Source organism: Lutra lutra, chromosome 13 (genome assembly GCF_902655055.1).
Source record: "Lutra lutra chromosome 13, mLutLut1.2, whole genome shotgun sequence".
NCBI lineage: Eukaryota > Metazoa > Chordata > Mammalia > Carnivora > Mustelidae > Lutra > Lutra lutra.
In genome coordinates, this window is record NC_062290.1 from 92,806,840 (window position 1) to 92,927,656 (window position 120,817).

At 61.9% G+C, this 120,817-nt stretch overlaps 3 protein-coding genes across 8 annotated transcripts; 2 read left to right on the forward strand and 1 right to left on the reverse strand.

Annotated features, from left to right (window-relative positions):
- Positions 1–12,492: 12,492 nt before the first annotated feature.
- On the reverse strand, positions 12,493–40,033 carry LOC125082925 (uncharacterized). Of its 3 annotated transcripts, XM_047698849.1 has the most exons (4): positions 40,020–40,033; positions 32,246–32,255; positions 18,315–18,915; positions 12,493–12,903 (listed from the first exon to the last, which is right to left on the reverse strand). In XM_047698849.1, exons 3-4 carry the CDS (start codon positions 18,704–18,706, stop codon positions 12,594–12,596), a joined length of 702 nt encoding a protein of 233 aa, XP_047554805.1. In that variant the 5' UTR covers positions 18,707–18,915; positions 32,246–32,255; positions 40,020–40,033; the 3' UTR covers positions 12,493–12,593. The 3 variants fall into 3 exon arrangements, with proteins under 3 accessions (XP_047554805.1, XP_047554806.1, XP_047554807.1); XM_047698850.1 differs by lacking the exons at positions 12,493–12,903; positions 32,246–32,255; positions 40,020–40,033 and adding exons at positions 13,299–13,545; positions 15,843–15,932 and having other exon boundaries at positions 18,315–18,706; XM_047698851.1 differs by lacking the exons at positions 12,493–12,903; positions 32,246–32,255; positions 40,020–40,033 and adding an exon at positions 17,378–17,800 and having other exon boundaries at positions 18,315–18,706.
- Positions 19,273–22,893, forward strand: TMEM250 (transmembrane protein 250). Of its 4 annotated transcripts, XR_007122145.1 has the most exons (3): positions 19,620–19,774; positions 20,547–22,222; positions 22,692–22,893. XR_007122145.1 is itself a non-coding variant. In XM_047698862.1 (2 exons), exon 2 carries the CDS (start codon positions 20,596–20,598, stop codon positions 21,082–21,084), a length of 489 nt encoding a protein of 162 aa, XP_047554818.1. In that variant the 5' UTR covers positions 19,273–19,401; positions 20,547–20,595; the 3' UTR covers positions 21,085–22,893. The 4 variants fall into 4 exon arrangements, 3 of the variants coding, with proteins under 3 accessions (XP_047554818.1, XP_047554819.1, XP_047554817.1); XM_047698862.1 differs by lacking the exon at positions 19,620–19,774 and adding an exon at positions 19,273–19,401 and having other exon boundaries at positions 20,547–22,893; XM_047698863.1 differs by lacking the exon at positions 19,620–19,774 and adding an exon at positions 19,321–19,405 and having other exon boundaries at positions 20,547–22,893.
- Positions 39,683–106,074, forward strand: NACC2 (NACC family member 2). Its single transcript, XM_047698867.1, is given in 12 exon segments — positions 39,683–39,839; positions 78,445–79,392; positions 97,495–97,547; positions 97,549–97,569; positions 97,571–97,668; positions 99,456–99,560; positions 99,922–100,019; positions 101,333–101,518; positions 101,521–101,601; positions 101,604–101,645; positions 101,648–101,695; positions 101,698–106,074. Coding segments are annotated over 11 exon segments (1,755 nt in total). The 5' UTR covers positions 39,683–39,839; positions 78,445–78,506; the 3' UTR covers positions 101,835–106,074.
- The last annotated feature ends 14,743 nt before the right edge of the window (positions 106,075–120,817 follow it).

Sequence of the window (120,817 nt, forward strand, 5' to 3'; positions counted from 1 at the left end):
CAGCTCTGCCTGTAGGCCCTGGGGGTGGGCAGCCTGAGCAAAGGGCTTCCCACGGGGGGACGGGAAGCCAGGGTTCCGCTCTGGGCTGAAGCTGGGCGGGGCATCCCAGCTCCGGAACCTTCTAGGGCTGGGGTACTGGGTCTAGGAGTGGTGTCTGGGCAGAAGAAGCTGGACGCTCCCCAGAGCCCGGCAGCAGCCCTTGGTGTGGGGATGAGGTGGGGGAGGAGTGGGCTTGCACCCCTGCCCGGGGCCCCAGATGGGGGTTTGAGGAGAGAACAGCCCATGCCAGTGGGCACCTCTGCAGTTTCGGCCTCGAGGCACCGGAGTCCTGCCCAGAGCAGGCACGGCCTCGGGGCGCGATGGTTCCTCTGGCTTCCTCTGGCTTCCTCACTGTCCCCAGCCCGGCCTCACACCGGGGGAACCCACACTCTGGCCCCCGTGCCAGCGATCCCCTCACTGCAGGGTACTGGCACGGCAGCCCTTAATCGTGCGTCTCGTTGGACTCCCGAGACCGTGTCCTGCTTGATGTCTCTGATGACACTGACCCTGGGCCAAGGGCCTGGGCGGAGGGCGGCAGGCGCCGGGAGCACCAGCATCCGGGAGCTGGTGGGCCTCAGAGCTCCCGAAGGCTTGCGTTGGGGGCTGGAGCGCGGGCTGCAGCCGCGTCCCCCACTTCCCAGCAGTGACCGGGGCAGACTCTAGCTGCCAGGGGTGGGGGTGGGGGGCACGGGACCCACAAACATCTGGGAAAGAGCCCCTGCTCAGAAGCGGCCTGTGTCTTGAGATGGAAACGGACATTTTGTCCGAATTCTCCAACGCCAGGGGCTCTGCGGAGCGCGGCTGGGGTGGCGATCGGAAGAGCAGAACGGGCCCCTGGCCTGCGACCCACGCAGCTGCCGGAGGCGGGTGCCTGGGCCGGCTGGAGCGGCATCCCCGCCCCACCGTGGAGGCGCGTGGACATGCCCGGGCCAGCTTCACTGGCTGACCCTCTGATTTCCTGAAACTGTTCCCTAGGGGCCGAAACCTTCCCAAATGATGCTCGTGGGCGGTGGAGGTGTGAGCCCGCCCAGGGAGAGCCTGACCCAGCTTGACCCTGACCCTGGGGAGGGATGAGAAGGGGACTCTCTGGGCATCTCACTCGGGAGGACCTGCCTGTCTCCCCTCCTGCAAGGTGGCGGGCAGATCTGGAAGGGGCCACTCCCTGTACCTGCCCTGCTCCTCTCCCTGCCACCCCTGTGCCCCAACCCTGGGGCTGGGCTGCCGGCCCATCAGGTTTGAGGACAAAGACTGGCAGAAGCAAGCTCCTCGGAGTCCCCAGAGGGCCCACGAGCCGGAAGGCCTGGGAGGCAGGACCCTCGCTCCAGGTCTCAAGGGAGGGGACAATTGGGACTGCCTGTCCAGAGCCTGCCTTGGCTTCCCCTTCCCAAAATGGACTGGCAGGGCTACTAGCCCAAAACCCCCGGGAGATCCCAGGAGGCAATGAAGTCATGGGGCGGCCTCCAGACCCAGTGAGAGGAGCAGCAGGAGGGGCCCCGTTCCTGCTCTGCAGGCTACCACCCACCTTGCCCCTAGCCATCGGAGAAGGAAGGGGGACTCCTGTGGCATTTGGGCGGGGGGCCTCAATGTTCCAGCATTTCCATACGCCTCCAGCATCCAAGGCCACACCCAGGGCAAGGGTCCTGTGTGCTGGGGTGTCTGCCGTGGGGGTGGCCCCAGCTTATGCTGCCCCTGCTTCCCCAGAAGAGATCATGAGCAGGGCCCCCCGTTTCCCAAACCCCGCCAAGCAGCTGCCCACATGAACCAAGCTCAGAAGGGGCCGCTCCTCCCTGGGCATCTGCCACCTGGCCTGCCTGAGACACCTCTGGTGATCCTCGGAGGTCACTGAGGGTAAAGGCTGCCGGAGGCTTGGAAACATGAATAACGTTTAGATTTTCTGTTTTATGACCTGGAGACAGGCTTCCAAATGGTGAGACCCCTGCTTCACGAGGATCCAGGCACGCAGGCCCTGCCCCCATGGCAAGACGCCCTCCTGATTCCTGGGGGACTGCGTGGCCCCGGGGGACGGTCCCTTCAGCTCGTAGAATAGTGATTCCAGTCCCCCTCATTGATCTCCCTGAGTTTTTAAAGGAAATTTTATTTGTTTGGGATTCCTAGTCATTAAGTTAAAACCAGTAAAACAGAGCAAAATCAATACGCATGGGGCAGGGCCCAGCCCGTTGCATTGCAAGGGGAAGCAGGCAGAATAAATTGCAACTGGGACTCGGCTTGGGGGAAGGGCCCCGGTGCTCATGGGTAGACAACGGTCCTCTGGGCTGCCTCCGACCTCACCGGGAACCACCGTGGGGCCAGCGGGGGAAGGCAGTGCCCCTGTGGGGCCGGGAGCATCGGGGCTGGATCTGGAAGCCCGGCGCACTTGGCCTCCCCGCTGTGCCTGCAGCCCTCCGCACAGATGAGGAGTCTTTACTTGGAAATCAGGATGCACCTTTGAGCAAGCGAGTGGTTTGTGATTCTCAGCTCCTGGGATGCCCTCGAGCTCTGCAGATGGTGCCAACGGCGCGAGGCCACCTCTGCCCTGGCGTGCGTGGGGACAGCCTGGCATAGATGCGCCAGGAGGAGGTCCGGCCAAGCTGGGCACGGCCAAGCACCAGAGCTCCCATCTGCCTGCTCACCTGCCCCTGAGCGGATGGGGCCCGTTGGGCTGTGAGTGCCACTCGGGCGCAGTGGACTGGGACCACGTGACAGCAGGACCCACTGTGACAAGTAACAGGAAGGCTCCCCGTGCTGCTGGGGAGGCCAGAGCTGCCCGGCGCTGAGGGGGCATGGACGCAGAGGGGTCAGGGACAGAGACAGCAGAGGGGCCGCGCCAGGGCAGGGCAGGTCTCAGCTGGGAGCAAAGCTGGCTTGGTCCTTGGCGTCCAGAGTCCTTAGAAGCTTCTCATCGCGGGAGAGCCTCGTGCGTGCCTCCACCGATGGAACTAGCTAGAAAACCCAGGACGTCTGGTTTCTAAAGCCCAGCCCCTAGCAGGATGGGGATGGAGGGAGGCAGACAGCCTTCCCCTCCTTTATATTTCACGCATCATAATTCACCCCGCTGCAGTGGGCAACTCAGTGGTTTTCAGTATATCCGTGGATGTGTGTGACCATCGCCAAGGTCAGCTGGAGAACATTTTTATCACCCCAGAAAGACACCAGCTACACCACAGATGGACCTGGAGGGTGAGGTGCGGAGTGAGGTCAGCCCAGCACAGAGGGACTGATCCCAAAGGATTCGATCCCAGGAGGCCCGAGAAGAGTTGGACCCACAGACATGGGGAGTGGGAGGGACCATGTTCCATGGGGTCAGAGGCTCAGTGTGGGCAGGTGGAGAGCCCTGGGGACGGACGGAGGGACGGGATGGCTGCATGACGGCGTGAGTGTGCTTGACAGTGGCTGAGCACTTAAAAAAATGTGAAGATGAGGGCACCTGGGGGGCTCAGTTGGTGAAGTGTCTGCCTTCTGCTCAGGCCACGATCTCAGGGTCCTGGAATCGAGTCCTGCATTGGGTTCCCGGCTCAGCAGGAAGCTTGCTTTTTTTCCTCTCGCTCTGCTGCTCCCCCTGCTTATGCTCTCTCTCTTCCTCAAATAAATAAAATTTAAAAAAAATTTTTAAAGGTGTTCCCAAGATGTACCCCAATCCAGGAGGAGAAAGTCCCCTCTCGGGGCGCCTGGGTGGCTCAGTGGGTTGAGCCGCTGCCTTCGCCTCAGGTCATGATCTCAGGGTCCTGAAATCGAGTTCCGCATCGGGCTCTCTGCTCGGCAGAGATCCTGCTTCCCTCTCTCTCTCTGCCTGCCTCTCCATCTACTTGTGATCTCTCTCTGTCAAATAAATAAATAAAATCTTAAAAAAAAAAAAAAAAAGAAAGTCCCCTCTCCAGAGCTGCTCTCTGGCCTGGGAGGACCCGGGGGTTCAAGGTCGCCATCGTAGATGGATCAGAAGGATGCCCAGTCCCTCCGTGGCTTCAAATAATGAAAGGTCACCGCCCACAACACCCCCAGATGTGCAGGGATTTTAATCTCACAGGTGACCTCGAGGCCCATAACTCCTGCTGCGGGTGACGGCGTTCTCGGGAGACAGAGGAGGGAACGTTCTCTGCGCGCAAGCCCTAGCCTCTCTCCCGTGTACCCCGCTTCCCAGTGCTGCCAACACTGGGCACTCTGCCCTCAGGGGATCTGTGGCGGGGCAGGGGACAGTCAATTCGAGCTGGCTGTCCAACCCCCCCCCCCAGGCCCACACCCATCCCATCCACTGGGTCGGGGGTGTGAAGGGCAGCCAGGCGGGAATTCCCCATCCAGAGGCCCACCAAGTCAGAACATGTGTCACCGTCTTCTGGAATCCCCGGAGGAGATCCTGTCTCCCTGCAGGCCAGGGGCAATGCCACGGCCTGAGCCGCCGTAGGAGCTTGAATGAGGGTTTCCAGAACCCCGTCGGCAGCAGCGGCGTGGCCTGCCAGGCCCTGCCCATCTTTCCCATCAGGGAGAACGCGTGGTTGCGAGGACCCCCCAGCTCGGGAGGGATCCGCAAATGACAAAGCCCAAAGCATGTGCGGGGGGACGTGGGAAAGGGGAGGGGAGAGGGCAGGGAGCAGGGAGGGCGGCTCGTGGGCCTGTCTGCCGGGATCTGGGGGCAGAGCTCTCCCTCCTGGGAGCTCCGGCTGTGCGTCCGTCCACTTGTCTCCACCCCCGGAATCTGGGACTTCACGTGGCAGCAGTGTTTGACACTTGAATTCCATAGGAAATTAAATCAATTACAGAGTCTAATAAAGGATCCCAGGTTTTTAATTAAACTAAGCTTAATTAAATGGTGAGCACGGCTCTGTCGATGCCCTGATCAGGCCCTGGGGAGCCAGGAGCATCTAGGGAGGCCATGGGGGCGCTGGCGGGAGGGGGTCGATGAGCCACATGCCTGGCGGGTCTGGCTGTCCGACGGCAGGGGTGGTGGGTGTCATGGGGCAGGGAAGGGGGGATCCTGCCCTGCAGAAGGTCAGCCACTTTCGGCCCAGCTGCAGAGAGCCTGGAGATGACCCCATTATACAGAGGAGGAGAGGCCCCCGAGAGCTGGCAACATGCTTGAGGTCACCCAGCACCCCGGTGCCAGGGTCTCCCCTCTACCTTGCCTGGGGCACCCTACAACAGAGCCCCCTCTGCCTCCTCTTGCGGCAGGTGTGACCCCAGGGCCTCCATTGGCACCCTGACTCCACGGGCCCTGCCTCCAGCCAGTCCCCTCTCCCCACAGCTCACAGCTGGCCCTGGGCTAGGCCTCCCTCCCCTGCCCACCTGGGCTCCCCACCCTTTCCTGGCCCTGAACCTTAGCGGTTGACGGAAGCAAACACCCAGCCTAGCCAGAGTTGATGGGCTGCCCGAGAAGCCACCTGTGTTGGGACCCGGATGCTGGGTACTGCCCCTCTCTTGCCCCCAAACAACCTGGAGCCTGGCCCTAGGCACCAAGCACCATGGGGACGACTGGGCAGCCAAGACTTTGGGGCAGCTGCCTGGTCTGCCGTGGGCCAGGGAAACAGATCTGGGGAGGCTTTTTGGGGACAGAGGGGGACCATGGGGACAGTTTGGCTTCAGAGGCTGGGGAGGGACTGGACAGGGAGCCAGTGAGGGCCGTGCACGGACAGTAAATAGACCGCGTGGGAATCCCGATCATCCTGAAGTCCCCAGCTTGTGACTTTTTATCTCTGTGCTTGTACTGATCGGGGATAAAGGCACGGTGTTTGCCTCAGCCGCTGGACAGGCTCAGGGCCATCCTGGGCACGTACTGTGCAAAGCAGGTGTCCACGATGGTGAAGAGAACAGAAGCTAAAATCAACAAAGACAGCCAGGTTGACCAAAAGGGTTCCTAACAGGACTGGTCCTAGACCCTTCCACCCCAGTCTCCCAAGCCAGCCTGAAACCAGGTGGACGTCAGGATACTCGCTCCGTTTCTGGAGAACTGTCCTCACCTCCTGGACAGACGGAGCAGAAATGGCCGGCCTCAGGCAGCCCCAGGGCCACAGAGCGGACCCCTCAGTCCAGACACCCCTGGCTGGGTAGGACCATGCATTTTGGAGCAATACTGACTCCCTGTGCCTCGTGACTCCAGCTGAAGCAGCCCACAGGGGACCGGGCCTCCCTCCTGGACAGTGCTGTCCGTCCAGCTGTGGGAATCCCTTCAGGCCCGCCGAGGATGCCTGGGAACCTCCAGCCCCTCCCCCGCAGCTCTGTCTCCCTGTCCCTCCCCGTCCTCAGGCTCCGGGATCCGGAGCACCTCCCTGCGCCCCATCCAGGTGCCCAGAACCTGATGGATGGCTGTCAGCGGGACACCGTGTGCGCCCTACCCCGGCGCCAGGAGCCAAACTGCATAATAAAAACACAACCTTCATGGCGATCGTCTGATCTGTATTTATTGCATAACACGCAGAATTAATAAGACACCAACTCCAGGCAGCCATGGCAACCGCGTGCAGAAAGACTTGCCCCGGCGAACAGATGAATTCATAAATGACCCCAAAACACTGAGATCACTGGGCTTGGGACCCTACTGCAATGCTAATGCGTCCCACTGCCCCTGGGCTCGAGTCCAGGCCCAGGAATCAGTGCTGCACCCCTCAAAGAGTGACGGACCCCACAGCTGTCACCTGGAGCTGCTGCGAGACAGGTAGGTGTTCTGCGGCGGCTCAGACGGGAGCCCTGGCAGAGCGCCGTGCCTGTGGGGGCTGGGGGTGCAGATCAGTGGCCCCTGAGGGTATGGGGGGACACAGGGGAGCGCCCGCATCTCCCGCATCTCTGACAGCTCTGTGGCAGGGCCCTCGTCTTGCCTTCCAGGAGCACCCAGGAGACTCACGCAGGAAGCCAATCATCCACTCAACAGGAGTCCACTGGCCGCCAAGAATGTGGGGGTACAGCAGGGAGCCCTGTGAGCCAGGCTAGGGCATCTGGGGGAGTCCCTGAACACCCCAGTAGGTAACCCCTGCCAGCTGGGGGAAGGGCTGGGTGGCCTCCGAGTTGCCCGCCCAGTGCTGGGACAGTCCCCTGCAGACTCTCTCTGAGCACCTGGCAGAGAGTCGAGCAGGTGCCATGCCCCCCTGGGGGCCACTGTGTTCCCTGCCTTGGTCCTTCGATTTCACCCTCGACAGTGAAACCACTCAGCACGGCACAAGGGACCACCACAGGCCACTGGGCCGCCCGCAGGGCATGGCCAGGCCACGCTTGCAACGTGCGTGTCCCCTGCATGAGTCTGGGCAGTGCTGCAGCAGCCGCGTGCCAAGGTCACTGTCAGGCCTCAGCCTGGCTGGCCCATTCCGGGGGCATGGGTCCCTTCGCCGCCACCGAGCCCATATCTCCTCCTCTGAAGACTGAGAACCCCGGCCCCCAACCGGGCCAGAGTCCCAGGAGAGAATGCAAATGAGAGAGTGAAGCCTGAGTCTGGGGGGAGGCAGGGAGGGTTCTCAGGGCAGCAAAATGACTCTGCCCATCTCGAATGGCAGGCCCGGGACCCTGTGCATGTGTTAAAACCCACAGACCATGGCACACCAAGAGTGAGCACAAAGGTGAACTGTGGACCTGGGTGACAATGATGTGTTGACATGGGTTCCTCAGGTGTAGCAAGTGGGCCACTGCAGTGGGGGTGCTGATGATGGCAGAGGCCATGCGTGTATGGGGCCTCGGCTCCTTTCTGTTTTGCTGTGAACCGAAAAGTGTTCTCAAAAATTGTGTGTGGGGGGGGGCGTCTGGGGGGCTCAGTGGGTTAAGCCTCTGCTTTCAGCGCAGGTCATGATCCCAGGGTCCTGGGATCGAGCCCCGCATTGGGCTCTCTGCTCAGCACCCAGGGCGGGAGGAGTCCCAGGGAGCGCCCGCTGGAACCAGGACCCTTGACCCTGCCCTGTCCCCTTGGTAGCCGTCTGGTGCCACCGCACCCATCCGAGCCCCCTGTCCGCAGTCACAGTTCTTTTTTTTTTTTTTAAGAAATTGAAGATTTTATTTATTTATTTGACAGAGAGATCACAGTAGGCAGAGAGACAGGCAGAGAGAGAGGAGGAAGCAGGCTTCCTGCTGTGCAGACAGCCCGATGCGGGGCTCGATCCCAGGACCCTGGGATCATGACCTGCGCTGAAGGCAGCGGCTTAACCCACTGAGCCACCCAGGCGCCCCCGCAGTCACAGTTCTTATCAAACTTTGCGTCCCTCATTTTCTTACCTGTGAATTGGGGTCTCCCACCCTCTGAGAGCGTCTCCCTCTGTGTCTCTCCCTGTCTCTGTCTCTCCGCCGCTGATCAAAAGATGACCCTAGGCACTGTGCAGAGCACACGCAGCCCAGGCCTGTGGTGGGGAGTCACCCCAGCCCTCCGCCTCTGCATTCCTGCTGGAACACCTGCGGCCCCGCACACCCACTGCTGAAGGCGCACACCCACCTGCGGCCCCGCACGCCCACCTGCGCTGTCCCAGGAGCCAGGCAGCGGGCGCCCCCTGCAGGCCTCTGGGGGGACGGTCTGGGCGCTGGAAGCCGCGGCCGCGGAGGGAGTCCTGCCACCTCGCCTCCGCCCGGGCCACCGGCCAGGGGTCCCAGGACCCAGGCGGGAGGGCGGGGCCGCCCCCCTAGCGCCGGAGGCGGAGCGCGGGAGCAGGGCTTGCCCGCGCGACCCCTCGCCTGGGTCAGGTGGGCAATGGGGATCCCAGGAGGGGCCGGCTCAGGGCCCACAGCCGTCTCCTCGGACCCCCCCCCCCCCCGCCCGCTGGTGCTCGGGGACCCTCATGTACAGGGGGTGCGAGTCCCTTCTGGGCTCGGGACTCTGCTCACCCCTAAAGTGGGGCGCCCAGGGTGCCCAGAGAAAGCCTGCGCTCGGGAAGCGGCCGCAGCAGCGCGGGCCCCGCTTCGCAAGCGTCTGACCCCAAGAGGAAACTGAGGCCCAGCGAGAGGGAGCGACCCGCCTGGGTCCGTGGGAGAGACAGGGCAGCTGGGGGACCCCGCGGTGAGCCCGAGTGCGGAGCGGCGCCCCGGACAGGGATGAGCTGGGGTGAGGAGGGCCCCGGGGTGCGCCGGGGTGCGTGGAGGTGCACCATCGTGGAGACCCCGCGGCTCGCCGCCCGCGGTCCCCGGGGCCCGCACTCAAGCTGCGTGGACCGTCCGGATCGCTGACACCTGCGGACGCGTCCTGCCCGGGGGCGCCCTCTGCCTGCCGCCGCGCGCACCCGCAGGGTCCGGGGAGCTGGGCGCTGGGGGGCGCCGTGGGGATTCTCCCGGGTCTTCCCTTGCGGCTCCGTCACCTGCGGCGGCGCTGGCGGAGCGGGGGGGGGGGGGGGGGGGGGGGGGGGGGGGGGGGGGGGGGGGCAGGACACCTGCTCCTTAGAGACGCTGCCGCCCCTGAAATGGGACCCTCTTCCCAGAGCCGGGGCGGGGACAGTGCTTTTCCTTTCACCATCCACTGTGAAACAATGGTAGACCTGCAGTCAGCCTGGTCTCAGGTCCGGGGAAAGCAGTGGGCAGGCCCCTCAGTGAGCACCCGCGCGACGGTTATCCCCACTGAATGAGGGGGAGCCTGCCCCAGGATGCCCAGCCGGTTGCCCACATGCCCTTAGCTACTCCTGGGAGCACGCAGGGAGTGAGGCAGTTCCTCCGGACCCAGACCACAGGCCAGAGCCTGTAGCCAGAAAGGGGAGCCCAGCTGAGAAGTGTCGGCAGCAGCAAAACACAAGGTCAGTGCGCAGGTCCTGGGCTGCATTCAGGACGGGTTTGATCCAGCACCTGAGTCTTGTGCCTGCAAAGCTTTGGGACTCCCAGGAGCCAGCAGCAGGTTCTTCTGGTGGGAGGTGAGGGAAGGGAGCAGCCATTTGGTCAGCTCTGAGGCCAGCGCAGCACAGAGGAAAGTTAAGACTCATTCATGGCAGACCTTGGCCCAGTGCCAACAGCAGATGGTCTTGACAGTGGCCTTGCAGTGGGACCAGCCCTCCTGTGATGTCGAGGACTGCCCCGTGTGCATCTGTGCCATCGGTTCCCACCTGTCCCAGTCAGAGGCACTGCCCACTCCACCGCACAGAGGCGGAAGCCGGGCCCCGGGTGCGGCGAGACCCTGGAGGTCCAGCCAGGATGTGGAGCCTCGGAGGTCAGTCTGGCCCCAGCGCCCCTGCCAAGGGAATCGGGGCTCAGTGACCAGGGCTGTGTCACTTCTCAGGGGACACCGCGTTCATCTGGACAGAGGACAGGAGCATTTTCAGTGTTCAGGACACATGGTTTCTGCCACTGTCCTCAGAGGGTCAAGAAGCCACACTCCACTGTCCTTTTGCTGCTCATGACGTCTCCAACCTGCAATTTCCAAGTCCTGAGAGCTCTTCCTCTCCATGGAGCCAGGGGCCCCGTGAGGACGCAGGCCAATGACTGTCACCCAGGGCGGGGCGGGTGCCTTGGACAGAAACCTGGACAGGCTTGGGGTCCCTCGGCACCAGTCTCCCTCCACAGGGACGTGGTGACTGGGGCTTCTGTCCTTCCCGAGGTCCGGCACCATTTCTTTCTTTCTAGTAAACCCCCAAACCCCTGGGGAGCTGGCAGGCCTGGGACCCGTGGTGACGCCGAGGTCCGCTGCAGGACGAGGAGGGTCGGCACAGATGTGGCGGTCGCACATCATCCCCACAGACCCCACCCAGCCCGCATGCCCCAGGCCCCAGCACACCGAAAGCAAAGCCTCCTAAACGCACTCCCAGAAGACCCCCTGGCGAAGCCCTCACTCGCCCTCCAGCCTGCCCACAGCGTGCTCCCACCTGGCCTTTCCCTATCCCCCGTCCCTGGGCTGTGGGGTTGGCTACTGCCTCAGCAACCACCCACGCCCTTCCCAACCTGAGCACCCTCGGAGCCAGGGCCAGCCTCATCGTGACATCAGGGAGCCCTGGTGGGAAGGAGGACCGAGGGTTCTGGGGAGCAGTCATGCCCTTGGGACACTGGGACAAACACTGCTGTCAAGCATGACACTTTTAGGGATTCTGGGAGGTGACTTTGGCTCATTCTGGCCAGACAAGCCCTGTGCTGGGCATAGGGTCATACAGCTCAACCAGACCCAGGCCCTACTGGAGTGCAAGGAGCTCACGCCCAGCAGGCAGTCCCATGGGGGTGGGGGTTCTGAGACAGGCACCTGACGCATGCACTTGGTCCAGCCCTGGGGGGTCAGGAAGGCTTCCTGGAAGAGGAGGGGTCTTGAGCTGACTCTGGAAGGATCTGAAGGGACAACTCTGAGAGGCGACTTGCCCCAGAAGAGGAAGACCTCGAAGTCATGGCCCTCGTGGGGAGACGCCAGCTGCTAGGTTTCCTGGGGGTGGGTTGGCCTAGGTGATGGTGGCCGGGGTGCAGAGCCTCTAAGCCTCTGGATCAGGAGGTCTTTGAGAAGATTCCTTCCACAGTGGGAGAAACTGCAGGAAGGTGCATTGGAAGGAAACGTCTGGAAGGACGGAAGCTTCTGGAAGGGTGGCAGGGTGTGATGGGGAAGGACAGATCGTGATCTGAAAGGCATGAACACTGCAAGTTCCCGTACCAGACCATGCACTGGGTCCAGAGTCTGGAAACCCCTCGGCATCCAGCCCCATCACCCCTCCCCACCCTCTGGGAGCCCTCCCTCCTGCCTCCACCCATACTTCCTACTCTTCCAGAGTTTTTCGTGCGTATCAAAGCACTCAGAAATATGGTTTTATCTGTCCCCCCTTTCTTATTTAAAAATTTTAATGTTGGGGCGCCTGGGTGGCTCCTAAAGCCTCTGCCTTCGGCTCAGGTCATGATCTCAGGGTCCTGGGATTGAGCCCTGCATCCGGCTCTCTGCTCAGCAGGAAGCCTGCTCCCCCCGCCCCCGTCTGCCTCTCTGCCTACCAGTGATCTCTGTCTGTCAAATAAATAAATAAATAAAATATTTTTTAAAAATTTTAAAGTTTATTTTCTTAAAGATTAATTTGAGAGAGAAAGCACGAGCAGGGGGAGGGGCGGAGGGAGAAGCAGCCTCCCCACTGACTGTGGAGCCCTGACACGGGGCTCGATCCTAGGACCCCGGGATCACGACCCGAGCCCCCTGGGCACCTTCCTTTTCTTCTCAGCGTGGTGGAACACAGAACATTCACCGTCTGAAGCAGTTCTGAGCGCACAGCCCCAGGGTGTCAAGCACATTCACCCTGTCGTGCAGCCGTCCCCTTGTCTGTCCGTCCCCAGGACGTGGTCCTCTTCCCGAACGGAAGCTCAGCCCCGTCACACACGGGCCCCCTTCCCCTCTGTGCCAGTGGGTCCCACTCTTCTGGGGCCTCCTGGTAGTGGATCCTTCAGGATCTGGGACTCGAGTTTGGACGATGCTTTCTGGGTTCACGGTCTCCGATCTAATTAATCTGGTGCGTCTGTGTGCTAAGCTGTGGGGCCAGGCTGCCCTTCTGGCGGGGCCTCGGGCCTCTCCTCCCAGAGGCGCCTGAGCCCCCAGACTGAGCGTGACATCAGCACAGGCCTGCTCGCGGACCCACGCTGGTGAGGACGAGTCAGCTGCCCCTCTCCGAGCAGTGGGCGCTCTTCGCTGCTTGCTGGGGGAATGACAAGAGGCACGACTCCCCCAGCGGTTCTCAGGAGACCGCGTCTGTGCCAGGGAGACCGGCTGAGGGGTGGTGAAGGCAGGAGCTCGGGCAGGGAGCCCCTAGCACGGAACCTCGGCCCTGGGTTGTCTGCTGCAGCGAGTGGGCCCAGGGGCTTGCCGCGGCCCGGGTCAGGAGCCTCCCGTGGTCATCCTGCCGGCGATCCGCCCGGAAGAAACAGGTGTGCACTGCAGGATTATCTATAAGCGCAAAAAACTGGCACCGACACACATGTCCGGTCAGAGAGGAATTGATGACGTCATAACAGAGCACCGGAGGCCCGATTCGTGAAGCGCATTCATTGGCACAGAAAAATGTTCATTACATAGTAAGGTCAAGGTTGGGGAGGACAGAATGCAAACCCAGGTGTGCAACATAACCCCGACTTTGACAGTAAAATAGGATGAAGCGTTTTGCCTGGCAGAGAACAGCGTGAGCTCTGGGAGTTCAGCTGTGCGACACCCTGGGGGCTGGGCCTGGAGCTGAGCCCTGCCTCCCCCTGCAGGCCCAGGTGAGGGCTTGGGCTCCTCCCTGGCCCTTCTCCCTGTCACTGTCCACCCTCCCCGCCCCGGCAGGAAGGACAAAGCACACTGGAGTCAAAACCGTCAGTTGTTATTTTTTAAAGATCTATTTATTTATTTTAGACAGAGAGACAGTGGGCGGGAGGGGCAGAGTGGGAGGGAGAGAGAGTCTTAAGCAGACTTGCCGCTGAGGCCTGAGCCCAATATGGGGCTCGATCCCATGATCCTGAGATCATGGCCCGAGCTGAAATGGAGAGTCCGACACTTCACCAACTGAGCCACCCGGTGCCTCTCAAAGCCCTCGTTTAATCAAGAATCGGAGGTTGGAAGGGGCAGGCTCTGGGGCAGACGCCGGGGACAGAACCATCCCAAGTACGTTCTGGAAGGGGCTGGTGTCCGCAGCTAAGGAGAGCCCGGGGCATCTGGAGCCAAGCAGAGCGAGCGCGGACTTCACTCCAGATGGCCATGTCCAGGCCTGGCTCCTCCCAGGGACCCAGGTGGATGCTGCCGAGGTCCCAGGACGGCACGCCCGTGAGGCTCTGAGCCCAGTGCCCGGCCGCTGGCCCTCCGGGTGGGCCAACCACTGCCCTCGTGCGAGACAGCGCCCCCCTCGGTGGCCCCCACCTCCGCGCTCTGCCCTCGCCCGCGGTGCACACGCCCACACTCGCTCATCAGCTCCCGGCCTCCCGATTACTCTGGGGCTGATTAAATTAGTGAGTGCAATCACGACCTGAAGCAAGTTAATTGGGAGAATTTATTGGACCTGCCAGTTTTATGCATGTCTGATTAAGTATTATAAGGTTTGTTTTTGATTTTGCATAATTTAACTTTATATCCTGCACTGGGGGGCCCATCAACCATTAACGACCCAAATAAACCTCTTTTAAGATGCGTCTACTTATGATTTATTTCTGAATGCGGTATCTTCCAGGTTTTTTTGGTGTTGTTGCCAAAGAGACAAATATGTTAAAAGTAACATTTTGTGCCATTCCGCTCACCCTATAAATCTCTCCGAATGTGTACAATTCATTAAAAGTTTTGAGAGGAGTACAAGTTAGCATTTATATTGCAACAAGTGACATATAAATGCGTATGTTTGTCTCCCCCCCCCCCCCCCCCCCGCCCCGTGCCATAAAACATGCCCGCAGCCCGGGATCCTCCGCCGGCCGCCCCGCCCTGCTCTGGGGCCGTGATGAGCTGCGCCGCAAATCTTCGCCCCTGTCAGCCCAGAAGCATTCAATCAACGGGGTAGAACAGTGTCGCGGGGAAATTAGCGCGGGAGGAAATACAGCCAGGCCCTGGGGGTGTGCGGGGCTGCAAAGGGCTGGACCCCGCGAGGGCGCTCACCTTGAAGGCGATTCTGGGGTGGCCGGGACCTGGGTTTCCAGAGGGCACATCCACGAAGTGGCATAAAGCCTGCAGACCAGGAGGAGGGCAGAGCCACGCAGAAGCTGGCCACGCGGCCTCCTCCTCACCGCAGAGAGGAGGCGGAGTGTCCGTGCGCCCGCGGATTCCGTGGCTGGTGTACAGTGAGCATTTCCCTACATCCCGATGGCAGCGCTGCTGAGCGCTACTCTGCCCCGCCTTGGCGAAGGCCACACCTCGCTAAACCCTCCAACAGCCCCTGGGGCTGCAGGGCCTCCTTGGCTGATGAAGGAGAACCGCCAGGACAGTCCAGTGACTCATCCAACCACAGACCCACCTCCTGTGACTCAGGCGGGTCTGTCATCTACAAGCCATCATCCAGCAGCTCCCCGACAGCCCCCGGCATCACTCACGATGGCCCCCGATGAGGCCTGAGTGCCTCCCCAGCACCCACCGCGGTCCACTTCCCACAGGCTGTGGGCGTGGGCGCCGGACTGAAGCCTGGCAGACCAAGGGCTCACGGCTGCCCCGGTGATGCCAGGCCTCCGGGCAGTCCCGCCCATCCTGGGCCCTGTGCAAGCCAGGCCACAGACGAGGCCGGGCACAGCCCCTCCCTCCCCTTAGCAGCTTCAGCTGGAGGGCCGGGTGGGGGGCGGGGCGGGGGCCGGCGGGCAGAAGCAGCCAGGCCCAGACACAGCCACGCCAAGACCAGGCACCTAGCTCAAGCCTGCCCTGGACTGGGAGAGATGGCAGATCGCGGCCAGCTGGGGGACAGTGAGGAGGGGAGGAGAGGTGGGATGAAAGGCCACATTCCCTCTCCTGAAGCGGTCTGCTGAGAAGACAGAGGACCTGTCTGTCTGTCCCTCCTGCTCTGGCCACGCCCCTGCCAGGGAGCCAACATCGGAAGATGAACGTTTTCGTGGACATTCAGGTCGGCACAGCACAGAGACCCGGCCTAGGCCTGACCCTCCTCGCAGCCCACGGGGGCCTGAGTAAGGGGCTGAGCCCCCAGAGCCCCCGCAACACGAGTATAGGGGCAGCACCCCCATGTGGGCTGTGACCAACGTTCTCAGGAGACAAACGACAGAAGGTGCTCAGCGTGGCCGGTGCTGTTCTCAAAGCCGTGCCAGTCCCGGCTGCCCGACAAGTGGTCCCGGAATAGGACGGCTAATGAAGTAGCAGACACACGTGTTCGTTCACCAGGGTGGCCGTCCAGAGCGCCACAGACCCCGGCTCAAACCACAGAAGCGTATCTCACCTCCCAGAGGCCAGATGCCTGAGAGCCGGGTGTGGGCAGAGCTGGTTCCTCCCAAGGCCCCCAGGAATGCCGTCTACCACCTCTACGGTGACCAACCTCGGGGTGCGTCCAATGGGCCCTTGTGTCCTACCGGCAGGTGGTTCCCTGGACTCCAGGCCTGGAGCCGCCCCGAGAAGAGCATCCTGTCTGGGGTCACAGAGGTCGAGGAGCCATCACAGCGGGGATGGGAGATGCTGTGCCACCCAAACCCAGAGGGGACAGGGTCACTGGACAGACAAGCAGAGGTCAGATGGAGCGCCAGACCCCACAGGGAGGCCTGCCGGCCGCTGGGAGGAGGCGTCTCAGTGTGCGTGCCACCCAGTGGCCACTGGGGGTGCTGGGCTCATCTGGGGTCAGAGCCGGGCCCGCCGACCAACAGTGTCTCCTCACCCACGAAGTGGGGCAAGGCCGTGTACCGTCAGGTGGTAAGGACTGGAAACCACGTGTTCCGCTCACAGGGTCTGGTAACAGACCGCCCCCGACCTAGTACTGAGAACACCAGTCTTTCCCCTCAGCTCCGGTCTGCAGGCCGGGACCCAGACACGGCCCACACAAGCTTCTCTGCCCTGTGCTGTCTGGGGTTCCCGCCCCAGCCCTGTGGCCTTCTCGCCCAGCTGCACTCCTGCTCCCACGGGGCAAAGCCATGGCCATGGTGCTCAGCACGGAGCCCCTCCTCACAGCCTCTCCAAATGCCCCCCCGTGTGCCCGTGTGTGCCCCACAGAGACCCCGAGTACCCTCCATCTAACACCCCACATGCCACCCACGTGGACCCCCGCCCCTGCCACGTGGCCCATGTAACTCCACATATGACCCGTTCCCCCCCCCCCCCCGTGAATCCCTCCTCATGGCCTCCCTCACATGCCCACACTGTGGTCTGCACATGACCACCACGTGCCAGCCACGTGACCACCTTACAGACCCCCCCATGTGCTACCCACGTGCTTGCTCCACAGAACCACCACAGACCCCTCTATGTTGCCACTCTTATCCACACTGCTGCCACACCCCTGCCATGTGGCCCAAGGTGACCCCCACTGGACCCACACGCCCCCCCCAACAAACCCCTCCTCACTGCCTCCCTTCCATGCTTCCGGCGTGGCCCACGCAACCACTACGGGATCACATGAGCCTCCTTCGCTCACACGTCTGCTGCCTTTCCCGGACACTCGAAAGCTGCGCTCAGAAGAGTCCAGCCCCGGGGCGCCTGGGTGGTTCAGTGGGTTAAAGCTTCTGCTTTCAGCTTGGGTCATGATCTCAGAGTCCTGAGATCAAGCCCCACATCGGGTTCTCTGCTCAGCAGGGAGCCCGCTTCCTCCTCTCTCTGCCTCTCTGCCTACCTGTGATCTCTGTCAAGTAAATTAAAAAAAAATAAAGTAAAATAAAAGAAACATTAAAAAGAAAAAAAGAGGGGCGCCTGGGTGGCTCAGTGGGTTAAGCCACTGCCTTCAGCTCAGGTCATGATCTCAGGGTCCTGGGATCGAGCCCCGCATCAGGCTCTCTGCTCAGCAGGGAGCCTGCTTCCTCCTCTCTCTCTGCCTGCCTCTCTGCCTGCTTGTGATCTCTCTCTGTCAAATAAATAAATAAAATCTTTAAAAAAAAAAGAAAAAAAGAGCCCAGCCCGGAGCCCCCTGAATGGCGTCCCCCACACGCACCTCACACGCCTGTCATGTGTGCCCCTCCCCACCTCCGTGGCCCAGCATCCACCAGCACAGCAGCTGGTTCCGGGAGGGAGCATTAGGACATGGGGGGGGGGGGGGTGTGCAGCTTCTTCTGACCCAACCCTGGAGACGCCACAGGGTCACCTGGGCCTCAGGATCTGGTCACTGAGGCAGCCCGGAGCCGGGGGCAGAAGTGCAGCCCTTGCGCTGCAGCCAGGAAACTGGGGGTGTGTGTGAGGCCCCAGAGGCTGAGCCCCCCTGGTAGCTAGGGCTCGACCAGGCTTCGGAACTGGGGCAAGCATGCTGCCTGGTGTCCAGCAGTCAGTGTCACCACGAGCTGCACGTCACGCTGACCCCTGCTGAGGACGAGTGAGTTAAACATGACTCCAAGGGTGACACTCCTCCTCCCCGTTTAAAGTGGGGAGCGGGGCCCAACGAACCGTAGAGGCCAAAGGATAGAGGTTCTCAGGTTTGTAGGCCTTTGGGTGTCCTCCCAGGAGCCCACTCCATTCTGCTCGAAAGCAGCCCCAGACGGCTGGGGACGCCGGGCTGGGCGGGTCCAGGACAGCCGCTTTAAGGCCTGGAAGCCCCCAGTGGACTCAGCCTCGCTCCCACCCTTCCCTCCCGCAGAGCCGGTCTGCAGCAACAGGAAACCGTCCCAGCAGGTGGCGCCCGGCCACTGCCCGCTGCCCAGCCCCGAGCGGAAGCCTGGGGACAGGGGTACTCAGGAGGGTGGAGAGCGGGATGGGGATCCCCACCAGGGCCCCAAATGAGGACCTGCAAACAGATAGCAGGGTCGGAGGCTTCCCCTGGCCCTGCCCCAAGGCAGCCCTGAGGACACACCCTGTGCTCGCCTGCCAGGCTCCTTACCTGCGAGCCTGGGCCCCGGGCGGCACGTGGGGACGGACCAGACTGTGGCTCAGAAGTGCTCTTTCGTGAGGCTTCCGGGGTTGTGTGAACACGGTACGTGTGCACTGGGCCACGAAGCAGAAGCACGTCTCACCCTGGCCGGGCGAGAAAACTGGGCTGATGGGGGCGTGGGTCTGTCCGCGAGGTGTCTGCAGCTCTGGGGATGGAAGACCGCGCAGAGCAAGCAGCAGCCGCGCGCACACTCGGGGAGGGCATGGATGCCCGGGAAGGGATGCCGCGCGGGCGGAGGCAGCTTTCCGGAGGAGGGGGCATTGGACTGGGGTCTCGCAGGGTGAGCAGGAGCTCGGCAAGCGGCTGAGGAGGAACAGAACCGGCGAGAAGGGACAGGTCATGCAGCGAGCAATGGGACCTCCGCACAGACCTGGAGGGGCCTGATGGGGTGCCCCGGGGGACAGGGCTGGACCGGGGCGGGAGAGGGTCCGAGTGTGGAGCAGGCAGTTACTGCAGAAACCAACCAGAAGAAGGCTGCATTTTAGGGAATATTTATTAAAATATCCTCCTTTTCTGCCATCTGCTGCCCCTTCACAGTTGCTCCGGGCACCTTTCAAAGCTCTCCGGCTTCTTCCGCTGACCCTGCCCGGCCTCCTCCCCGAGAGCCAGGAGCGCAAAGGCCAGGACGCAGGAGCCCGCAGCAGGGACGGGGTGCGGGCTGGCGGGCCGGAGGCGAGGGCCCCGGGGCTTCGGGCCCGGGAGGCGGCAGGCCCCCATTCTCGGGGACGCGGAGCCGCATCTACGAGGGAGCGACCCGGAACCCGGCAGGCCTGAAACCCTTCACGAGTCCGCGCGCAATCCTCCGGGTCCGGCTGGGGCAAGGCCGGGCGCGGCGGCGGGAGTGGGCCGCTCCCCAGCCTGGCCACCGCTCCCGGGGCCGCGGACACGTGATGACGGCGCGCGCGTGCGCGGAGGGGCTGCCCACGGTCCGCACGCGCAGGCCCACCATCTGCGCCTGCGCAAGACAGGCCGAGCAGCCGGCGGCGTACGCGGGACGAGGCGTCGGGCGGCAGTGCTAAGGACGGCGCGCACGCAGGCACGTAAGCACGCACGCCCTGGGGAAGTGTCGAGTTCCGGCTGCTCAGAGTCTCTCCGAGCCTGGGGGAAGGGAGGCGCTCTCGGTGTCGGCTCGGGCGGAGGGGGTGGGAGGGAAGTGCTACGGTGGCCGCAGAGGGACGGCGCTACGGCTCCCGCGCTGGGCCAAACGCCGCCGGCCGCCGGGCGCAGAAGCCCCGGGCCCTTCGGGGCGGCCTGGGGCTGGGACGCGTGAGCGGCCGGGCCCCGCAGCCGCCGCGCCGTGAGCACCATGCGGCCGCCCTGCTCCTGGAGCCCCGTGGGCCGGGGGGTGCCGCAGGCCCTGCCGCCCGCACCGCCGGCCTTCCCCGGCGCCGGCGCGGAGAGGGCACCTGGTGAGCGGCGGACGGGCCTGCCCGGGGGTGGCTCGCGGGTCCGCGCCGGTGCCCGCCGCCTGCCTGCCCCGGGAGCCCGCGGCGCGGACGCTGGGCGGGGGGACCGTGCGTAGCGACGGCGGGCCCGGGGCGGGAGAGAGTTGGGCAGGGAGCCCCGCGGAGTCCAGCGGACGAGGCCCGCAGGTGCAGGTGCGGGCCGGACCGAGGCAAGCGCGCGGAGCCGCCCGGGGCTCAGACCAGGCTCTGGCCGAACCTGCGGGGAGCCCTGGACCCGCCCGGCCTCCGCCCCCGCGCACGCCCCTGGCCGGCCCGTGGGACGTGTCTCCCGAGCCCGTAGCCCCCGCGGCTGCCCCGCTGTTCAAACGTCCGCACGTGCATCTTTCCCCCCACGAGTGATTTAGGCGGTCACGAGACCACTCGGCGTTTGTCCTTTCCTGGTCCCAGGCCTGCGATGTCCTCTGCCTGCCAGGCGTGGTCCCCAGCGTTCCCCCGCCCCCACGGGAGCCCGGCGCCCCGGCCAGCCTGGCAGGGAGGGGAGGGGGGCGGACCGGCTTCAGGTCACTCCTAGGGAGCCTCAGCGCCAGGGCTCTGGACCCCCTGTCTGGTCTTCGCGCTTGGCTCCTCAGTCTGCGTCCGGTGCCTCTGAAGCGTCCTCGATGCTTCCTGTGGCGAGAGCGGCCCCCGGGCACCTGAGCCAAGGGGGCAGGTTCCCCGTGGCCGGCTCCGGCGTCCCGGGGCTCACCCCGCTCCTGTCTCTGTCACTTCCCCGCAGGCCGCTGCACCCCCCAGGGCTCAGCTGCCACGCGCGGGCCTAGGTGCCCATGACGCCTATGCCGACCGCTGCGCGGACACCAGTGCTGCCACCAGCTCGCCACAGCGCCCGGGCCCCGATGCCGGTCATGCCCATCCCGCGGCGGGTGCGCTCCTTCCACGGCCCGCACACCACCTGCCTGCACGCGGCCTGCGGGCCGGCACGCACCTCCCGCCTGGCCCGCACCAAGTACAACAACTTCGACGTGTACGTGCGCGCGCGCTGGCTGTACGGCTTCATCCGCTTCCTGCTCTACTTCAGCTGCAGCCTGTTCACCGCCGCGCTCTGGGGCGCGCTGGCCGCGCTCTTCTGCCTGCAGTACCTGGGCGTGCGCGTCCTGCTGCGCTTCCAGCTCAAGCTATCCGTGCTGCTGCTGCTACTGGGCCGCCGGCGCGTGGACTTCCGCCTCCTCAACGAGCTGCTCATCTACGGCATCCGCGTGACGGTGCTGCTGGTCGGGGGCCTGGGCTGGTGCTTCATGGTCTTCGTGGACATGTGAGGGCCCGGCCTGGGCCTCCGCCGGGGGGTGTCTTCCCTGCGGCCCGTGCTTCTCCTGACCGGCTGGGTCGGGACTCCTCCCGCCTCGCGGGTCTGGGCGGGGGGGGGGGGGGGGGGGGGGGGGGGAGGTGCTGAGACTGCTCCGGGAAGGGGACGCGGGCGCCCCCTCTGCTGCTCGTTTTCTGCACTGATCCTCCTTGTATGTCCCTGGGGGGTCAGCGCCACCTGGCCGCCAGCCCACGCTTCCAGCCCTCGCTTTTCCAGGCTGTGCCAGGGTGAGGCCCCTTGGCCTAGCCTGCCCTTGGAGAGCCTCTGTGTCCCTGCTTCCTCTCTGGGACACGGGCATCACAGGCTGCGAGCGAGGGCCTCCTGGCCAGCTGCACGGCCCCTCCCTGTGAGCCCCCAGCCCCAGCCTTAGGGAAGTGTCAGGCTCAAGTGGCTGGCGTCGGCACTGCCACAAAGCTGCTCGCTCTGCCCTGGGCCGCCCACGTCCCGGCACAGCGCTCAGGCCCTCCGTCTGTCCCCCTGAGCGGTGGTGGAGTCCTGAGTTCCAGGCCGGGCTTCCGGGCCACTGTGGTTTGCTTAGACGCGGTTGAGTGGGAGTCACAGGCAGCCTTGGCCAGTTCCCAGATTGGGGACCAGCCCTGGTCCTGGGCATTCTGCCTACCTCTTGGGCAGGTTTGTTGAAAACGTCAGGCGGGATCTCATAGTCTCTCCAAGCATGGAATTCTGGGAGGCCCCTGAACTCCTTCCGGCTGGGGGTGGGGAGGGGAGCCGAGATTTGGCCTCTCTCCCTTTGAGGGATGGCTGGCAATTGAAACGTGCGTGCAGGGAGCTGACGTCAGAGGTCTGGAGAAGCACCACAGCCTCTGCGCGCCCGTCCCCGGGACGTGAGCAGAGCTTCCGCTGAAAGAGCCCCTCTTGAGCGTGCGTGTGCACGGGCTGGGCTGCCCCTGTGTTCTTGCCCCCGCGTTGGAGCCGCTGCTGAGGGACAAGCAGAACTGAATATGGGGCCGGAAGGAGTGGAGGGCCTGTTGGTCCATCGGGGGGCCCATGTCTTGTGCAGACCCCTCGCTTCTCTGTCAGAGGAGGAGAGGGTGGCCTGGTGGCCCCATAGTCACAGCAGGTCTCCTTGGCAGGTGAGAAGCCGCTCGGAATAATTGTGATGGGACGACAGGCAGAGACCAGGGACAGCAGACAGCCCCATCCTGGGGGTGACAAACTCCTCATCCCGAGTTGTCCCTCCACCACCCCCTGAGCATGGGCAGTGGCCCCTTTGACCTTGTGTGCCCAGGCAGTCCAGGGGCCAGAGGAGCTGTGGGACAGTTGGGTGCCCCGGGAGGAAGACTCCAAATCAAGAAGAGAAGGTGAAGAAAGCTCAGCTGGAAACCACGCTCTTTGATTTGTAGCCGGCTTCTGTCCAGCAATTGTCAACTTGGGGACAGTGGGAGGGCTCCCGGGACGAAGTCCTTGCTTGGGTGGAGTCTGCGGGCTCCCTGGATGCCCCGCGGGGAGCTGACCTGCGTGTACCCCACTTCTCAGCACTGCAGAGAATCTTTTGCACTAAATCATGCTGTTTCCTAAAAGTTTTGTTCTGTGTTAACTCAGACCCCCCAGAGCTCCCGCCACAGAGGTGGACGTGTGTCCGCACCGTCAGGACGGCAGGAGGGGTGTGGCTGGGCTGCCTCGATTGTGGTTGTGGCCACATGAGGAGCTGGCACGGTGAACACAGACATGCTCGGTGACGCGAGCGCCTGTTAAATTCTTTATGAGATGAGCCACCTGCATTAAACTTATTTTTTTAACACGTTGATGGAGTGATTGCTTAAAGCTCAAAATCTGTTCTTTCTGTAAGGGTCTGACCGACCAAAGATGCCATGGAAGGAGTCTGTCCCAGGCAAAATCGAGGACGCTTTAAAGCAGGCGTCTGCAGCGCCGAGGCAGGGACCCCCGTGTGGGGTTTCAAGGGGCCCACCTTGACCTTGCAGCCGGGAGTCTGTCGGGACGGCAGGGACAATGTGGCCCTGCCGGCAGCGGGTCCCAGCAAGGTCCCTGGGGCCGACTTGTACCCTCCAATGAGGGTGTAGGGTCCTCACAGGGCCTGGGAGTAGGTCCTTGAACCGAGTGCACAGTGTGAGCTCCCTCCCAAGGAAGATCCTTGTGCGCGGGGAGGACGCCGGCTGGAAACCAAAGCGGCGGTTCTTGTTTAACCAAAAGCCTTGGAAAAACGAGAGACGCATGGTTACTTAGTATCTTTATTTTGTAAACGTCTGTGAGCTTCCATGCGGGGACACCCCTGTTCCTCGCGCATGACAGGGATGCCCTGCCACACTGCTGCGCTGGCCAGAAAGTGCCATGGAAAGGCCGCCGACCTGCTGCTTCCGGGATTTTGTGGAACTGGGTATTTTCCCAGCAGAAAACAGTCCCAAGTTGTTTCGGGGTTTGGCTTGTGGTGGCAGAGCTGGTAAGCGGCTGCGGTGGCTGCGGGCGCCGGGCGCTGGCGGCTGCCAGGGCAGCAGCCCCAGCAGGCCAACTTAGGATGGTACTTGGTGAGCTCGAGGCCTCCTCCACCGGGTGGGCCTCTGGCCAACTCCTCGATCCCATCTTCAAGGACAGGAGCCCTGGGCCAAGCAGTGGGAGAGCAGGGCTGGGATCCGAGGCTGCAGTCAGGACGCTGCCACCCAGAGAGGGGTCTCAGCCTCAGGGCATCATGGGGTAGGGTGGGGGGGTGACCTGTGAGGGCAGCGGCTTCCGTTCGGGGGCATTCTGCTGAGATGTCATTTAGGGCAGAGTGTGTGCTCATTATGAGCTCCCTGTCTTGGGAAAAAGGACTGACCTGCAGGCCTGAGCGCAGGTCCCAGGGCTGGGCTGGCAGATGCCAGGAGCTGGAGCGGGTTTAGGAACCAGGAGTCATCCTTGCAGAGCTGCCTGGCCTCCGTGGCTCCTGCTTCCTCCTCCCTCCCGGATGGCCCAGGCTGCCTTCAAGGTGGGTGGGGGAGGGAGTGACCCGGGATAGCCACTATGTCAGACCCAGTGAGCTGGGAGGGCAGGCAGGGCCCCTGCTGCTCATGCAGGACCCCCGGTGGGTGAAGATGGGCCCAAGGTGGGGCGGGAGGGAAGAGAAGAGGGAGAAGAGTACCTGGAAGGTTCTGCAGGTGCCAGGCTGCCCCTGGTGACAGCACCTGGACGCAGGTGGTGGCAAGTTTGTCCTTGATTGGGGAGGTGGGGATGAGGAGCCAAGGCTCCGCTAGAGCCTGCGTGGGGGAGGGAGGGGCTCCTGGAGGTCTCCTAGCCTGGCAGGGGGATGGTCCAGGCAGGGTCAGGCTGGGTCTGGAGGTCAGGGTTAGGACAGAAGTGTTGGGGGGGTGGGGGGGGGTAGGGAGGGAGTGGCAGAGGAGGGAGGAGAGAAGCAGTTCCCTTGAACAAAGAGGGGAGGCAGGGGCGTCCCTGAGGCGGTTGCCAGGTGCCGGGGAGGCAGGAGGAAAAGCCTCAGTGGCCACGCCCTCACCCTCTGGCGGTTTCCAGCCGCCCCTCTGCTGCGGGCCTCCCAGGGCCTGAGTCCTCTGCGGCCAGTAGGAGGGTGCAAAGGGCTGTCAGGAGGAGGGGAATCAGCTGGCAGAGGGGCAATGGCGAGGAAGGGTGGTGCTTTGGGAACTTCCAGAAACCAGAGGTTATGTGAGAAAGTCTGGGTGCCGTCCAGACCCAGGGCAGTACGGACATCTCAGGAGATGCTCTCTCTGGTCCTGCGGGCACTCCTGGCAGTCCCCAGGAGGTCACACCTGGAGGGGCAGTCGGACTCCTGTGTCTTTCCCGGTCTCCCCTCCCCCCGCAGTATGGTGGGGGCTGTGGGGGAGGGACACAGCCCCACCCCGGACGATGGCTGGGCAGGCGCCGCCTGCTCTGGATCAGAGTGTGAGCCCAGTACTGCTGCGGAGGACAGGGCGGTCGGCTGGGGCTGGCTGCACGGACATCGATGGTCCCTGACCTTGAGAGGTCCCTGTCACTGGCAGCCTGTGATTGGAGGAGGGAGCTGGCAGACGGCAGGCGCTCGGTGCTGAATCAGCCCTTTCTGGGCCGGAGCGAGCTTCCTTCCCTCCGCAGAGCCCAGTGCTTCTCCTCTCCCCCGCCCTGCTGCTGCGGGGAAAGGGCCTCTCTGGGCCAGCCCCTCTAGGACAGCCAGCCGCCCCATCCCCTCGAGGCCCGCCTGCCGCTCTGCACCAAGCTGCACCCAGGAGCCACTTTGCAGAAATCCCAGCAGTCTGGGTGCCTCCCTGACAGCTCCCAGAAGCGGGAGCGCCCCGCCTCACCAGCATCCTTGCCCAGAGGGGACAGGGAGGACGGGAGGGAGCCGCTGATTCAGCGGCTTGTGGGCTGCGCCCCTCCCCCTGCCCCAGCGGGCAGCATGCCCAGGCCTGCTGGCAGCTGTGTCACACGGGGCCTCTGGCAGAGTGGCTGTGGCTCTCGCTGTGTGGCCACCTCTGCGCCTGGTGCTGGGGGAGGGCCCGCAGGAGGGCGCATGGTGAGACGGCCGGGCGTAACCACGGCCTTATCCAAGGGAGGCCAGAACGCCACTCCTGGCCGCCAGGCTTGGGAGTCCAGGTTGAGGCAGACCCCCTCTACCTTTGGCCGGTTCAGCCATGTCCCCTGCCAGCTGGACGCTGACCCTGAGCCCTGGGCTGGGGATGGGCTGCACTGGTGCGAGGACAACGAGGCTAGGTCGCTGGGTGGGGCGGGCCGTGTGGTTGAGCAGGGCAGGGCCTGGGGTCCCCCGCCTGAAAGTGGGCATCCCTCTAGAGGGGACAGCCATGCCCCAGGTCAGTCGGTCAGTGGGAGAACGTCTCCTGAGGAGAGCCCTGCAGGCCTGTGTGCGAGCTGGAGAAGCGCGCGGCCATTCGTTCTGTGAGGAGGGGCCAGGGCTCCATTCCTCTTTCCCAGCACATCAGTGCCTCGTCCAGGCTGCGGCATGAATATTCATGCAGAAATCAGTCAGTCCAGGCTGACCCCGTTGGGCGATGGCTGGGGAGAGCAGCGGGGGTTGGGGGGGTGGTCAGGTGGCCTCCCAGGAGGCATGTCCCCTGCCCCAGGGGTCAGCACCAGGTCCCCTGGAGCCCCGGGGGGCCCTTTCCTTCAGGTGCACCCAGAAGAGGTTGTGCAGGTTTTACCGCGGACACCGCTTTTCGGGTGGGCAGGGAGGGGTGCCCTTCCTGCCCTCGCTCGGGTCAGGAGACAGGGAGACACAGTGCACATGCCACTTGGGGCCTACCCTGACCCCCTGAGCCCCACTGGTGGGGATGTTTCTGCCCACGCGCTGACCTAGGTGAGCAGAGACGGTGGGTGTCCAGGTCTTTGCAACGGCCCAGCCACACCCCTGCTCTAGGGCCCCTCTGTCCTCTCTCCACCCCCCACCCCGGCCCCTAAGGCTCTCCGCCTCCAGGACTGGAATGCTGCCCAGCGGCTGACCTGCCCTTCACCTTTCAGGGCCAAGGGGGCCTCCATGCGCTCCCTGCCAGCCCACACCAGGCAGGGGCAGCCCTCGGACAATACAATTCTGAGTTTTTAATTGTGAACTCGTTATTTACAACAACATCCTGACATAACGTCCCGGGAATTATCTGTGTTTTTCCAACTGTGCTTCCATCTCCCTGTCCCTGGGTTCCTGGCTCCCTGGGGCAGTGCGAGGACCCCCCCCCCCCCCCCGCCCCGACGTCGCCGCCTGCAGCTGAGTCAGCCCGAGCTCGGCACCACCTGCGTGGGGAGTTGAGCTCCTCTGAGCAGCTGCAGCCCCTCGACCCTCCGAGCCACGGGGGCGTGTGTGCGCCTGCGTGTGCACTCATGTGTGTGCATGATGCATGCGTGTTTGCCACAGCCCGAAGTTCCGAGTCTGGCCCTGTGCGCCCCCAGAGCGGGCAGGGCAGGGTGGACCGGAGCTGGGCCTGCCTCCCTGCCCCCGTGGGTCCCTCCAGGCCTCTCAGAGAGGAGAGGGAAGCCCCCAGTGGCTTGCTCCATTTGCCTTTCCCACGTTTGGCTCAGACGGCCACCGAGCCGACCGCATGGAGGGCGTTGCGTCCTCGCCACTGCCCTGTGCGGGTCTTTGCGCCTCTCCGGGACCGGCTTTTCCTGCGACATATGGGAGTGGAAAACAAGAGCAGCTAGACACAGTCTAGCGTGGACGGAGCTGCTAGGCACACCTCCTCCTGGAAGGAGGCCAGGGTTTCCTCCCAGGAGAGCTGCAGATGAGGGTGGGGGACTCCCGAGGAGCCCAGACTGCCGCAGGGGGCCAGAGCTCCGCGTGGCCCTCTTCAGGGGCAGGTGCTAGAAGCCGGGGCTGAGGCTGCAGCCCTGCCCAGGGGAGGGGAGACGCCTTTCTGCCCTTTGCCGCCTGGACCTGTTCCTGGTCTTGACCTCAGGGGCAGGCTGGCAGACCGTCTCGGGGGGCGCGGCGCGTTCACACAGTTGTCCAATGAGCGAAGGGTCGAGGGGGCTGTGCTGTCTCAGTCCATCCCCGGCGGCTGGGACGGAGCGCTGCAGCCGGGCCCACCACCACAGCTCTGGGGGCTGCTAGTCCAGGACCCTGGAGCCCGCACAGTTCGTGTCTGGTGGGGCCGCTCCCCGGCTCACAGACGTGACTTCTCGTTGTGTCCTCTCGCGGCGGGAGGGCCGCAGGGGCCTCTGGGGTCGCTCCGCCAACAACCTTCTCACCTCTCAAGGCTGTCCTGACACCTTCACCTGGGGCGGGGTTAGGCTTCAACACAGGACTTTGGGGAGAACACAGAGTCTTTTTTTTTTTTTTAAAGATTTATTTATTATTTGAGAGAGAGAGAGACTGCACATGTGCAGGGTAAAGGGGCAGAGGGAGAGGGAGAGAGAGAACCGTAAGCACACTCTACACTGAGCAGGGAGCCCGATGCAGGATTCGATCCCAGGACCCTGAGGTCACGCCCTAAGCCAAAGCCAGACACTTAACAGAATGAGCCACTCAGGCGCCCCAGGACACACATTCTGATGATAGCAGGCTCCTCGTGCCCCTAGGGCCTGACACTTTCTGAAAGACAGTGTCCAAGGTCGCACAGTGCCCTGCAAACTTGGCCTCGCAGGTGGGACGCCTCCCTCCAGAAGCGTCCGTGGGGACAGGTGCCTACAGTTGGCGGACTTCTCCGGGGAAGGTAGTGCCCCCCCCCCCCGCCCTGGAACTGGCCCTGGAGCGCCTGCCCTTAACTCGGCAGGGGTCCCCCGCTCTTGGCCCCGGCCGTATGGGTGCCCGGCTTACCTGAGGCTGCCCCGTGGCTGCCCCCCAGCGGCTGTGCCCACTCTGGCGTGTCCGGCCAGGCTCTGCGGTCCCTCCCGGGGGAAGGTGAGTCACCGCCACCACCCATCCCTCCGCCTGCCTGGCATCAGGAAGCAGCAGCTGCATTACAGCTGCACAAAATGTTAGAGAGAAATTTAGGACAAAAGAAGAAGAAGATTGGAGCATCCAATTTAAACCAAGGGGAGGCACACGGAAGCCGACGCGGTGCTGCCCTAATTCACTCGAACGGAGCGCCACGGGCTCTGCAGCCGCTGCCGCGAAACCAAAATATTCACCCAGTTTCCTTCTGTGGAAGGGACCCGAGCTGTCCTCCAAGGACTCACAGATGTCCCCGGGCCCCAGGGCACAGCCTCAGATGGCCCCGGGCCCGGCAGAACCCCTGGGGCCGCGGGGTCCCAGGTAGCCCTGGCTATGACCTATGCGTCTGGCCCACAGGAGCTCACGGCGCCCCAACCCTGCACACTCCTCATCTGTCCATCACTGCCCTGCCCGAGCACGTGTTGGCCGGCCAGCTCTGCTGCCCTTGGGCTGGTGTTCCCAGCTGGGGGAGCTGGTCTGGTGCAAACAGGGGCTGCCCTCGGAGAAGGGCTTTTCAGGAGTCTGGGTGGGAAAGTCTTCATCTCCAGGGCAGCTGTCGGGCGTCTCCAGCCACGACAGGAGGACCCGCCGTTGGTGCAACAGCGGGGCCAAGGGATGGTCTGCAAGCCAGTGAGTGGGAGGCAGCGAGCCACAGACCCAGCGCTGAGCTCCTGGTGCCCCTTCCAGCCTGGAGCGGGCTCTGTGTGCTGATGCTGAGCGGGGAGTGGGCGCAGCTGCAGGCAGACCCGGCCGCCGCCTAGCCCCCCACCTCTCGGGGAAGTTTAGGGACCTCTGGCCTGCATTGCCCACATGTTCCAATTATGAGAATTAACCTCCTAACAACGTGCCGGCTCTGCCTGGGGTTTGAAGGAGAGGCATATACACGAGGAACAGTCTTAAACCCCAGGGTCTGTTCAGTCCTTCAGCAAAATGCCCTGGGCAGATCGTCCCCGGGCAGATTTGTAGGGGGTCAAGGAGAGGCATCCGTATCCGCTCACCCACCTGGGCCACCTGGGGCCGGGTGTGCTCCCCGCCCAGGAGAAGCCCTGGCTGTGGCGGGGGCCGGGCCCTGCACCCTCACGCACCTTCCCCCTTGCTGGGAGTCTGGCAGGGGCTCTCGCCTACCTCCCCTGGTGTGTCGTTCCAAGCACAGGGCGGGCATGACCTTGTCAGCTGTGCTCCCTGAGATGTATTCCTGGGCTCCTGGCAGGCGAGGTCGGGGATGGGCAGGGATGCGGTGCTGGGCGGTGCTGGCTTCTGGACCCTGCCCTGTGGTCTGTGGGATTGAAGCCAGTGTCTGTGCTGATGCCCCCCACATTGCACAGAGGTACCAGCGCCTTCCCAAAGTGCTCTGGAATGTTCCAGGACGCATTCCTGGAAGCCTGGCTTCCCAGTGGTCCTAAGTGCCTTGAAGGTCCCAGGACCCAGCAGACACAGGGCTGTGGGGGGAGGGGAGTTTGCTGGTGGGGCTGGGGCTCCAGCTGCCATGGGGACTTGTCCATTAGCACAAAGCCCAGGCTTGAGTTAAGGCCACACCTGGTGACCAAAAGGCCAGCTCAGGCCCGTTCCCCAGACTGACTGCCTCATTTGGTTGGCCAGAATCGGAGCCACCAGGTCCTTACCCAGAATTTTCCAGGACAAGGGACAGATGAAAAGGACCATGGCCATGGCCAGCAGGGATTGGGGCTGTAGTCCCACCTGCAGCCCCAAACACCACCCAGAGCAGACGGTTGAGTCCTCGAGGCGCTGGGGCTGTCCGTCTGTCCCTTACTCTTGGCTCCCTTCCCTGGGGGACCCCATGGGCCACATGACCCACCCAGGCCGGAGAAGGGGGACAGTGCACAGCCCTTTGGACTCCTCCTCGGAGGTGAGGTTGTAAGCAGGAGGCCCCTCCCCTGGGCGGCCACATGGAGTGACTTCAGGAACGTGCTCAGTTAGCCCTCCTGTCAGCATTGGGCCACCCTTCTTTTTTTTTTTTTTTTTTTTTTTAAGATTTTATTTATTTATTTGACAGAGAGAGATCACAAGTAGATGGAGAGGCAGGTAGAGAGAGAGAGAGAGAAGCAGGATCTCTGCCGAGCAGAGAACCCGATGCGGGACTCGATCCCAGAACCCTGAGATCACGACCCGAGCCGAAGGCAGCAGCTTAACCCACTGAGCCACCCAGGCGCCCCTTGGGCCACCCTTCTTGATGACTAGCTGCAGACCATGGCTCCTGCTCCTGCCCACCCGAGCCGTGGAGTCTCACTTGGGTCAGGGGTGGAGAGTAGAGCCCTGCCCCCTATGCTGCTCCTCTGAGCAAGACCCTTGGCCAGATTGGGGACATGGAGCAGAAGACTCGGTTCTCCTGCAAGCCAGAATGGGAGGGGGAGGGGAAGAAGGAGTGGGAGTCACACCTGGGGTGTCCCATGGAACCCCCCACTCACCTCCCTGGCCCTAGACCCCATGCCATCTCCAGAGGCCCCTGTCTCAGGGTCAGGCCATGGCTGTGGTGGGCCCAGGAGCAGGGACACGGCTGGTGGGGGCTTGGAGGGGCTACGCCCAGCACTGTGCCCAGCTCCTCTGAAGGGATGTGCCCATTGAGGGGCATAGCCCCTGAGCATGAGCTCCCAGAGTGGGAGGGCTGAGTGGGGAGCCTGTGGTGAGGGCACCGCTACCCCCTCAGGAGGCCCTGGTTCATGGTAGCGGTCACCCCGAGGGTTCCATCTGGGTATTGTTCCACCTGCGGGCGCCCAGACCTCCCCTGAGGTCCGGGGGGGTGCCCAGCCCATCCCAGAGGGTTCTCCTGGTGGGCATACCTTGGATCCCAGTGCAGACCCCACCACCCCTGGCTGGCCCTTGAGAATGAAGTTTAGTCTTCCTGTGCTTCCAGACCCCCAAGCACCCGGTCTTCCTGGCAAGACCAGACCCAGGTTTGAATCTGCAGGGCCCAGCTGCCCGAGGGCTGCCTGGCGGCAGGACGGAGCTCCTGGCGAATGCGCCCTAGTGTGTACATGCGACCCCAGACCCAGCGTTCCTGCCCTGCCGTGCTCCATCATGTCCAGCCCACCCCCTGTCATCCCGGAGGGCTCTGGGTCCAGGGCTGGCTGCCAGCCCTGCTCCTGCAGTGGGGAGAGCAGGCCGGGCCAGGCGTCATGGCACTCCGCATCATCCCAGCAAAGACAGGCACACTCAGACCCTAATGCGCACCCTGGCCACCTGGGGGGGGGGGGTCCCCTCAGCAGGACAAGGGCCTAGGGGTGGGCAAAGGAGGAGGCGCGGGAGGTGGGGGACCACGCAACGCAGCCCCGTGGTCCAGAAGCCACTAAGTGCTTGTGGAGGCGGGTGGTCCGACCCTGTGGCCAGATGCTGAGACGTCAAGGGAAGACTGGGGCGCACCACTGGACTTGGGGCAGTGATGACCCCCAGTGACAGCAGGGCCCTCCATCCCCGTGCACTGAGCCCTGGCCACATCTGGTCTGATGCCTGGGGCCATGTGACCCAAGCGGGAACCACCCAGGGAGTCCTGCAGCCCACAGAGGAGGCTTGATTCCCCCAAAATGTCCTCCCATCTTCCCGTCTGGGGGAATGGGCATCACAGGCCTCCCACCTGGGTCCTTCTGGCTCCCCATCCTGGGGTCCTGGGAGGATCCCCAGCGGGTCTCCTGGAACCCAGCAACCAGGAGACCTCTTCCCCACATGCACCGGGAGGCTTGCTTGGCGTGGAAGGAGCGGAATCCCGGCTCCGCTGACCAGGCGGTCTGTTCCCTCCACAGCTCCCACCTCCCCCTCCCTGCACCACTGGGAGCCTGTCCCCCTCCATGGACACTCAGCCAACGCCTGGCAGGCTGCTTCCTCCTCTCATGTCCACGCATAGCATTTGGTGTTTTCTCGTGGAAAACAGGTATCAGATTCATGTCTTCCTTACTTTTAAACACAGAGCTCTGGGGTAGCCCACGTGCTGGGCAGCCGTCCCCAGACCGCGTTCGTCTTCCCGCAGTGAACAGTCGCCATTGAACGTGGACCCCCTGCACCCCTGCCCCCCTCCAGCGGGTGACCCCTTAGGTATTTCAGTAAGTGGGATCTGGACACGGCTCTGCTACACGGGGAGACCTCGTGCGGATGTTCCATCGAAGGACACCAGGTTGTGTTCACACCTTGGCCGTTGTGAACAGCGTCGTGAACACGGGGGCACAAAGAAGGCTTTGAGACCCTGCTCCAGATTTTGACTCACATCAGAAGCGGAACTGCTGAGTCGCATTTAATTCTCTTCAGTTTGTGAAGAACTGTACACCTTTCCCCATGGCGGCCTCTCTGGCCAGTTTCCCGTTCCAACTCTGCGATGGCCTCTCACCGTGTGCACATGGCTTTCTGGGCCGAGGCATTCTGGGGGTTCTGACTGTGCCCCCGTCTCAGACAGAAGGCCCTGGAAAGCTGCCCCGGCCCACCCTGCTCTCCCCGCGCCGTGTCCCAGGGCCGAGTCCCGGGCCTGGCACACAGCCCTGCTCACGGACCACCTGGCCTCCTGCTCTCTGGGGGCAGGTGTGCAGCCTGTCTACCCTGCACCATGCGACGGGCCCTGCCTGCCACCCTTCTGGGCTGCCTGCACTATGACTGGGCCTGTCTCAGCAACTGTGTCTCCTCACCCTAGGGGCCAGATTAAACCATCTGCTGGGGTGTAGAAGGGCACCCCAGGAGGGAACCCAATGCTGTGAGAGCCAGCTTGGGGGTCCAAACGGCTTCCCTGAAGACCTGAGTAGGATGGAACCTAAAGTAGGACCTAAAGGATAAACCGATCAGAGTTCACGTGCCAACCCAGGGAGAGGAGGGATCCCAGGCAGGCGGACTACAGGTGCAAAGGCCCTGTGGTCATGGGCATAGACTGGCGGGCGTGTGCTACAAGGACAGGGTGTGTGGGTGGAGGACAGAAGCTGGGCAGTGGGCAGAGGCTGGCTGCTCAGGCCTAGAGGGAATTTACTGAGCAGCGGGGGAGGCCCCGTCAGCCCCTCTCTCCACTCTGGCTGCCCCTCCCCCTTGCCCCTTCCCCCGTGCTTCTCATCCTTGGACCTCTCCCTCGTCCCCAGCTCCTGTGTCTGCAGGACAACCAGACTCTCCATCAGAAACAAGGAAATTCGAAATCCCCCTCGTACAGGGTCTTCATCATCTGCAGGGGTGCATGGACTGGCGCGGTGGGGGACCACGGCCCGAACCCCAGGAGTCTGTTGCCAGCTTCAGTACAGAATGCGCTTGGTCCCCCTTCCGGTGTGGGCCGATGCCTCCTAATGCAGACACCGCACAGACAGGGTACGGGGCCTGGCAGGCAGGGCCCGGAGCCACCAGAGCTTGCATGCCGCCCAGGGGCTTCTGAGAGCACCGCGATGACACCCGAAAAGGGCCACCGGAGAACGCCCGTGCCCCTGTGTCTCAGGCCCCCATGAGTACCCGCAACTCCGCGTGTCCCCAGATGGGAGAGGGGGACTCCCAGAGGTGGAGGGGCTGCCAATTCTCCAGAGCCATGGTAAGAGGAGGAATGACAGAGGGACCTGGGAGCTTGGCTCTGGGGCAGCTAAGCTGCTGGCCCCTTTGCTGGAGGGGCCTGGAGACTCACGACCTGTTAGCACCTCCCGTTGTTCTTCCCCTCCTGCAGGAGTGCACACAGTGATGCCTGCACGCAGGCCTCCCAGCGCCCAGGAGCGGGGTCAGGAACAAAGTGAGGTAGTTTCCTGGGGAGGGGGGTGGGCTGTGTTCAAGGTTGCCCCCTGACAGGAGCCAGGGCCTGATGTCTGGAGTTGGGCAGTGGCTGGACGGTGGCCCAGGGCCCTGGGGCAGATGGCCCCTGGACGTCCCTGCCCGGTGTCCTGTGCCTTGTTGAGTCGGAGACAAGCAGGGCTGGGTAGGGAGAGAGGAGCAGGGTGCTTGTGACCAGGCTCACAGAAACTGGATGTGAAGACATGTTATAGATGAGACATGAAAAATGGTTGGGAAGGAATGCCTTGTTTGTGCTCGTGATCCTAGAAAAGGCCGTTCCCCTTATGTGATATAGACAAGATATTTACCAAGTTCTCTGGTCAGTGTTCTAAGAACAGGCTGACCCTGGAGGCCCTGCAGGCAAGCCACGGTGGATGGTCCCTCGAGAGAGAGCTCCTTTTCTTTCCTTTCTGTTCTCACCTTCACTTAATGAACTTTGGCTTCACCTCACCCTTTGGTGGCCTCGAGATCCATTCTTCGACTCCACGAGACTAGAATCCTGCAACACTGGGGCCCAGGGTGGCCATGAGGGGCGGGCAGCTCTTGTTCCCTCCACCTATGGACCTGGCTCCCCCTGAAGGCTCCCCCAGTGCCACGCTGGGGTGCCGGGCAGACGTGCTGAGGGGGGTAGGCCCCTCGATTCGAATCCAAAACTGGGGACGGGGTGGGGAAAACCCAATAGGGCAAAGTGGGGGCCGGACTTGGCCTGCGAGTCTGGGGGTTGGGGTCTGCGGCATCTCTGGCTCCTGCCCCGCTTAGATCGACGAGGCAGGTCTGCTCCCCAAGTCTGGGGTGACACTAGGGGCCCTGCTCCAACCCTGGCTGCAAGGGGACGGCCCAAGCACCCAGGCGTTCAGCGACACCACCCCCCCCCCACGCAGCCTGGTTGGCACAGAGCAGGATCCTAACAAAGGGGTCCTTTGTGGGCCGCTGGCGTGTGGCCGCACACGGGCGGCCAGGGCCTCTCCCGGAGCTTCCCAGGGGAGGGGCCGGAAGTGGAGCCTCATGGCTTTTCTGGCAGCTTCCCGGTCTCGGGGTCAGGGTCGTCCCTGAGTTAGCCTCTGCTGGGAACGCGGGTGCTCGGGGCGATGGCAGGACAACCCTCCACCGGCCGCTCCCCATTGGGGCTGAGGAAGAGCCCACCCGGGGCAGCTCCCCAGGGAGGGTGAGGGACCCACCATCAGTCAGGTGTTTACTTTGGCTCCGGTGAACTCCTCCTTGGACCATAGAGAGCAAACGCCATGGCGCCGAAGGTTTTCCGGTGTCCTTGCTTCTGTGCCAATGGGCCGGCTCGGGACAAGGAGGGCAGACACCCTCCTTCACTGCCCCTGCGCAGGCCTGGCCCTGGCCCCAGGTGCAAGGACGCTAGGTGGACACCCAGCCCCCCCTCAGCTCAGGCCAACAGGACTCTGCATGCACCTGCTGGGGGGAGGCTCCGTTTTCCTGCTTGGCCATTTACGGGGCTGGAGTCTGTTCTCATGCTAGCAGACCCGGCCAGGGTCTGACCCTGGGGTCCCCTGCCTACTGCTTCCCATCCTGCCAACAGGAGACTCTGGACACTCAGGGACCCCAACTGAGGCAGGTGGACAGGGGCTCTGGCCCCTCATCACTGAGGGCACAGCATCCCTCAGGCTCCCACTCTCAGTAGACATCTATGGTCACCTGACCTGTACCAGGCACCCCACTGGGCCAGGGCTAGGGTGGTGAACAATATGGGGAGCTGGTGCCTGTGGGGGCGGGGGAGAAGGGGGCTGTGAGTGTCAGAGTGGATTAGCATCTGGGGTTGGGTCAGGGAGAGTCAGCGGGCGACAGCCCATTTGTCACTTTTATATGGGAGGGTTGGGAAGGCCCAGTCTTCAGGGATGACTGGGCAGAGACCCAAAGGAAGTGAATCGTCTCAAAGACATGGCAGGGGGAGGGGGGAAGGTATGGGTAGTAGGATCGGCAGGTGCAAAGTCCCTGGGGCAGAAGGACGCCCGCAGTTGGAGGCTTTGCAGAAACCAGTGCGCTGGAGCGGAGCTGGGGAGCTGGGGCTGCCTCAGGACCAAGTAGGGGGAGCGTGGGCTGGGGACCCAGGTCTTGGCCGTTGCAAAGACTTGGGCTCAAGTTCTGTGTGGGAGGGAGATGGGGGGCACTGAGGGATCTGAGCAGAGGGGATCTCTGATCTGACTTGTTTAGAGTCATCTCTGTGGTCCTGTGTGGTACAAGACCTGGACGAGGCGATGGCGTGGGGGGAGCCGGGGGACCCCAGCTTCGGGGTTGCCACAGTAACTTGGGGAGAAGGGGATTGGACCGGGAGGGTCTGCAGAGAGATGGTGGGTGTGAGAAGGGGTCAGCTGTACAGGGGAGCTGCAGGCCTAGGGGACCCACGGGACTCGGGACTGGAGAAAGGTGACCCGTAAGCCAGTGTTTGGCCCGAGCTGCCCAAGGGCTGAGCGGCCATTTGCTGAAGCAGAAGAGGCAGGGGGACAGGCCTAGGGCACGGCGAGGGACTCTGTCCGGCCATGGAACAGAGACGGCCATCAGCCACCCAAGCGGGCAGTCGAGGAGGCAGCTGGCTGAGTGCATCTTGAGTCTAGGTGTGTTTGACCGTCCGTAGTCCTTTGAGACAAGCCTTGGATGGAGGAGGTCAGTGTCTTCCAGAATGGATGCGGCACAGCGCGCAGACCTGACCCCCAAAACCGCTCACGGAGGACGCCCGGGACAGAACCGTGGAGGAAGCAGAGTTTGGGGTATGTGTGGCTGGAGGAGCCCTGGGAGGAGAAAGGTGCCCCCCCAGATCCCTCCTCGATGGATGGTCAACCCCGGGGTGGTCAGGTTTGCACAGAGCACTGAGCCACCTGCAGGACCCGCCAAGGCTTGTGGCATCCAGGCGGGGAGGACAGACAGGTGGCCAGGCACTGGTTCTCTCCCTTGCTCCCAAGTACACCCCCCCGCCCCCCCCAGCACCGGGGCTTATCTTTGCAGATTTATCTCTTGTCACCTCCCTCTCCCTGCCCCCGCCCCCAGCATTAGCAAAGGATCTGACGCCAGGCCGGGTCTTCCTGAGCTGAGGAAGCCTCCTTTGGCACGGCAGAGGGGCTGCAGCGCTAATCAGATCCCTCAGGAGGGGACTGTGGCCGTCTCACCCGCCTACCAGCCCACACCAGGCTGACTACGCACCATGTCTAATTCACGACGCTCACAGCGGAGGCAGGAGGCGCTCGGGCCCACACCCTGAGTTCCTTGGTGACCCAACCTGGGAGCCCTGGCTGAGCGAGCCTGGGGCTGGCTACACGTTCGTCCAGAGCTGCGTTATTCTCATTAGCAAAACAGGAGTTGGGATAGAGCTAACCTCACAGGACTGTCAGAACAGAAAGTTAGAGCGCGCCCAGGAAACGCAGCCCAGGCCTGGAAGTGAGTTAGGGGGCAAAAGCATTCGTATTTAAACGACTGGGTGGCTCAGTCGTTAGGCAAATCCCTTCAGCCCGGGTCACGATCTCGATCTCGGGCTCCTTTCTGCAGGGAGCCTGCCCCCCCCAACTTCTGTTCCCTCCCACTGTCTCTCTCCCCGGCAAATAAAAAATCTTTGTTACAAAATAAAAAACAAAATGTGCTCGTGCAGTAAACTCACACCCAGATGCCCAGAAACCCCACCGAATCCTGGTAGTTACCTTGGGGAATGGGTTTCTGGTTCCCTGTTGTCTTTTAAAACTTCTCAGTGTTTTCCAGATGTCCTCCATTAAAGAAGAAAGACTTCCTTTGATATTTAGAAAACAAGTGAGTGAACCGATCAATCGATCAATCGGAATGTGCGAAGTGTGACCAGCTCCCCAGGTGAGCAGGGTCCCCCAGGGAGTGCACAAATGGAGGTCGTGGTGCCCAGTCTTCACTGCCTGCTGGGGGGCGGTCACCCCTCCAGACCTTTTGTGGGGCCTCATGGGCCACCAGGAGAGGACCTCGGGGGCCTAGTGGATGGCTTCTGTGGCCTCACCCTGGGCTGGAAGTGCCCAGAGACTAGTCTGTCCCTGCTCACCATGTCATCCATAGAAGCCCCAATCTCCAGGGGGCTTGAGGAGAGGGGTCAGGGCTGGGGGGAGGGATGCGGGGCTGGGGCTGGGGGGTTTGTGTTTCCACTGCCCAGGTGGTCCATAGCACTTAGGAGCCAGTGGGAATCCCAAGGCTGCAGGGGTGGCCTGGAGGCACCCAGCCCCTGGCCCCCACCTGTTCCAGAGCCTTCTGCAGACAGCCCCTGGGTGGGTGCTGGAGGTTTACCTTAGTCTCCCTCACCTTGCACCTCTGGAACCACGTGACCACATGCCAAACCACATGACTGTGTCTCTAGTGGGTAGAGAGAGGCCCCCTGGACACGTCAGACTGCCCCATGGGGTTGAAAGGGGCAGTAGGCTGCACTGGTCTGGAGATGAGGAAACCAGAACCCTGTTTGGGTCTGAGTGGTGATCTGGGGGTGTCACACTCATCCTGCCAGAGGGCAGGGCAAGGCAAGAGTGAGCTGGTGGGAGGATGTTTTCTGTGCAGACCCGCAAGTTGGGGTTGGTGGTCTATGATCAGGGTGAAGGACCCAGCTTGAGGTTGGGGACAGAAGTACTTGGACCAGCTTCTGACCATTGTCCTATGAATGACCTTGGCTAACTGGCAGGGCTTTAGCCCTAGCCTCTGACTCCCAAGGGGTCTAGAACATTCTCTGGGAAGGCGAGTGGACACCTTGTTCTCCATGCTAATCCCCTCCTCCCGACCCCATGCTCAAGATCACTGTTCTGGTACCTCCCTCTTTTCCCACCAGGACCCTTGTGGGAGGGAGGGATCCACGCTGCCTCTGGCCCGGGAGGACCACTGTGGCCTGTCCTGACCCCAGCCCCCAGATTAGGATGGGGGCTACTGAGAAGGGGGCGTTTGTGGGTCCCTTCCAATGTGCGTCCTGTTTCACTCAGAGGCGCAACTCTGTCCACAGGAGCGAACCTCGGACAAACCTGGAGCCGCGGGGCTGGGAGGGGAGCGGCGGACGGCTGGGAACACACCCCAGTAGTCGCCAGTGTGCCGGGATCACGCCAGGCCTGAAAGCAGCCCCGGCCAAGTTCCGGGCGCGAGCAGGAAGCCCCGGTGCCCGGCGTCGGGTTCGCCCAGCGGAGCTCCCGCATCCCCGCGGTCCTGGCACGCGCTCCCGCCGGCGCCGCCTCGCGGGGGCCGCTCGGTGCAGGCTCGGCCGCCGCGGGGAGGGGGCGCTGCGGGGCCCGGGACCCCCTGGCTGCGCGGGCCCGTGCGGGGGTCGGAGGGCGGGGGTGGGGGAGGGCGTGGGTCCGGCGCGGGGCGGGACGCTGGGGGCGGGGGACGGAGGGTGGCGCGGAGGGGCCGAGGACGCCCCCCGCCCCGCCCCTCGCCCCGGGACGCCCCGCGCCCCCTCCCCCCTCGGGCGCCTCCCCCCGCGCGTCGCTGCTCCCACCTGGTGGCGGGGCGCGCACCCCGGGGCGGCGAGTGCGCGCGCGCGGCCGGCGCGCTGTCCCTTTAAACGGCCCGCGGCGCCTCCCCGCGCCCCGCCCGCCGCGGTGCGGCCGGTGCTGGGCGAGGCCGGAGAAAGTCCATGTGAGCCGGAGCGCGGGGACGAGACTTCCTGCCGCCGCAGGCCGGACCGGGCCGGGCGCCCGCAGGTACGCCCAACTTGGCGCCGCCGGCCGGGCCCCGCCGCCGCACTTCCCGCAAACTCCGCGGCGCGCCCCGCCGCCTCCTGCCGCAGTGCCCGCCGGCCGCCCGCAGCCCAAGTTCGCGCGCGCGCCCGCCCGCCCGCCGGCCCGGGGAGGCGGCGGGGCCCGGCCTGGGGAGGCGCCGACCCGCCCGCGCCCGCCCCGAGCTGGGCTGCGAGCCGGGCCCCGGGCGCCTCCCGGCCCCCTCCCGGCCGGCGGCCGCGGGTCCCCGCTCGGGACGCCCGACCCCCGCCCGAGTGCGCCGCCCCGGCCCGGCCCTCCCCAGCGAGCGCCGAGGCCCGGGGCCAGGGTCCGAGAACGGCCGCGCGGCTGCGCATCCGCCGGGCCGGCGCCTCTCCCTCCCGGTCCCGGGGTGGGAGGGGGACCTGGCTTGGGCGTCCCTGCACCCCCCCCCCCGTCCCTCCCTCGTGCGGACCCCGGCCCGGGGAGAACCTGGGGGCCGGCTGCCCCGGGAGGGGGCTCGCACCTGTCATCCGCGGCTCTGACCCTGCGGAGCTGAGGTCTTGGTGCTCCAGCCCCTTATCCTCGGACCTCAGAGGTGACCTCTGGGGCTGCTGCCCGTGCCCACGCCCATGACCCAGGGGGACGACCCAGGTTCTTCCGAAGTCTGCCGCGTTGCGGGGGGGGTGTGTTCGGGGGTGTCATGAGGTCAGAGGTCACCTCCCGGCCCTTCTTCGGGGCCTCTCAGAAGTTTGGTGTTGGGGCTGGTGATTGCCAACTCTCTCCTGCCGCCCTTTAATTAAACTGTGGGCTTGCAGGTGGTAGGTGTCCTGGGGCAGGCATTACAGGCCTTCCACCCTGCACCCGCCCTCCTCCTCCTCCTTCTCAGGGGCCTCCAACTCCCAGATGATGCGGGCCATGGGCAGTTGGGCTCCTCCTCTCTAGCGGTAATTCTTGGGGCTCCCCGAGCCCCCAGCTGTGTGTCCCCTGGTGGGCGTGTTCTAGCTGAGCCTATCCCCTGTGGGGGGAGTTGGAGGGGGCAGTGGGCTCTGGAGGCCGGGGTCCTGCCTGCCCCCAGTGTGCTGGCCCTGGAGGAAAGCTGCTCGTTCTCTGCAGTCTGCAAGGTGGGCCCCTCCCCAGGCAGAGGGGGCAGAGACCCAGGCCCACCCCCCCACCCCCGTTCCTGCATCCTGCACCCACAGGCCGGGGGCCCACCCTCCCTCCTGGTCTTCTCTCTCCCCCCCATCCCTTCCTCCTCCTCCTCTGGAGCCCCTGAGCACCGTCCCCTCCCCCTCCAATGTGCCCAGAAGACGGCAGCAGGGGCTCTCGCACTGACTCGCTTGAGTCTCCTGAGGAAGCCGGAGACACGGCCTCAGTCACTGGCTCTGTTTCACAGGTGTGGAACCAGCTTGGCACGAAGCAGCCAGGCAGAGGGTCAGGTAGTGGGCGCTGCCTCCCGCCTTCTGAAGAGCCACCTCGTGCCTTTGGGCTACGCTTCAACAGACTCTGACCACAGCTGCCCCCAGCCTGGGGGGCCGCTCCCACCCCCTAGAGCCCCCCCACTCCGGGCAACAGAGTGCAGGGAGAGCCCAGGTAGGGGACGCCCAGGTGGCAGGGGCCCGCGCTACGGGGGGGGGGCGGACCGGGCAGCTCGGGGCACCCCGGAGCGAGGCCTCAGGACATGGAGAATTCTCCCTTGGTGATGGCCAGTGCTGGGGCCTGCAACTGGAGGCCTGGGGCTGACCCTCCCCACCCACCCCCTGCTCTGCATTCCAGGAAGCACCGGCCTCAGAGGCAGTGGTGTGGGGTGGAGCCTTGGGAATGTTCTGGAAAGGGTCAACGCCACAATTTTCATCTCCTGACCCCGGTGGGTATGAGGCCCACCGTAGCCCAGGACACAAGGCAGGCAGGTGGAACCCTGAGGCCAAGGTTCACGAGGAACCCTGGCTGCAGATGCCCACCCAGCCTGTGTCGACACCCCGGCCCGTGAGGCACGTGTGCTTGGGATTGAGCTGGAAACCAGGGAAAGAACCCAGAGACAGCCTCGTGCAGCCCGGGGGCACCGGAGCGGGGGCGCCTCTGCGGGGCTGCAGGAGGGGGTGGGCAGAGCCAGCTTCTGGTCAGCACCGCCTCTGCCCTGGGTGTGGCTACTGAGCTCAGACCTCTGGGCGAGGTGACAAGTGATACCTGGTGTCGTGCGCTCCTCCCAGCAGGCTCACGGAGAGAGCAGGGGCCCCACACCGAGTGTCTGTCTCCTCCTCCTGTTTCCTTGGCTCCGGCTCCAACCAAGGTGCCACCCAACAGTGGAATGACCCTACCGAAATGCCAAAGGACCTCCCGGGAGGGACAGGCACCACAGGGGGCCACAGGAGAAGCCACAAGGTGGCTCTTCAGGAGGCGGGAGGCAGCGCCCGCTGCCTGACCCTCTGCCTGGCTGCGGCGTGCCAGGCTGGTTCCGCACCTGTGAAACAGAGCCAGTGACAGAGGCCTCGTCTCCCGGCGGCGTCCTCGGGAGACTTAAGTGACAGTCAGTGCCAAGAGCCCCTGCTGCCCTTCTCTGGGCACGTTGGGTGGGGGGGTTGGACTCTGGAGGAGAGAAGGGGGTTGGAAGGGGTAGGGGTGGAGAGGGAAGACCTGGGAGAGACCCACACTGCCCCAGGCCACACCAGGTCACGGCCCTTCACCCGGGAACACGGCACGTTGACCCCTGAACGGTGGGCTTGCTGGGGAGGTGTGGCGGAGGCTAGGTTCCAGGGACACCACGAGTTCAGGGTAGCATCAGCCACTTGGTTTCTGCCTGAGGCTGGTCTTCCAGGGGCTCTGTGATGCGCTGCTGCTGGGGCCGGGGGGGTTCCCAGGGCAGGGGCAGGCGCGGCTAGTCTGAGCTGCTGCTGGGAGTGGCGCCAGCTCTCAGCTGCCCCACTTTGGGAGCTAGTGAGGTCCCGTCGGGACTGGGGTCTGCCTGGGGCTGGGGAGTGCCTCGGGGCTGTTGAGGGCGGGCTGGGTGGGGCCTCTTGCCTGCCCCAGCCTGCAGGGTGTCCCGGGCCCTCCCGGAGCCCCTCTCCCAGCACCGTGTTACACGGCTGCCTGGCCTGCTCCCCGCCAGCCGCCCAGTCTTCCCCGAGATGAACAGTCGGGCTCTAGGGTGCTTCTGCAGCTCAGCTTGGGGCTACAGCCCGTTGTCTGTTTGGGTCTGCACCTCAATTCAGGGGTGTGTGGGCCCCACCCTGGGACCTGTGGGCGAGGCCTGTGTGGCTGCGGGCCGCTGCGGGTGTGCCTGAAAGGTCTTGCTCCTCCGCCGCCGGGGACCTAGGCTCCAGGGACGCGTGCAGGCCGGGGAGGGCAGCGAGCCCCGCTGTCCTCAGGGCAGGGCAGGGATCCTGGCGATCTGGACTTCTCCTAGTGAACGCTTGCTTTCACCAGGCCTGGCTCTCCGGCTCTTCTGCTCCGGCGGCTGCTGCCTGCCAGGAGCTGGGCTTCCTCCGCCGTGACCTCTGGCCTTTGTGCTTGCGAGTTCAGGTTTTGGAAGTGGAGCCTTGGATGAGGGTCTGGCGGGCTGTGGGTGGACACAGAGGGGTCTGGAAGTGGTCATAGATGTTTGGGATGTGAACTTCGGAGTGAGGCTCGCTGGTGGCCCGCCATGGTGGTTAGCGTCTTCAGAGTGGGGCAGTGTCCTTGAGGACAAGGGCAGCGAGAGCACATCTGAGTGGGAGAAGGAATGGAGGGGGGTCTGACCATGACCCTGGGCTCTCCAGGCCCCTCCCCTGCCCTTTACCACGCGTGCAGGCTGGCCCTGGATCCAGGCAATGAGGCTGTGAGGCCTGACACAGAGCGGCAGGGGCTCTCCCAGGTCACATCCCGCCTGGAGCTATGTGACCTTGGATGCTGAGCGCACCCTCTCTCTGCCCCACCCTGGCCTGTGTGTTTCCCTGTGAAGTCGTAGCTTCCTTGTTTGCTTGCCGGCTGAACGTGAGCGCTGGCCTCGCGCCTCTGCAGGTCGGGCCCAGCCTGGAGGCCCCATCGGGTTTCCTCTCCCTGGAAGTGGGCCGGAGCCAGGGAGGGGCACATGTCCCTTTAAGGGGAGGCTGCTTCTCCTTGGCTCTGGGGAGGACGCAGGCATACTTTCCTCCAAGGCCTTGTTCTCTGTCCCAGGGGGAGGAGAGGCTGGCCCCGGGTCTCTGAAGGAATCTGCCCCCTCCCCCTCGGCCGGGGGCCCTGGCATCCAGGAGGGCACATGGCCATGGATGGGCCCCGCCCAGCGCCTGCATGTGTGCGGGGGAAGCAGGCAGGTCGGGGGCGGGACCGCAGGGCCTGAAAGTGCCCATATATAGTCACTGGGTTTGAGCAGAGTGCGCTCTGAGCTGTGTCCCAGGCCTGGCCCCCTGCCCTACTCCCAGGTCCCCCGGAGGGAGGCCTTGCCTGGGGGTGGGGTGGGCTGGGGGGTGTTGCTGAGAGGTGGTGGATTTGGGGTGACACCATTGTGCAGAGCAGCGGTGCTCTGTGAGTGTTTGTTGATTGCAAATAAAAATCTCCCAAGCACTCCACAGTCAGGACCAGGTGCATCTCTAGGAACTGCCTTTGGGAGTTGGAGCTTGCGCTCTGTGACTGCCATACCCAGGAGAGCTGCCCGGGCTCCTCGCCTGTGGGTTTTAGGGGTGGGATGCCCCAGCTTGGGCCCCACAAAACCCTTGTGTTATGGGGATGCCCCTAGACACTGCACCCCACACCCCCAGCACCAGGCTTGCGCACTCTGATGGCTGCGTGCTGTGGATGTCGTGTCCCTCCTGGTCCGCTGGACACTTATGGGAGCCTGGACTGCGGGGTGGCCCTGTGCCTGTGTCTCGGGAGCAAGAGGACGTTGCCCTGGGTGTTTCTGGCCTGTAGGCCTTCCTGGGGCTCTCCGGCCTGGCTTCCAGCTTCTGCCCCTGCTGTCTCCTTTCTTTGCCCCATCCCTGTCCCTGTGCCAGGAAGGGAGAAGTACCCGCATTCCTGACTTTTGTGCCGTTAAAATATCACAATGTTAACATAGTTCTGCTCATTTAATTTAGTTTCCATTGCGGTGCCGAGCGCCTCTGAAATTGAGCATCCCGATACTTTTGTCGTGTCAGCAGTTTTTTCTTCCTTTTTTTGGGTATAAAACCATTAGAGAGGCAAGATTAAAAAGATACATTACAATTAAAATGTTAATGAAATCTGCATCATACAACTTTTGGAGCCCTTTAGGCATTAATCTTGCCTCTGTCATGTCCATTAACTTCGGCTAAGCTTGTTCCACACTGACCCCTGCTGAGAGATTTGTGCTATAATTGGATTTTTTTTTTAATAAAAAGGGAAAAAAAGGCTTTTAAGAAAATAAAGGTTGAGTGGTGGCTCTGGCTCCTAAGCGACGGGAGGGGGCAGCAGGGAGTACGCAGCCTCCCCCTGGAGGGCTCCCCCTCTGAGTGGGGTGGGGACCCCTGTCCCCCCAGCTCCAGCGCCCCGGCGGCTGCCCCAGGGTCCCTCAAACCATCCACTCAGTGGGGGGTGGGTCCCTGGGACAGGACGGCCTCCCCGGGGTGTTGGACGAGCTTCTGTTGGGGTGTGGGTGTGCAGCATTCTAAGGCTAAGCTCACCTGCCTGGGGAGAGGTGCAGAGCCCAGATGTGGGGGGCGGGGGGGGGCATTGCCAGCCGGGCCCTTGGTGGGATGAGGAAGGGCCGCGGACACCAAAGCCTGGGGTTTTCTCAGGATTGTGCGTCCCCGGAGGGCTGGCCTCCTGGGCACTGGGGTCTCCAGCAGGAGGCTGGGGCTGGGGCCTGTGGGAAAGGGGAGCCCCTCTGGCCTCCTGTCAGGGCAGTTGGGATCCCTGGTGAGTGTGGGTGTTAGGTGCCCCCACGGAGTTCTCTGTGCGGACTCGCCTGGGCGGGGTGCCCCGGCCTGGGTGAGGCTGGGGTCCGGGGTGGCCAGTGGCCAGGGGCCTCTGGGTCCAGTCGGCGGGGCGGGCTTTCCCGGACCCCAGTATTGCAGTCACAGCCGTCACCGGGAAGCTGGTCAGGTGGTTGGCAGTGGGGCTGCTGTAGACAGATTTCACGTCTGTGTGTTTTTGCAACACCTTTCTATAAAGGGAAACATAATTTAAAATATGATTACTTAGTGTTGTAACAGCCGCCTCAGCGCTCCACGCTATGCCGAGATCATTATCAGAGGCTGATATTAACTTGCAAAGAATATTATGCAAATTGCCTGCTGGCTCCTCTGGGAAGCCTGCTCCCGGGATGGGCGTGGGGCACCGGCCAGTGCCTCCAGGGGGACGCTGAGGGACACCAGGAGCAGGGGCAGCCCGGACCTGGTGGAGGCTTCAAGGGGCGTCGCGATGTTTGCTGAGCGCTCATCGTCTCCGTGCTGGGACCTGGCCTTTCCAGAGGTCCCTGGGATCCTTGCAGACAGCCCCATGGTGTGGTTCTCTGTGACGGGGTCTGGGAGGAGCTGGACCTGGGGGTTCACGAGCCCCAAGCAGTTGTCACTCCCTGAGGGAGGGACTGAGGTCACAGACACCCCCCCCACCCCACCCCCCGCCCCGCCCCGCCACGGGTGCTGAGGCCGACTTAGCACCCTGGCCCAGCCCCTGGGTGGGGACGGGGCGCAGTTTAACGGCTTCAAGATTTCCTTCCAAGTTCCCTCTCCCCGTGTCTGGAAGAAATCGGACAGAGCAAGTTTGGGGTAAAAACACCCCTGACCTCATGGGGCAGACAATGTCCACCTGGAACTGGAAGCCTGGTGGCACCCCACATCCTCAGGTCCCCCGTGCTTCCTGTGAGCATGGTCACAAGTGGGCAAGGTCAGGAAGGCAAGGACCTGGCCGGGGTGTGTCAGCCTCCCCCCCACCCCCCGCAGCGTGGACGGGAGGCTCGCTCTCCCCCGGGTCATACGGCCAGGAGGAGGACTGGATTGGAAGCCGCTGGGGCTGGATGGGACCGGGACCGTGCCCAGGATCCCGCCAGGGCTGTCCCTGGGCTACGCGCCACCAGTAGCTGCTTCCTGCAGAGTGTGGGTGTGTCATCTTGGGGTTTCTGAACCCCGTTCCTCACTGTGCTGCTCTTGGACCCTAGGTAAACACGGTGGCCTCCCCGGGCCTCAGGTTCCCCACATGTAAAATGGGGGAAGAGCTTTGAAGAGACACAGACGTGAGGCACATCCCCCTTTCTGGCTGCCGGGATGGTGATGGTCGGGGCAAGTTGAGGCTCTGACTGGAGGGCCGGGCCGTCCCCGGCCCGCTGTTGCCCCCACTGACCTGGCAGTTGCTTCTCTCTTTCCTGCAGAGATCCTCCCTCTCACCCCCACCATTTCGTGACTGCTGCTCTGAGGGGTTCCCTTGGGTCCTGTGGGCTCCAGGAGGGGAGTGATGTTTGTGTGGGTGGCAGTCAGGGGAGGGAGGGAGGGAGGGCATGAGCCGTGTGGGCACCCGGTGGATGTGGCCCCGGCAACAGCTGACCCTACCCCTGGTGGCTTCCAGCGACACGAGTTTGTTCTCACCACCGTTCTGGAGGCCAGAGCCCAAAGTCGAGTGGGCCCGGCTGGTTCCTTCTGGAGGCTCAGGGCCGAATCTTGGCCTCTCCCAGCTCCTGCTGGTGCTGGCGGGCCTCGGCCTCCCTTGGCTTGTAGCCCCATCCCTGCTGTCTCTGCCTCGACGGGCACACGGCTGTCCTCCCTCTGTGTGTCTGTGTTTAAATGTCCCTCTTCTGATGATGACACCAGTCATGGGGGCCGGGCCCACCCTAAGTGCACGACAGCCTCGTCTCTGTCCTTAACTGATCACGTCCACAAAGACCCCGTCTCCAGGTAACATCCCGCTCTGAGGCCCCGGGTGAACGTGAGTCCGGGAGATGCTGTCAGCCCAGTGTGTATGGGGCGGGGGGTGGTCACAGAAATCCTCCCGTGCCTGGCGGCCAAGGGTGGGCTTGCTGAGACAGGCCGTTTGGTTCTGCCCTGTGCTTGCCTGGGAAGGTGGCGATCCAGACACACAGTGGCCACTGCTCCGACAAGTAGCAGATGGTGGGGCCGAAGGGCTAGTATCGGTTGGGATGATTAGAAGGACCTTTGTTTTCGGGACTGGAGCTGGGGTCGAGGGCAGGAAATGGGGCCGTGGGCGGAGGAAGTTTCCTGAGACAGTGTCTGGTTATATAAGTTTCGGGACGGGAGGCAGAATTTGTGTTAATTGTTGTAACCTAGTTTAGTTGGCCAGTCCCTGTCACGTGAAGGGCCAGGAAAGGCGTGTCGGTCACAGAGGCGTCCTCAGGGCTGGGCCTGGCTGTGTGCTGGCTCCCAAATGCAGCACAGACTGGGGCCACTGGGGCCCTCTGGCCCGTCCTCCATCCCCCCCGAAGAAAAGTGAGCTCCTGAAGTGAGGGGGAGGTAACCCGGAGAGGAGGGGTCCCCAGAACGGGCTGGGGCAGCGGGGTGTGGGAGCAATAGCTGGTGCTGTCCTTGGGGTCCACACCAGGCCGGACCTCGAGGGCCCCCACTCCTGGGCCCAGGACTACAGGAAGTCGGCCGCTGGCTCTGGAGAGATGAGATGCGAGCCTTGAGGCCTTCCTCGGTGGAGGAGCAGGGTCCCCGTCTCTCCCCACGCCTCTCCAAGCCTCGCAGACCCACCTGGGCCAGGCTGGGCTGCAGAGTGAGGCCCCCGGGTCGTGGGGGGGCTGCCCAGTGGTTTTGCTCTCGGTCTCTTGTCAGATTCTTAGTAACTCAGGAAAATGGAAAGGAGAACAACTCCTGGAATGATTTGAGAGTAAGTTGCCCTGAGTGGTCACCGCGTGCCGTGTGCGCAGTTCCTGGTGGAATCTGAGCGCGCCAGCCTGGGTCGCCCCTCGCAGCTGGGGCGGTGCTGTGGGCCCGCGGTCCAAGCACAGGCCAGGGCTGCCTTCAGTGTTGTAATTCAGAAAAATTCTAGTTGCTTATGTATAAATTTTGTCATTTTAACTAGTTTTAAGTGCAGTCCAGGGGCGTCAGGTCACTCACACTGTTGTGCGCTGTCCCTCTGTCCGTCCCCTCCGTCCGTCCCCAGACCGTGGTTCTCTGCCCAGACTGGACTGCGTCCCGGTACACACGGGCCCCCTTTCCCAGCCCCCACCCCCCAGCTCCCCCCCGCCCCTCCCCCAGTCCGCAGCCCCAGCACCTGCTCTCCGCCTCTTGAGTCTTTTTTAAGAGATTTTTTTTTTTTAAATTTTATTTATTTATTTGACAGAGATCGCAAGTAGGCAGAGAGGCAGGCAGAGAGAGAGAGGAGGAAGCAGGCTCCCTGCTGAGCAGAGAGCCCGATGCGGGGCTCGATCCCAGAACCCTGGGATCACGACCCGAGCCGAAGGCAGAGGCTTTAACCCACTGAGCCACCCAGGCGCCCCACGCCTCTTGAGTCTTTTTCTTCCGGCTCTCCCTGTGTTGCGGGAAACACAACATCGCATCTGCTATCTTGACCGTTTTTGAAGTTTTGTGGTTCAGTGGTGCCAAGTGACCAGCCACCGTCCACCTCCGGGACTTGTCCTCGGACAAGTAGGAAACTGGTCCCCGTGAGACAGCAGCTCCCGTCCCTGTGTCTATGGGTCCCACGGTCCCGGAGCCTCACGGGGGCCAAACCTGCGGCGTTTGTCCCTCTGCGTCTGGCTGCTCTCACGGAGCGCGGTGTCCTCCTTCATGGAGCACCGCGTGGGCTCCCACCTTCTAGGGCTGAGCCACGTTCCACGCCGTGGACGGACCACGTCTGCTTGCCCATTGCTCTGTCGATGGACACTTGGCTCATTTCCACATCTGGGCTTACCAAAGAACGCTGCTGTGAGCGTGGGTGTGCTATGACGTGTCTGAGCCTTCCTGTGTCTCTTAGGCTCCCTCAGTCTGGAACCTTCCGTGCTCTTTCTTGGCTCTGGAATCCAGGCCGGTTTTACGGAATGCCTCCCAGCCTGGCTTTGTCAGAGGCTAATGTGCGGTAGCTGGCGGGCTCCCGGTAGTGCATCTCGAGTGGGGAGGCCGTGGTGTGTGACTGTCCTGTCCGCTGGAGGTGGCCTCATGTCACTGGGGGACACTCTTGTCTGCTACGTGTGTTTCCACGAGTGGAGGGCAGTGGGTGCCCTCCACCCGTGGGCTCACGCCGCACCCCTCCCATCCTGCCTCTGCCCACGCTCCTCTGTGTGTCCCCAGCTCCTTTTCAGGACCCCCTCGAGCCGGTGAGACCTCCTTTTGACTGGACTGACCACGTCTGCAGAGACCGTGGCTTCAGTAAGATCACATTGTGAGCCGGCAGTGCAGGGGCGAAGGCCCTGTTCCCGGTCCCGCCATGCCACCACCTTGCTCTCTCCTGCCCCTAGTCTCAGAACAGCAGATCCGGCCCCTGACCCCCTGAGCAGGGGGATGTCCCTCCGTCCCTGGTTGTGCCTCTGACCTTCCTCCTGGGCTCCCTTCTGCTGGATGTCGGGGAGGGTGGTCTCCATCTCTGGAGCAGAGGAGGGCCCGCAGGGCTTCCAGCCTGGGATCGGGCCAGCACATGTGGAGTCCTGCTCTGGAGTGGGGCCGCTGAGTCTGGTGACTGTCGTGTCTGCCTAGCTCAGACGGAGGAGGAGGTCTTGTAGCTGGAAGACAGGGCCATTCCTCCTGCTCCAAGATTTGATGGGATTGAGGCAGTCAATCCTAGATCAGAGGATCCTACGCAGAAAGTCCTAGTCCTGAAGGGGGCCATACACGAAGGTGAAGTTAGCAAAATAAAATTAGCCACTCTTGGAAGACATGTTTCTCTTTGGGAAGAAGGAAGGAAGCCAGCACCCAGAGCTTGAGGATGGCCAGCAGGACTGCTGGGCTGCCAGCCAGCCCCATGGGGGGCGTTAAGCCGGGTGCACAGGACAGGGGGCCGGGGCTCTGCATGGCCCGCTGGCCGCCGAGGGGCACTGTGCACCGTGGACCTGTCCCTAGGGCTCCAGGAGGCCCAGATCTTCCCACTGATGGCCCCAGGGGTCATGGTGTTCTCAGGGAGGTGCTGCCCGGGGCAGGCTGGTGCCTCTCCCTGACTCTGGGTGCTGTGCTCTGGGCTTTATAGGCAAGGGCGCCCCAGGCTGGGGTGCGCGTGGGTCAGCCTCCCCCAGGGTCAGGCTGCTGTCCCCAGTGAGGCATTGGGAGGAGACAGGAGCCCTGGTGTCCAAGAGGTCCAGCCACCAGCTTAGGGCTGCAAGCCGAGGCTTGGGATGGCCCTGCTGGCTGCTCCCCTTGTCTCGGACACCTGTGGCCGTTTTAGGAGGGGGACCCCCCCCCCCAACAGAGGGGCTGGGCAGTCACGGCTTTACTTTGGAGTTGGCCAAGAGCTGCTGGCTGGGGGTCTCTGGAGAGCATCTGATACTCCCCTCATTTTGTGGAAGGGACAAAGAGCTGAGCAGGGGATGGTGATGACCGTCCCCACTGATGGTTTTCTTGGGGTCTCAGGGTGCTGCTTCAGGGGGGCTGGGGAGGTTGCCAGCTGCCAGCCTAGCCCTGCCCCTGTCCCGGATCTGCCTGGTTACATGGGCAGGTCCTCCAGCCAGGCAGGATGAACGGGGGGCTGCTTCCAGGGTCAGGATGGCCCCACCGGGGACCCTTAGGAAGGGGCGGGTGTCCTGGTCTGGGTGGGGTGGTGCGGTGGGGGCTGAGGCCATGGCCACAAGGTGGGGCCGCCCCTCTGCTGGCCGGTGGTATTCCTGGTTTCCGTTAGTCCTCCTTGTTTCTTAACTGCGCTTTCGTAACGGTTACAACCGAACAGAGCCACGGGGCGGGCTCGTTCGAGCCCCAGCAGCTGTGATTACATTACAGCCGCTGATTTCCAAGAAACCCCACGAGGGAATTCGTTCAAGCCCACTGTGGAGGCGGCGCCCTGCACGTCTGAGCTGCCAGGCCTTGAGATGCCGCCCCTGTCCTCTGAACTGCCACCGAGCAGGGACACTGCAGGGACAGAGGCCCCAGCCAGCTCCTGGTGGCGACCATGTCGGCAGGTTCTCTGCTAACACACAGGCTGACCCCGTCTAGCCTCTGCTCGGAGCCCCTGCCGGGGAGCTGGCTGGCCTGGGGCTCCGGCCACCTCTCTCCCTCTGCATATCCGGTGGCTTAGGGGCCTGGAAGTTCCCCAGGTGGGCGTCTAGGTCCTGAGTCTGGTTCAGTGTCCGCCCTTGGGGACTCTCCCAGGTTCCTTGTCCTGGAATAGATGAACACGCATGGCCACGTCATGTCTTTTCCCCCGAGACTGTTGGAGATCCTTGACCTTGGGCTGTGGTGGTGTAGGTCAGCCCCTTCTGTTTGTTGGAGCAGCCACCCATGGGGTGAGCCATCCCTGGGAGGGGCTGTCCAAGGCCGTCCCCACGCACACTGGCTCCTGCTCACGCCACTGGGCCTGGGCTGGGGGCTGCTCATGGTGGAGGGGAGACCAGTGGGTTTTCCTGGTGCCAGCCTGGGGCCCAGAAACGCTGTCCTTGCGGCGATCAACAACACAGCCATGCGGTTACTCACTTGTTCTTGAAGGTATAAAGTCAGCTTTACACTCGTGCTGGAAATGGGGTGTGTTCACCTGTCACTGATGTCCCGGCCAGTCCTGGAGGCCCTGGTGCCCGCCCGCCACGTGGGGTAGGTGCTTTACTGAGTCTTGTGGCGGTCCATCTCGGGTCCGGGTGGCTGTGTTCTCCCCGAGCTCCTTCTGCCTGGGAAATCAGAGGGCCCCGCCTGTGTCTGGAGAGGAGACCCTCCACCTGGTCTACTCTCTGCCCCCCTAGAGTAAGGTAAGTGAAAGCCCAACACAGTTTCCTTTGTCGGCTGCATTCTGCACAACCTGGGTGGGGGTGGTCTGTACGTTTGCCGTAGAGTTGATGATAGTTTAAGAGCCCAGTGCGGTGGGCTGACTTGGGGAGGGTCGAGCACGCAGCTTTCCCTGGACAGAGCCCCCCAGGGCGGCAGAGGGAGGGAGGGCCCCATGGCCGCAAATGGGACTCTACTGTGCGTGGACCCAGCCTCCGCCTTCGTCCCAGAGGCCACGTTGCTTCCCCCCTTTCTTGCTTGAGGGCCAGCTGAGGCAGGAGGGGCAGGCCAGGCGTCCCTTGTCCAGGCTGTACCTTGACGGGTCACAGGCTGAGAGCCAGGGATCCAGGCCCACTCGAGGGTATCCTGGGCAGCCCGGGGTCTGCAGGCTCTGCCCCACGGGAGCCGAGCCAGTGTGAGGTGTCCCCTGCGAGAAGCCAGATGGCCACACTGGTAGCTGGTCCCATGGTGGAGCTGGCTGGCTGGCCTGGCCCCGTGTTCCCACAGGCTCCTTGTGGCCCTTGGCCCTCACTGTGGCTCCTCATGGTTCCTTGTGGTTGGTCTCATCCGGGAGGAATGCCCAGACATTTGAGTGGGTGGTTTTCAGGTTCTCTGCCCTAAACTGATAGAGTGTGCACTTTGTTTTAAAAAGCCATGATTGAAGTCAAATTAACATATTTACCTTCAGTGCTCCCAGGGGAACCGTTAGGGATTGGGGAGGTGCGGCAGCGGCGGGCACAGTGACGGTGGCTGGCGGTGGTGGCGCCGGCTCTCCCAGCTTCAGGTACAGGTGTGGGTCCCGTGCTGGCCCCTGGCCTCCCCACGGCGTCGCAGCGTCTCCTGGGCACCCTGCCCCTGGAGGAGGTGGAGACGGACTGCGCCCTGGCCCCCCCACCACCTTGGCCCCCCATGCCTGGGCCCTTGTCCCAGTTGCTCTCTGGCACTGGGGTGGGTCCCTCTGGCCCATATGGCCTTGGTGGCTTGTGGCCCGGGAGCACTTAGTCCTGGAGTCCTACCGGGACCAGGAGGCCTGATGTCTGCTCTCGAGATGCAAGTGCGGTTCCCGGGCCGGGGAGCCCATCTCTTCCCAGCTCAGACCCTCGGTTTCCCGGTCTATAAGAGGAGGACGGGGTGTCGTTCTGGAGCTTAGGTAGAAAACCCAGCAGGACCTGGACATTGTAGCCACAGGCAGTAAGACAGGGATCGTTGAGCCCCTGCACCGTAGGTCAGCTTTCCCGGGGGACGTGGAGTTCTGGGGTCTTGGGAGTTTGGCTGAGGGGGTGGCCATCCTGGGGAGCCCCCTGCGGCTGCGGTGCAGGGTGGGGGTGTGGGGATGCAGCCTCTGCCCCCCCCCCCAAGAGTAATTTTTAAAAACGCGTGCATGGATTGCTGAGATAACTTGCAGAAATGTTCTTCACAGAAGCGGGAATGCAGTGACATCACGTACCTGACTTCCTGCCCTGAAAGGCACGGTGTGGGGCGTGGAGTGCTCGGCGGCTGTCCCCCATCCCCCATCCTTCAGTGCTCAGGCTGTGGCGGTCACCTCCTCTGTTAGGCGCTCCTGGCTGTACGACGTACAGGAACAGTCACGGATCCCGAGTGCGGACTCGGATCCGTTCCCGGCAGCTGACACGCCGCTGGGTGTGCGGGGCGGGGGAGGGGAGGGTCCGGGTCAGAGCGCCCTCCCGGGCCCTTGTCCCCGCAGCCCGCCTGCCAGCCCGCCGAGCTCCTGGCACCTGGATGGGTTTGCTGGTGTCGCGCCTCCGGTGAGGGCGTGGGGTGCGGCTCCCTTCGCTCTGCACCCCGGCCGTCACTGCGTCCCCGTGGGCACCTGTTGTCCTGGACGTGCTTGCTGGACAGGTATCCCTTGGGGACTCCCCTGTCTTCAGCAGCTGATTTGTTGTGGGCTCTGGGGTTGGTCCTGCTTGGGGGTGCTGGCAGGCAGCCTCTTCCTGGGGCATGGGGGGTACAGGTAGGTGCCCCCCAGGCCTTGCTCCGTCTCCCCGGTGACTAACCCTACCCTGCCTTCTGCTTGGTGCCTTTGGATGTCCCCCCCTGGTGTCTGGTCTTGGCTCGCTCCCCCCTTTCTGCTAGACCGGCTTGTGGAGTTCTTGAGATGTTCTGATCGCAAGTCCTTGGCTTTACAGGTCCGGCACGTGTCTTGTCCTCCTCGTCGGTCCTGTCTCCACGCCAGTCTTTCAAATTCTCGATTTCTGTGTAAAGCAGTTCACCAGCCTCTTCCTTAATGGCTGGAGCTGTGTGTCCTGTTCGGGACCTTTTTACCAAAAGCCACATTTTTCTGTGCCTGACGTTTGACTCTCACACCTTTCACACGGAAGTTTGATGGATTATTAGTTAAAAAATTTTAATGGTGAAATAGACATGACATAAAATTTATCATTTTAAGTATTTCTAAGTGCACAGTCCGGGGGTGTCAGCCCGTTCACACCGTTGGGCACCCTCCCTCCATCCATCCCCAGAACGTGGTCGTCTGCCCACGCTGGACTCTGTCCTGTTAGACATTGACTCCCGCCCCCGCCCGGTGTCTGTGGGTCCGACTCCTCCAGGACCTCTCTGCCGGGCGGACCTCGCTGGGGACCACGTCCTCCTCGTTCATCTGCGGCGTAGCCGATGTCAGGATTTCCTTCCTTTTTAAGCCTGAATTATGTTCCATGGTATGGACGGGAAAGCTAGTTCAAAGAGCATTTGAGGAACTGAGTATTTATAGTCACTGAAGAAAGAATGCTGGGGTCCGGCTGTTCGGTTAGTTATGAAATTGCTTAATGTCCCCAAGGACAAGAAAGCCAGAGCCTTCAGGGTTCTCTTTGCTCCTGGACAGAAACCATCATTTGTGTCTTTCGGGCACAAGTCTAAGAGCCGATACCACATGGTCTGGGGTGTAACGAATGTCAGACAGCAGGTCAGGCAGCGGATCTGAACTGATCTCTGCGTGAGATGGTCCTGGGTGGGCCTGCGGACCCTTCCCCCTGTCGCACGGGGAGGGCATACAGTTAACCCTCTGCTGTCTTTCCGAGCTTTGGAAAGTTGTTCTTAGCAGGATGCTTTTGTGCTCCTGAAAGATCTCCAAATACAGTTTTATTTATTTATTTTTTAAACTTTAAAAATTTTTATTTATTTATTTATTTATTTGACAGAGATCACAAGCAAGCAGAGAGGCAGGCAGAGAGAGGAGGAAGCAGGCTCCCTGCTGAGCAGAGAGCCCAATGCGGGGCTTGATCCCAGAACCCTGAGACCATGACCTGAGCCGAAGGCAGAGGCTTAACCCACTGAGCCGCCCAGGCGCCTCCAAGTACAGTTTCAAAAGGCGTGTTTGGCTGTGTTCCGTTGGATTGATTGCACGGGGCGGCAGGGGCCACCGATGGGTACAGCTGGCAGCCCCAAGGCCCTGGTGCCGGGCAGCCTGCGAGCCCCAGCAGCCTCGATGATGGCAGGGGACCTTGTGCTCTCCTCGCTCTCCGCTGCAGAGCCCGGGAGACCGTCGGTGTTCCGGAGACCCGCCTGGGCCTCGCAGTCAGCCTGCGCAGTGGCCTGCTGCAGCTCGTCAGGTGCAAGGGGGCAGGCTCTGCAGGGGCACTGCACGTGGCTCGGGAAAGGGCGAGCGGCCTGGAAGCGGGGAGCAGCCCAGGAAGGGCACTGGCTTCTGAGTCGTGAGACTGGGGAGAAGGCACGTGCGCAGGGCACTGCGTTCCCTTGGGAATGTCCCCAACACCGTGTATAGAAGAGGGGCTCGGGGCTGGCCTCCGCAGGGAGGGAGGGCTTTCGAGCCCAGGATTTCAGGACCAACACTCAGGTTCCGCATCACCCTCCCCGTGGTCGGTATAGGCCATGGTCTGCAGCCTGTGTTCTCGTGGACGGAGAGGCGGCTGGACCCTGGGTCCCCTTCCTGGGGGCGGCCATGTGGCACACCTGCTTGCGGGTCACCTGCTCCTGGCCAGTGACTTCCGGGGAGCAGAAGCCCCCGCCGATGAGCATGCAGGGCCGGTTCCTCTCCCGGGGACCCCGCAGCGCCATCGGGACGGACAGGAAGGCCTGCGCGTGGCTGGGGTGTGATGGCTCCCTCCCCAGAGGCAGGCCACAGGTGGCAGTGAGGAGAGGCCCAGCCGGAACTCCTAGAGGGCCACGAGGGAGGACTGTGCTCCGGTGTCCAGCGCTCGCCAACCCAGGCTCAGCCCGGGAGCAAGCTGGCTCCGGGGCAGCTGGGGAGGTGGCGGGGAGGATCGGGCGCAGTGGGAGCGCCCGTGAGCCCTGAACCACACGTGGCGGACAGAGGCTCATGGGAACTACAGAAAAGGGTCTGGGGGTCACGTGGGGGGAGGTCCAGCTGTGGTCACTTTAGGCCCTGATTCGGAGGAGACGAAATCCGTTTCGTCAGGGGAGACCCACACTCTACAGAGCAGGACAGCGCCCGGCTCTGGCCAGGAGCCTGTGGATCGAATAATTCTAAATGATCTTAGAAATGACGAGCGCCTTTGTAAGGAAACTTCGCTGCTTTGGGAGAGAAGAACTTTATTCATTTATTTATTTATTTTTAAAAGTGTGCATGTATTTTTTTTAAAGATTGTATTTATTTGTCAGAGAGAGGGAGAGAGTGCACAAGCAGGCAGAGGCAGGCAGAGGCAGGCGGGGGTGGGGGAAGCGGGCTCCCTGCTGAGCAAGGAGCCTGATGTGGGGTTCCATCCCAGGACCCTGAGATCATGACCCTAACTGAAGGCAGATGCTTAATGACTGAGCCACCCGGGCTCCCTGAGAGAGAAGAACTTTAAGTTAAAAAAAAAACAGTTAAGGGGCACCTGGGTGGCTCAGTGGGTTGAGCCGCTGCCTTCGGCTCAGGTCATGATCTCAGGGTCCTGGGATCGAGTCCACGTCGGGCTCTCTGCTCAGCGGGGAGCCTGCTTCCCTCTCTCTCTCTCTCTCTGCCTCTCTGCCTACTTGTGATCTCTGTCTGTCAAATAAATAAATAAAATTAAAAAAAAAAAACAGTTAAGATCTCTCCACAAGGGGCGGGGGTTGGGGGGGAGGGGAGACACACTGGGTGGCTCAGTGGTTGAGCCTCTACCTGCAGCCCAGGTCACGATCTCAGGGTCCTGGGATTGAGCCCCTCATGGGGCTCTCTGCTCAGTGGGGAGCCTGCTTCCCCCCACACCCCTGCCTGCCTCTCTGCCTGCTTTTGATCTCTCCCTGTCAAATAAATACAATTTTTGAGAAAAAAAAAAAAGATCTCAACGTGGTCCACGCAGAACAGCAGCGCTGCTCGGCCGCTCTGCGGTGGGGGCTGCAGGTGAGTCGCACTTGTGGCGGCGGCCTGCTGGGGGAGGGCGCCGTCGGTGCAGCCCCGGGGCCGGGCTTGCGGAAGTGCGATGCTGGGCAGCCCAGGACTCCCAGCACCTTAGAAAAAATTCTGTTCTGTAATAACCCACCAGAAACAGAGCAAACTTGCCAAAATTTTAATATTCTGTGCCTTCTTTTCAGTTACTACTGACAGGCATCAGGAAGCAAGGGAAAGAAAGATCTCTTCCAGCAGACCTCCTCCAGTTCCCCGTTTAATCTGTTTGAAGTGTTTTGTCCTCTGTCCCTTTCACACTCTGGAACAAGCAGACGTTTGACGTAAGATGACACACCTCTTCTCCCCCCCATAACAGAAGCACCCCCCTCAGTGTCCTTGCATCCGTAGACCCGCATCTGGGCCGATTGTGTCCCCGTGCTCTGACACTTTCAGACTCGGTGACTACCTTCTCTCTGGCAAAGGGGCTGCGGTGAGCAGTGGACCTGCCCATCGTGCACCGTGTCCCAGCACCAGGCAAAGCCAGAGCACGGCCCCGGGAGCCCCTCCAGCATGCGAGCACGCACGTACACACACCCACCCACCCACCCACTGTAGTCCAGTGCCTTTCCCACCTCATCAGAGGGGCCGGGTACGAGCCCATCGCACCCGCGGTGAGTGAGGGTCGGCGACACACTGCTTCCTGGTCGCTGTCTCGGTCGTGCGGAGCTGGCTGGACACGGGCCTGGACGGTATGGACGAGTGGTGCTCGGCGTGTGGAAGGAGCAATGACTCGGAATCCTATTTATGCTGATACCCCAAAACCAACACAGTCGCTTTTTTTTTTTTTTTTAAACTTTGTGTTTTGAGATGATCCTAGATTCACGTGCCGTTGCGAATGGTCAGAACAGAGAAACAGGGACGTTGTGTGACCCTGTATGGGAATGTTATTTGACCACAAAAGGAATGGTGAATTTTATGGTACATGGATCGGATCTGGCCAAGTGCACTGTCCCCAGGAGACATGTGGGGTCCCTCCAGTCCCGGTCCCGTTAGCTTCTGGCGGCGACCACTGCGGTCTCCTCCGGTCAGCCATCCGTCTTCCATCCTCACCGGCATTTGGTGGTTTGGTCGTTTCTCTCGTGGAGGCATTCATTTGCGTTTCAGTTGGCTGTGAAACCTTCCGCGCGCTTGTTCTGCCGTCTGTATGTCCCATGCTCTGAAATGTCTCCATGTCTTCGGCCGATGTTTAGTCGGACTGTGTTTTCCTGTCGAGATGTGTAGCCTGAGTACTAACCCTTGGTCGCGTATGTGCCCGTGCCAGGTCTTTTCATCTTCCTACGGTCTTTGGCTGAGCAAAGTTTAAAATTTTGATAAAGTCAAGTTTATGAGTTTTGCTTAGGGAAGCACAAGCCCTAGATTCTGGAGGTCTTCCCCTGTCCCTTTTTTCTCATTTTCAATCACATGCAGATCTCAGTCCATTTTGGATTAATTTTGTACATGGCATGAAGTCAGGGTTTGTTTGGTTTGCCTCTGGGTGTGCACTTGGCCCCGCCACCATTTGCTGAAAAGACTGGCTGTCCCTCCCTGACTTTGCTTTTGCATCTTTGTCAAGGGTTTGTTGGGCTTCTTCGTGGGTCTTCAGGGTTCTCTCTTCTGTTCCTTGATCTGTCTCTGTCTGTCTCGCACTGTCTTTGTTAGCTGTAGCTGTCTGGTAAGCCCTGAAATCAGGCAGCCTGGTTCCTCCCACTGAACTCTTCTTAGAAATGTCTTAGGTCTCTTGGGGGCCCTTGTGAGGGCTAAGTTGGTTAAGTGTGTCACTTCAGCTCAGGGCATGATCATGGGGTCCTGGGATCAAGTCCTGCATCGGGTTCCCCTGCTCAGTGGGGAGCCTGCTTCTCCCTCTCTCTCTGTCCCTACACCTCCCCCTGCTTGTGCTTGTTCTCTCTCATATAACTAAGTAAAATCTTTTGAAAAATTCTTAGTTATTTTAGTTTCTTTGCCTTTTCAGATATATTTTAGGTTAATCTTGTCTGTTTCTACGAAAAAACGTGCTGGAGGTTTGGTGGATCTCATTAAACCTGTATTATCGATCTGGGGAGAACTCTTTGGGGGAGAATCTTTCCGTCCATGAATATGGTATGTCTCTCCATTTACTAGGATGTAGGTTTCTTTCACCATCGTTTTGAGGTTTTTGGCATACGAGCCCTGTACACTTTTGTTTTTATTTACATGTCGTGTTTTTAAAAAACTCTACTCCCTACATGGGGCTGGAACTTAGAACCCTGAGATCAAGTGTCCTATGTTCTACCGATAGAGCCAGCCAGGCACCCATTACATGTAGATTTTTTTGAATGATCATAGGTTAGTATTGTATTTTTAATTTTTGGTAATTAATAGTATATAGAAATATAATTGTTTATGTTTTATCTTGTAACCTTGATGAAGCCACTACTAGTTTTAGGAGTTTTTTTTGGTGGACTCCCTGGGATTTTCTATGTAGACAATCCAGCCATCAGCCAAATAGGGACAGCTTTATTTCTTCCTCTCCAATCTGTGTGTATTTTCTTGCCATATGTGCCGTGTTAAGAGTAGTGAGGGCAGATGTCCTTGCCATTTTCCCCAGCTTAAGGAGAAAGCACCAACTGTAGGATTTTGTAGATGCTCTTCTGTTAAGTTGAGGAAGTTCTCTGAGAGTTTTTATCATGGGTGGATGTTGAATATTGTCAAATACGTCTTCTTCATCGAAACAGTATGTTCATGTGATAGTGCGTTACATTGACTGATTTTAGAATATTGAATCAGCCTTGCATCCATCCTGAAATAAATCCCACTTGGTCATGGTATATAACTTTTGAAATATATTACTGAATTCTATTTGTTCACATTTTGTTAAGGATTTTGTATCTATATCACGAGGGACATTGGTTTGTTATTTTCTGTCTTTGTGACATCTTTGTTTGGTCTTGGTATCAGGGTAATACTCATTTCATAAATGCATTGGGAAGTGTTCCTTCCTTCCTTTCTGTTTTTTGGAAAAGATGTGTACAAGTAGTGTTAATTTGTCTTTTGATGTTGGTGGAATTCCCCAGGGAAACCGTCTGGCCTTAGGGATTCTTTTTTTGACAATTTTTAAAATTACAGATTCATTTTCCTTAATAGTTAGAAGGCTATTCAAATGTTGTGTTCCATGTTAGGTGAATTGTGGTAGGTTTTTTATTCCCTTAGGAACTGGTTATTTAATTTATGGTGTTGGGTTTATGTGTGTGAAATTGTCATTATTCTTTTTACGTTTGTGGGGTCTGTAGTGATTTCCGTTTCATTCCTGATACTGGTAATTAATCTGTCTTCTTTCTCTCTTTTTCTTTGTTGGTCATGCGGGAGGTTTGTCAATTTCATTGACCTTTTAAAAGAACCGACTCCTTGTTTCATTGATTTTTTTTTTCTATTTTCAATTTCGTTGATGTATCTCTCATTATTTCCTCAGAGTTTATTTTGCTTATTTTTCTAGGTTCTTGAGGAGAGAGCATAGATTATTGATTTGAAATTTTCCCTTTTTTCTACTGCAAGCACAAGTGCTATACATTTTCCTTTCCTCTCTGAATTGGTGTTCCACACATTCTGGTGTGTCGTATTTCCTCTTCACTTGACCTCTTGAGACTTCCTCTGACATGTGGTGACTTTGAGGCACATGTGTTGCTGCTTCCAGATGTCTGGAGATTTCCTTAACGTTTTCTGCTAATGCATTTCTTTTTCTTTAAAAAAAAATTTTTTTAAGATTTTATTTATTTATTTTACTGACATGGGGCGCCTGGGTGGCTCAGCGGGTTAAAGCCTCTGCCTTCAGCTCGGGTCATGATCCCAGGGTCCTGGGATCGAGCCCCGCATCGGGCTCTCTGCTCGGCGGGGAGCCTGCTTCCTCCTCTCTCTCTGCCTGCCTCTCTGCCTACTTGTGATCTCTGTCTGTCAAATAAATAAATAAAATCTTATTTATTTGACAGACAGAGATCACAAGTAGGCAAAGAGGGAGGCGGGGAGGGGGGAGCAGGCTCCCGCCGAGCAGAGAGCCCGATGCGGGGCTCGATCCCAGGACCCTGGGATCATGACCCGAGCTGAAGGCAGAGGCTTTAACCTGCTGAGCCACCCAGGCGCCCGCCGATGCATTTCTAATTCGGTTTTATTGTGGGAGAACACACGGTGTGATTTTGGTTCTTTTAAATTTCTTGAGATTTGTTTCTTGGCCCAGGATATTGCTCATCTTGGTGTAGGTCCCACAGACCCTTGAAAAGAGTGTGTAGTGTACTGTGGGGTGCGCGGCTCTGTTACGTGCTCATCCTGTTAGCTGACTTTGGTTCTCTGTACCTTTGCTGGTCTGCTGTCTAGGGCTGTCTGTTGTTGAGAGAGGGTTGTTGAAGTCCCCAGAAATAATCATGTATTTGTGTTTCTTTTTAGCTGTTCTGTTGTCTGTACACATTGAGGATGGCTGTGCCTTCTGGTGGATTAACCCTTTGATCGTTTGTAAATTGTCTTTCTTTGTCTCTGATGATTTCTTTGCTGAAATCTACTTTATTTGATATAGCAACCCATTTTCTTTTGACTATTTTTGCATGGTTTATCTTTTCCTGTCTTTTTTCTTTTCAAATGGCCTGTATCATGTTTGAAAGTGAGTTTCTTGTAGATAGCATATAATTGGATCTTGTATTTTCATTATTCTGCCAATCTCTTTTAATTGGTATATTTAGGCCATTTATATTTGATAGAATTATTGATATGCCAGGGCTTAAGTCTGCCATTTGATTTTTTGACGTGTTTGTTTTGTCCTTTTGTTGTTTCTCTGTGCCCCCCCCGACATTAAATTCCATTTTGATGTATCTGTAATGTTTTTCTTTTCAGAAGAAAGCTTATTAAGATATAATTCACATACCCATACACTTACCCATAAGGTACACATCCAGCAGTGTTTACTCAGAGTTGTGTGACCATCATCACAGTCAATTTTAGAACATTTTCATCAACCCAGAAAGAAATCCTACACCTTTTAGCTGTCACTCCTATTCACTCTTTTCCTCCCTGATCTTCTGCCACTTCTGGCTCTAGGCAACCACTGATTTGTTTGTTTTAAATTTATTTTTTTAAAGATTTTATTTATGTATTTGACAGAGATCACAAGTAGGCAGACGGCGGGGGGGAAGCAGTCTCCCTGCTGAGCGGAGAGCCCAATGAGGGACTCGATCCCAGGACCCTGATATCATGACCTGAGCTGAAGGCAGAGGCTTAACCCACTGAGCCACCCAGGCACTCCTGTTTTGCTTTTTGTTGTTGTTTTTGTTTTGTTTTTTTAAAAATTTCATTTATTTATTTGACAGAGAGAGGGATCACAAGCAGGCAGAGAGAGAGGAGGAAGCAGGCTCCCTGTTGAGCAGAGCTCCCGATGTGGGGCTTTATCCCAGGACCTGAGATCGTGACCTGAGCCAAAGGCAGAGGCTTTAACCCACTGAGCCACCCAGGCGCTCCAGCCCTGTTTTGTTTTAAAGATTTACTTACTTGGCAGTGCACCAGCAGGGGAGTGGTAGAGGGAGAAGCAAGGCTCCCGGCCAAGCAGATGCGGGACTCGATCCCAGGACCCTGGGATCATGACCCGAACTGAAGGCAGATGCTTAACTGACAGGCATCCCCACTGACCTGTTTTATGTCTATAAGTTGCCTGTTTGAGACATTTCATATAGATGGAACCATACAATAATGTGGTCTTGCGTGGCTGGCTTTTTGTACTTAGTGCGATGTTTTCGGGGTTCATGTCGCAGCACGGGTCACTACTTCATTCCTCTTTATGGATGAATAATACTCCATCATGTGGCTATGCCACATCGAGAGTTATCACTCATTGGTTGGTGGCCTTTGGGCTGTTTCCACTTTCTGGTGATTGTGAGTAACACTGCTATTCATATACGGGTTTTTGCTTGGAGGTTTGTTGTAATTTCTCTAGGTCATACCAAGAAGTGGGGCTGGGTACAGCATGCGGCGGCTCCAGGCTTCACCTTCTGAGGAGCTTCCAGATTGTTCTCCAAATATGGCTGCACCCATTATGTTCCCGTCACATCCTCACAAACACCGTTCATGCATCTTTCTGACGATAGCCATTCAGCTGAGTGTGAAGGGCTCCCTCCGTAAAAAATTATGGTTTTAATTTGCATTACCTGATGGCTCGTGATGTGGCGCATCATGTGTATTGGACGTGGGTGTATCTTCTTTGAGAAATGTTACCGATGCTTGGCCCATTTTTAAATTGGGTTATTTGTCGTTTTATTGTTGAGTTGTCGGGGTTCTTCTTATAGTGTAGATACACGTTTCTTATCAAAGTACGATTCCAGATATCCCCTCCCATTCTTTGTCTTTTCACTTTCTTGATGGCGTCCTTGGATACACAAAAGTTTTTAAACTTAATGAAGTCAAGTTTATCTGGTTTTCTTGTGTTGTTTGTGCTTCTGGGCTCATATCTCAGAATCCGTTGCCTGACCCAGGGTTACAGAGATTTACCCTGCGTGTTCTCTCAAGAGCCATATAGTTTTGGCTCTTACATTCAGATCTTTGATTTGTTCTAAGTTAATGTTTGTATATGGTGTGAGGTGAGGACCCAACTTCATTTTTTTTTTTTTTAATTTTTATTTGACAGAGAAAGAGAAAGCACAAACAGGGGGAGCAGCAGGGAGAGGGAGAGGGAGAAGCAAGCTCCCCGCTGAGCAGGGAGCCAGACGTGGGGCTCAATCCCAAGACCCCGGGACCATGACCCCAGCTGAAGGCAGACGCCCAACTGACTGAGCCACCCAGGCGCCCCTCCAACTTCATTCTTTTACATGTGGATGTCCAGTTTTCCCAGGACCATATTTTGAAAAGATTATTCTTTCTTATCAAATGGTCCCCTTGGCCCCCTTGTTGTAGGATTCTGGACTCTCCCTTTCACTCCACTGATCTGTGGGTGCGTCCTCATGTCGGTACCACACTGTTTGGATTACGGTAGCTTCCTAGTAAGTCTTGAAATTGAGAGGTGTGAGTGCTCCAACTTTGTTCTTTTGAATAATGTTTTGGCTGTTCTGGATTCCTTTATTTCCATATGAATTTTAAGATTGGTTTGTTAATTTCTGTTACGATATCCACCGGGATTTTGATGAGGATCACACTGAATCTGTGGGTCGTTTTGGGGGGCACTGCCACCTAACAGATGTCAGCTCTTCCAGTCCATGGGGTGTCTTCTCATTTATTTAGATCTTCAGTTTCTTTTGACAGAATTCTGCAGTTTTCAAAGTGTAAGTTTTTACATTACTCCTGTTAAATTTATCCCCAAGCATTTTATGTTTTTTGATCTTATAAGTGGGATTATTTACTAAATTCGTGTTCAGATTGTTCGTAGCATGTAGACCTCGTTTTGAGTTTTGTGTACTGATCTTCTGTCTTGTAACCTTGCTGGATTCGTTTATTAGCCCTGGTACTTTTTGGTTGGTTCCTTAGAATTCTCTGTGTTACAAGATCATGTCCTCTACAAATAGAGATAGTTTTACTTTATTCTTTCAAACTGTTTTATTTCATTTCGTGCCCAGTGGCCTCTGCTAGACCCTGCCCTCCAGCGTTGACCTCCTTGTGTTTCCGCTGCACCCTTGCAGAAGCAGCCATTCTTCTGATGAGTGTGTCGGTTGTGGGTTTTCCCGTATGTGCTGTCTTCAGGTTGACTGAGTCTCCCCGATTCCTGCTTTGCTGAGTGTCTTTGTGTTGCTTATGAGCTGCGTGTCTGTGGATGACAGGTGTTCGAAGGACCTGATAGACTTGAGAGCCTCACTCCAGGACCCCATCTTCCCGGAGCTGGAGGTCTCATGCCGTGTTGATTCCAGTTTTTACATCAGTTTGAATTATTTAATAGAGTTGACAATAAGTTTTCTATTTCTTGTGGTCTTGAGCATAGTGGTAAAGTGATGCTAGCTTCTCTGGTTGGTCAAACAAGGAGTTTGGAATAAGGAGAAATAAGGACTTTGGGAAATTCAGATTAGCTACTTTCCTCATGAGAAAACACATCCATATCTTGACAACAAAATGCGTGCTAGATTTTTGAGTCAAAGAAAAGACATCAGTTCCCCCTACCCCCACTACCTCAAGTTCTCAGAGCGGTCTGATTTGTTAAGGATTGTGGAAATGTGGCGTTTTATAGGGAAATTACTTTTCGAACTGGTTGTTTCTCTGAAAAGGGTTCCCTCTCCCTTAAATGCTAGCTCATTTACAACATTTGAGGTTCCTTTTCTTTATGTTCGGCAAATTCTAAAGGTTTTAGATTTATAAAATTGTTTACTATCTACTAACGTGGGAGGAAGACACAGCTCTTTCTTTAAGAGACTCTGTAAGTCATGAACACCCATCAGAGTTAGGAAAAATTCCACCCCGATGTGGGGCTCATCTCGGGTCTAGACGCAGAGAACCTGCAGTGTTAACCACGGGTCAGAAGTAACACGGAGAGCAGCTCACCTTTCCTTGTCGAACAAGAGAGAGCGGTTTCTCACTGCTGTGGACCTGAGCTGTGGCCTTGATTGATGAGCAGACATGATGGACAGCACGGATGAGACCCCTCGTCTGCCCCGCACAGTCTCATCGTGCTCAGACCAGAAAGCCAGACCTCAGGCACCTCTGCCTCCACCCACTCACTGGTCACAGCTCTGGGGGTGCCTCTGGACAGGGCAGCCCGGACCAGCCTCAGTCCTGGTGACCGCTCCTCCCTGGTCCTTGCCCTGGAGAAGGGACGTGACCCGAACCCCAAATGACACAGGATTCAGGCGGGCAGACCCACTAGGCCAACAACCAGAGATGAAATGGTCTTGGAGGAAGAAAGACACTGCAGAAGCACAAAGATAGCTTGGGCCCCCTCTGGGAGATGGGGGCTCGGCGCTGTTCCCGCAGGCCCAGCCACCGGTGGCTGTGTTTTTGTTTTTTTTAAAGATTTTATTTATTTATTATTTGACAGACCAAGATCACAAGTAGGCAGAGAGGCAGGCAGAGAGAGAGGGGGGAAGCAGGCTCCCCGCTAAGCAGGGAGCCCGATGCGGGGCTCGATCCCAGGACCCCGGGATCATGACCGCCAGGATCATGACCTGAGCGGAAGGCAGAGGCTTAACCCACTGAGCCACCCTGATGCCCCCGGTGGCCTTGTTTTATAAGGTATGAACAAGAGCCCGGGGCTAGTACAGCTTTGCGGAGGTGTGTTGCCCCTGGGGGAGGGGCTGGTGGGGCCGGAGGCGGCCTGGGAGGGCGGGCACTGGGCGAACAGGTGGTCTCCTTGTCCCACCAGACTAGTGTCCTGCAGAGCAAAACCCCTCATCCTTGGGGCTGTTTTTTCCTGTAGGGAGAGAGCTTTGCGTCTTTCCCGGACAGAAACGAACGTGCTGGTGTGTAACTTGACGGAGCCTAGCTGGACAGTGAGTTGGAGGGTGTCCTCCCAGACGGTGGTCGTCTTGGAGCCGTCTTGGGGGAGGCCCTACTTCCCTGTGATGGTGAGGGGACATCTGCTTTACCTCCAAGTGTTTGGTCATTCTCGGAACAGTGTACCAACCGTCTGGACCTGATGCTTGAGCTGCTCCCTTCCCCTGCTGGCCTGCCTGCTTGGAGCCTCAGGCCCTTTCCGACCTGGTGCCTCGGGTGTCTCGATGGGGCGACCCGCTGGCTCCAGGTGCCAAAGGGGCCTCGGGCTGGCAGAGGGCAGCGTGTCCCCGCCATCCACCATTCCCCGTCCTGCCTTTCCTGTGTCCTTCCTCTGCAGTCTCGGAGCTTCCCTGACCCTCCAGCTGCTTCTGCGGGGCTGAATTCCCAGCTGACCCCTCAGTGGCCGGGGCCCCCCAGGGAGAAGGCCAGACCTGGGAAGCCTCTTGTCCTGCGGGACCAGGCCAAGCCTCGTCGTGGAGTGGGTGCCCACTGTGGGTTTGAGGGGCTGGAGGCGGCCTGTGACCCAGGCCAGTGTTGCTGGGATAGCAGGAGCCCTGACCTCATCCGCTCTACCCCTGCCAGGCAGTGCATTGGTGGCTGCGGCCTCCCCGACCTCCGTGGGATTCTAGGGCCGCTCCCCAGCCCCTGAGCAGGGTCGCCTCCATACTAGAATGTGGTACCGGTGGGCCTTGTCCCGACTCTGTGACAATCCAGGATGAGTAGCGTGATCTGAGGTGCGGGGGTGTTACATGCACACAAACAGCTGTCCCCACCTCCTCCGCTCCCCTTCCGCCTGTGCAGACCGCCCCCCCACCCCAGGCTCTCGGGCAGCGTTTGGGTCTGGAAGGGCTTAGGTATGCGGGGCAGGTTGTGGTGAAGGTGGTGGCCCATAGCCGGCTCCCATGGCTGTATACCCAGATAACCGCTGCCTGGCAGGGGGATGAGCTGGGCAGGGCCCCAGAGTCGGGAGGGTGGTGAGGCCAGGCCTCTGGGCCCTGAGGGTCTCTGGGAAGCGTGGTCCCCACCCAGCGGCGTCCTCCATGGTCTCACAGGCCTGTCCGTTGCTGTTTGGTCCTGTGTGTCGACTTCCATCCTCAAAGTGTGATGGGCCTGTGGGTAGGGGTGGGCCGGGCCTCAGCCTGGGGGCCCAGCAGGCGTGGCTGACCCTTGGGGACCCACAGAAGGCCATTCACCCCCTGTGTCGGCTGGCCAGCCCGTTGGGTCCAGCCCCTCCCAGGGGTCCTGCCCTTCCCGGTGTGAGCACTGAGCCCTCCGTTCCCGGGCACACCGGCCCGCTCGTCAGTTGTCTGTGCCACATCTTCTGCGAGGTCTGCGTGTCTGCAGCCCCAGCTGCCGGCCTGCCACGGGAGCCACGAGAGACACGGGGTGGGGACCGACGTGAGCCCTGATGGGAGGGGAGCGAGGTTCTGCCCATGGCCCTCGCGCTACGCAGCATTCCCCGGGCTGTAAAGTTTGGTATTTATGGTCTTTATTTTTCATATCAGTAATTACCTTTTATGGCCCCGGCTGTAAGCGGCGGCCCATGCCTCTGGTCATGGACGGAGCGCAGACCCCACCCCCCACCCCCACGCAGCAAGATGCATCCGCCTCGCACGAGGGCTTGGGGAGACCGGGGTTTGTGGTTACGAGCCTCACACTGCACCATGAGCACAATTACGCGTGGCTTTTATCCGGCCCCCAGGATTCTTAGTGCATTATCCGTATTCCTTTAATTTGTGGGATTTCTAGTAAATGGGCTTAAAAATAGGTCTGGGCGTGATGCCAGGCAGATGCGGGCAGCAGGCATCTCTGTGTCTTCTCTAAAGGCAGCGTGGGGCAACCCCTGTGTCACTTGGGCCCGTGCCTCCCACGGGTCCCCCGAGGTAGTCCTGCCACCACACCCAGGAGGAGCAGGGCTGTGCCAGCCCCGGCGCCCTGCTCCTGGACAGGGCTGGGTCTGGGCTGTAGCTGGGGGCCAGGGCGGGGCCAGGCTGTGCAGCGAGCTGGTGCCTGGGCTACTCAGGAGGCAGAGCCGGGGGCATTTGGGGTGTGGGTAAGGGGTGGTGCTGGGCCGGGCCAGGTGGAGGCTTCTCTGTGCTCCCCGGCTGGCCGCTTTGCCCTGGGGCCCCACATGTACCAGCTGCAGCCCGGCCCGCGGGTACCCGGAGATCTGTCTGTCAGTGCCACCTACTGGGGTCCTGGATGCCCCTTTGGTGCCCACCTATGAAGGTGGGCACTGTGTTGGGCCCTGAACAGCTGGTGTGGCCTCTGTCCCCCTCTCCCTAGCCCAGACCCTCCTGTTCTCTAGGCCTCTGTGCTGTGTCTCCCTGCAGATGGAGGGTGGGCCCAGATGGCAGAGCCGAAGCCCACCCGGTGCCAGAGCCTCCTTGGTACTCAAAGACCCACTGGCCCATCCCCGGCCCTTCAGGACCAGTGTTCCATCCCCCACGTGGGTGTCGCCCCAGGGGTGGGACCTGGCTGGTTCTGCACTCTGTGGGGCCAGCTGAGCAGGCAAGAGGGCCAGAGTGTCCAAGGGGTTAAACATGGGGACAGGGCGATGGAGACAGCCCCAACCCATGGGGTACACCCTCATGGGTGGGCCACGGGGGCCTCTGTAAGCTGGGCGGCCACGTCAGGTGGGTAGCTGGGTGTCCTCGGGCAGGAAAGAAGGCCGTGGCTGGGAACCCTTAGGAGAAGCTGAGGCAGGCTGGCCGGCCCGGGGAGTGTCCCTGGGCTTCTGCAGGCCTCTCCCCAACCCCACACTTGTCTCCCACTTTAGGGCCAGCAAGGCTGAGATTGGCAGGGGAGAGGCTGGGGACCCTGCTGCCCAGCCCTAGGTCAGGTGGGCCACCGTCACCAGCAGGCAGCTTGCCTGGAGCCCCCAGGTGGGGGCTGCTGCGTCGTGACCCCCGGCTCTGCGTAACACACCCCCCCCCCCCGCGGCTGATTTAGTATTTCTGTGTCGGTCTGATTTACATTAGGTTTTTAAGCATAATTAGAAATGCGGGGAGCTTTGTGTCTTACCTCGACTATTTATGGCACGATATGCAGATGAGGAAGGGCTATGAATATTAACGGACGGGGGTGGGGGGCGGTGTGCCGCGGAGTCCCTGTGGGTGAGGGGTTGGTGACCGGCACCAGGGGGCGCCCAGCCTCTGCCCGCCGGGGACCCCCACCCAGCCTCCAGCTGCTCTGGGATCCCCCCCCCATCTTCCCCCATGGGCCAGCGGCCAGGGAGAGTGCCCCGTGGGCTGAGGATGGGGTCCAGCTCCGTGGGGCTGGACAGCCCCCGAGTGCCCCCGGGGCCAGGGGTGCAAGGGGGGCCCCGTGTCAGCCGATAAGGGAGGGGGCGGCCCGTCCGCAGGCACGTGGAGCTGGCTTTTTAAGTTATTAAACTATGCCCGAGGGACACTCTCTTCCAGCTTACGTTATTGAAATTACAAATACCGTGAGGGAGATTGTCGGCTCTGTTCAAAACACTGCTTCCTTCTCCGGAAGCCTTCTGGAGCCGCTCTGGGGCTCGCGTGTGCCGACCCGAGGGACCGTGCACGCCGTGCTCTTGGCCCCCAACCCCGCACCCACGCTGAGGTCAAAACATTTGAGAGGGCAGGGGTTGGTGGCTGGCGTGGTGGTGGCGGGCGGTGGCTCGGCGGAAGGAGCCCAGCAGAGCCGGGCTCACTGGGTCCCACCAGCCACTGGACCGCACCCATGTCAGAGCCTGCACCGTGGACGCCTGTCGAGATGCAGGACCCACGGTCTCAACCGAGGGGTGTCTTCCCAGCCTGAGCCCGACCCCCTGGCCCTGCCAAGTGGCTCTGATGGCCGTTGATGCCTGCCCGGCGCCCTGGGTCCTTGGGCGTGTGCTGCCTCTCTGAGGACCAGCCCTGTGTCTGTGGCTCTCCTGGGGGGGGCAGGGGAAGGATTGATAAGCACATGTTTGAATTTGCAGATTCTGGCTTGCTGCCCTTTTCTGTTGGGGGAAAAAAAAGGTTCCAGGCAAACGTGTATTAAAACTGGCTCTGAGGCTTGATGCTGTCCAGGCTGTGGTCTGGGGCGGAGGCTGAGCCAGGGTGGAGGTTTCCGGGGGCCTGTGTGCCCCTTGCCCTGGGGTCTCCTGTGCCGCCGAGCCCTGGGGGCCAAGTCGCCCCTCTGTGGCGGAGCTAGCCTGCCCTCTCCCTCCACCACAGAAGCCTGCCCCAGCTGGGTGCGGGTGTGGAAGGCTGGGGAGGGGCGGGGTCCCGGCCCCCGGGCCTGTGCGGGGTCACACTGTGGGTGCCACGGTCTCCTCGTCTCCTCACCCACCCGGAGAGCAGGGGCTGGGACGCAGGTGCAGCTCTCTAAGCACACAGTAGGTGTGTGGGGGGTGCTGCACGTGGGGGGCTGTGTGGGAGGGGCTCCTGGCTCCTGGCTGCGGAGACCCCACCCAGAGGCCCTGCTTCTGCTCGCCCCAGTCCAGGAGGGGTGACGACGGGCCCTTCCACTAGCAGCGAGGCCGAGGCTGCGCAGCCTGGTTTTATGATGCACTAGAAGTTTAATGCAAACCTGAGGCCCAAGCTGGCTGGGGCCTTGCTCGGTCTGGGGGGACCTGGCCCGCCCCGAGCTGGGCAGCGGTGAGGAGAGCCAGAGCCCTGGCCCTCGACCCCAGAGGGGCCTGCCTCCCCCTGCTCTCGGAGGAGCGGAGCAGAGCAGGAGCTGGGTTGGGGCTGGAAGGAGCTTCTGCTCCCACAGGACAGAACCAAGCCCGCACTGTCAGCTGAAAAGCCGAGGCCAGGGCTCCTCGGGCCTCCGTCCAAAGGCCTTCCCGCCGACCCCTTCTCACCCTCTCCTGGCCGCCCTGCCCTGCCTGTGCTCATTGCCGTCTCCCGGGAGCACCTGCACTTGGAGGACGTGTCCTTGTGGCTGGCTGCTCCCAGGATGGGGGCGCCATGGGGCAGGGAGGCAGGGATGGGTTCCACTTGTCCTGGTGGGCCCGCCTGCCTGTCTACCTCCCTGCCGAGGTGCACTGGCCCTGCATTTGCTCAGGCCCAGGCCTCTCATGAGATGGGAAAAGTTAAATCCTGCGTGATGATTGTATTTAATGTCAGTTAACTTGCCTCTCCTTTTCTCGCTGGTAGTGACCCTGAAGAAGGTAGACGGTGCGTGCATTCCTCTGCTGTGGGGGGTGGGGGGGCTCCTTGGGATGGAGGGTGGGGCCGGGAGGGTGAGAGGTGGAGGGCCGGGGCCCTGCAGGGCTTCTGAGGAAGTCTGGCCAAGACCTACCTGCAGACCTTGGGGCTGTATCTTGGTGGGGGCCTGGGAAGGAGGCCCCTCCTCTTGGACTGTTCATCCTCCTCTGGTCCTCCCGGCCCCAAAGGGAAGTCCTTGGCGTGCTCCTGGCACCTGTTGGAGCCCAATGTGACCGGTCTCGGCCTGGCCACACCCAAGAATCCGGGCCCCACCTGCACCCGCTCTAGGCCCTCGGGTCTGTCCGGGAGCCTGTCTGCAGCTCCCGGGGCCCGTGGCCCACCCCCTTCTCCTCGCGCTTCTTCCCTCGTCCGCCTGCAGAAGGCGCTGCGCTTGGGGCTGGGAGGGGCTTTGGTTGACAACCGTGACCCCAGGTCCTAGATCCTGGCTCTCCCTGAGGGAGGGGTGTGTGAGAGGAGACCCCCCCCATTACCCGTTTCCTCATTCTGGGGAGGTCTGTATGGGGTGGGGGCCCCTGGGGCCGGCTCAGCTGCAGGGGCTGGACTCTGGCTTTGGGATTTCCCAAAGCGGGTTCCATTCTGCAGGGCGTCATGAGCGGGGAGGGTTCCGTGGTGGGGTGGTTTTGAAGATGGCCGGAATGAATGGAGAGATCTCTGATGTTCTTCCTGGCTCTTCAGAATCTTCCGGATGCCCGCGGGCGTAGTGACTCTTGCTCTTGGGGGGGGACCGAATGCATGTTGCTTGGGAAGCAGGGAGATGGGGAAACGGAGGTATAGAAGGGGACAGGTGTTCTTGGTAGGGCTGGGCCCCACCGCACAGGGAAGAGTGAGGGGGTGACCCCGCTGCCCTCAGCCCTCTCAGGTCCTGGGGCCCTGCCCTCTGGCCACCGTGCGCCGGTCGGTCGGCTGCGGCCTGTCCTGTTTTCAGGGTTCTGGGCACGTAAACCAAGCCTTTATTTTATTCTTGTCTCCTAAAGTTCAGCTTTGTTTTCATCCCAGCGAGGGCTTCTAAGAAAGAATGTAACAGCAGCGTCCCCAGGGCCCTTGGGGGGTGCTGGGCTGTGGGGCAGCAGCTCCAGCCTGCAGGTGGCTTGAGGACACGGCGGCAGCGCCACAGCGGGCCTCTCTCCCCGGAGACCAGACGGCCTCATCACCTTCCAGGGGAATAATGGGCCGGCTCTGGCCAGGCTGGCCTGCGGCCCTGGGGCACGGGGCGGGGGTGGTGGGGGGCGAGCCGGGCAGGGAGGGGGGTGGAGGGAGAGACACCCACCTGCATTACCGCCTCCCGTCCAGGTCACGGCGGGTATGCGTCCTCGTGGTGCCGTTTGCTAACACCGTCGCCCTCCACCCTGTGGTGACCGTCCAGGGTAACCCTGGCCCCTGCTTCCCAGACGAGCTTCCCAGATGGGGCCCCATTTGCTTGAGGCCGCAGGACGTGGACACAGAGTAGTCAGGTGGGGCTGGCACAGGGGGTTGTTGTCCTCCTGGGACCCGAGATTCCAGCCTGCTGACCAGGGGGGACCTGCCGTGTGAAGGGACGGGCTCTGAGGGCCTCACGCTGTCCCTTGCTCTCAGTTGTGGACCTGGTCACTGTCCTGCCCAGCCCCAGGCAGTTGAGACCCTCTAGGAACTGGTGCCCAATGCATCTCTGCTGGCCTCTGTCCACCCCTGCCAGCCTGGGTCCCCCCTCAGCACCAGCGCCCTGGTCTGGCCCAGGGTAGCCTACCTGGCTCTCTGGGAGACTCCTGGCAGCCGGAGCTGCGGGTCTGTGAAGGGGCCATGCGGGGGGCTCCCCTCCAAAGCGCTATGCACTGGCCAGCGCAGCCCCACTCCCGCAGCCCTCCCGGGCATTCCCAGCATTTGGCTAAAGCCCATCAGGCATTGTGCAGACCCACCTGGCCTCGCTCAGCTCAAGAGGGCACCTGGCAGGCTTCTCTGAGGCGATGATGAAGAGGCAGAGTCCTGAGGTGGGCAGGTCTGTCTCAGGGAGGACAGGCTGTGTGTCCTGGGGCCCAGGGGCCTGAGTGCTGTACCAGGCCAAGGGTGGCCGCCCTCCCCTCCCCAGCACGGGTTCCACCAGTTTTTTGTCTCTGGGTGTCCCCTGTTTCCCCATGTCTGCTCTGCCTGTGGCCTAGTCTGCCTTCCTTGGTGGCTGGGTGGCATGTGGGGGCTGTGTCCCCAACCCCCACCCCAGGGCTTCAGCCCCCTCATCTGGGGGCCATTGGGCCTCTCCTGGGCCCCAAGAAAAGGAGACTCTACCCAGTCTGGAGCCTGACAGGGCTTCTGGTGGGGGATTCCCTGGGTCGGTCCTTTTGGGTCTGGATCAAGGCAGGCTGGCAAGGCCACCCCCCACAGCCCCCACCCTGGGGTTGTGCAGACTTGAGCATCCACGTGAATGCCCGCTCGGGGGCTGTTGGTGCCCAGGGCAGCCTAGTGGCCGTCCCCCAGGACCAGGGCAGTGGGGACCAGGCTGTGAGGGGCATGTGGCCTAAAGCCGGCCCAGCCGCAGGAATTCTTCATCTAGGTAGAGGCGAGGGGGGACTGGGGTTTGGACTTGCTCCGTCACAGGCCGGGGGGTTTGGGGGGCTGAGAGTTAGGCCCCCGCGTCCCCCGGCTGGCCCCCGGGTCCCCAGAGCAGTGAGCGGGGGACCATTTCCGTCAACGCTGCAATCGCAGGGCTTGTCACCCTTCCCCCAGGGTAGTCCTCCGTGCCGGTGGGAGGCCCGGAGCCGCCCCTGGGGGCGCTTCCCCACACCTGGATTTCTTCCTGTGCTGCTTTCCGCTTTATGTGCTCTGGGAAGCTGAGCGCGCCGTGTGTGAATGGGGAGGCACCAGATGGCCCTTTCTTTCTCCGGATGCCACTCGCCTGTGGGAGGGCTGCTGCCCACCACCCCACCCCCCCCACCGGCCCCTCCTGGCTGCGCCCACCAGGGTGTCGGGCTGGCAGCCCCCCCCCCCCCCCGGGGCCAGACCGCAGCCACTGCCAGCCTCGTCCCTGCCCCTCTCTGTAGGGACCTGTGCTCTGCCCAGGGCCACGGTTGGCAAGAGGGGAAACCAAGGCTGGGCCGGTTGCAGGTGGTGTGAGCCCAGAACAGGCTGGCAGAGGCTCAGCGTAGCCTTCCCTCCAGAGAGGGGCCTGGGAGCGGGGGCAGGGGGGATGCCATGGGCCCTTTGTGGCAGCCTGGCCTCCTTCCTGCCATCCCATCCCATCATCCCACCGTCCCGTCACCAATGGTGACTTTGCCCACCTGTGGGGGATGGGGGGTGGGGGGTTAGGTCCTGCCCAGCTGCGAGGTCTGTGGCCACCCCCCCCCCACCCAACTGCACTCACACGTCTTGACAAGACCTGCCTCAGGGCATGGGGGGCAGGGTGACTCCTGGGCGAGTGGGATGGGGTGTTGGGCTGCCCTGTTTGGGGCTGCTGCTCTGGGGACCTTAGGGAGAAGTGGGAGGTAGAATGGGGCGCTGCGGGGCGCTGGGTCTCCTCTCCCACTTTTTTTTCTTCACCTCCTTTCTCACCTTCTCATGATGCTTTTCTCCCCCCGCCCACTCCTGGGGTCCCTACCCTCATCTAGCTCCTGCCCTGTTTGACCCACCCCTCGTCCCTATACCCTCTGGTCCTCCTTGTCCCCTGTCCCCTCATCCCCTTGTCCACCCCATCCCCTTCCATCCTCCTTGTCCCCCTACCCCCCCAGCCCTCCATACCCGTGATCCCCTTTGTCCTCCCACCCCCTCCTCCTGCCCCTACCCCCTCGTCCCCCCATTCTGACATCCCTCTATCCCCCTTGTTCCTTACCCAACTTGTCCCCTATCCCCCTGCCTCCATCCCCCTCATCCCCTCTCCCTCTTGTCCCCTGTCCCCCTGTGCCCGGTCCCCTTGTTGTCCTGCCCCCCTCCCCCACTCTCATCCCCCCCACCCCTACTCCGCCCCGCCCCCGCCCGCCCTGGCGGAGTTGGTGGCTCTGCCAGCCCTGCAGACTGTTTGGAATAGTTTAAATGCTTTGACACTCGGGCCGTCCTGGATGGCAGAGCGGCGGCTGACTGGGTAATTCGCATGCAGAGCTGCACCATACATCTGGGCGCTCAGTTGCCGTGGCACCGCGGAGCGCTCCGCGTACAGTACAGTATTTCTGCCATCTTTGTTTGCACTGCGGTGAGTCATCAAAGTCTGTCTTGTACCAACACCCGGAGCGTGCATTCCTGTGGCACCAGCACTCCACTGTTGTGAAAGCCGGGGCTGGAGCTGGCATTTACTGGGCTCCCAAATCAAAGGCGGCATTCATTCCGGAGAGCCGCCCGAATGTCCGTCTGCATCCGGCCTCTGCATTTAGATGCTGTGCGCTGCCCCGGGAGCCGGGCTGGGTGCAGCTGAGCTGCGGCCGGAGCCCAGCGCCCAGACTCCCTGCCCTGCTCCCTCCTCCTCCCTCCTCCTCCTCCTCCTCCTCCTCCTCCTCTCCCGGCTCCGCGCGCCCTCCCCACCCCAAGGGCTCCCGCTCCATTTGCTGCATTCCCGGAGCCGCTGGCGAGCCTGCCCCTGCCAGGCTGAGCGGGCAGTGCCGGGCCCCCGGCGGCTGCCGCCCAAGGTAGGTCTCCCCCGCGGGCCGGTGCCACGGCCGGCCGGCAACTTCTCCGCGGCGGGGGCACTGCGGGCCCTCCCCCAGCAGCCACCCATCTGCCCAACTCCTGTCGCCGGGGTCCGGGCGCTCCGCCCTCCCTCCGCCCCCCCGCCCTCCCCCGGCCCCGGGCGCCTCTGCGGCCGCCTGCACTTTCCTCCCGCGGGACAGAGCAGCCCTTTGTGCGGGCGCCGCTGTGCGGAGTTTGGCCGGCGCCTCCTCCCCCCTGCCGGCCGTCCCCAGCGCCCCCACCCGTGAATCTGGCATCAGATCAACCTCGCGGAGCCCCGGCCCCAGCCCCTGGGGCACCCGTTGAGCCCTTGCCGGTCCCTCCCCCCGTCTCCCCCTGACCCCTTTAGTCACCTGGGCTGGGATCGAGCCAGCAGTGAATGGCCGGCGTGGGGAGCTGGGGGACTGGGAGGGCGGGCAGGTGGGGCTGTGCCAGGCTCCCCAGTGGTGGTCCAGCTGTGGTGCGTCCCTGGCAGTGCCGGTGACCTGGGGAGCCGGTCACCCGGGGGAGGGGCGGCGGTGGCGGGCGCGCCTGACTTCTAGCTTCGGCTCACTTCCCTGGGCGCCCCACCCTGGCCCTCTTCGCAGGGGGACGAGGGGCCGGCTTCTCAGCCAGTGGAGCGGGACTCCCCCTTTGAGGGCCCTCTGTGCGGCAGCTCCAAGCGAAGAGGAGAAAAACAAACCAGAGACCAAAAGACCCCCTTGCAGGACCCACTTGGTTTGGGTTCCAGCCCCCCCAGGGGAAGGGCTATGTGGGGCCCTTTGCTGCTAACTTTTTCCTGGGGAGAAGAGCTTGCAGACGGGCCGCCACCCTCACCCCTTCCAGCCTCTGCGGCTGGCTGTGCCCTGTTCCGTGTTCTGTCCTCTGTCCTTCCCGTCCTCTCTGTCCTCCCGGAGTGCAGGCCTCCGTTTCTGTTCCTGACTTCTGCTAAGACGGGGCGTTCCTGCCCGAGGGCTCTAGCGCTGTCCTGGGGGTGGGCTCTGGGAGCTGCACAAGGTGTCAGGGGCATATTCCCCCCCCCCCCCCCCCCCCCCGCCACCACCCCGCCGCTGGAATGCGGCTGTGCAGCTCTGAGTCCCTGTGGGGTGCTGGCCCAGTCAGGGTCCGGCTGTGAGGAGTTCGGCCCCAGGACCTCCCCTGGGCCGTTGGTCCGCTGGGGAGGGCCCTGCTGGAGGGCCTGGGGCCGGCGAGGAGGAGGGGCGGGGGTGTGTGTGTGTGTGTTTCCGGCCTGCTGGGGTGAGCCCTGGCTGTCCAGCAGCCTGACCCGGGTGTCCCTGCGCCCTGTCTCCCTGCAGATGTGCCCTCCTCGGGCGCTCCCGCGCTGAGTGTGAGGCGAGCCCTCCAGCGCCTGCCCACCATGTCGCAGATGCTGCACATCGAGATCCCCAACTTCGGGAACACCGTGCTCGGCTGCCTCAACGAGCAGCGCCTGCTGGGCCTCTACTGTGATGTGTCCATTGTGGTCAAAGGCCAGGCTTTCAAGGCCCACCGGGCCGTCCTGGCCGCCAGCAGCCTCTACTTCCGGGACCTGTTCAGCGGCAACAGCAAGAGCGCCTTCGAGCTGCCGGGCACCGTGCCGCCCGCCTGCTTCCAGCAGATCCTGTCCTTCTGCTACACGGGCAGGCTGACCATGGCGGCCAGCGAGCAGCTCGTGGTCATGTACACGGCCGGGTTCCTGCAGATCCAGCACATCGTGGAGCGCGGCACGGACCTCATGTTCAAGGTGAGCTCGCCCCACTGTGACTCGCAGACCGCCATGATCGAGGACGCCAGCTCGGAGCCCCAGAGCCCCTGCACCCAGCTGCAGCCGGCCGCCCCCGCAGCCCCCCCCTACGTCGTGTCCCCCTCCGTGCCCATCCCGCTGCTGACCCGCGTGAAGCACGAAGCCACGGAGCTGCCGCCGGCCGCCGGCCCGGGCCTGGCCCCCAAGCGCCCGCTGGAGACGGGGCCCCGGGATGGCACGACGGTGGCGGCGGGTGCCACGGCGGCGGGCGCAGCCCCGCTCAAGCTGCCCCGGGTGTCCTACTACGGGGTGCCCAGCCTGGCCACCCTCATCCCCAGCATCCAGCAGGTGCCCTACTCCCAGGGAGAGCGGACCAGCCCGGGGGCCAGCAGCCTGCCCACCACCGACAGCCCTACCTCTTACCACAACGAGGAGGACGAGGAGGATGACGAGGCCTATGACACGATGGCAGAGGAGCAGTTTGGCCAGATGTACATCAAGGCCACCGGCAGCTACGCAGGTAACGCGCAGCGGGGACCCGGGCCATGCCCCGCCCGCTGCCCCCCACCAGTGTGGGCAGGTGCTCCTCTGGGCCCCGCGCGGGCACCGAGGTGGGGCTGACCTCTGGCCGTGAGCGCTCGGGGTGGCCGCTGTGCCAGGGGAGTGCAGGGGACAGTCCCCAGCTGAGGCTGAGGACCGGACGCCTGACTTTGGGTGAAACCTCCCCCCAGAAGCCACAGCCTGGGGCTCATGAGAGGACAGTGAGGACCTCAGTGGCCCAGGGACCTGCCCAAGGGGCTCATGGGGTACTGTGCGACCACCTGCTCAAGGCCTTAGTGACCCAGTGGGGCCCCGTCTACCTGAACTTTGACCTCAGCCCTTCCCTGGGACGCAGGGAGGTCAGAGACTCCCCTGTATCCGGCTTGTGTGCTGCCACCTCCCGGGGTCCAGCATCAAGGGACAGGCTGGAAAGTGCTTGTTGAACTGAGTGAGCGGCTCCCCCAAGGTATTTGTGGGGGGGGGGTCCCCACTGGGGACCTGTGTACCGGGGATGCCCTGACTGGACGTGGCATTACATACTACGTCCCGGTTCCTGGAGGCTTTTTGGGGTCTGCTGGCCAGAGGGTCTGGGAGTTGGGGCCCCGGATTGGGTATCCACCTGCCTTCTGTGTTCCCCGAAAACTGGCTGTGTGCCTGGGCCCGCTGCCTGCTCATTTGCATGCAGGTCCCATGCCCAGTGGATCAGCTCTGGACACGTGGTGCTGGCGGGAAGTGACGTTCCAGAGCTGGGGTCCCGAGGGACAGTGCGCTGACTTTCCTCCCCTCTGGTGTCCTGATGGGACAGATGCTTCCCCCTGCCCCCACGTACTCCATGTCCAGCCTGGAACTGGCCAATCCGACCTGCTGGGAACCTTGGGACGGCCTCTCCCCAAGAGCAGCCAAGGACGGGGTGGTCTGGCCAAGCCGGCGCCCTCTCAGCACCGTGGGGAGCAGGGAGGCCCTGCCGGGGGCACCCGCCTGCGCTTCTTGGGGCTGTGAGTGGACGGTTTTTCCATAGGACTCATGACTTCGTTTGAATGCACGTGGTGGTAGTTAAGTGGCTTCCACAGGACCGTAGTGCAAAGACCACGTTGATCTGGGCGTGGTTCTTCCTTGGGGTGGCAGAGGGAGGGGCTTGGTGTCCCGGTACCAGGATACCGGCTCTGGGCTCGGGCCTTAGGGGGGCTTCTGGGAAGCTGTCCCATGTGTAGTTCCCTCTACCCACTGCTGACAGCCACCTTGGGGGCCGGGGAAGGGCTGTGTGGGGCCCCAGACTCAGCTGGAGGGAGCCGGAATCTGCCAAAAGTCCAGGGGCAGGGACTGTCCACTAGTGGCCCACCGTGGGACACCATGGGGCCAGGAGAGGACCCCAGTCTCCAGACGTCTCCCTCCAGTGTGGCCATGGGCCTTGGCCGGAGTGGGGTGCTGAGGGAGAGGGCGAGGTATTGGGACGGCAGAAATGAGTCTGGGGTCTCCTTCTCAGGACTGTAGCGGCCTGCCTCTGTGCTTGGGTTTTCCAAGGAAGCATGGAATGGTGGCCATGGGAAGGGCAGGCTGGGGGAGGCCAAGCTTCCCTGGACTGGCTCCTCTGCCTTGACCGTGACCTGGCTTTCCCACCAGCATCCCCCCTAAACCTCCCCCCAAGACAAGATGCCAGGGGCACAGGCCTGGCCCAGGGCCGTGTACCTGCAGGGGTCACTCATCCAAGGAGCCCCTTGCCGCCTTCTCCCTGGGGGTGTTGGAGGCAGGATGGGAAACGGGAGAGGACAGCAGGCCTCGGCGGGCAGAGCCTGGGGCCGGCCTAGGGTGCTACAGTCTGGGTTTTCTCCTTGGTGAGGCCATAAGTGGGGCGGGGGGGGGAGTGCGATTTCTTGGTTAAAATCTAGGTTATTGGCAGTGACGTCGCTGGCATCGCCGGGCGCCGGGTGAGCTGGGAAGAGGGTGGTGGGGGAGGGGGCCGTGGGGGCAAGCAGGCAGCGAGAGGGGCCTTCCCTCAGAGGCTGCCTGCCCACACCCCAGGCTCCCAATGCGCACCGTCTTGGTCGGGTTGGGGGACATCCTCCCAGCCCCTTGGGCGGCTGGACAGCCGCTGCCCTCAGTCTGGCGCCCGGACTTGGGTTGGGCAGACTGTTGAGCTGGTGGCATCGGGATGTTCCAAGGCGCACCCTGCCACATACGGACATGTGTGACCCTCTTCCCAGCCCGTTTACCCACCTGTCCAGGGAGAGCTCGGCCTGGGTGACCTCCTAGGGTCTCTGGGCCAGCATCATCTGTGCAGGAAGGTGTGGGAGCCCACGGGGTACCCCCATGTCCACCCTCCACCTTGTCAAGACCAGCTTCTGCGCCCTGAGCCTCTTGCTCTGGAAACGAAGGAATAAACATGAGAGATGAAGTTAGGGGACTGTCCCCCAGTGGTTCCGCTGTGTTCCCACAGGGCCTGTGTCCCCTGGGCTCCTTGTCCATTGGGCTGAGATATCACAGCTCACTTACCTAGTCCCCAAGGACACTCTTAGGACTGAGTGACCAGGAGGGTGCTGAGCAGGGGCAGGGGGCATCGGTAGGGCAGGTCAGACTCCCTCCCGTCTCTCCACAGCCCCTGGCTTGGAGTGGAGTCTCCTGGGGGCCTAGGAAGTCCCTGCCCCAGCGTTGAGCCAGGGGAGTGAGTGGAGGAGGCCCGTCCCCTCCAGGCGGCGGGGTTGGTGGTGGGGCACAGAGGTGTGCGGGCTGCTCCCACCAGCCACCCTTGCCACGCTCCTTGGGCACATGTGTACCCACGGGCCGTGAGCAGCGGTGGCCCAGACAGGGAGAGAGACAGCGAACAGACCTTGAACAAGTATTTAATCTTGGCTGGGGGTCACCCTGACGCAGGATGGGCGGGAGTGACGCTTAGGGCTGGGGAGAGTGAGCCAACCAAAGGTGGAGGGTCCCTCTGCCATCTGTGCGGGGGGGCGGGTCTGGCCGGAGGGGCCGCTTTCGGCACCACCTCCCCCCCCAACCCCGTCAGGGCTCCCGAGGCACCTTCTGCCACAGGCTCAGCCCCTCCTGCACCTGCGGGTGTCAGAGACAAAGGCGCCGAGCCAGGCACTTCCACTGGGCCCCGCTCGCTCCTGGGAGGGGACCCCCATGGGCCGCTGTCCCAGGTGCGCAGTGGCCCCACCCGGCCTTGCTTCTGCTCCCTCGGGGGCCCAGCCAGCCCCCCTGGGGTCTGCCTATGTGCCCGACACCAGACATGGGACGGGGTCCTAGCTTGCGGCACACGTCTGTTCCCGGTTCCGCCCGCCAGGAGCAGAAGCTGCAGGTGACCCCTGGGACTCCGGAAGGACAGAGTGTGTGCTGTGTCCTGGACCAGGCCCTGCTCGTTGCCATCCATGAGGCTGGTGCCGTGCCATCCCGCGGCTGTCCATCCCTGCACCCCGGCCCCCTTCCTGTCGGGGGCCGCACGCACCTGTAGCCCCACTTCCAGCTTGGGGGTCTCACAGAGAAGGGGAAGGCAAAGTTTGTTCTGCGAATCCCAACCCCAAGCCGCCCTCCCTGCTTCCCGGCCTGGGTCAGGGCGTCCACACTGCTGGAGCTCAGCCCCAAGGCTAGGAGGGCCCGGGGAGGAGTGGGGCTTTTCGTCCCTGGTCTGGTGAGGGTGGGTCCCAAGCAGGGGTGGGGTGGGGGTTCCCGGGTGGGGCAGGGCTTCCCTCCCTGTGAAGGCAGTGCTCCAGCTCAGTAGGGGAGCTGCTGGCCCTGAGGGCAGGGGGCTCGGCTGTGCACTCCAGCTGCAGTCTGGGGCTCGTCCCTGAGAGCCTCCAGCGATGGCCTCCCTGGTTCCCCGGTCCTCAGCATCTCCTGTCTCGGGGACAGGACAGAGCCCATCATATGTCACGTGTAACCCTCCAGCCCGAGGACCCCGGGGTTTCCTCCTCCGTCTGTTCCCGGGGTCTCATTCTACCTCCCTGCAGTGGGCGTGAAAGGCGCCTGTCTGTGCCTTGGCTGTGGCGGCAGAGCGTGGTCACTGCCTGCCCCGGTGCCCTCCCAGCGGCTCTCTGTCCGTCCGGACATACTGGCCTATTCTAGAATGTCAGGGGAAGCATCGTGCACGAGGCATTCCCGCTTCTGTCTGGGCAGAGTGCGTGTGGGGCTCGTCTGTGCTGTGAGGGTCAGTCCCTCGGTCCCTCCCCAGTGTGGTGCTCAGTCAGCTGTTCGCATACCCAGGCTGGTTCTGAGCGTTATGGGTCTGGTGACGGAGCATCGGGTCCCGGGGTCACCGCGGCACAGGATACGGACCTGGGCTTCGACCACGTGGGGCTGTAGCTCCTTCCACGTGGCCCGGGGTCCCACCATCTGTCTTTTATCCGAGGCCCTCACGTCCCCGGGGTTGGACTTTCAACGGAGCTGCTTCAAGTCTGCCCTCGTGGCCCTGTTCCTGTTATCCTCCTGCCAACACCTCCTCGCACCTGGGTGTGTTTTACGATTTTATTCATTATTTGAGAGAGAGAGAGCGGGTGCGTGAGAGGAGGCAGGGGAACAGAGGGAGAAGCGGACTCTGCACGGAGCGCAGAGCCCGACACGGGGCTCAATCCCACTACCCTGAGATCATGACCTGAGCCAAAATCATAAGTCGGACGCTCAAGCTCCCCCGCGGACCCCCGGCGCCCCTCTGCTGGCACCTTTCGGGTTGAATGTTTCCTTCTTGGCCTCACTGTTGATGTACTCTGTGCCTCGGACGCCTCCCCTCGGCCGGTCCGCTTCCTCCGCGACGCCGCCTCTCCTGCCGCCGCGCTCTCCCGTCCCCTCTGGCCTGGCCTGCCGTGCACCCACGTGCTCCCCGTGCAGCCGTGTGCTCCCCGTGCTCCCACGCAGCGGCCTCCCCCTGCGCCGCTCTGCCCGCCAGAGACCGCCGACTCTCTGGGCTCGGTTTCTAGTCCGTTTTAAAATCTAAGTCCAGGGCCGCCTGGGTGGCTGTCTTGAGCGGAAGCCTCCAACTCTTGATCTCAGGGCTGGGGGCGGGGGTGGCGGCTGCGTCTGGACCCGGCATAGAAATAGACAGCGGGTAACGGGTAATGATAGGTGAGTAACCGACGTCCATCCTGCCGCTCAGTTCTCCCGTCTCACCACTGCGGGTGGTTTTGTCATGGCTCCTGCGCGCCATGGCCCCTCCCCATGCCACCCTCGTCGGGTCCCTGGGGACCCCGGGTCCCCCCGCTCTTGCCCCACTGCTCTGCGTTCTCCTGGGGATGGCCCGGGGGTGCCGGACCGCGGGGATGTCCCGTGTGCCGTGTGAACGCGTGGCCACAGCAGTCAGGCTGCTCCTTCACTGGTCACGGGGCGTTTCCGTGGCTTCTAGTCCCCAGTAGTGAGAGCGAGGCCATGTGCACGCTCATGCTCCCACGCTGGCGCGTGCTGGAGGCTCCCATCACGCAGCCTGAATCCCCGCAGTGAGGCGGCAGCTGCGTGGCAGGCGTGTGTCTGACTGGGGGACACTGCCCGGCTCTCGTGGGACGCAGTGCCATGGGTCACTCTGCAGCCAGATGGGCCGCGCGCCGACGCTGGGTTCGCCGTGTTTTAAAGCCGCTGCTGCTGGGCCGCGGTGCTGTCCCTGATGTCGGCTTCCTCCCACGTGTCCGCCACCCTCGTACCGCCCGCTGCTGCGCCCCGACCCTCAGCCCTTCTTCGGCTTGTTGGGCTCCCTGGGCCCTGGTGGCAGGTGTGCGTTCCTCACGGATTCGGGGGAAGCCTCTGCTGGGAGTGTGAGTCCCCGACATTTTCTCCTGGACTCCCGTGTTTGTTCGTCCCCTTGACAGAGTCTCTACTAAAACACATTCTTGGGGGCACTTGGGGGCTCCGTCGGTGAAGCGTCTGCCTTCGGCTTAGGTCGTGATCCCGGGGTCCTGGGATTGAGACCCGCATCGGGCTCCCTGCTCAGCCGGAAGCCTCCTTCTCCCTCTGCCCCTCCCCCTGCTTGTGCTCCCTCTTTCTCACTGTGTCTCTCAAATATGTAGAATCTTTAAAAAACACGAAACAGACATTTTTTAATGTCAATGAAATCAAGCCATTAATTACAGTTGACCCTGAACCGTCGGGCTTTGAACTGCTGGGACCCCCTCTGGCACGTGCGGACGGTCTTCGGCCTCTGCTGTGAGCGTATGTTCTCGTCCCCGCAGTCTCCCTCGTGGCACTTTCTGTCCTCCAGCTGACGTCACGGGAAGAGCGTGTCATGCGGGTCACGTTCGCTCACAGACCGGGCGCTGTCATGAGGCTTGTGGTCAGCGGCGGCTGCCACGTCGTGTGGGGGCAGGTCAGAGTCACACACGGGTTTTCCACGGCACGGGGGCCTCTCACCGTCACCCTGTTCCAGCGGCGGCTTTTCTCCACAGATCGTGCCCGCCTTGTCTTCAAGTCGTTGCTCACAAGAGCGCAAAGATTCTCCCCTCCGTTTCCTTCTACACGTTCTGCAGCTTTGGGTTTTACATTTAGTCCGTGGGTCGTTCTGGGTTAATTTTTGCAGAAAATGTGAGGTTCTGTTTTCTCTTTCATGTGATGTCCAGTTTCTTTTCAAAGATATTTAAAATACGGAAAAAAACCCGGGGTGCCTGGGGGTCTCTGTCAGTGAAGCCTCTGCCTTCGGCTCAGGTCACAATCCCGGAGTCCTGGGATCGAGCCCCGCGTCGGGCCCCCGGCTCGGCGGGGAGTCTGCTTCCCCTTTGCCCCTCCCGGCTCGTGCCCATGCTCTCTCTCTAATAACCTTTTTAAAAACATGAGAAGACCCGGTTGGTATTTACCCACGTATTTATTTTGTGTGGATGAGAGTTTCCATCTGGTGCCGTCTTCCTTCCGCCGAATTTCCTGTGACGTTTCTCACTTTGCTGACGCCGGACCAGCGGTGAGTTTCAGAAACTCGTGGGTCTGTCTGAGAGGCGCCTCTGTCAGTTGGCCTCGCTGGCGTGGGACGTGCGGGGGTGCCCCTGCCCCGGGCGCAGGTCTGTGCTGGTGTCCCCAGCTCGCAGTCGTGTGTGGTGGACGCCGGCCTCCGGCTTTCCTCCCGGGAAACCGCAGGAAGTCGCTGTGTCTCCACGGGCACCCGTCTTCGTGGCAGCTCCGTTTCGCTCGTGGTTCGGCTGCCCACGGCTCCCCTCCTTGGGCTTCTCTTGGCTCGTCGGCGGCATCGCAGTCGGGTTCCGTCACTGGGCTAAAGCCTCCGCCCCTTGCGCCGTCCTGCATCATTTCTTCACCGGTTTTTCTCCTCTTTGGGGTCACCTTTCCAGGTTGGTCCATGTCTGCTCATTGTCGGTGGATCCAGGACTTGGTGCATGTCGCCATGTGGGGCACCCGCGGCTCGTGGTTCCGGGCCTCTCGCGGTGGAGCTGAGCGGGACTCAGTAGTGGCCTGTGTGTGGCTGCGGGCGTGGTGGCCTGCACTGGGAGCGTCCCCTCTCGTGGGGGAGCTGCCTGTCCTCACTCTGCCTGTCCTGGGTCCATCGCGGAGACGTCCCTACCCGGCCTCCGCCTTCCGCTCGGATACGAGATGTTCACCCGCTTTTCCTTATGATCAGTCGGTTTTTGTGTTTTGTCTAATGAAAGACTTTTCTCTCCACGTCGAGATATCGTGACGTTCCTCTGTGCTCCTTAAGAAAAAAAAAAAAAAAAGCCAAAACTTTAGATTTAAAATCATTTTAAATGTGCAGAAACGTCCCGATACGTGCCATCTGCTCGGACGCGCTCGCGGGCCAGAAGGTGCTGGGTTTGCTCCGCTGCCCCTTCGTCTGCACCCAGAGAGGCTGTGGGGTCTCCGACCCCCCAGAGCTCGTTGCCAGAGTCAGCCCCTCTCCCCCCGGGCGAGCGCTTGTGACAAGCAAGGACAGTGTCCCACGGAAGTACGCGCTCCTGCCAGCTGTGGAGCAGGGCCCCTATGAGCCGTGGTCCACGAGGGGTCCCTGTGGTCCCCTCCGCCCCCCGCAGCTGGCTGTTCTTGGACCCTGGCTCGGGTCAGAAGCACGCTGCGTGTTTGTGGCCGTTCTCCGCCCTCCCCTTAGTCTGGGACGGTTCCTCACCCCTTGTCCCTCGGGACACTGGCCGCTCGAAGCGCGGCTCAGCGGCTCTGCAGAGCCCTTGTTTGGATTTGGTGGGCTCGGGTTGCGTGTGTCGGTGGAGCTCCGGGGAGGCGGGTCCCTCCCAGTGTGGCCTTCAGGAGGCACCCGATGGCATGTGCTCCTCAGTGGTGACAGGTGACCTCTGCCAGGGAAGGTGACCCCTGCCAGCGAAGCCGGGCTCTTCCCTTTGCAAGACGAGACTGTCGCCCCCTGCCCGCCCCGCAGGTTCAGCGTGCTGAGCTTGCTGTCCGCGGCTGTGGTCTGGCTCCTCAGCCTGGGGTTGGCTCGCCAGTCCCCGCCACGGACGGCATCCCTGTCCCCCCCACGTGTTCCTGCACTTGCAGTTAAAGCTAGCGTAGAGGATGTTTACAGCACTTTTCACCCCGTCTCTTTCCACGAATGTTCCAGGATTGACTCTCCTTTCATGGGGGCGGGGCACATGCCGCCCTCTGGGCCATCAGAGCTGCGATTCCTGGATTCAAAGCCACACGTTCAGGCCGGTGTCTTCAAATCCAGTTCAGTCCCGGGGTCGTCCTGACCTCCCCTTATGTCGGTTCTCCTCCTAACAGCCAGGATTCGGATGCAGGAAAGGCTTTAGTGTCTGTGGCATGTCTGGATTGCGGTTTTATTTTTTTTATTTTTATTTATTTTATTTTTTTTATTTTATTTATTTGAGAGAGAGAGAGCATGAGAGGAGAGAGAGATCAGCGGGAGAAGCGGACTCCCTGCTTGGCAGGGAGTCTGATGTGGGACTCGATCCCAGGACTCCAGGATCATGACCTGAGCTGAAGGCAGTTGCTTAACCAACTGAGCCACCCAGGCGCCCCTGGGATTGCGGTTTTAATGGGCTGCGACGGGGCCCAGCATGGACCCTTACCCCACCAGACTCCCCAGCAGGTCAGCCACGGGTCCGAGGGAGACCTCCTCCCACGGCGTCACTCCGCGAGCCCACCTGGGCCGTGCCCTCCCCTGCTCCCATGCGTCCCCCTGCACATCCCCCCCACGCGTCCTCCCGTCCCTGGTTCTCTTCCTTACGGTGACTGGGCCTGCCTCCTCTTTGCATTCTTACACACACGCCTTTTAGAATCGCGTTGTCAGACGCCACGCAGCCTGTCTGCTGGGGCTCGGCCGGGGTTTGCTGTCGCCTCCGGCCAGGCCTGGGGCGCACCCAGGTCCCTGCGGTGCTCGCTGTTCCCCTCCACTTCCTTACACCTTTTCTGGGCTTTTCTTGGGACTGTGGTGGTGGTCTCTGCCTGCCCGTTGTCAGATCGATTCCTAGAAACTCATTGTTTGTTTGAATCTACACGGTGTTTAAGTTTCTTCTTTCTTGTCATTAGTTGTTGCGAGTGTTACAGGACAAACGGGGTTCATTACTTAAGAAAAAAGTCTGGCCTGAGCTCACTTACGTATTCTGATCGCTCGCCTGCGGATTCTTCCGGACTCTCTGTGTGTGTGCAGCCCTGGCGTCGGCCGCCCTGGGGCTCTGCGGCTGCTCCCGACCGTGCGGCTTCCTCTCTGCCCGGCCGGACTGGCGGGGGCTTCCGGCTCGGCCGCCGCCTCTCCAAACGCGGGAGCAGCTTGCCGTGTGCGTCTTTGAGTGGGGTCTTTGCTCCAGGCACTTGGGGTGCGCATTGGGAGAGGAAGGACGTTCTTTTCCTAGGTGAAGAGTGTTTTTTCCTTCTTTTTTTGTAAGTGTTAAATTTTAACCAAAATTTTGTCTCTAAATATTGAAACGGTCACGTGGTTCCCCTCTTCTCCTCTGCTGCTTCTCTGAGCTACGGAGGACGGAACCCTCTTGAATATTCGAACAAGACAGAACCAAAACCTCGCGCTCCTGGAATCTGTTCAGCCTTGTTGCAGTTGAAGCTCGCGATTTGGCTTCCTGATTTGTTTTTTTTTTCCCCCCGTTTTGGGTGACTGCTGGGGGGGCATGTGGCACTGCCCAGGGTCTGACTCCTGGAAGGGGTGTCGGGCGGACCGAGAGGGCAAGTGCAGGGCCTGCGTCCGGCCGCTGGTGAATCGGGGCAGGGGGCGCCCACTCTGGTTGGAGCCTGGTAGGGGCCGCATCCTGAGCGCAGCCGACACACATGCAGCCCCGACAGCCTCTTTATGTCGGAACTTTGCCGAGCCCTGTGCGGCAGGCTCCTGCCCCGCGTCCTGAACCCTGTTAATTTCTGCCCTTTCTCCTTTTCTTTCTCTCAAAGAAAGATTTTGGGATTTTGTTTCTCTATTTTTCACCCTTATGTATGTTTTCCCTTCAGTTTGCTTCCACTTTCCGGGTTCCACTGCCTGTTGTCTCCCCGGTGCCAAAGGCAGACGCTTACACAACGGGCTCCTCCGACTCTCCACCGTGTGCACCGAGGGCCGTGCACTCCCTGGTCTGTGCGGCCGCCTTCCGGGTAGTGCGTTTCCCTTGTCGATGGCACAGACCGCGTCCCCCGTGTCCCTGAGCTGACCCACAGGGTGGGTGGCCGGGGTGCGGCGCTCATCGCCCAGACACGTGCCGGGCTTTCCGGTCACCTCTTCGCCCCCGGCCAGAGGGTGTTCAGAGCGGCTCTCTGCTTGGGCGTCCATCAGCTGTCCGCCCCCGCGCACCAGCCGCACCTGCGAGGAGCACGAGGGCGTCGGATAGCCTGGTAAACCGTCCCGGCCAGGCGCGCCATGCACACTCCGTCGCGGTTGCTGTCCTCTCCCCGTGGAAGTGGCTGTCCTGCCGCTCCCACGCATCCTCCGACAGTCGGCTGGGAGGGTCTCTGTGCTCTCTGGCTGGCGTGAACTGTCGGGGCGGATGCTGCAGGTCCGCGTGTGGCTTCCAGCCTTTCCTTGTCCTTTTGTTCCACGGGCTTCGCAGACTTCCAGTTTCAAGTCCTTTTTAGCCCGGCCTGGTTATATTTCGTGTAATTACTGACAACCTCGGGTCTCCTCTCCCATCTTACTGCTTCCCGTCTGTGCCCGCTGATGCCCCATGTTCCTCTGTTTTCCCTCTTTCTGGTCAGTCAGCCTGATTCTGTTTCTTTCCCCTTTTTCTCTTATTGTAAGTTCATGCGCTGCTGTCTCCAGGGTTAAGGTTTCACGTCCATCCCGACGGACGCTTCTCCTTCAGGGATCTGCAAGGCCTCCCGACTGGGCTCTGTCTTCGTTCTGGGGACGTTTTCAGGGCCCCCAGCCCTTCTTGGCCGTGTCCCGAGTTATGCTGACGCTTCCCTGCACAGTGTCCCTGGGCTCTTTCCCTCTCTTCCCTCTCCCTCTTCGCTGGGGCCTCTCAGCCACGATGGCCTCCCGTGCGCACTGCCCACTTCCTGGGCTCCCGGGACATGGGGTCGTCCTCTCCCCCACGTTCATTGTCACTTTGACTCTTTCTTGGGGCACTTCTTCCCCTTCTCTGCTTCAATCTGGATTGTCTTCCAGGTCGAAAATCTTGTCACCTGCTCTGTTCCGTCTCCAGCACTGATTCCGTGTCCAGGGTCTGATTCTGGTTTTCCGGTGAAATTCTCCATCGCATCCCCACACTCCCTGCGTGTGTGCGGAGCTCTTGTCCAGGACGGATCCCCAGGGGGTCTGACCTCATGTCTTTTTGTAAATTGGGGTTTTATTACTCATTTTCCCGTGTTCCTGGTAATTTCTTACTGAATGCTGGACCGTGTGTGAGAACGTCCAGGAGCCCCCACCGGGGCTGCTCCAGAGAGGGTCTGCTGGGCCCTCTAGGTCTCGGATGGAGCTGGCAGGATGCCTGGCACCGTGACCAGTCCTGGGTCTTGGCTGAAGGCCTGTGGTCCCCAGAGCACTTCCTCCTGGCAGGCCCCAAGATCTGATGTCTGTTTATCTTGTATGTGGACACCACGTTCTTGATTTAACTTTTTCTTAGTTTCTTGGTGGTCACTTTTCTGAATCTGGCCTCCACACGTGCTGATTTGTGGTGGAAGGAAGTTGAAGGAAAGCCAGGAGGTCCCCCGGGCTGGGGCACCTCGAGTCTGCACGCTCCAGGTCCCGCGCCCCTGCTGCCCGGCCCCATGGCCACTGATCGCTCAGCTCAGGGGGCCTGGCCCTGAAAGTTAAGCAACTTTTATGCAGCTTCTGGAGTTGATCACGTTGGGGGGACACTCCATGGCTGGGCAGGCATCTCTGGGGAAACTTACAAGTCAAACACAGTTACTTATTTATTTATTTGACAGAGGTCACATGTAGGCAGAGAGGCAGGCAGACAGGGGTTGGGGGAAGCAGGCTTCCCTGCTGAGCAGAGAGCCCAATGCGGGGCTCGATCTCAGGACCCTGAGATCATGACCTGAGCCAAAGGCAGAGGCTTTAACCCACGGAGCCACCCAGGCACACCTAAGCACATTTATTTTGGGGGCGCCTGGGGGGCTCCACCGTTAAGCATCTGCCTTCAGCTCAGGTCATGATCCCGGGGTCCTGGGATCGAGTCCCGCATCAGGCTCCCTGCTCAGCGGAAGCCTGCTTCTCCCTCTCCCTCTCCCCCTGCTTGTGTTTCCTCTCTTGCTGTCTCTCTCTGTCAAATAAATAAAGTCTTTAAAAAAAAATCAAATCAGGGGCGCCTGGGTGGCTCAGTGGGTTAGGCCTCTGCCTTCGGCTCAGGTCATGGTCTCAGGGTCCTGGGATCGAGCCCCGCGTCGGGCTCTCTGCTCAGCAGGGAGCCTGCTTCCTCCTCTCTCTGCCTGCCTCTCTGCCTGCTTGTGATCTCTCTCTCTCTCTCTCTGTCAAATAAATAAATAAAATTTAAAAAAAATCAAATCAAATAAACACGTTTGTTTTGGCGTAGCTAATGTCCGTCCGTCGTCATGCGCAGAGACCGCGCCGGGGAGGCCGTTCTCTCAGCTGTCCCGCCGCCTCCCGGAGCCTGTGTCTCGTCTTTGTACAGAGCGTGTGCGTGCACTTTACCTAAGCACGTTCCTCGGGCACAGAGCCCTGCTGGGTTTTCATGGGGACCGCTGTCGCCTGGTGTCCCGGCCGTGACCTGTCCGGTCGTGTGCAGGGGACAGGGGACAGAGAGGCAGCTTGCATCTCGAGGCCGGTGCTGGGCGAGCCCTGGGAGCAGACAGAGGGGTGGCGGGCAGGAGGAGTTTGGTCAGATGGGCAGTGACAGAGGCCCCCTGGCTTTGCTGGGACTCTATTCGGGGCTTCATGGGGTCTCCCAGGGCCAGACCCGGGTGCTGGCCACAAGACTAGCAGAGCTTGTGGAGTCTAGGCCAGGCAGTGGCTATGGCAGGTTTGAGTTGGACGGGGCTGCCCAGAGGACATTTGGGTATTTGAGCTGGAACCAGAGGGGCGGGGGCTGCGGCAGGAGGACATGGCTTGGGGCTGCACCCGGTGCTGTCCGGACGGAGCCATCTCAGTGCTGCGTCCTACCCTGTGGCTATCTCTGTCTATGCCTTCCCGAGCATGGGGACCCAGAGGCCTGCCACGTCCCTCTCTGTCTGTGCTCCCGGAGGCCCTGGGCAGCGGTGTCTGCACACACGTCGTCCCCACTCCCGGCCTCACCTCTGTTCCCACTTGTGTTTATTTCTTCTGGCCCTTCCCAGCCGGACTTATTTGTGCCCAGCGTGTTGTGTCTGCTGGTTCTGAGATGCCCTGTGTCCTTGCCCTTGAGCATCCACAAGAGGGGGTGATCTTGCCGTCGGTGGGAGCCGTGGCTTCTCCACGCGGAGGAGCACCGTCCGTGATGACCGCCAGCCCCTCAGGCCCAGGTGCACCTTGGGGAACCCGCCGCCAGCTCTGTTCCTGGGGTGTTGACATGGTCGTGTCCTGGGGCGCTGCTGCCGGTCTTGGGGTGCCCCTTTCAGAGCTGTGGGTCTGGTTGGTGCAGAGCGGGGAGGCCACCTGGGGCTGAGCAGGGACAGGGCAGGGCGGGCTGCGGGGCGGTGTGGCGTGTGTTCACCCTGCAGAGCAGCTCCGTTGGCCTCCACGCGGCTGCCGTCGGGCCCCGGCCCCGCGGCTGTCCCCTGCAGTCACCGGCCAGTTTCTCTCTCCCCAGAGTCCTGCGTTTGGGACCCTGCCCCACATACCAGGTGTGTGACCGTGGGAGACCGGCCCCTTACGTCCCACCGGTGAGTTTGAGGTCTTCCCGACGTCCGTGTGGCGGTGACCTGCTCTACGGGCACTCGGCCGTGTCCGCCTGCTGCCACGGGGCCCGGGCTATCTCCGGCCTGGCGTGCTGGTGAACAGAGCGGGGTGAGCTGGGGGCCTGTGCGGACTATGTCCGTGTCTCGTTTCTCCCAGGCAAGTGCCTCGGGTGGGACCGCCGGCTCCCGGGAAGCTGTGCACCTGTGTCCCCGCGTGCACGCCCGCCGGCTGGGACCCCGTGCCCAGCTGCTCCGCACCCTCGCGCCGCCCGGCATGCCCGGGGTTCGTGAGCTGCTCTGCTCTGTACGCGTGGAGTGGGGTCTCTCCGTGCGGTTTATGTGCAGCTTTCCACAGCTGATGACGTGGAGCATCTTTTCATGTGCTAATTGGCCATCTGGACCATCTCTGGCCGAGTGTCTGTTCAGATCTTTTGCCCATTTTAAAAACCAAACCATCCGTCTCTTGCTGTTGAGTTTTGAGAGTTCGTGCTGGATTTTCGGGGCAAGCCCTGGGTCACGTGTGGTCCAGCGGACCGCTCCTTCTGGCCTGGGGTGGCCTCGTCTGTACCTCGTTCCCACACGGGAGGTTTCGTCTTCATCTGGTCGGTTTTAACCCATCGATTCTTCTGTGGGTTGTGTCTGAACTTTTAGCTGAACTCAAGATCAACAGAGATTTTCTTCCAAAAGGTTTATGCTTTTGTGTCATACATTAGGTCCATGACCCGTTTTTACTCTTTTCGGTAAGGTGTGAGGTTTAGATCGAGGGTAGTTCTGTGGTTTCCTTTTGCGATTTGCCCACATACAACCCGTTCCAGGCACCCCGTGTCGGAGCAGCTGTCCCTTCCCCTGCTGTGGTGAGTGACCCTTTGCACAAGTGAGCCAAGTGTGTTTGTGCGGGTCTGACTCAGGCCTGTGGACGGGGGGTCCCTCGCTTGCCCTCATGAACCTCGCAGGTTTGGTCACAGTCACCACAGTCGGGAGAGGTGGACAATGTGATTTAGCGTTTTTCTTTCCATTTGGTTGTAAGTTGTATTTTCCCATATAATCACGGACCAGGGGTCCCTTTCCTTCCTCTGCCATTTTAACAAACAGCATATACTCTCATAGGGTGGTAGTCCCCTTCCCTGTCCCCCCACCTGCCCGCCCAGCCTCAGTGGTACTCCATCCTCTGCAGGTGACCACTGGCCCTGGTGGGGGCTCCCCATGCCATCCCTGAGGTGCACCTGTGGACAGGAACAAAGTCGGCCCCTGGGGCCCGTGACACACCGGTGGTCCCGCAGGCTGGGGGATCTGTGTGCTTTGCTTGGAGAGAGGGCCCAGCACATTTTCTAGATTCCCGGTCAGGGAGCCACGGGAGGGGGAGGAAGTGCCGGAGAGGAAGCTGGGAGCCTGCCGGGGTCCCTCCAGGCCCGCCTCACCCACTCTGCCCTCTGTCAGCCCCCCCACCGCCCCAGTTGTACTGAGATTGAGCTGACGGACGTCACCGTGTGAACTGGGGGGTGAGGGCCCACGTCTCCATAGTCCACTGTTCGTCTCTCAAGAGAGTGGCTCTGTTGCACCAGGACGTACACACTGGGGTTCCTGTCCCGCTGGTGTCTGGGCGCCATCCAAGGCCCGCGGGTGCACTCACGCTGCTTTGCTGCTGTCCCCTCATCCGTCTCCAGGACTCTCCATCTTCCTGACCTGAACTCCGCCCCATTACACACGGATCTCCCCTCCTGTGGTCCGTCCCCACGGGCCTGAGCCCTCTCGGGCCCACACAGCGGCAGAGCCTGGCAGGATCTGTCCTCTGCTGGACTCCTCTCCTTCAGCACAATGTCCTTGAGGCCCCGTCCTTCCTCGGCTGGACTCTGCAGCGTCCCCGAGTCTGGGAGCACTTGGGGCCCTTCCGGTGCCCAGAGTTCCCCGCAGGGTCCATCCTTGTGTCTGGTCACAGCTCTCTCTGTCCAGTGGTCTGAGGGGCACTGTTTGCCTGTCCTTGGTCGCTGTCCCCTTTGGCCCAGACCAGCTGCTGCTCTAGATCCTTCTGTGCAGGCCCTGTCGACGGTGACTCAGTTCCCGCACTGAGCGATTACTTCCTCTCCAGACAAATAGCGAATCGCTCTTTCATGTGCCTCTCCACATTCCACGGGGCCAAAAATATTTGGAGCCCTCAGTCCTGAAGCCGATTAAAAACGGGCCATTGATGGGGAAGGGGGTGGGGTGCCTCAATGTGATCTGCAGGGCAGCCCGTGGCTGCTGTGTCCCTGCCCACAGCCCACCGAGGGGCCTCCCCAGCACGCCTGCCGGAATGCCACACTGAAGGCCACAGGGATGCCCTAGGGGCCCCCCTGCTCCCCTGTGCCCCCACGGCCCCCGCCTCCACGCCCCTGCGCCCCTGTCCCCCCACTCCTGCATGGTCCCCCAGGCCCGCCAGAACCTGGTCACATGCCGCCCTTGTCGCTCCGCTCAGCTGTGGCTGCTGCGGCGGGAGATCTGGGGCCCGGGGGAAGGGGTAGGGAAGGACTCCAGAGCACCTCTCCAGATGAGCCACCGCTCGGGTTCGGTATTTTTAGCCGGCGCGGTATCCGGCGCTCGGCAGAGCAGAAGAAATAGAAGAGGCTCTTTGGATGTTCTGGATATGCCGCTCTCTGCTCTCAGGAGCCGGGCTGGGGGCTGGGGGCTGGGGGGCAGGCGTGCCGGGTGCAGACAACTTCTGCTGTTCAGAGAGACACGGCAGGACGCACAGTGGATGGCGGGGTTCTGCTGGTGAGCGTTCTACATGTAAACGCCGCGGGCCGGCCGCGCTGTGCTGCGTCTGCGTGTGTAGTCACAGCAGGCCGTGGGGGGACGGGGGCGGGTAATTATGTTTAAAATATCCGGGTTGTTTTCCCTGTGCTCCCTGGGCCCACGGGCGCTCCGGGTTTGGAAGAGTCTTCCATCCCGCCGGTGCCCCACACATACCTGCTGGGAGGTGCGCCCCAGCCCCCAGAGCGGCCCAGCACCCTCTGACCCATGTCCAGGTCCGGGTTGGATGGGCTGGAGCTGCAGGCCCCCCTCAGCTCTGGTCTCAGCCACCTGCCCTCTCCGCAGAGGCCCACCCACAGTGTCCAGGATGCCAGCCCCCAGCGGCTGAGTGGTCCTCACCACTCCCTCTGGGAGCTTGAGGCTGCACCAGGGTCTGGAGGCCTGGGAGTGGGAGGGTCTGCCCAGGACCCTTCCTTGCCATCCTCCCTCCCACAGCCCCTTTGCGGCAGCCCCATACGGCTTCCCCAGGTGCTTGGCCCATCCTGGCCCCTCCCGCCCTCAGTGCCCACAGGTGCTGATTCTTCCCTGTAACCCCTAAGGGGGAATGGGTCATAGTGCAGAGGGGACAGCTGAGGGGACAGGCTGGCCCAGCCTCAGTGGTGGCCGGGTGCACCTACCCTGGGCCTGCCTGATGGAGAGCAGTTTCCCACGGCCAGACCAGGCCTGGGGGCAGGGGAGGGCGGCGGCCACCTCCATGCCCACAGCCTGCTGCCCTCGTGCTTCCTGTCCCCCGCCCCATCGGGCCTGCGCACGGGGCCAGTGCTGCTCCCGGCCCGCACTTTGTCCTACAGAGGGGCCGCTCTCCCTGGTCAGACCACGGGTCTGGCTCCCCTCGCACCGGCCACTCGTGTCCTGCCTCATCTGCAGGCCTCTGCCTGGGGGACACCTTGTGGGAGCCTCCTAGGCCCTCCCAGCTCGTTTCCAGGTCTGGGGCCGGCAGCCCTCCCCTGCCTTCCTCCGTTCACTCACTCCCTCTTGTCTGCCCGCCGGGGTCAGGACCAGGTGGGCAGGAGAGAGTAACGGAGGGCGGGCATGGAGTGGGTCTGACCTGGGCCTGGGCGGGAGGGAAGGGCGTTCTCCATCTCCATCCCTGTCCTGGCACAGCCCGAGAGCGCCCCTAACCAGATTGGGTCTGTGTCCACAGTGCAAGAGAAGCCAGAGCCCGTTGCCCTGGAGAGCCGCTCCTGCGTCCTCATGCCGCCGTGACCTCGTGGCCCTACCCCGCCAGCCTCATCAGCCAGATTGGGTACCGCTGCCACCCCAAGCTGTACTCGGAATGGGACCCCGGCGAGAAGCTGGAGCTGGTGGCAGGTGAAGGGTCCCTCCCCGCCCTGTCTGTTGTATGCAAATGCCCTCTCCTCCCTTCTCCTCAGAGCTGTGAACAATGTACTCATCACCAATCAGTCAAAAAAACGAAGATAGAACATCTTAAATTTCCTCTAATTCCTTTTAGAAGAATGTGTCATTAAGAGGAGTTATTCAATTGAATTAATTTAGCATTTTAATTGAATCCCCTGGGCCGGCCGCATGTCTGATTGGCAGGGACTGCAATCACGATTGTGTTTTAATTAGGTAGCAGATAAAACCAAATCGAGTTCGCGTGCTGGTCCCCTTCCCCAGCCCCCAGAGTGTCCCCACCGGATGCAGCTCAGAGTCGGAAACGGAGTTCGATGAAAACAGACGGCACCTGTTGGGGCCTGGTGCCTTTGTCAGCAAGAGCCCTCCTCCCCGTGTGGGGGCCGCGTGGGGCCTCGCCGCTCCTGGTAGATCTAAGGCTGTTCTCGGGGAACCTGTCACCCGTGCCGGGGAAGGTGGAGCCATTTTCTGGGAGTGTCCTCCCGTGGTCACCGGGGGAGCCCCAGACGGGCCAGCCAGGACCCATGGGCACCATCCCTCCTCCTCAGTGCTGTTTTGCACCCAACTGGGAGCCTCTGGGTTCCCCCAGTCCTTTTTGCTCCTCCTGACCGCCCTACCCAGGGCAGCACTGTGGGGCTCTGCCTGACTGTCCCCTCTTCTGGGAGCCATGGTCCCAGGGGCAGCAGTAGAGCAGGGGCAGAGAGGGGGTAGGGCACACGTCTGTCAGCGTTTGGGGTTGGGACGGACGAGGGCTGGCCCCCTTCTCTGGCCCGACCCATAGCTAGATATCGGTGGGGCAGGCCCCCCGGTACCCCAGCCCCTGTTACAGAGTCCAACAAAGGGAGTGCCCAGCCTGTGTGGCCCGGGTGACCTGCTCTGCTGCTGTGGCCTTGAGCCTCTGCAGACGAGAGACAGCCTGACAGGGGCCTTCACAGACACTGGGTCAGACAGCACAGACCCAATGCCCTGATGTGGTCTCCATCCAGGGCCCCCCCGGGGCTAGAGCACCTCCAAGTACCTTCCTTCCACCCTGCCCCCCCCTTCCCTCCCACGGTTCAGTGCGGGATCTATGATGGCGGGTCCTCGGGGAAGGCCTGACGGGGACGGTGGGCGTCCTGAGGACCCCACGCACGTGCCCTTGGTGTCGTCTTCTCCAGAGTCGGGGACACTGAGCGACACGTGCATCTGCTCTTTCCCACAAGCAGAGTCTGGGCCGACTGAGGCCGCCCACGCTCTCGGCGGGCCCTGGCCTCGCCACTGCCGGGCCCCCTGGGTGTCCGGGGCTTGCCAGGCTCCTTCAGATGAACAGCAGCGCGTCAGCTCGCTGAGAGCACCCCTGCCCATGGTGCCCCCCCCCGCATGTGCTGGACCGGCTGACCTCCCTGATTCCACCTCTCCCACTGCCTGAGGGGCTTTGGTTTTGGGGAAGGGATGGAGAGGCGAGGAGGCAGAGCCTGGGATGCCCTCGAGGCCGGAAGGGCGACCTGGGGACAGCGCTCGGGCATGTGACCTAGGGTACCTCCTGCAGGTGACAGGGCCTCGGCACAGTGAGGGACCCCTAGAGCGATGTCCCCAGCCTGTGGGGTCCAAGGCCCAGGGGGAGCGCTGCTGCTGAAGTCGGGGCGGCCTGGTGCTCCCCCCTGCTTCCCAGCAGCCCCCAGCCCGGGCTCGCCTGCTCTGGCCCCCATGGCCCTGGGAAGCTCGTGGCCCCGGGTTGTGGGTCACGGCCTCTCTGTCCGGCGGTCACAGGCTCGGGGTCTACATCACGCGCGGTCAGCTCATGAACTGCCACCTGTGTGCGGGCGTGAAGCACAAGGTCCTGCTGCGGCGCCTGCTGGCTACCTTCTTCGACAGGTGGGTCCCTGGACGGATGTGGAGGCCGTGCGGGCCTCTTGGCAACGCGCTCACTGTGGTCTTGGGTCCACGGCCCTCCGCCGTGCTGATGTCCCACCGTGGGTCGGGGATGTGCGAGGGGACACGTCCATCGGAGGGGCCTGGCTGCCCTGGACACCCTCTCCCATAAAATAAGAGCCACATGTGCTTCGTGAGTGGGTCAGAGGAGCCCATCCCCAAGGGGCTTTGCTTCCCTCCCGTCTCTTGGAGAGTGTGGGGTTAGGGTCACCCCCACCCCCGGAAGTCAGTAGCAGTGCAGGGGGGAGGCCCGGAGGGTAGGACCCCCTGGCCAGCGGCCTCACTTCCCTTCCCGCCCCACCAGGAACACCCTGGCCAACAGCTGCGGCACAGGCATCCGCTCCTCCACGAGCGACCCCAGCCGCAAGCCTCTGGACAGCCGGGTTCTGAACGCTGTGAAATGTGAGTGCCCCGGGGTGCCCTGGGGGGCTGGGGGGCTGCCGGTCCCCTGGGCTGGGGACCGAGGCCGCGGGAGGTGGCTTCTCCTGGGCGGTGTGCCGGCCCTGTAGGGCTTGGAGGTGGAGGGGGGAGAAAAAAGAGCAGCTCGTGGGAGCCAGGTCTCGAGGTGTTAACGTTCTTGGTGGGTTTCCAAGCGTGATGGATTCAGCTGCGTGCGGAACTATTTTAATATGTGAAATAGATCTAATTTTCCTTTTTGAACAAAACCCCTTATTTACATTTCGAGGTTATTTTGAGCCTTTGCCATCTGCTCGCCGGCTTCTGCCTCCCGCTCCTGGGTGCGGGGGTGGGGTGTCGTGGAGCCCGGTCCGTCTCCGCGGCTGACTGCTGCCCCCGACCCAGCCCCCCAGCCCTGGGGGGGGGAAGCGCGGGCCGCCCTGCTCCAGGCCCCCTGGCCAGCCGCGGGCCCTCCCGCAGCGGTCAGCACGTGAAACGTTGTCTCCCTTCCTTGCTTGGAACATGTGTCTCGTGAGACCGATTTTGTTCTAGAGTAGGGAGGGCCCTTTGTGATCGGTCTGACAGTCCCAAAGCTGGCGGCCGGCTGGGCTCTGGGAACGGGCGTGTGCGGCGATGCTGCCGTGAGGGGTTCGCCCCAGGGACCTGTGTCCCGCCTCCAGGCTGCTTGCAGAGCTAGCTGGTCCTGGGGCTTCCGGGGCAGGGGACTCTCAGTAAGGTTGGAGTGCGGATATGGCCCTGGCCGCAGCTTCCTCCTGGTGGGGGCTGGGTGCAGGACAGGTGTGGACCGGCTCCCACCACACTCCTCATCCAGCCTGTGAGGAAGAGCCTCTGTAAGGGCCCAAGAGGCCTGAGCCTCACAGTGGGTAAGTGCAAGGGCCACCTGACTTGGGGCCCTGCCCCAGTTGCCCTTCTGTCCAGCAAGGTGACTGAGCAGGCTTGTCTCAACAGCCCTGGGACCCAGGTGGGTGGGACAGAGCAGGAAGGTGAGGCCCAGAGATGCCAGGGACCTACCCAAGGGCACACAGCCAACCGGTGCTCAGGGAGGGCCTGTCACGGTCTCATGCTCTGACCTGACTGTCCTCTTCCCCTGGACGTTCTGGCCTAATGAACAGGGTAGGGCCTCCAGGATCGAGTGGTGAGAAGGTGACCACTGGTCTGCCAGCTGAGGCCAGGATGGACCCCGGGGCCAGCGGCCAGCAGGGTGGAGGCCCCCTTCCCCGCTGGCCCAGGAGGACGGCTGCAGCACATGAGCACCCCGTTCCCCGGGTTGCTGACACCGCCCCTCCCCACCCCTGCAGTGTACTGTCAGAGCTTCGCCCCCAGCTTCAAGGAGAGCGAGATGAATGTCATCGCTGCGGACATGTGCACCAATGCCCGCCGCGTCCGCAAGCGCTGGCTGCCCAAGATCAAGTCAATGCTGCCCGAGGGGGTGGAGATGTACCGCACGGTCATGGGCTCCTCGGCGGCCGGCGTGCCCCTCGACCCCACTTCTCGCCCGCCGCAGCGCAGGTGTTCGAGCAGCGCATCTACGCCGAGCGGCGGGGGGACGCGGCCACCATCGTGGCTCTGAGACTGACGCCGTGAACGTCGACCTGAGCGCCGCCGCCCACCCGGCTTCGACGCGGCCGAGGAGGCGGACGGGGCTGGCTCGGTCATCCAGGAGTGGCCGCGCCTGAGCCGCCGCCCGCCGCGGCCCCGAGCCCCCCGCAGCCCTTCGAGCAGGCGGGCGCGAGCTCCAGCCGGCCGCAGACGCCCGCGGCGCCCCGGAGACCGGAGGCGTCCTACCCGGGGACCTTGTAGAGGGGCCGCCGGGAGGCTCGAGGCCGGTACTAAAGCTGCTTGCATGCGTTACTAATACAAACAGATGTGATCAAGCCACTTACTACGGAACTGCTACTGTTGCCTGAAAAAAATGTGATTTTATCCTGCTTGTATTTAAAGTTTATGAAGGAAACAAATGCATTCGTTATACTGTAAAGGGTTAGTCCACTGGTGACCTAGTTGCGAGGGGTCCCAGGGCTCCTTTGATACCTGCGAGGTTCGTCTCCAGGCCGTGGGCTCTGACCCCGCTCTGGGAGGGGCGAGAGCCTGCGGTCCCCAGTGCCTGGGAGCCAGATCGGGGGTCCTGTGGCCTGGGGCCCATCTCCCGACCCTCGCTGCTCACTCGGGGGACCCCACCCACCCTTTGGGGCCAGGGGCCAGGGCTGGGCCCTCAGGGGCCAAACTCCTCCTTTTCCCTTATTCCTGAGACTCGCGGGTCAGGCCTGCTGGGCCGGCTGTGTGCATGGGGCGCGCAAGCGCATGTGTGAGTGCGTGTGTTTGAGCGTGTGCGGGGCAGCGGTGTGAGCACAGCAGGGGGAGGGAGAGCTCCGTGCATCTTCATCCTCCCGCCCTGCGCCCGGGGGCCCTCCTGGCCCCCTCAGCTCCACAGCCTCTGGTGCCCTGGGCCCCATGGGCGCGGCCGCTGCCCCGAGTGCCCACCGGCTCTGCCCGGCTGCCCGCCGTCCTGTGGTGCAGCCCCGCCGCCCTCGGCCATGTTGGGATTACATTTGTTTGTTTGTTTTTGTCTAATTCAGATCTAGTTCATGTATGGTTTGAAAACTTTCAGACCCATAAGAGCAAAAAATTAGGGAGGATTTGGTGTCCCTGCCCTCAACCCTCTATGCCTGGGTCTGGGTCACCTGTGGACCGCACTCCGCCCTGCCCTGGCCCGGGTCCCAGGGAGATGCAGTCGGGTTTGGTGGAGGCCCCTCGTGGCTGGGCTGGGCCTGAGTGGGTCCCGAGTCCTGCTGCAGACCCTGGGCCCGGGCGGGCGGGAGGAGCCCTGCAGCAGGGCTGATGATCCAGAGCGTGGGGTCGGGGAGCGCAGTGAGGAGGGGCCTGAGACCAGACGTGGTGGGTGAGGCTGGAAGGCTCACTTCCAAGTTCGGTTGCCGGTCTTTGGTGAGCGAGGGCGCGGGTTGTGCGCACGTGGCCAGTGGTCGGGAGGCTTCCTCCTGAGTCCCAGGCGCCCCCCCCACCCCCCACCCCTGCCAACTGCCCGTGAGACCAGACGCCCTTCCATTCCCAGATGAAGGGGTCTGTTGCCCCCCCCGCCGCTGGCACGCTGCCTCCCCTGACCAGGTGCAGCCCCTGTGCTCAGCCTCCCTGTGACCCACAAACCTGAACCTCCCCCAGCTGCGGGCCTGCCCTGCGGGGCTGCGGCACCCACGTGTTCAGGTGCCCTCTGACCACGGCCCTGTGTGGAGAGGCTTCCGGGAGACCCAGGCTGGGCGTAGAGCCTCCAGGCCTCCTCTAGCCAGGCCACATGAACCTGCCCTCCAGAAAGATCTGAGAGCTCCCAGGAGGGAGTGGGGGCACCTCGGGCAGGCCCGTGGGAGCACCTCGGGCAGGCCCGTGGGAGCTCGTCTCAGCCCCTGTGCTCGAGAGCAGCAGTGGTGGGGGGTCTGGGCCCGAAGGGGCCGCACTCCTACTGGGGATCCGAGCCAGCCTCCTGGCCCAGAGGTGAGCCGCACTGTCTCCGCCTCTTTCTCCCCTGACCTGGGCCCAGCTGGGGTTGGAGCTGCATGGGCCTGGGGCCCCAAGGAGGACCTAGCCCTCTGGAACTGAGAGGCCCAGCCCTCAGCATCCTCAGGCAGCCACTGAGGGTGTGGAGGGGAGGATGGGGAGGCTTGCCCCCATCCCCCTCTCAGCTTCCCTTCCCGACCCTGATGTGCACTTTAATTTGACCATCCCTGAGGACCCTGGGGAGACAGGCGGCTGGCCTGTCCTGGCCGTCAGCAGAAGGGCTCACGTGCTCGCTCTCCCTGTCCCCCCCCACTCCAGAGTGGGAGCGGCGCCCGACCTGAGGCCGGGACACGAAGGGGTGCCCGTGGCCCGTGATGGCAGCAGCGCCCGCACAGAGAAGGCCTGACCACTGTTCAGGCCAGCACAATGTCCCGCGACCTCTGTCCCTTAATCGTGTGTAGCCGCCGTCCATTTTGTTGTTCCAGGTAGGGAAGGCAGGAGTCATGTGTGAAACTTCAGTACTTCAATGTGAATGGGTCCTGAGCTCCCCCTGAGCCCCAGGCGGGCCAGGCCGAGCGTTTTGCACTAATGTGTCCCGCGGCGGACGTGGGTCGGGAGCGTTTGCGGACGGGCGTGGCTGATGATTGTATCTGCCGGGCGCTCCCTCCGCGTCCAGAATGTTTCGTGGGGCGGGCGGCGGCGGGCCTGGACTCGGAGGGGCCGACCAGAGTGCCTTAGCATCTTCTGATCATTTTTCCCAAGGAAAACCAGTTAAAACCGGACCCTCCCCCTCCTCTGTTTACAAGACGACTAATGCCTGTCCTGTGAGCGTGATCCCGACTCACCCAGACCCTGTAGAGCGAGAGACAAAGCCACTCAGTATTTATGACGCGTCTGCACCTGACCCCTAGCTTGACTATTAGCAATACACATACACTACGTAGACTAACACAGAGCTGAGTTAGACCCGCGCCTTTCTGAGGAGGAGAGAAGGGACTGGACCCCGTCGGGGTGGACGTGGCGGGCGGCCGGCCAGGCCCCCCCTCGCCCACCCTCCCTGGCGGACAGGCTGTGACGCAGGAGGCAGTGGGATGAAGTACAAAAGGTCCAGAAGCGGGGATGGGGAGATGGGACGGGATACCGTGAGCTGGCGGGGCCGTCCAGCGGCGCGCCTCGGTGCTTGAATTCTGTCTTGTGTTCTGTGCCGTGTCTGCTGTCACCCAGAGTTCTCTGTGGTCGCTTGACTTTGCGTTGGATTCACGCGTCTTGCCTTGCCCCCGACTGTGGCCGTGGCTGTGGGTGCATGGCCGCGGGGAGAGACGGTCTTGGGAGCCCCCGGCTGCGGTCTGGTCTGTGGCGTCTGGTTCTGGGGCGGTTGTGTTTGGAGCTGGGAGGGGGGCAGGGGGTGAGGGCTGGAGGAGGATGGGGACTCTGGGGTGCCCAGCCCTGACTTCCCCTTGAAGGGTGGAAGGTTCTAGTACCAGCCCTGTGCCACCCCCGGCCACTTACTGCTTAGCTCCCCCTCTTGAGTTATTTTTATGGAAGTATCTTGATGCCAGTGGAAGGCCGATGGCCCATTAACCACCTGAAAACTGTGAGAAAACCTCTGTTTGCCTTTGCCAGCAGTAAATCCTACACACAGAGCTGGGAGTCTGGAGCTGCTGTTTCAGAATGTTGCTGGTGCGTAAGTTTGTCCTTCTGTCAGCCAGGCCGCTCCGAGCGCGTCACCCGCCGCCTGCCGGAGAGCGTTAGGGCTTTGGTACAAGACGTTTCTAACGCGCCAAAAGGTTTTGGGTTTTGTTTGTTTGTTTGTTTTGTTTCTTTGGAAAAAAAAAACATGCAAAGGAAAATTACGCAGAATCTAAAGCATTCGGATTGGACAACCTGCTTGAATTCCAATCAACTCCTTCGTTGTTAGCGTTTTGCACATGATTGTAATTTTTATGTCAAAAGAAGCCAAAACTTGCAATACTATTTTTAGCAGACAAAAAAAAAGAACTAAGTATAAAATGTATAAATATTTTTGACTTGAACATTGGATGGCACTGGGTGCAAACAGACCGTTCATCCTCCGGACGGAGCGTTTGGGGAAAAAGAGCCTTTTTACAAAGACACGGTTCCTGTCCAGTCTGGGAGGGGTTAAGTCCTGCTGTAACTCACGACTGTTAAACAATAAATAAATGAAATCACTGTTCCTTGTGCCGTGGAGCAGGTTTGTTTTCCTAGAACCACCCCCACCCCCGTCCGCGGCCCCCCCCAGCGAGCAAGCTCGTCCCCCCCCTTCCCGCAGGTGTGTCCTCCCTCCTGCCGGCCTCTGGGCCCTGCCCCTCAGCAGAGTCACCGCTGTCGCCTTTGCTGCCGTACTAGTCACAGCCTGCGGAGACGTCCACCGGCCAGGAAACCCCGGGCTTGCGCGGCGAGTGGAGCCCGAGCAGGACGTGGAAGTCCTTGCAAACAGAAGGATGTGATCGTTACTTGTAAAGCGCTTTGTAAAATTCACATTTACAGAATAATAAAGTCAGTTCAAACCCAAGTGGCTTGCGCTTTGCTCCGTCAGTGGGACTGGGGGAGACATTGTGGAGCCAAGGAGAAAGCCGGCTGTTGGGCGGGGTGGCCCGGCGACTCAGGACATCCCCAGGAGCCAGGAACACAGGTGGGGCAGGGGCCTGCCCAGGCTTGCTGCCCAGCAGCGCACTCACCTCCCCTTCCCCCAGTGACGTATCTTACATGGGAAGGGGGCTGGGTGGGCAGGATGCGGGGAGGGGGTGTCACATGCCTGGGGCAGGGCCTTGGGCTGGCCTGGGAGGGGCCCCTTTTCTTTGTATTGTCTGCAGACTAGGAGAGCCACCTCACCTGGCTCACCTGCCTGCCACCCGCCAGGTGTGAGGCTACCTGCTTCCGGTCCCAGCTGCCCCCACATGGACAGAGGGGGAATTGCAGATGAACGGCAGGTCTCCTGGCCTGACCGGGAGCCCTGGAGTCCTCAGATCCAGGCCAGGCCACTCCCTGCCTCCTTTGTTTCTCTGCTGTGTCTGCAAGGACATTTTTGCGCTAGGCCCCTTGCGTGTGCTTCCCATACCTGGACACCTGTGAGGTGGGCTCCTGTCTTCCTTCTCCGCTGCACCGCTGGTCTCTGGCTGAGCTAAACCATGAATGTATTTGCTCCCTTGTTTAGCGAGCTTGTCCCAGGGACAGGGTGCTTCATGGTGACGTCCCCAGAATGGGGTCCCCTGTATCCATGGCACATCACACTCTCTCCCTGGGAATGCTCAAGGAGCCTGGCCCTCACAGGGCTGGGGAGCTGCGTGTGCGTGTCCCCACCCTACTGCTGAGCCCAGCTCTGGCCACCGGGACAGCGTGCCGCTTCGGTCTTATTTCCACAGCCACCCCCAGCCCAGCTGACCAGTGTCATCTCGGGCCTGTGCCAGCCCCTTCCCACCCACGCCTCCAAGCTGCTGGATGGGGTGCAGACCCTGTCACCTCCCTGGGCTGGTAGAGACACCTGTCTCTGGGCCACGGGATGTCCACAGGCCTCCAGACACCCGATCCAGGCGGCCTAGGGCCAGCTGAGGCCCACACGGGACGGGAGTACGAGGAGGGTCTGGGCTTGGAACCCAGTTCTGCTGGGACCTGTGACATGGGACCTCCTGGTGTTTCAGGAGGAGCAGCCGGACACCTGTCGGCAATCCCCCCGCCGCCGCCCCTGTCCTTCAGCCGGCCTCCCTGCCCTCACAGTCTGGGGAGAGACTGGCTGAGGCGTCAGAAGCTCAGCCCCTCCGCTCAGCCCTTTGTCCCTCCTGGGCGGAGGGTGCGGCTCAGCAGGACCAGAGGCTCTGCCCGGGAGCCCTTTGTCCCCAGCATAAAGGGTCAGAGCCCCTGGGGTGGGGTGATCCTGAGCCTGTGGAGGAAGGCCTGCTGGTCCAAGCTGTGCGGAGGTCAGGGTGAGGGCCTGGCCGGTGCAGGGGGCGGTGCAGGGGGAGAGCAGGGAGGAGGGGGGCGGGGGGCTGGGAGCTCCCGGTCGTCATTGATGAGCTTTGTTCTTCACAACCCCACCGGGTGGGCACCGCCCTCCCTGGAGGGGGACTGCGGGCCTGCACTGAGCACCCAGGGCCGTGCGGGCAGTGGCCTCCACTGTTGCCCAGGAGGCTTGGGGCGAGTCAGTCTCAGCTCTGCGTCACATCCGCTCTATCAGGTGGCCCAGGAGGGCTGGGCAAGAGGGTCTGTCGGGAAGTGGACACAGACACTTGCGCAGGGACCACTGGGGGATCTCTGTTGGGACTGAAAGGGGAACAGTGGGCCAGTGGGCAGTAGATTAGGGCCCTCGGCCGGGCAGGGAGGGATGGGGTGCTGAGATGCCCCCAGCTTGGAGACATTTTGGCTACTGCACACACAAGACGAGCACACAGGGGGTGAGTAGGAGGTGACAGTAGGGCTTTACAGAGGTCTGGCCACCTGTGTGCCTGGTGGGGGTGTGATGCCATTCCCCCCGGGATGCTGCTTCTTGGGCTCCCCGAGAGTGTCTGTGGCCAGGGGTGAGGGCCAGGGCTGGGCCAGGGTAAGGTGCGGGTCGGGGCACCCCGGGTAGCCTCAGGGGAAATGCAGCCATGAGGGCGGGCTGGAAGGGACCTCTGGTCCGGGGCTGTTCTTCTGGCCCTATGACCCACCCCGAGGGGGCCTCCATCAGTCCAACGGAGGCTGTCCTGGGTGGGCCGGGGCTGTGAAGGCTGCTGTGATCCCAGGTCCCCATCCAGAGCTCCCTGGGCCCCCTTGCAGGGACTGGGCCTACAGAGAGAGGGTGCGGGGAGGGCAGAGGAACCAAAGTGGGCAACATTCTGGCCCAGGCGGCGCCGGCGCCGGGGGTCCTCCTCGGTTCCCCCCCACCCCTCCCACAAACACAACCCACACCAGGGAGGTAGGTCTCACTGAGCAGAAGCTGCTCCCAGCCCCCATGGGACCCATAATTGACTAACTGCTCCAGACAGACTGCAGAACTGGGAGATGGATGGCGTTGCCTCAAGGGGTGGGGGCGTCTGGAGGCCCTGATTTCCCAGAAAGGTAGCCTGCTTCTCCAGGGCTGGCCATCAGGGGCAGGGAGACCAAGGCCTTGACTGGGGCCAGCCAGGCTGGGACAGAGCCCGTGTCCCAGGCTGGGTGCATAGCCTGGGGCCGGCCGGCTCCTGGCTCCGCTCCCCCTTCCTGGAGGGGTGGGCTGGTGTGTGGCTGTAGCCCAGCTCTATCGGTTAAGGACAGAAGCCACCCTGGCAAGGAGCCAGCCATGTGTGTCTCTCTTGCCTCCCTGTGGTGGGGCAGGTTCTGGCAAAGGGCTCCCCCAGCAGCACTGGGCACCCGTTCAGGAAGCAGCTCTCCCTGGTATGGGAGGTTCTGGGGGCCCCACGCTGGCAGCCCAGAGGGGCCCCACCCGCTTGTAAACCACCTCTCAGGGCATCCAGCTCTGCGGCCCTCACCCTGCTCAGGCCCTTGGCCAGCCCTTCTCCTGCAGCGGGGCAGGGGCAGAAGTTCACCCCCAAGGAAGAAGTCATGGCCCCCAGCTGGGGGGCTGCACTTGGGCGGGAGGGCGGAAGTCACCCCTAGTGGCAGGGTGTTCAGATACAGGCCCTGGGCAGCCCCCAGGGACAGTCTCAGCAGCAGGGATGGGGAACGTGACCTCCACGGGCCCCAGAGGTCTGGGTATCCGTCCTGAGCTGCCTCCTGAGGCCCCTCCTTCCCCTGGGCCCACAGAGGCCTGGATGCTGTGGACCCCAAGCCATCCCGGAATGAACACTCCCAGCCTCCCGGCCAGCTGGGACCCTGGTGGTTCAACTGTCCCGTCCTTCATCCACCAGCTGGGCCCCTCTCCAGGCCCCCTCCTCGACGCCCCAGTGATGTGGCGCTGAAGGGACTCTCGGGTTTGAGGTCCAGCTTAGGGCCACGGGCTGTGAGACTGGCACGTGTCTGCCCATCCCCGAACTGCGGCTTCGGTCTCCATACCGCAGGGACTCTGCAGTGGGCCCCACCCACAGGGCTCCCCCGTCCCTCATGGGGAAGCCACCCTCTCCCCTGTGCCCTATGGCCTGCAGAAGCTGAGGCCTGCAGAGGGGCGGGGCCGTGGGACAAAGCCCCGCCCCGGGCCCACCCCCGCAGGTGGGGGTAGCCCTGAGGGCTGATGCCCCGGGCAGCGTGCTCCACAAGGCACCCGTGCCACACAGACAGGGGACGGGGGTCATATGGAGGGGGATTGGGGTGCAGAGCTTGGGGCGGAGAGGGATGGCCTTTGGGCCAGGATGGACTCCAGGCCTTAGGAAGGGGCTCCAGGCTTGGACTGGCTTCTCTCCCTGCCCACGGAGTGGGGGTGAAAGGGAGGGCTCTGCTCTTTGTCCAAGGACAAGAGGCGAGAGGCGAGACAGTGGGTGGAGAGGCCGGGGAAGGGATGGGAAGGTAGGGAGGGAGGGGAGGTAGGCAAAGCTGGGCTCACCACCTGGAAGCTCTGCGGGGCTGGAAAGGGTCCCCGTGGACTCAGGGACCAGCTGCAGGGGTGTTGGCCTCTGTCTCCACATAGGCCCTGGGCAGCCACTGGGCCTTACAACCCCACGCACCCCTTCCAGTGCCTCCCCGGGCCGGGGCTCTGTGCAGACCCAGAGCCTGCCTAGGTTGGAGGGCTGACTTGTGCCCTGGCTTCAGCCCTGATGGGGACTCCAGTCCCAGGGGACATGCCAGGAGGACGTGCACTGCCCAGTGCTGGTCCCAAGAGCATCTCCAGGACTGAGTGGGGGAGGCCCTCCCGCAGGGGACCCTGGACTTGGGCTGGAAGGGAAACGTCAGGCCACCGCAGCTGAGAGAGCAGGACTGGCAAAGCGCGCATGTCTGGGAGGGAAATTAGGACCCGATGCCAAAATGCTCGGAAAAGCCCGGCCTTGATCGGATGGGCTTTGCCGTAGACCCACCCCAAGTGGGAATACATCAGTGATTAGGCCTAAAAGCTCGGGCCATTTAGCTTTTATTCGATTGGCAGAGAGGCCTTCTGTGCCCTCTGCTTTTTGCCGTTTGATTATATGTCTGTGCTCAGAATGCGGTCCTGGAGTGCAGGCTGCCTGCAGGACTCAGTGGGATGGAAATCAGTTTCATCAGCGAGCAGTCGATTTCGTGAGGACTGTGAGGACGGAGGCTGTGGTCCAGGCGGAAGCCAGCTCTGCAGACTTGGAACTTTCTGAGGACACACCTGTGTGGAGGGACCCACGCAGGAGGAGCCGTGGCTGGAAGGGGAGGGCGCGGGGCCCCTGGGAGCACCCAGGGCCAGTGGTTAGAGGACTCCCTGCTGCTTTCTCCTCCTTGGCCTTGGCGAGCTCTCAGCTCCTCTGGGCCTCAGTCCCCCCCACCCCGCCCCAGTCAGATGGAATCTGGGGAGGAGTAGAGGGCAAGACAGCCATCCAGCAGGCCAAGGGAAGGGATCAAGGAGCCAGTAGACTCCCCGTCCCAAGCCCCCAGGATGTCCCCACATGCCCTCCCCCATTCCCAATGTCCGTGTTCATCCGTGAACCCCGACCCCTGCAGACTGTGGGAGGAAGGTGCTCCATCCCCCCCAGGCCTGTCCCCCATCTTGTCCCCCTTCCAGAGAGGTCCTGGAGTCAGACCCTAGCCACACAGGTGCGTGGAGAAGCCCCCGTGTCCTGAGTCCAGTGTCCAGGGTGGGCTGTCGGGAGGTTTTCCCCCTACAGAGCCTGCGGGCCCACAGGCGCCCACGGTGTGCTTGCTGGACACCCTGCGCGTCTCCAGGGTCCATGGTGCTCTGGGCAGCAGCTGAGGGCCAGGAAGGCATCCTGCTGGGGGTGCCCCAGAGTGGGCACTGAAGGACGTCAGGGCAGAGGCCCAGCAGGAAGAAAGATGGGGGGCCCAGCCCTGGAGAGAGGAGGTCTCCTGAGGCCTTGATTGCCAGGGCCAGGACACCCCATCTCCTGGCAGACTCCCAGTCTGGTTCTGGGGTTGCGCTCCCCGAGACAGAGGCCGGGGCGGGCCTGCTGGGGCAGGGGTGGGGGCGGCCCCCAGGAGCCACAGTTGCAGAGCCCTGCTTCTGCGCTGCTGAGTCACATGCGCCCGGCGTCTGTGTTTCGTGTAGCAGATGGTGGGTGCAGTAACACTTTAAATTAATTCTAGAAGCACGTTAAATTTAGATTTAATAAGACAGTTATTGTATGGAAATTAAAGACCCATTGATTATTCTTTGATTATGAGATCCAGGCACCTACCTCAAGAATCAGTCGCTGGAGCTGAGGTGCAGAGGGATCGGGGCGTGGGGTGTGGCTTCTCTGGCCCAGCCTGCCCCGCCCCCACCTGGAGTTTCCCGAGCCCAGTCCCTCCTGGCTGACCTGGAGCACAGGGTGGAATCCCGGGTTCCTTCAGCCTGCGGGGACCTGGGGGAGGCGCAAGGAAGGCTGGGGCCCTTCTCAGCATGAGGACGTTGCGCTGCAAGGGACACTGCCCGGGAGGGGCCCCTGCGGACCCAGGTTGCCAGTTAGGAAACTGAAGCCGAGGGGAGAGGCCAGGTGGAAGCCCGGGCCCCTCCCCCTCCCCATCTCTCTCTGCTCCCTCCTCTGCCCTACTCCATCTCCCAGCCCCCACTGGAGTCTCCTCACCCTCCTGGTGGCCTGTGGACCCTCCTGGGGTTCTCCCCCGAGATGCTCGCCATCCCTCCCACACTCACTGGGACCCTGCTGCGCACTGAGGTCCCAGGCTGTCTTGGGGTAGCTGTCAGGGACATGCCCTCCCCGTCCGTAGGAGGCCGGTGGGCAGCGTGACGTCGGCCTCCGTAGAGAGTAGGGCTAGGACAGGCTGGGAGGCAAGAGAGGTTGCCCTCTACCCCTCCCCAGAGGAGGTCAGTCAACTCAGCCCACCTGGCAGCCCACCTGGGAGGACAGAGAGAGAAGAGACCCCTGGCAGGGGGTCCAAGGCTCCTTCCCCCAGGTCTCATCCAGGTGCCCACCACCCTAGGGCCCACAGGGTGGCCACCCTGACTGTCCACAGAGGTGGGAGGGAGAGGCTTGGAGGGTTTGGGACCCCAGCCTGGCACCAGAGCCCAGGCCCAGGCGGCCAGGGGTGGATAAGGTGGGGAGGGGAGGCTCCCCCAGCATCCCAGCCCCCAGGGGATGTGCCCTCTGCATCTGCGCCTTGCCTGCCTCCTCCCGGTGGGGATCTGCCCGTGGGCACTGCTCACTTCTTCTGTTTAACCAGCGCGGCTTCGGCTGGGAAGCTGTCGGTGGCAGTCTGCAAACATCCCTTCCTGCCAGCCAAGCGGCACCAGCCGCCAGCTTGGCTGGCAGTCGGCTCACACAGGCTGCCCGGCCTGGCATGCGGCTTCTTGCCCGTGGCCGGGGAGGGTGTCCCCTGCTGTGCTCCGGTCTGTAGCCCCACGACAGGGGTCTGGCCTCCACCTGTCCCCCAGCCTCATCCCTGGGGCAGCCTCGGCAGACCTGGGAGGATGGGGAACCCCGCGGCTGGGAGATGTTGTGGGAGGAATTACAGAACTCTGGGGAGACGGGAGGTGTGGGAAGAGATGAGAAGCTCTAGGAGGGAGCAAGTGTCCCTAGGTTTGGGGATAGGCCACCTCTTGAGGTCAGCCTTGTGCCAATGCCCAAGTCCCCTTCCTTCCCGAGGACACTCCTGCCGACACCCGCCCTGGCTGGAGGGACTCCTAGGCCCTGGACCTTCTCAGCGGAACTGGGCCCTTCGGAAAGGAGGCTGCCCAGTGCCGACTGCAAGATGGGCCCTCTGTGGGCATGAGGGGCTGGCTCGGTCTCACTGGGGTCAGACTCGGGCATGCTGGCAGGGCAGCCTCTGTGGGGGACCGGAGCCCTGGCCCCACCACTCCCCTGCAACCTAGACTCCCCTGGTTGGAGGGAGAGGTTTGGGGCTGCCTGGAAGCCCCCACTCTGGTGCTTGGAACCCCCTAGCCTCCGACTGCTCCCAGGGCCCCAGGAGCGTCCACGCTGTCCACGCTGTCCACGCTTAGCTTTTAGGAGTGGGTTGCATGATTCAAAATTAATAATCTTGCTGTCTCATGGCCTCATAATTAAGTGCCCGGTCATCTGATTATTGTCAGAGAGCAATTTGTCCTCCAGCAATAAGGACAGCCTGCCGAACGGTGGGGGCCGGAAGGGGCTTGAACCCCTCCGCCCGCAGTGCTCGCCCCTCTCGGGCTGGTGGACCCTCAGCCTCGGCTTTCTTCCCAGCCACCCGGGGGCGCAGCGGCGCGCTGGACGGTCTCGCTGCATATGGGGCTGCTGGGCAGAGGGGGACCAAGGAGTGCTGGCAGGCTCCGGATGCTGGGCTCGGTCAGGCCGGGGGCTCCGGGGAGCGCGGTGCCCCACAGCACGTTGTGGACGCGTGTGAGACGCAGCGTGCTGAGGCTGGCTCTCCGGGCCGGGGGGCTTCGCGTGGGAGCCCTCACCGAGCCTGTTTCTCTACCTCCCTCTGCGGCGGCTGAGGGGAGAGACCGTTTCTGCCGCACGGTGGGTGGAGGGGCCATGTGTAGACCACGGCCAGCACCGGCCCTGGGGTCTCTCCCCATCTGTGTCTGGGCCCCGGCCTCCAGAGACCTGGCAGCCATGTCACGGGGAACAGAGGTCGGAGGCCCCAGGGGCTCGTGAGGCCGCGCCGGGTACCCAGCAGAAGGCAACACAAAGGCCCCGTGGTGTTCCCCGGCCTCCGAGGAAGCAAGGCCTGGACGCTCAGCTCCCGAGCCCGCCCCCTCGCCTCTGCCCCAGGCCGGAGGACAACGGAGCTGCTCGTCCCCACAGGTCCACTAAGGGCCATGCCTCACCATCCCTGCAGGCTCCAAGGGGTCCCCCAATGGGGGAGGAACATCCCCTTGGCTGACGGTGAGTCCCCAGCGGGCAGGAAGCACAGAAGCCTCTTGCACACCCTGAACCTTACCTGGAGAGGAGGAGGGAGGGGCCCTGAGCCCGCAGGGGCTGGCTCTGCACCTCAGATCAGGAGCATCCCCTCGGGCCGGTCCCGTGCCTGCCCATACTGCCCAGGCATAATCTGTATTCCTTGAACATTTAAAAATTAGGGCCAGATAAAAGGGGTTTTTTTGAGGGAGGAGAAAATGTGAAATAATGAGCTAACAAAAGGCTTTTGGTCAAACATAATCTTCTAACAAGGATGGAGTCTACAATCGTGGTTGTTGGCCGAGTTTCCTTCCAGGAGCAGTTAAACGCTCCACGAAAGGGCAGAGCAATGAACGTCTGAGCTTCTGCTGCACATTTGAGCCCAGCAGGCCCCTGACCAGGGGCCACTAACCCGAGCGCCCTGGGCCAGCAGCAGTGGCCACTCGGGACGCTCACCGGACCGCCCTGCGGAGCCGCTGGGCACATTCAGCCCTGCAGGACCGTGTGGGGGTCTCGGAAGTCAGGGCGCAGAGGCAGGGCCTCAGGCTCACAGCTGGCCGGGCCAGCCAAGCTTCCATCCAGTCCGACCCTCTCCATCCGCTTCTCCAGCTCTCCGCTCCTCTCCCGGCACTCAGTCTCCCCATGAGGAGCAACTGCCAGGCATCTCCTGCCCTTACTTGTGACCAGCATTGGCCGGGCAGAGGACGCTGCTGCAACCACAGCCCTGGGTTTCGGGGGAGAGGCTGCAGGGTGCTGTCTCCAGCCCTGGCCACCCCTTCCCAGCCCCCTTCACCGCCCCTCCCCCGCCCCGACCCTCCTGCAGGCTTAGGCTTGACTTCCCAGGTCAGGGGTCGGGGGTGGGTGTGGCAGTGCAGGGAGAAAGGGCAGGAGTGACAGCCCATGGTGAATGGTGCTGGTGCCAGCATCTCAGCCTTGACATCTGGTGGGGACAGCTTTGAGGGAAGGCTGCAGAGCACAAGGGGACAGCCTGGGGCAGGAGACAGGCCCGCTCCCGGGTTTGTGTACCAGTTCTCTGGGCCTGGGGAAAAGGGATGCTCTCCCCAGCCCCCAGGCAAGCTCTGGAGTCACCTCCTCTGCTTCTTCCCTGAATTGTCTGGTCCCAGAGGCCAGGGCGAGGGCTAGTGCCTTTCCTACACCTCGACCCCTTATAGTACGAAACCCTGTGAATGTCGGGGTTGAGAACTCTTGTAAAGGTCACCTTGGGCTGGGGGGTGCCCTACCTTCTCAGGAGGCCCCCTGAGCCCATCTCAGAAAGTCACTGTGGACCAGCCGTCTGGGGCCAGCCTGGGATCCCCACTCCTGGTCCCACTGCCTGCCCTGCTTCTCAGCCAGCGCCCCGGCCACAGATGCTTATCTCCGTGTGAGAAAGGCAAGTCGCTTTGGGTCAACTCCTGGTCTCCTCCTCTGGGCCCTGCTGCCCCTGGCGGATGGGTGCACATAGGGTTGGGACGGGACGGGCACCTTCCGTCCTGCTTCGGCCCTCCTCCCACCAGGGGCCGGTGGTGGGAGCAGAAGGGGTCCCGGGACCGTGGCCCCCACGTCATGCTGCGGGCCTCCACCAACAAGACTCAGTCTGAGCCGGACCTGCGAAGTCTCATACCTATAACTTTAAATTAAAAAAAGCCATGTGCTGCTTATGGCTTCGCTGGCAGCTCCGCCGGCAGCCCCATAAAGATCATATTCAGTACAAGCCATTATGCGCCGAGTTTACTCTATATACATTTCTAAATGGTTCAGCAAACAGCGGCCTACTTATGGGCAGGGAAGGAGAGCTGGTTTCATTTGGGGTAACAAATGATCCTTGATTTGATTTTAAATGCAGTGACAGCCAAATTTATTTCTTATTTAACCGCTTCCCTGTGCTGTTGAGAACAGGGCAGTACTAGGCGCCACAGCGCAGAGCGGGTTTGCCAGCCGCCGGAGAGGTGGCATGTAGCTTCTGTGCTCGGGGCAGAGCGAGATCGCGGAGCGCGGCACGTAACCGGAATGGGCATTTCTGTCGTTTATCCAGTAGCTGACATCACTATTTCTTCCTGCTTCCAATTTTTCAGTAATAAAAATATAGGCAATGTGATTCTCTTGCATTACAGATAAAACATCTTGATTCTTTATTAAATATTTTTATTAATTTCAAGTACTACAAGCGTCTGTGCCGATAAATCAGGCTCGGAGCAGGCGGTCGGTCCCCTCCGCTCGCTCTCCAGGAAGCGGCCCCTTTCTGAGCGCGCGGCCCTCGGAGAAGGTTTCCGTATTCGCCGCCCGGCTCCCTGTGTCCCTGCTTTATGGCCGCACGTCCGCACCACGATGGGCACGTGTTTGCTCCTCAAGGTCCAACGTTTTCGGGCAATCGCTCCCCGTCCCCAGTTTTGTGTCTATCTAATTAGGAATTACTGCCCTGGTATCACGCCTGGGCACCATCTGGGACATGTGACCCCTCTCTGCACGAGAGTCATGGGAGACTCTGCGAGCCATGGGGGCCGGGTCTGAGGGCTGGGGCAGCCCGGGTCCTCCCGAAGCTCGAGAGAAAGGAGGGTCCCTTGGCCCCCTGCCGCACCCCACATCTTCCTTTCACTCCTCTCTGATTCGATCGCTCCATGGGGCTTGGTCAAGGCGGCTCTGACGACAACACAATAGTGGGGACTTCTCTGGGTGGCCCTGAGGGTGTCTACTCTTGGATGGGTGCAGGTCTCAACCTATCCCAGTTCTGTGAGGGGCAGGTGTCTGGGGCTGGGGCCCTGCAGACTCCAGGGGTCTCCTAGACTGAGGGTGTTCCAGTGGCCCCGGGGCTGTGGCTGGGGAGCCAGCAGATGGTCTGCGGAGGGGACAGTGCATATGGTTCACTGCGACCACTAAGGACACTGTTACTCACAGTCCGTGCACCTGAGACATGGCCACCGCCGGGCCCCCTTCACAGTCCTCACCGCCCCAACCCCTGCTTACCAACCTGATCTGTGCATGCCAAGGCCCCATGGCCCCTCAACTCCGGGCCCTTGGCAGGCTGGGGCTGGGGGCTCTCTAGTCTCCACCCCCTGAATCCTCCACCGACTCCACGATCAGGGACTGTGGAAGGCTCAGTCAGGTCCTGACTCTGCCAGGCATGTCTGGAGACCTCCGACAAGCCCCGGCCTCTACACCCACCTTCTGGTCTGGAAGGGCTGCTGGGGGTCCTAGTGAGTGGGCTAGCCGTGGGTCAGGAACCCTGTCCCTCGGTCCCCAGAAGGACGCCTGAGGTCCACCTTGACCGGGTGATGCTTCAGGAGCAGTCTGGAAGGCTTCATGGAGGAGGAGCTCTGGAGCAGGCCACGTGTCCAGCATGAGCCAGCCCAGAGAAGGGACAAGCTTGGAGGGGGCAGGGCATGGGCAAGGGGTAGAGCAGGGAGATGGATGGTGGGGAGGAGCAGAGGCCAGTGTCCCCGAAAGCCAGGGAGGATGTGTCTCTGGCTCCTGGGGACGCTGTGCCGGGGGAGCACCCTCGGGACACCTAGGAAGCGGTGCCGGAGGCGGCCACACGTCGGAACTCAGCACGAAAACTTCAAAGCTGCTGGTGTGTCTCCAAGACAATCTCGAGGTGGCCAAGGGGCAGAGTGATTCTTGAACCCAGGTCAGGCCTTAGCCCAGGTCTGAGCGGCCCCAGAGGAAGGAGGCCTGGCCGGAACCACTGCCCAGTCCAGCCCGGGGTTGGGGGTCGGCCATGGGCAGGTGTAAGCCCCGTGGGGCACTCGGCCCAGAGCAGGAGGGACATATCTTCTGGGCTTCTGGGCGGCCAAGGCATCCTCGGGGGGCCGGCCAGACAGCATGTGTCTGGGATGGGGTGGTGTCGGGAACTTCGCTGCCTCTGCAGAAAGTGCCTGTGTGGAGGAGGGAGGGTGGACAGGGTAAGGGTTAGGAACGTTTGTGTTCCCACCACCATCCTGGGCAGGGACCTGATCTGAATGCAGTGTGTGCAGCTGCAGGCGCCTCCATGACCGCGTGGGGGGGCGGCCTCTGGGCCAGGCTGGGATGGGGGGAGGAGGAGGGGACGGAGGTCGGGGAGGGTGGCTGGAGGAGGGGGAGAGAAGAGAGGTGGGGAGGGGTGGGGAGGGGGGAAACTTGCTGGGGAGGGGGAGGGGAAGGGAGGGGAGGGTGGGCTGGGCCTCCCAATGACCACCCCATCCAAGCCCCGTGACCATCCCAGGGAGACCCCGTCCATGGCAGAATTGGACGACTGAAGTGGGGACCCCTCCAAATCCTGCCACCTCCCTAACACTCTGGGCCTGTTGGGGGAACGGGAGGTTGGGGGGTGCGAGCCGCCAGCACCCCCTTCTGTGCCTCCGTGTGCTCTTCTCTTCGTGAGACTTGTTCCCCTGGGGTGGGGGGTGAGTCCATGAGTGACAGGGACTGAGCACAGCCAGGTGGGCACCCACTACAGCCCATGGGGACCGAGGTCCCCTGCACTCCGGATCCCTGTGCCCTCCTGAGTCCCCCTCACCCACCCCTCCAGCTGGCTCTGTTGCCCTGCAGATGATGGCCCAGGGTGCAGACGGGCCGAGGGCTGGGGTGCATGTCCTGCCTCCAGTCCCCTGCGGCTGTGTGACTGGGGAGGTGGGGACTCACCATCCTTACCCATGAAAGCAGAATGCTCCTCGGGTGTCCTGGAGCTGAGCGGGGGCATGGGTGGCCCAGGCCTCCTGGCTCTCTGCATAGGGACCGGATGAAGATGGGCCGACATTGTGTCCCTACTGGGGTTCCACGTGGCCCCCAGTTGGGACAGACCGTTGCCACCTGGGCTGTGTGCCAGGTCCCCAGCTGGCTGATGAGAGGCCGGTGCGCTGAGCCTGCTGGTTCCTGACTCACTCACAGCTGGCGTCCCTGGGTTGGTGCCTCCGTGTTTGGTCGCCAAGGTCGGTGGCACACCAGCCCAGTGGGAGGAGGAGGGATTTGTGAGGCCCCTAAGGGCTCCCTTAACCCCCACAGGAATGGCCCCCAGAGGCAGCCAGCCTCCCCCTCCCACCCTGGGAGCAGGCACCTGGGCTGGGCTCAGCCTCAGGACCCCCAAGGGTGGGAAAGCCACGGGGCAGCCCACAGAGTCCCGGGATCTGCAGGGAGGTTCCGGGTGACTGCACATCGCCTCCCCCATGAGCCTCAGTTTTCCAGAGGCCCTGATGGGAGTGCACAGGGGGCCAGCGGTGTCACCCTCATGACCAACCTCCCCGGGGCTGTGGGGGTCAGCTGTCACCTCCCACACACCTCCCCCGCGGTGGCTGCAGAGTGAGGGCTCACCAGGCCGCCCTCACAGCCTGTCCTCGGGCTGGAACCTGTGAGGCCTCTGTTCCGGACGTGATGCCTACGGGGCTGGGCCCAGGTGTCTGAGGTCTCAGTGCTGACAGCTGGGGTGACCCAGGGCTCTCTCGGGGCGAGCAGATGTGTTGGAGAGGAGCCAGCAAGCCCTGGCATTAGACCTCACGAGCAGAGGCCACGCGTTGCTTAGAAGAAACTGATTTTGTTTTGTTTGCGTCCTGCTGACAGCGTCTTGCCTTGGCACCTCAAAGCAGCTTTTGATGGGTTTCGGTTTTGGGGATGTTGTACTAGGGGTTTTGAAATATTCCAGCCCCCCAGGGCACCATGGGTCCTGCGGAGCGTGGGGGCCTGAACCCTGGGGCCTGGCTGGGCACCCTGCCCTGGGGTGAGGGGGCAGGACTCTCCCCGTTGTGGCTCCCCCCACCTGCCCCCACCCCGCCGGTGGAGGCCCAGCCCCCACGTAATACCCCGCAGCCGGTGGACTTAGCGCGTTGGCCTCCGGGCGGGGAAGGGAGCGGTCAGCTTTCCGAGGGGACAGAGGCTCAGTCTGAGAAGGTGGAGTGTCCTGGGGACGGAAGGAGGGCGGCCCGCGTGGTGGCGTGAGTGTGTCTGACGCCCCTGAGCTGTGCGCTCAAAAACGCTAAGGTGGTAAATTTTATGTTTTATATTCTTTACCACAATTAAAAGATATATGCTTAAGAAAGTATCTGGGGGCCATGAACAGAGCACCACTGAGGGTACAAGGGACACAGGCCAGCATGAAAGAGCGCCAGGGGCCCAAAGTGGAACAGAGTGAGCAAAACAGGGTCATGTCGGACTCTAAGCTGAGGTCATAAATCTCTGTGGGCCACGCTGGTCTGCAGAGCGGGCGGGGAGACGGGTCTCCGCACAGACGCCCCTCGGGGCACACGGTACGCATTGGCATGGGTGGCCCGCGGCAAGCCCTGCTCACCAAGCCTCCGCTGGCCACCAAGGTCACCAAGGTCACTGTCTGGCCTATCACCTGATGGTGTGTCTGACACGTGGGCTGAGAAGGGGCACCTCAGCTCTGGGGTCTCCCCGAAACCACCCCCCCAGTCCAGTCACAAAGGACACATT

Excerpts from the sequence above, each read along its gene's own strand:
- LOC125082925 (XM_047698849.1), bottom strand. The coding sequence starts at position 18,706 with ATGACCTGTCCCTTCTCGCCGGTTCTGTTCCTCCTCAGCCGCTTGCCG. Across the intron at positions 12,904-18,314 it reads CCCGGGGCCCAGGCTCGCAG|TGAATGCGCTTCACGAATCG; the intron begins GTAAGGAGCCTG and ends TTTCTGTGCCAA.
- TMEM250 (XM_047698862.1), top strand. The coding sequence starts at position 20,596 with ATGACGCCTATGCCGACCGCTGCGCGGACACCAGTGCTGCCACCAGCT.